This window comes from Cornus florida, unplaced genomic scaffold, assembly GCF_030987335.1.
Source record: "Cornus florida cultivar Cherokee Brave unplaced genomic scaffold, ASM3098733v1 CherokeeBrave_3.0.0_Hap2_Chr02, whole genome shotgun sequence".
NCBI lineage: Eukaryota > Viridiplantae > Streptophyta > Magnoliopsida > Cornales > Cornaceae > Cornus > Cornus florida.
In genome coordinates, this window is record NW_026775572.1 from 106,112,283 (window position 1) to 106,256,461 (window position 144,179).

Sequence of the window (144,179 nt, forward strand, 5' to 3'; positions counted from 1 at the left end):
ACCCGACCAATAGCCCTATTTTACAATGATTCGTGCTATTGCGAAGGTTGATGTTAATTGACCAACCGATCAACAAATCTCTTATAATCATGCCCCACGTGTCTTCCTTTAATTTTTTTTTTTTTTTTTCTCTTCTTCTTCTTTTCTAGCAACACCAACCTACAAGCACACAAAAATTACACGGTACCAACTACAACATCCAACTCTAAAAGCTTAAAGACAGACAAGGGTAGAGAGTGAAGCACCGTATCCATAGTCAACTCCCGCTGTGAAAGTGTAATGACTCGGTCATTTTCATTCATTTCCCTTTCCTCAGATTTTCACGGATATTTTTTTTTTTCCGTTGATCTTTTTCCTTTCTGAGTTCAGTTTCATGTCGCTTAGTGTCATCTTAAGTGCTCTGGAGTGATTTCTAAGACTCTTTTCTGTGGATTGACAACTTCCATTGAGGACCGAGTCGTTTCCACATTTTTCGTTTTTCGATACTATTCACTTTTCGTCTTTTTCCCTATTTTGTCTTTTTCCCGTTTGGCATTTTCTTTGTGTAACCACACTTCTTGTGTTTAGAGTTGGTTTCTGACTTCACGTATCTTCATTTTCAATGATTTCTATGAGATACGTATCTTTACTTTCGTGAGAAAGTACTCTGGTTGCTCCCGGTGCCCATAGGGGCACGGATGCATAGTTCTTTGGAAACATTTCCCTTTCTTGGGGTGTTTTCCGTAAATATCTTTTGAAGATATTTTATTTCAAGGGTATCTAAGAAAATATCTTTTGGAAGATATTTTCATTCTGGGGCAGTTTCATAGTTTTCACTTTTTGGAGGGGTCATTGTGTAATTAATGAGAGTTATTGCTCAATGCCTTGTTTTGAGCCTGGATCCTGGTACGGGATTCATTTTCACATTTCGTAGAGTCATGGACTCTTAAAATTTCCTCCTGGACGATGTTTTCTAGTTTCAGGGTTTCTGGCCCCAATTTGTGCCAAACTTGTTTGGGGCATAACTCTCTGCTCGGGACTCAGTTTTTGACGCCATTTCTTCCGTTGTTCATATTTTCTCATTTTGAATCTTTTTCATTCACGGAGTTTTGCCGTTTGAGTGCATCTGCTCAAATTTCACTTTTTCAGACCCGGCATGGCACATTTGGACATTTTATATTGTATTTTTTTTGAACTCTCTCAAGATTCACATTGAAAACTCGATTTTGAGGGGGGTTTCTTCTTTGTGTTTTTCCAGAAAATGTCATCTAGGCCCTCAAAAATCCACTTTTTCCCAAAAAAAACCCTGCTGCCAGGTTTTTGGGTTGCACCTTACTGCCCTCTTCACATCTAACCGGTTAGAAGGGGTTATCTAAACGGTTAGATGACTTGGGGCAGTGTCTTGGTCTTGTTTCTTGGCCTTCTAACCGGTTAGAAAGGTCTCCTAACCGGTTAGATGTTCTTGGGTTAGCACTTTTTGACCGTTTTGCCCCTTCTTCTTCTTCCGTTAGCCATATCTTCTTCATCCGGACTCCGAATCAAGTGATTCTTGAGTCTAAATTCATTAATTTTTCTTTGTCTTTCCAATGGTGTGCTCAGTGGCACCCACTTTTAAGCTAGAAATGACATTTTTGCCCCTAGGTACATTCTTGTCCGTTTTCAAAACGTTGTTTCCGCATTTGTTTCCTTTAGGTTCCATGGCCTCATTGAGTGTCACATTGGTGTCTTAGAGTCATTTTGTATCTCTAGAGACCGTTGTTTTATCTTTTGCTTCCGTATTTCGGATTCATTATCGGGTCATCTTTCAGTTCATCACTGACGCACTAAGTTGAAAAACTTGGGCCGTCACAAGTGGTATCAGAGCTCCTTGGTTTGAATACCTTGGATGATGGGTTTTGGGTGCATATCACGCTTATGTTGCCATGCTTTATGTGCTTATATGCTTTATGATAACATGTTTTGGTTTGATAACATGTTTATATGCTTACGTGCTACATGTGGTATGTCATTTGTATAGCATGATTTAAATTTGTCGTAAAGAGCATTATATATGATATATGCTAGATTAGATTTGTATATGCATAACTGTATTGCATATTTGGCATGACATGGGATTTGGCATTGAAGCACGAGTTGAGGTTGATGGTGATTATAGTTACAGTCTCGTGGTGGTGTATGTTGTTGTCGACCTAGCATTGGTTTTGAAGTAAGTGGTGGTCACCTTTTGTTTAGGCCCTCGTGAGGTGGGTCATTTAGCGTTGCTATAGTGCTAGATTTGTTGGTTTTGGGCCATGATGAGGTTATGGACCTCTTAAGATCCTTGATTGTCCAGGAAGATTCCTCTGGAAATTGCATTTTTCGTGGGCGGGTACGTTTGTGGATAGGTGCATGGCACTGTCATGTTACCGTGCTGGCTATACAAGCGCAGTTTGGATAGAATTAGTGTTGGTTTTGTTTTGATAGGCGTTGTCCTTTGATCGGTGATGAGGATGGTTGTTTTGGGGATCAGTTGTGGTGATTGATTTAGTTGTTATTGGTATGGCTGTAGTTGTCATTTTCTTTGAGGAGTTCTTCCATGATGACGCTTTTGGGATCAAGTCGATTGATTGATGTTACGGGTAGTGAGAGCACTGCACTGTTAGTGTCACTTGTAGTGTCACCTCTAGATTCGGAGATGGATTGTTAGAGTCTTACCGTTGTGGTAAGGGCTCATGTTTGTTTGGAGACAGGTTGTTGTCGCATTGATTTTGGAGACAGTTTATGACTAGGAATTCTCCTTTCTTTTCTTAAACACTCTAGGACACGATGTCCATAGGGTTCATTGTTGCATCATGTTGTCTTATGTAGTTTCGTTTACTACCATGTTAGTAGTATGATTTATGATATTGTGATGCATGAATAGGTGGAGGTGTATCCACATTTGCCTTCTTATTATGTGGCATTAGCATGCCTTCTTTATATGCATAGAGATGCCATGTTGTTTATGTGCTTTACTGACATGATTTTGTGTTTATGTGGAGACGCGCAGCACATACTTTTGATTTTTATCTACGTGACTAAATTTTCTTTCTGGTAATTGTATTCCTTGTCATATGCATAACTTCCAGGTTTGGTATTCCTTTTTGTTTTCCCTAGGTCGCACGTAGCGTGTATGCGGGTTTCCACAATGGTTTCATGTTTGGTTCGTGTAAGGGACTTCACAAGGAGTGAGTCTCTTTTCTCCGTTGTGTTATGCGCTGCTTTGGGATTAACTGATCCGTGAGGGTCACCATCGTTGTCTTGAGTCCTTGGTGAGGATTTGTTGGATTTTGGTCGACTTACTTCCATGTAGGGGGTGAAGTCTTTGACCTTGTTGTCTTTCGTTACAGAGATGGAGTCGTGGTGTTGTCCTTTTTAGGATTGGTGGTTCCCTTTCTTTCGTGTTTTCACTTGGGGAGTTTCTGCCGTGGTTGTTGACGGCTGTGGTGCTCAGAGTGAGTTGATTGGTGTGAGATCATTTTATGGGGACATATGTCCATACCATTGAGGATTTATTTGATTCGTGAGGTGAGCTCGATGCTCTTTTGAGAACGTCTTTTGGAGACTTGTTTCAGTTTTGGAAATCTTGATGTTGTTGACTCTTAGGAGGAGTTTTGAAGGATCGCTGTTAGATATGGTTTCTCTGTGGAGTCTTCTCGTCCTAGTTGTAACTAGGCATGGTCTTGAGGAATCGTAGTTCCAGTGGTTGTTTATGGATTGATAAAAATTGAGGAATTTTGATTTAGCTTGGTGTTGCCAAGCATGGTTTTAAGAGATTCATCTTGTGACCTTAGTTGTTGGTATTTTGATGTGTGTGCCACTTGGTGGACTTGCATTTCAAGGATTTAGTTATCCATGATAGGGATGCGGTTCTGATGTTTGATTACGGTGTAGTCTTGTAGTTGATCTGTTTCAGGGAGATATGAAGGACTTTCGATGAAATGTCTTGTGGAGAGGTTCATTTTGATTTTTGGAGGTTCCGATTTGCTTTTTAGGCTTTGGATTCTTCATTAATGTTGTTGGTTGAAGTATCTTGAGACATTGGAGTTCTTGATTTTGTTGTGTTGAGGATTTGAGGCCTTAAGCGTAGCGGTACATATGGCATTGTTGTCAAAGTTTTGGGATTGGCCAGGATGGTCTGGCCAGACATCTTTTGACCATATCTCAACTCTCACAAAATGTTGGTCTTCGTAGTGCTTTTGGCAATGATCATTTTTGACATTGATGTCATTTGTATCGAGAGGTTTCTTGGGTAGACCTAGTGGGGGGCAAGTTATGAATTAGTGCCTTATACTATCATGCTACCGTATAAAGTTGTGTGTTGTGGGCGAGTACTAGTTGCCATCGATGCTACCCTACTGACGAGTAATTGTGGGCGGGCACTAGGCACTGTTATTGCTACCACACATTTGAGTACGTCATGGGTAGGTTCTGGTCGCTATTCGTACTGCCATGTCGTCTCTATTCAATACCTTGATTTGATACGTTGTTGTTTTAGAGTTCTTTTGTTGGTTGTTTTCAAACTCGTATGGTGGTTCGTTAGGAGGGATGCCTTCGGTTGTTGTCTTCCATTCCCTTGTCTGACCTTGGGTTCAGTGTGTGAGTTCTGACTTGTCGTATGGTCATGTGGTCACTTTTCCCTTGAGGGGTTGTCTTGTCATGAGCACGCGGGTGCAATTGACACTGGTTTATGTGTTCCTTTTAGCTTTCAGGTCGTTGGTGTAGCGCGTTGTGAAGGATACTCGGAGATGTACTCTGTAGTTATCCTGGTTTCACTTTCTGTTTCATTGGGCTGGATTTCGAGGACAAAATCCCTTTAAGGTGGGAAGGTTATAATGACCCGGTCATTTTCATTCATTTCCCTTTCCTCAGATTTTCACGGATATTTTTTTTTTTCCGTTAATCTTTTTCCTTTCTGAGTTCAGTTTCATGTCGCTTAGTGTTATCTTGAGTGCTCTGGAGTGATTTCTAAGACTCTTTTATGTGGATTGACAACTTTCTTTGAGGACCGAGTCATTTCCACATTTTTCATTTTTCGACACTATTCACTTTTCGTCCTTTTCCCTATTTTGTCTTTTTCCCGTTTGACACTTTGTTTGCGTAACCACACTTCTTGTGTTCGGAGTTGGTTTTTGACTTCACATATCTTCATTCTCAATGATTTCTATAAGATAAGTATCTTTACTTTCGTGAGAAAGTACTCTGGTTGCTCCCGGTGCCCATAGGGGCACGGATACATAGTTCTTTGGAAACATTTCCCTTTCTTGGGGTATTTTTCATAAATATCTTTTAAAGATATTTTATTTCAGGGGTATCTAAGAAAATATCTTTTGGAAGATATTTTCATTCTGGGGGGCAGTTTCGCAGTTTTCACTTTTTGGAGGGGCCATTGTGCAAATAATGAGAGTTATTGCTCAACGCCTTGTTTTGAGCCTGGATCCTCGTACGGGATTCATTTTCACATTTCGTCTAATCATGGACTCTTAGAATTTCCTCCTGGACGATGTTTTCCAGTTTCAGGGTTTCTGGCTCCAGTTTGTGCCAAACTTGTTTGGGGCATAACTTTTTGCTCGGGACTCGGTTTTTGACGCCATTTCTTCTGTTGTTCATATTTTCTCATTTTGAATCTTTTTCGTTCACAGAGTTTTGCCGTTTGAGTGCATTTGCTCAAATTTCACTTTTTCGGACCCGGCAGGGCACGTTTGGGGCACTTTTTGAGTTTTTCTATAAATAAGGGTTAGTAGATGAAAAATCAGATTTTTCTCTCTCTCCTCTCTCATGGCCGGACCAAGCTCCTCTCATGGCTGCCATCTTCTCTCTCCTCTTTTGAACTTCTTCCCTTCAATGAAAAGTTATCGTGCCTTAGTGTTTTATGTTCGTGTTGGCGAGGCCTTCGATTCCAACCGATTAGAATCTCGTTTTGGCCATTTCTTGAGTTCGGGTTTGAATTCAAGTTGTGTTTTTGATGGGGCTTCCTTGGGATTCATGTTCGTGGTGTTGTCCCTAACAAAACCTAGGAGTTTCGTCGGATTTGGAGCCGATTTATTTTGGTGGGGATTTGAGATTTCATCTCAAATGGAGGTAGAGAATATTTTAGAATTTTATATGTGTTGTGTTGTGTGTTTTTCATGTTTATACAACCTATATGCATGCCTTGTATCAAATCTAGGGAATTTGAAATATTTAATTCTTTGTATAAGATTTAATTTTCATGATGATGAGAAATTTGGATTTGAATTATGGCATGGTAGAAACTCTTGTTTTAATATCTTGGTTGACATATATTAAATTGGGATTAATTAAATAAGAATTGCTCTTTTTAATTAATATTTATCTTTTGTGAAAGATTAAAGTTCATGGCCGTACCTTGCATAAAATTGAGTTGTAATATGCTTTAAAATTAAGTCATGGCATGTTCTTCAACATACTTTAATTTGAGAGCATTTGGTTGAGTTTGGAAATCCAGAGACTTTAATTAAGAGAATTAATTAAAATCTATTTTTGTGGTTTCATGAGCCTAATTAAGCTTTTGTGTGAATATATGTAATGACCATGATATGTCTTTTATCATATATTAAATTGAGGCCATTTGGAAATGATTTGAAATCTAGAGAGTTTAATTATTTTGATGTAATTAAATTCTTCCTTATTTATCCATGGATCTAATCATGTTTTAGAAGTTGTTTCTATTTTAAGAACATGGATTTAAACTTGTGATGTATTCACTTGATTGTGTTATATGCATTGAAGAGCATTGTTGTTAAATTTATATTCATGAGAGTATATTTCTAATATGAATATATTGTTGGCTTGTGATTTCATAGCATTATGGATATGAAATGCTTATTATGCACTATTGGGAGTTAAATTTCTAACTTGTTACTATGTAGTAGTAACATGTATGAGTTGTGAACTTATTTGGCTTATTTTGGAATCTTCGAACATTGTTGAGTTGAGATGGCTAGGGTTTGGCTCTAGTATGGGGACGTGAGTCCTCTAAGTCATTGAGATAGTGCGCACTTAGGGTGGTCTTCCCTGCGGGTTAATGCCCGGAATAACAATTGAGGTCTCGATAGAATTCCGAGCGTGATGTCCAAGTCTTCCACTTTTTGTTTTTGCATTCAATTCCAAATTGACAATCATGTTTACCTTGTTGACTTGTGGTTTTAGCTATTGGCGATTTTGATGTTGTTAAGTACATCCATACTAAATTGCTATATTTAATTGATTTCACACTTTTAGATTTCTAGTTGATAACCTAGAGAATCTATGTCTTGATGTGTGGTATTAGATATTCTAATTATGCTAAATTGTTATATTTAGTTGATGTTGCATTTTAGACTTCAAGTTGATAACCTTGAGAATCTATATGTTGTTGCTTTGTGTAAGCATGCTCCTATGTTGTTGCTTTGTGTAAGCATGCTCTTATGTTGTTGCTTTGTGTAAGCATGACCCTATGTTGTTAAAATTGCATGAATGAGGTGATTGATGCTAGAATTGATCTTAGGTAGCTAGGATGCTCCCTAAGTCTCACCTTTGACCAAGACGTTGGGTGGAATGAACCACAATAATTAAATCATGCAAACTTGTAAAACGTAGGTCGATGCATGCTCATTTCCTACGAGTAGCTTTATGTTACTCACCCACGTAGTGGGGACATTTTTCAAGTACAAGAATCAAAGTTGAGGTTCTCATTATACTTGGATGGTTTGTAGACTTGGAGACTTCTATTTTTGTGAAGGTTGGCTCGGAATGCCAATTGTAGTCTTATTTGTCAAATGTGTATATTTGATTCTAAACTTGTAATGTGTGCCTAAGCACACTTTGATTCTCATTTTATGTATATGACATGAGGCCAAGGGCCAAACTTCTTTTAGAATCACATTTATGTCATGAATGTTGATTTTGCCTTTAATGAGATTATATGAAAATTCATGCGTTTTAGTATGCTATTTTGTACCGGAGCGTGTATTGTGTATGAAATTTGTTATCTAGAATTCATTTAACATGTATAAGGTGTGGCCAAAAGCCAAACAGCATTTTCAAACCATTTCAAGATTTTAAATTCCAAGTTTTCGTTCCAAACTTCGTTTTTGGCATTTTGGCCGTTGGGGGATCATATTTTGTATCGGCGGTATTTTTAAGCCATAGACCATTGTAGCACATCTTATTAGGTAAGTTACGTTTGTGTGTATAGTTATTTCCGGGCAAAGCTTCTTCTTTGGTGAAATGAGCCTCCTACGGACTCATTTTACACTTTTGTTGCATAATCTGACCTAAGGGCATTTTGGGAATTTTCTTTGGAAAATAAATTTCGTTCTTCACATGGTCACTTAGAAAATGTGATTTTAGGGGGGCTTTCTTCTTCGTGTTTTTCCGGAAAATGTCGGCTTGGCATCGGAAACCATTTCCGAAGTTCAACTCTTTGTTTTTCAATTTAGCAACTTTTTGGACCTCCATGACTAGATTTCATGGAGGGGCATTTTGGGTATTTTATATTGTATTTTTTTTGAACTCTCTCAAGATTCACATTGAAAACTCGATTTTGAGGGGGGTTTCTTCTTTGTGTTTTTCCAGAAAATGTCATCTAGGCCCTCAAAATTCCACTTTTTCCCAAAAAAACCCCTACTGCCAGGTTTTTGGGTTGCACCTTACTGCCCTCTTCACATCTAACCAGTTAGAAGGGGTTATCTAAATGGTTAGATGACTTGGGGTTGTGTCTTGGTCGTGTTTCTTGGCCTTCTAACCGGTTAAAAAGGTCTCCTAACCGGTTAGATGTTCTTGGGTTGGCACTTTTTGACCGTTTTGCCCATTCTTCTTCCGTTAGCCATATCTTCTTCATCCGGACTCCGAATCAAGTGATTCTTGAGTCTAAATTCATTAATTTTTCATTGTCTTTCCAATGGTGTGCTCGGTGGCACCCACTTTTGAGCTGGAAATGACGTTTTTGCCCCTAGGTACATTCTTGTCCGTTTTTGAAACGTTGTTTCCGAATTTGTTTCCTTTGGGTTCCGTGGGCTCATTGAGTGTCACATTGGTGTCTTAGAGTCATGTTGTATCTCTCTAGAGACTATTGTTTTATCTTTTGCTTCCGCATTTCGGATCCATTTTCGGGTCATCTTTTGATTCATCACTGACGCACCGAGTTGAAAAACTTGGGCTGTCACAGAAAGCTTGGCAAGAGCATGCGCCACTTTGTTGCCTTTCCTTCGAACATGCGAAATAGAAAACCCCGTAAGAGATTGCATCTCTTGTCTGATCTCAGTAACCAAAAAAAAAAGTGAAGCATCCGGATGAGCAATACCGTCAATAGCCTCCACTATGCTCTTACAATCCAATTCAAACCAGACCACCTGAAAATGAAATTGCTGTGCACAAAAAACCGCACGTCTAAAACACAACAATTCTAAATGAAACACAGAGGATGACTCAAAAGGTTTAAAAATGACTGCTTGAAGAACCACACCAGAAGAGTCTCTGAACACTGCACCACTGCCACCTCATTGAGCAAGATTTAAAAACGATGCTTCAACATTACATTTAACAACACCATGCATTGGGCAAATCCAATGCGAGGGGGCTGATGATTTCTGCGACGGATAAAGAATCAGTTGACATTTCCGTTGTACCGAGACAAATTCCCAAAAGCGAGTGGAAGCCCAATTTGCCACCAAAACCGGACTCCAATCAACGTGATCAAAAATTAATTTATTCCTAGCCTTCCAGATTGCCTATAAACAAAAAGATGCCATGCCCAACGTAAAAGATTTATCCTCCTTAGACAAAAATGATCCTCCTTGAATATCAATCCACCATTCAAGAAAAGAAGAAATGGGACGAGCTAGAAAATCCCAACGAAGGGGGGACAATTTCCACACCTGAAGAGAAAAAGAACAACGGAAAAAAATATGAAGCACATCCTCCACCTCCAACCCACATCGAGGACAAATCGGATTTACCAAACAACCACGACTAACAAGACCAGCATCGGTAGGGAGAATCCCATAGCAACATTTCCAAAGAAAATGTTTAATTTTTGAAGGCAATTGAAAGAACCACAAGGCACTCCACCGTGCTCTAGCTATCAGCTGATTATCTACCCGGTGTAAGGCATGAGGAGTGGAATTTAGAGAGAGCGTCACAGCTAAGGTATAGGCTAATTTCACACTAAACTTCCCTGAGGGGTCCACCACCTATATGTGAGAATCCGGACGAGGTCTGGGTCGTAATCCACTCCAAAGCAAAGCCTGTGAGGAGCAAATACTACGCCATGCCCAAGATGGATTTGATTCTAACGGCGCCTCAAGAAAAGAACAGGAGGGAAAATATTTGGCTTTAAACAATTGAAACACCACCCCAGTATGAGAGACCTGGAAACGCCAAGCATGCTTCGCTAGCAAGGCCAAATTAAATGCTTCAAGATCACGGAATCCTAAATCATCCTCTAGCTTACTCCAACAAAGTAAATTCCAAGAAGCCCAGTGAACTGATCTGCGCTGACCATGCTTCGTCCACCAAAAAGTCCGTATCTGTTTCATTAGCTCCAAGCACAGTGTACGGGGTAATCTAAAAACAGACATAATATAAGTAGGAAGAGCATTTAACACTGCCTTAATCAGAACTTCCTTACCACCTTCCAACAGAGTATGTTAGCTCCAAGACGCAAGCCGTTCCTTCATTCTAGTTAGCAAAAACTGAAAAACATCAGATTTCGAACGACCAATGAGCGCCAGCATCCTTAAATATTTAGTTTGAAAGCCATCTTCGGACAATCCCAACATGTGACTCAATATGCGCCGTAAGGGCATAGGAGCATTCTTAGAAAAGAAAATAGCAGATTTCACAAAATTCACCTGTTGTCCCGACGCCAACTCATATGCGTGAAGAATTCGCTTTAAAGTGTCGATCTCCGGAACAGCAGCCTGACAAAAAACAATAGAATTATCAGTAAAAAATAAATGAGAAACAGACGGCGCCCCCCTACAAATCCTCACGCCGGTGAGAAGCTTCGCTAGTTGAGCTCTCTGAATAGCCATAGAGAGGGCTTCGGCACAGAGAATAAATAGATATGGCGACAACGGATCACCTTGACGCAACCCTCTCGACGGCTGAAAAAAACTAACAGACGTGCCATTAATAATAAGAGAGTAAGAAACAGTAGATACACAGGAAGAAATGATTTGAATCCAATGAGAATTCAAACCCAATTTTTGGAGCATAGTTAATAAAAAAACCCATTCGATACGGTCATAAGCTTTACTCATATCCAATTTAAGCGCCAAGAAAGCTTTCTGACCTCGACGTTTATTTTTCAGATAGTGCAAAATCTCATGAGATATAAGAATATTGTCTGTTATGTGATGACCTATAACAAACGCCGATTGGGAGTTGCCAATAACTTGATCAACAACACCCATCAATCTATTAGTCATTACCTTAGCAATTATTCGATAAGACACATTACATAAGGCAATAAGGCGGTAGTGCGAGACCAAAGTAGGGGAAGCAATTTTAGGAATAAAAATAATATTAGTATGATTTAAAGAGGAAAGCATATACCTATGTTGGAAAAAACTAGAAACAGTCGCCACCACATCGGATTTAACCACCTCCCAATATTTTTGATAAAATAAGGGGTTCCATATCAAACACCGCTTGCTTAATTTCCAATTCAGTTGGTGGTAGAAGTAAAGACTGATTCATCTCATAAGAAATGCGACAGGGAATATAGCGCAAAAATTGATCAACATTGGAAGGTTATTGAGACTGAAAGAGCTGTTGAAAATACCGCAGGAAAATATCTTGAATATGACCGACATCCTCTAACCACACACCCCTCTCATTCATCACCCCAGATATACCATTCCGAGCTCTGCGTCTTCGGGTTGCAGTATGAAAAAATTGAGTATTTTTATCTCCAAGCTGTAACCACTGATTCCGCGATTTTTGTTTCCAATACAGCTCCTCATCTAACCAACATTGATTAAGCATGGCTTCAGTCTGGAGAACCAAAGAATTATCATAATCCATTGTCCGTTCCTTTAAATTACGGAGAGAAGATTCAACTTGACCAATTCGAACCTTAGAATTGGGACGATGCCGAGCCCAATCAATAAGAGCCTTTTTACACACCTTCAACTTTGCCGCCCAACAATATTGCCGAGAACCTAAAATGGAATTAGTCCACGTGTTGCGAATAATATTTAAGCATCTGTCTGTTGGGAAACGTGCTAGTTTTAAAAACTTTTCGAGGGATTTAAATTCATAGATCTTGATTCATCACATAGAGACAAGTTTTATGCAAAAATAAAACATGATGTATCATTCAATTAAAAGATTGAATACTTACATCAAGGTTTGAGTAAACCTTAGATCTCTCCTCTAAAGTGAATGTTCTCACTTATTGTAGATCCCTTTTGGTAGACACCTTTTCCATGGATCTCCATCTTCTTGGTAATTGTTTTGCCTTTAGGAATCACTCATAAGCCTCCATGTATGACCTTGGAAAACTAGGCTTGTGGGAGCCTCCATTAGATGAGAACATAAACCCTAATTTTCTAGAGAGAGAAAATATATTCCCTTTTCCTTCTAATAAAATCACTCCTAAAATATACATAGACCATGTATATTTATAGGCAACATAAAGGTAAAGAAAAGGAAACAACTAATCCTTCTCAATCTCTAATTCACATGTCTCAAATCTAATATGATTCCAATATCAAGTTGGGCTATGAGTGAGAATTCATTGGGCCTATTATTTTATTGGCTACAATGAATTAATAATTGGCCCGGTCCATGGACCCAATTCAATTAATTCATAAATTAATTTCTACTCCACTAAAAGAAATTAATTGAACTCCAATTAAATAATAAATAACTACTAAGTTAATATTGCACTTTGACCCCTCTATGCATAATTAGTTATCGGATAAATAATGTCATCAATCCGACTACTTAATTAATATATTTATTTTGGTACCTTTGATTATTTCTGGCTTGATCACAATAAAACATTTATTTGACAAAAAAAATAATAATTTAATAAATAAATATATAATAAATCATTTTGTCTAAAAACATACGAAGGCCTTCGAATTTACTTTGTGATCAACCATAATCAATACAAAATAAATACAAGTAGCAATGATGCAAATATTGAAAATATAACCCTCTAACTATTAATTACATAACTACCCAAAGTGTCGGTCTAAGGATCCCGAAGAATTCGCCGAACAAATCAAAATAATTATTAATTAATAAAAGAGTTTATACTTTTCTCATGCTTAAGAGTCAAATGCCATGACGGTGATAGGGAGTAATTGCATACGACGGCTTTCGCAATATATCTCAACCTAAGGCGGATCCAGTTCAAGTCTTAATTAATTATGAGTCCATCCATAATTACCGACTATGAACAATTTATAATTACTATTTATATATCATGCATTGATTGCCATCACATACATATATATAAATATTTCTTGTAATTACATGAATACTATCAATTTCATAGTGAATCGAAACATAATACATTGAATTCACCAATTATATAAATCATAAATATTTCAGATATGCCAGGAACATATGTCATTATAATCCAGATAGGAATTTGCTATGCCAGGGCATATAAATCCCAACACTGTCATCCATAACCCACCTCGCATCAAAATGAAATTGACGTTTTTGTTTTGAGAACAGGGGGAGAAAATTGAAGGAAGAGCGCATGATGATCAGAACCGGCCATAGGAAAATGAGACACTGTGGCTTGAGGGAAGGCCGAAAACCACTTATTAGTACCCAAAGCTCTATCTAGCCGCTCTTAAACATTTGGAAACCCAGAACGCTGATTATTCCAAGTAAATAGATACCCAGAAAAACCCAAATCCAACAAATGACATTAATCTAGTAAGGTTTGAAAATTTTTTAATCGCCAGCCAGATTTAACTGCCCCTCCACATTTTTCAGTAGGGTGCAGGATATCATTGAAATCACCAACAATCAAACATTCAGAAGGCCAAAACTGAGCCCGTTGAGTCAAATGCTGCCATTGTGACGCACGAATTCGGTCAACCGTACTAGCATAAATGATTGTAAGAACCCATGGCAGTTTATTGGGGAGATGAATTAAAGTGGTGATATGAAACACATTACACTCCAGCACCGTCAATTGAATGGAGTCTCTCCACCAAAGTACTAAGCCTCCAGACCGGCCAACTGGATCAGAAACACACGCATGAGGGTAGCCCAAAATACGTTGAAGAGAAACAATCCGGCCCCGTCTATTTTTTGTTTCCAACATTGCTAAAATATCGGGAGAGTGGCTGGACTGAATTCTTTTTAATTGTTGAACCGTCAAAGGGTTTCCCAACCCTTGACAATTCTAAACCAAAAGACTTAAATTACCACCCTGATGGTGCATAGAATTGCTAAACCAGTGCATAGAGATAGACTCACCTCGTTGAAGACAACCCAGAGACGACGCAAACAATCCGGGAGACAAAAGAGGGCAGAAGCGGCTAGAATCGGGCTCTGAAAAATGAAATAGAACAGGACTCACACAAATCTCAGGCCTAAAACCACAATCGTCCAGCCCAGTTGGAGATAGGGCAGGTCTATTCAAACTAGACCCCGGATTACGGGCCCAAGAAGACTGTTCACCTCGGCCCATTTGGAGAGTAACCCTAGTACGGTCAACTCTAGAAGGTTCGCTAAAAGGTTGGGAAGCGCGCCCCTCCAAAATATCCATTGACGGCGTACGCCCCTCCGGCCAACACAAAGTAGTCGAAGAAGATTTAGACACCATAAACAACAACCAGAGACGTGAAGAAGGAGGAAGGAAAGTAGATGAACCCGGCATAAAGCAACAAAACAAAATCGGCAAGACTCCAATCGAACAAGAAGACACCGAACCAAAAACTATAAATCTACAATGATTGGCCACACTAGAGTCCAAACACCGATCGAAGCCGGCTGAGCAAAAACCCCAACACAGAGCACACAAGGAACCAAGAACATCACACCACACAAGGAAACACCCAACAGAAAACAAGCAATCACAACTATCAACAACAAGCGGTGGAGCATACCAAGGACAACGATATCCCAAATAACCCCCTATAACCAAAGAGAACACAAAGTCGAAAAAATCTAGTAATCTCTGCAATCAGAGAACCCTCAACAAAGAGCCGGCTAGAGCAATCCTAGAAACCAAGACCACACAAATACCACCCACCACAACTAATTGCAACAAGAAAGCTGGAATCAACCGAAACAAATGCTGAAACCAGCAACCCAACAACAAAAGCGGCCCTAAACACAAGCGTAAGGTACACCGCTTTACAAAAAAGAGCAAAGTAACGAGCACTAAGCAACCCCGACGGCAGCGAGGAATAGGAAATCGCCTGAACTAGTTGGGGAGGAAATCCAATCACCAACAACAGCCACAAAAACTTCCCCAAGCAGAGGATCAAAAACCACAAGCTTGATGAAACGAGCCAACCTCTGAACCACAGAGGACCTCGACGGCGGCGAGGAAATTCACTTTTTCCTTGAATGGCGTAAGTTAGTAAAGCACGTGTCTTCCTTTAATTGGAGAAGTCACTTTAAGTAAAACCATTAACCAATTCTAATTGAAATACTCTGAAATCGGTCTGGATGCAAACTTCCTCCACATGTCTAAACTTCAAAGTCCCTTTCATTATGGATTTCTTTTAATATTTGATTTTCCACGTGTAACATATCCATTGTAATAATGTGCCACATGTCCTCACTTGACTGTGTTAGTTACTTTGATCGTAATCAAACAACCACTTCTAATTGAAACTTCTACATCTGGAATTGTTTGAGATGAGACTCCTTCCACGTGTCAAATCCTCATTTGGGAAAAATATGGGTGTAAACAACCTTTACGTACATGACCATAAACCACTTCTAACTGAAACTCCTGCGCCTGGAATTGTTTGAGATGAGACTCTTTCCACGTGTCAAATCCTCATTTAGGGACAAATATGGGTGTAAACAACCTTTACCTACATGACCATAAAATGCTTCGATTAAAATGAGTTATCAGTTAAAATATAAAATGAAGAAAATAGAATACAATATTAACGTTAACATGAAATGAATTAATTAAAAAAAATTTAAAAAATTAAATATAGTATGATGAAAATAATTGGAAAAAGAGAATTTGTGGTTGGCTCAAGTGAAATGAAACTATGACAATGGTGGTGATCCAAGAAGAAGAAGATACATTTAAATTATTTTGATATAATTGATTTTTTTTTTTTTTTTTTTCCGTAAGAAATCTTTTATTATACTACAATAGTTTGAAAAGACCTACTTCTATGGTCTGCTATGAAAAGATGTGCCACGCATAGCTTCTGCTATGAAAAAAGAAAAGGACGACTTTGACTACCAGTCTCCTCCCTCGATAAAAGCATAGAGAGTGAAGAGAACTTAAAGCTGTTTCTTGCATCTTCATCAATTTATACTTTGTAAAGATCCAAGTCTGTGTCCAAGCTAAGACTCTTTACTCACAACCAGGTTGGGATCTATCTTCTTTCCTATTAATTTCGCTTTGTAAAATTTCTTTAGCTTTCTTAAATCTGATTTTTGTGAAGTATATATATATATATATTAAACTACTAGTCATTACAGTATATATTTATTCTGTAATGACTAGTAGTTGGGATACACAAATCCTACCACAATACATGTGTATTATTGATAAGGTATTTTATTTTTTTGGTTAATGGAAATTAAAATAATTAGGCAATATACATTTTTCCTGTATAAATAAGTTGGTTTAGGAAAATATTAGTGGTTTTACAAAAATTTAGTCAATCGGCCATATTAATCATAAGATGGTTGGCGTGAGTAAATTGTTTAGGATATGTTCTTCATTAATTGATTGCTTTGAAGATAATTAAAGACGAATTTTTATTATTTTGATCGACATTTTCTACTTTTCAAAAGGTGGAATTTCTCCATTCAACTACATGACATGAATTTGTATAGTATTAAATATTTATTACTTTTTAGTAAGCAGCTAGAAATTTGTAAACTAGACTTTACTTCTTTTTCTAGTTCTACCTACCTGAAAATATATATATATATATATATTATTGTTGGGGGTATATCCATAAATATCATATGGAAATTATTAGGCACTATATAAATATGTTTATTTAGGAAAATATTATTAGTTATACGAAATTGATGATGATTAATGATAAGATGGGTTAGTGTGAGTAAACTTGTTTAGGATATCTTATTTATTTATTAACTAATTGCATGGTTGGAAGATATATAATTAAGGAACAATTAATTTTGTAATTACTAGGCTGGCTGCTGTTTACTTATGGGCACCGCATTAAGCATACTGAAATTGAGAAGTAGAGCCAGCTCAGAAGAAGAAGAAGGGGAAAAGGAGGGAAATATGTTGCGCTATGGAGGCATGTTATTGGAAGAGCTGCTCCATTCATGTGATGGAAAATATAATCCGTTCCGAATTTTCTCAGCTCAAGACCTTGTAATTGCAACCAATCACTACTTTGACCTAATTTCAGGAAGATGGTTGGTACAAGATCTACAGGGGTTCCTTCAATGACCGTCCGGTACTTGTCAAGTCTTTTCACAAGTATATAAAACATGGTATTAATGAAATTGTGTTTGCCTCACAGTTAAACAACCACAACAACATACACATGCTCTTGGGCTGCTGCCTTTGAACTGAATATCCGATCCTAGTGTTGGAGTATCCGGAAAATAGACTTCTTTCTCATCATATATTTGACGATCATCATCATCATCATCATCATCCGCCACTACCTTGGATTGCAGGTTGAAGGTTGCCAAGGAGGTTGCTGATGCTTTGGCGTATCTCCACACTGGGTTGTCCACGCCCATCATTCACATATACGTAAAAGCATCAAGCATATAATGTGCAAGGGACTTTTGGATATTTGGCTCCAGAATACTTGCAAACAAAACAAGTTACTGCCAAGTGTGATGTTTACTCTTTCGGATCGCTGTTGACTGAAATTTTGTCAGGAGAAAAGATTATGGCTTCACACTTACGTAATGACAATTCACATCTTGATTCTATTTTGGGCTTCCCGGAAGAGAGGGCAAGCCACAGCTTCGTCAACTTATTATTGAGAGAGCTACAAACTATATGGGAGTAGATATCATTTTGGAAGATCAATACAAGCTTTCATTGGCATGGAGACTTACATCCAAATGCCATAGTATAAATCCAGAGGAAAGGCCAACAATGACACAAGTATCAAAAGAGATTACAAGGATTATCAAATTTCAATTGAACCAGACTCCGTCAATCTCTCCCACCACCCATCATGCTTGTTGAATTGTGAGCTCACTTTCTCTAGGCATATTAAGCCGCAAGATGTATTTGAACTTGTAAAATTAAATTTAAAATTACAAGTCAAAAATGGATTTGTTTATACAGCACCAGCATCAGAGTCCAACTGCTCACGCCTTACAAGAACACCTTCATCCCAAATCTCAAGACACCTGCCACATGCGATCAAATTGGTCATTTAATAAGAACTAGATGCGCTAGCAGTTGGCGTAAAATAACACAGATGATGCCACTGCTAAGAAAGATATCATTGAAGAATCAAGAAAGCATAATTCACAAATGGAAGATCCTGATTTAGGGAATAAGTTTATTGAAGGAGAATCAAAACAGATTTGCTGAAAAAACAGGGAATCCTTAAAAATGAAATAAGAGCCTTGGAAAATCGGCATTTCGTCAAATAAATGACCATTTTATTGTAATTTGTTGCAACTCAGAACTCCAAAATTGATTTCCATGTTAAAAAACACAGGCCATAATGCAAAAGACATGACCAGGACAACAAGGAAAGAGTTTCTAGGCTATAAGCTTTTTCGAATTCTTTGACTAACCTTTTGTATGGCATCTCCAAAGTGTAACATATAACGTGAACGCCAAAAAATGCAAAACAGAAGAAAACAAATTAAATATAGGAAAAAGTTAGCGAGTGAATGGAAGAAAAACCTTTCTCCGTCCACATTCACACAAAGAAAGTGGCCATGTCGCCATCCGTCTTTGAATTGGCCAAAAAAGACGTCACCAGGCTTTGAATAGAAGCGCCCTTCACCATTGGCCTTCCCCTTCCAAAAGTTTGCAAACCATCGATCACCAGTATGAAAGTAAAACCATCCCTACATTATAACATTGAACTTACCAACTTAAGGATACACAAAAATATTTTTTCAGGGTAGAATCCTTTAATAGCAATGAGACAAGTATTTGCTCATGTTCAGGGCTTAGTTTCAAGATAAAAATGCAATACTTCTTTTTCTTACCAAAAGTAAATTAAATGGCCAGTTTAAAAATGAACATATGCGTAGATTCATTAAATGAACTATCCAAAAATGGTTCTTGTGTTTCGACATTGACATGCATTTTTGAAACGAGATGATAATATATCATTATAAATTGGATTGGTGTGCTTGTTGAATCATGAAATGTTGTATTGAGATTATGAATACCCATGTGAATAAACATAATGCCACAAGAACAAGGCAAGTTTTACCCTTTAGAACATGAAAAGGTGAGAAAGCAAAAGAACTAAAGCTCAAATGGAATCCCATAAACTCTAAAACAATACAAGTTAAAATCGATAACTACAGCCACATAGCTATATGGGACATATATGAGAGTAATTTTGGGCAGGGAAATGGAACAAACAGCAGAAAAGAAGATAATTAAGCTGAGCTTATGTTTTGCTTTAAAGAGAGTTTATCTAGTCAAAAATGGACAAGCCTCATGCTAAAAATCATGATGCATACCTTGCCATGCATTACATCATCCCTCCACGATCCTTGGAACACATCCCCATTACTAAAGTAGAATGTACCTAGACCTGATCTCTTTCCAAAGCGCCACATGCCGTCATACATGCTTCCATCCCCAAGAGACAGACAGCCCTGTTTAAAATAAAAAATAAAAATCCCAACTCTGTATTTCATCTACAAATGCCGTCATACATGCTTCCAAGGATCCATCACAGTACCTTCCCTTCAGGAAGACCTCCTTGGCAACGCCCCCTGTATATTCCTCCTCTGTATTTCATCTCCACCATGGGGCTCCATTTTTTTTGTGAATCTCGTTCTGCTTCCTGTAAATAAAATAAAATAAAAATAGACAGTAGAACTAAAGAAAAAAAAGAACTAAAATAAACCAAGGGATCCTGATGTCCAGGAACTCTCTATTTTACTCATGGTTTCGAGTGTCAGGCGTCCAACTTCATGGCCGAAATATTCTCAACTTGAACAATTTTAATAAAAGTATATTCAAGCATTGATGCTTATGCAGGATGCCTGAAAATGGCATCAGCCAATTTAATCATCTAAGCGAAGAAGCTACTTTGAAAGAAAGTATATAGAGTATAACAACAATACATACAGGTGCATTAAGTTTTTATTATATCAAAATATAGAAGGAAACACGACTAAAGATCGTTTTTTTTTTTTTTTTTTCAAAAGAGAACCTAAAACATTAATATCAAAACTATTTTTCTTACTCGACAAAACATACAAGTTGGTTGAGGCAAGACTCGATGAAACAATTTGTTGAATATTAAAGTTATAAGCAGTTATTTACCATGACATTAATTGTAATGACAAACAGCCGCGAACCAAGAAACAATCACGAAACACAACAGAACTAAGTAAACACCCGACACACAAAGAACACAATGATTATGTGGTTTGGCTTAAAGCAATCCTACGTCCACAACGAAGATCCAGCAAAATATCTCACTATGCGAAAAACATAATATTACAAGTTTCAGCCCTCAAACCCTAGCTCTCTCTCTCTTTCTCTCTCCTGCGATCAGTGTTCTCTAGTTATCCCACTCCAAACCCTAAGTGCCTTTATATAATGGGCTATAAGAGAGTACTAAACAGGGTCCAAGACACATGAGCAAAAACCAGATCAATTTTTCTCTTTTCAGGTCAAAACGGGTCGCAACGCAATCTGGCCTGAAACAAAATTCGGGCCACAACATCACATTAATTTTATTTTATTTTTGGAGAAGTAATATTTCATTAAAGAGCGCTCACGAGAGGAGCGCGCCCTGAATGCAACTACACAAAAAAGACCCTCTATACTCCCTTTAGATTCCACAAAATCAAAAAATTTCTCTATAGCTTTACACTGCCGCCCATATACCCAAAATAAAAAAGAACTCATAATTGAGAATTTAAGCACCCAAGAGGGGGCCTCTACCCCATCAAAGCACCTCCTATTAAGCTCTCTCCACAAGCCCCACCACAAGCATAGAGGGGCAACTCTCCAAGCGTCTCGGGCTGGCCTCCGCACTATACAACCTTTCCAAGCCTCAAGAAGACTCCTCGTGGAATTTGGCATAACCCATAGGATGCCAGACAGAGCAAAAAGAAAAGCCCGCCCATCCCTAGCCAAGGAACAGTGCAAAAGGAGGTGATTCACTGTCTCCTCACCCCCTTTGCACATGCAATACCAATTCACAATAAGCTGTCTCCTTTCAAATTGTCAATTGTCAAAATTCTTCACAGGGCTGCTATCCAACTGAAAAAAGCCACCCTTGGAGGGGCTTTGGTCCATAATATTAATATCCAAAACCTTTTATATTAGTATGACAAAATCCTAGGAGCCCATACAGTTTACTTTCATGACTCTACTTATGTTCTAATTCAACATGTCACCCGTTTCATTGTTCTGATAATATATATAGTTCTGTGTTTGTGTGTACAAATTTTCATTTTACATTATATCTTTATATGCTATTTGTATACATTCCAGGAACATTACTAGTAGCTGGCTATTAGTATACCTCAAAGCTCTCAACTTTAAGAAGATAATAAATAAATAATCATTTCACCACATGATCCTATTAACTGTGCCTCAACTGTTCCACAGGCTCATTTTGATAAGAAAGAAGAACTTCCAGTTCAAATTAAATGCTACTAATGTGTAGCAAACATAAATGATCAAGCATGAAATGATTTCATTTGAGTTCTAGAAAGCAAGCATGCCATTTAGAAGTTTGACAAAACAAAGCATAGAGCACAGTGCACGGAGGAAACAAAGATACCTTTAGAATAAAGTATGCCTATAAGTCATAATTGGACAATGCCTAAAGAAGGGGGAAAAAAATATTTTTAAGAATGCTATTTACCAGCATAGATGCTGCACGAACTGAAAGAACTCCTTGCTTCTTAGAAACATTACTGTAGGTTCCTTTTAATAGGGAAGAAGCGTTAATAGAAAAGTCCATCACTGCATCAACACCTGCATCAGTCAAAGCATCCCAGGACTTTACTGGAGTAACCTCAGGCTGTGCCTTCATATCATCCTCAATTGTTTTCGTGGGGTAATTTGTGGTTTTTAAGGTAATGGGACTATCTTCCAACTCTTCTGAAGGTTTTACACCAACCGGAAGTTTGTAGATGCTGAGGTTGTGAAGCATTGGGGAGGTTACAGATTCAGTGGCTCCTTCTTTGGCCCAGTCCTGCGCAATCTGATATCCTGGTCCCAAATTCCATCTGATGAGTGGCTCCCTCTGATAAGCAGGTGCTCCTAGATATTCATTTTGACCATAATAATATAAACAAATGAGTTTGTTGATTGTTCTGATGTGCTTCATTTCACTGCCTTTCAAGAATTAGATGAGCCAAACGCAGCAGTTAAATTATTTAAATTCATGATATTAAAAAAACAAAAAACTATATCATCTTCATTCTACCTTCAGTGTCTGGGTTGTAAAAGCTGGAAGAATCAGTAGCGGCCTCTGGAAATTCAATCTCACTTGGTTCAGAACCATCACCATAATCCCTAATTTACAATATTAGATGAGAAATTTTGTGAATACAAACTCTTTTACAACGGCAAGAGTGTTAAAGATGAACTAAAGCAAGAGGGAGACATAATAGAACCTCAAAGAATATGTTTCATCACCATTTTTGCTCAACAGTGTCTGGATTTCTGCAGAGTAAATACCAAAACTTTCAGCTGAACCATCTTCCAGAATTATATTTGATAATTCACCAGAATCTGCAAATTCACCAGAATCCGGTGATTTCATCTCCTCAGAAATGTGTGATTTTTCAGGCGAACTGTGCCTCCTCAAAAGATTGAAAATGAAAGGAAAATGTTGGGCCAGTTTAGAGAATATGCCACTCTTCTGAGAAGTCTCTTGTCCACTGTAACTGGCAATAACATGAAATTTAAGCATCAGAAATCATCTATAAGCACACAGTATTCATTATACAACAAAGAATAAATAATAAAAGAAAACAGAACCTAGAGGACACTTCATTTATTATTAGGATGCTAAGCAGCAATCCGGATATTCTTCAAATCAATTTCACTCAAAGATGCACAAAAATAGGGAACACTTACTTTAATAAGCACATATAATATTTAAATTGGTTCATGGATATGGATAAATGCCTAAATTTTAACTGATGCTCTTAGTTCCAGTAAGCCTATCAAGCCACTCAGACTTAATCTTTAATACCATGTCATTAAAGAGTATCTTCAAATAATTTGAGGAAGACTGAAAAGTTTTGCAACGCCAAAAGAGTGGCCAAAAAAACAATTTTTTTCCACATTCTGAACCTCCTTTACATTTATCACAATTTTTTTTTTTTTCCTTTCTTCACCTGTCTCATTACTTAAATTGAGTTTGTGAAATTAGGGCGAAACATGACCCATCTCGGTCAAGACATGGTCGAGTCAGACTGAGATAGTAGTGATTTATGTTCTGATCGAGATCTCAGCCTAACTCGGACATGACTAAGGCCGAGTTCGAGTTAACTTGACTGACTCAGGCCAAGTTTTGAAACATTGTATTAATTCACGATGTCTTCTCCATGAAAATGTTCCATGCTATAACCCCATGGGAAGGAACCATTTGTCAACACTCAACTACCAAACTAACAAGGCCATGGTCCTGGATTTGATTCTTCCCCTTTGAAGCCAGCTTCACAAGAACTCTCCATGGCCTAAAACTGGATTTGAGATTGAGGCCGTGCCACATGTCCAGAGAGGAATAGTCCCACCCAAAGAGTAAGAACAAACAATAGTGAACTAAAGTAGATGTGTCACACTAAAGAATGACATCTAAGAATTAAAGCTCATACGACAAGTTCTGATCAGAAAAATTATCTCAGATACTTGTTTTGGAAGGGTGGTGACTAAGAATCACAGTGGTGACCTAAAAAGGTCTTGGCAGAGAAACTTGGGGCTTTCTTGAAATTAAGATATCCTTCATGGACTCTTCAAAAGTAGGTGAAATACCCATGTCAGACACATGATACTCAAACATGGGTATGAGATATATGTTTGACACATGTAGTTGGGCATTTACTTAAAAACATTTAGTGAGATACCTATATTTAACATTATGTTACATAAAATGTTAAATAAAAATAAATGAAAAATAATAATAGTCATCAGTGTTCTGTTTGAGAATTTGACTTGTTTGATGCTTAGATACATAGCTGCACTCGATACATGTACCCAAGTCCATATAACATAGAATTAAGGCAGGGAAAGCTAAGGCCTTTCAAAAGGGACTTGTTCTCACCAAACGTTTGCATATCTAGAAGGTAATCCTGGAAGGATATTCCTTTAAATTAAAATGGCAATACATGCTAAATAAGTTAACTTCATCCCATATGGATAACTTCCCAAAAAATCAAAATGTGCTTTCAAGAGTTTATGAGAAGAGAGATGAGCCACAAGAAAATTGGTAACATTGCAATGATGAGATTTTGCTAGAGGAAAGACCTGACAACTAAACTATAGCTCGGCTCTATGTGATTGTTCGTCTTAAAGCTTGATATCTTATAAGGAATATATCTCCCAACCCTTGTGTGAGAAAAGTTCTCTTTCCGGTCTCAGAGTTCATGCACTGAACAGTTGCTTAATTTTATTCTGTATACATAGACTATATGACTATAAAATCAAAATGTGCTTTCAAGAGTTTGAGAAGAGAGATGAATCACAAGAAAATTGGTAACATTGCAATGATGAGATTTTGCTAGAGGAAAGACCTGACAACTTAACTATTGCTTGGCTCCATGTGATTGTTCGTCTTAAAGCTTGATATCTTATAAGGAATATATCTCCCAACCCTTGTGTGAGAAAAGTTCTCAGAATTCATGCATTGAACAATTGCTTAATTTTATTTTGCATGCATAGACTATATCACTATTCAATATAGAATGCCACCCACTTGGTCTGCACTCTGCACCAGGAGTCTAGGGCCTCTAGGCCTAAACAATGACATGTACAATCATCTAATCCAATTAGAAGAACTAACGGGTTAGTGGCCTAGCGATACCAGCCTCTTACTTCCCAAAGGGATGTCAGGGATTCAAGTCTCAAAAGAGACAAGTGTGTGTGAGTACCAAATAGGAAAAAAAAAAAAAAAAAATCCAATTAGAAGAGGCATTCACTGCATCTGGGAGCATAAATACCATTTCTTTGTAAAAAAAATTAGAAAAACCTTAATTTGATCAAGTGTATTCACCAATGTATCATGCTTAAATTAGGGTTCAAAGAAAATAGATGAAGACGGAGACACTGTTTGGGAATTTTGCGTGAGGAGAAAAACTCAACTCACCTCACTCCAATATCTTTTCTATGTATAGACACACACACACACACACACACACACACACGAGTACAAAAATAATTGATAAACTAAAAGACCCTTGTGGGGTAAACTAAGTACAAGTGTGCCCTAATATAGTTATTCTAACACTCCCCCTTAAGCTCGATAATATATTTCATATAATCCCAGGTTGGAACAAATCGCCTTCAACCGACCATGACCGAGAGCCTTAGTAAACAAATCAACCAACTGATCTTCACACTTCACAAATGGAATAGAAATGTTCCCACTCAATATTTTGCCATGAATGAAGTGACAATCAACTTCAATATGCTTAGTCCTTTCATGGAACACTAGATTAGAGGCAATATGGATAGCTGCTCGATTATCACAAAAAAAAAAAAAAAAAAAAGGGGCAGAATAGGAGTTTGAACTTCCGAACCAAGTTCTTTAAGGAAATGTTGTAGCCACGTCAACTCACTAGATGTATGAGCCATCGTCATGTACTCAGCTTCAGCACTAGACTATGCTACAACTGTTTGCTTCTTACTCTCCCATGTAACTAAATTACCTCCTCAGAAGGTGCTATAGTGGATCTTCTATCCGAGAGTGAACCAGCCCAATCAGCATCTGTAAAACCTTCCACCTTAAGGTGCCCATTGTATTTATACAACCACCCTAGACCCGGAGCTCGCTTGAGATAACGGATAATCCGAATAATAGCATTCCAATGTGGCACCCTAGGAACTCCTATGAATTGATTGACCACACTATTGCATACGAGATATTAGGCCAATATCTACCAGGGTCATCCTATAAATCACCATCATCAGCTACGAGTTTTGTGTTTGGATTGATAGGAACATCAACCGGACAATCACCTAATAGACTCGTTTCTTTTAATAACTCCGGCACATACTTTCTTTGCAACAAACTTATACCTTCCTTTGATCTAGAACTTCAATTCCCAAAAAATATCTGAGTTTACCAAGTCTTTGGTATGAAACCAATGTTGTAGAAAGTCCTTCAACTTAGCAAGTCATCACCTGTTATAACAATGTCATCCACATGCACTAAAAGGAAAATGAAACCTGCTCCAATACGTTGATGAAATCAGAATGATCTATCTGGCATCTACGAAGACCAAATTTTAATGTTGCCTTAGAAAATTTTCCAAACCAGGCTCTTGGTGATTATTTCAAACCATAAAGAGTCTTCTTTAAGTGACAAACACTATGTCGATACTCCCCCTGAGAAACAAACCCAGGTGATTGCTCCATGAAAACCTCTTCAGCTAAGTTGCCATGTAAGAACACATTCTTAACATACAATTGAAACAATCGCTAATTACGATTAGCAGCAATAGAAATGAGAACTTGAATAGATAAAATCTTGGCAATAGGTGAGAAGGTCTCATCATAATCAACACCATAAGTCAGTGCACACCCCTTTGCAACAAGCCGAGCTTTTAAACGTTCAATAGAACCATTAGGAAGGTATCTGATGGTGTAAACGAACTTACAACCAATGGGTTTGGAAATAGAAGACAAGGGAACAAGATCCCACGTTCTATGACGATGAAGGGCATCCATATCATCTTCCTCGCTTTTCTCCAGCCCAAATCAGAAAGAACATCCTGCACAGTATTAGGAACAAGGGTGGTAGACAACTGGGACAAAAAAACATAAGAGGGTGATAATGAATTATATGAGACATAATTGGAAATGGAATGTTCAGTGACACAAGACAGAGTACATTTACGAAGGGCAATAGGCAAAGAGTCGGACAGAACAAATGGTGTTCTGATCCAAAGACTCTGAAGAACGTTGACGGGGTATGGAAGTAGATGGCATCGGTCTCCGAGTATAAACCTGTAATGGAGCAATGGGTTGCGATGGACTATAGTGATTGGATAACGATGGGAGAGGAAGTGGAATAGAGTGTGAGGACTCGGGAGTAAGATCAAGAAGAGGACTTTCATCGGAAAAATATGGAATAGACTCACAAAAAAGAGACATTTGCACTAATGAAGAACCGTTCAAGGATAGGACTGTAACAACGATAACCCTTCTTTAAACGAGAATGACCTAGAAAGACACACTTAGTTGCACGAGGATCAAGTTTATCAAAACCAAGTCCGAGATTGTGGACATATACACATCCAAAAATGAGGGAGAATTAGGAAACAATATTGTGACGACCTCTATGGGCGGGAGTGATGTGGGCGGGTGCAAGACATTAGACGAGCTGCTACACTGGTTGGCTACAGGGTGTCACGATCCCACATCGCCTAGGGAAGGTGAAGTGCTATATGTAAGGTTCAACACCCTTCTATAACATAATGTGTTTTAAAGCTGTGATGGTCGTGAACCCATCAAAACTCCAAAGTTAAGCGTGACCTCCTGGGAAGTCTCTAGTCCAGGGGAGCCAAAAGCGGGCAATATTGTGTCTGAGTAGGGTGAGGACTGTTACAAAAATACAATAAAGGGATTCCCATTCAACATAGAAGATGGGATACGGTAAATGAGATAACATGTCTAAGTACGACAACTCTAAAAACATTTTGGGACATGCATATGGTATAAGAAAGCACGGGTCACATCGAATAGGTGACGATTTTTATGTTCAGCCACACCATTTTATTATGGGTAGAAACACGTGATGATTGATGAATAATCTCTTTATCATGAAGATATGAATTGAAATGAGATGAGAAATATTCTTTGGCATTATCAGAGCGCAAGACATGAAGTGAACATCCAAATTGGGTTTTCATCTCCTTACGAAATATTTGAAAGATTGTAAATAACTTGAATCGATCTTTCATTAAGAACAACCAAGTCATACGATAATGATCATCCACAAAAATCACAAAATAACAAAATCCATTAATGGAAGTATGCTTTATCCCATACGTCTGAATGAATCAACTGAAAAGGACTCGACACACGATTATCAATTCTGGAGTTAAAGGACACATGATGATGCTTGCTAAGTTGACGAGCTTCACATTACAGAGATGACATACGACTAAGACTTGGGACTTAACGTTGTAAAACTGGAAGCAATGGGTGACCAAGACGACACTGCCTTAAAATGGAGATAGAGAAGAATGACAAACCGTGGGATGAGGCGCAAAATCAAAATAGTACCTCTGTACCATATTATATGTCCACTTTTCATTTTAGAACTTTTTAAGGGTACATGCAATTAATGCATTGTCCCCTTATAAGATTACCAAGTGGACCTTTCAAGTTTAAATAGATATATTATCAAGTTGGGAGATTTTCAAAATTTTAAAGAGTAATTTTGAAAATATTGGTTTTATTTTGCTTTGACTTTTCAAACTGGACAAGTATTTTGGGAAAACCCAAAATGGAAAGATGGACAACTATAATGGGATGGAGGGAGTATAAGCCCACCAGCTTCATGATCATGCCCCGTGCTAATCTTCTTTTTTGTCTTGAAAAACAAAATAAGTGGGATAAAACGTAACAGAACACTGGAGGGATTTAGTAAGATTACTGATAAACATAAGTTAAAGGGAAATTGAGGAACATGTAAAACAGATGGTAGAGAAAAGGAGAACTAAGTCGCGTTTTTCTGAAACCTAAAACTTTAGATGATGAACCATTTGCAAGAGTGACACTCTGAGAAGAAGCGACAGAATGAAAGTCGGATAAAAGATTAGAGCAACCAGTCATCTGATCTGAAGTTGCTGAATCAATAATCCAGGTACTATTAGTGGAAGATGGTAAACATTTGGATACAACACTTGATTGAGTAGAGACAGCAATAGAAGATGACATTGATAGCTGTGGCTGTTGTTGAGATTAAAGCTGAGTATACTTAGCACGTGGGATAGTGATCATGTCAGATTCAGAAAATTGGCAGGAAACAGAAATTTGGGCATTTTCCATTTTACAGAAAGTGAATGGTCCGAGATTCGAACGACATTCTCATATAATTGAATTTACAACAAAACACAAATTGCATCAAGAATTTACAGGAAGGAAACATTGAGAAGACATGGAAGAATGAAGCAGCAGAAGTAACAAAGGAACCAACTCCAAAGTACGATTTGCATCTAACATTTTCTACACAGATGGAAGGCAGACAACATCTTTTACTAATCATACTATTCTACATGTGAACTTTGTCTCTATATCTCATTATGTACCAAAAAAAATTAATAATAATTAACCACCACGCATAATTAGGTAATAGAAAATGTCATTAGGAATGACAAAAACCAATATCTAATGTAGGAAAATAAACTGCAATCCTTGATTTTTGCAGTACATGCAATCCCTTTGCTTTTACCTTTCATATGTTCCAATATATACTTATCCCAGAAAAAAAATATATTGTTTAGCATTTAAATATGAAAAATTGTCTACTAGAATCCTCAATGCTCAGAGATGTTCGAGAAGTTGATGCAGAAATTTAATTGGGTAGTCAAATAATCTATATTCATGCACATAATTGAGATTCATAACTATGGACAAGTTAACAGAATAGTGTTTTTGAAAAATAAAATTATTAACAAGAGACTAATAACCAATTGAACTAGTCAACTTATAAGAATTCTACATCTGGAAACAAGGATTCTTACCCCAAGGTAATAACTGTGGTTACTATGATGTTTGGCTCCAGATTAGGTTCATGAACCATTGAAATTACAGTTTCCCCCATATATTCTGTAGTTTGACGAAAAGCCTTCAAAAAGGCACGCAAGTCACTGCTGCTGATATCACCTGAACTCGAAAGGATGCATATGACAACACCATTCAAGTCCTGAGCACGAAAAAGAACAAAGTAGGAAAATATAAAAATTGTGGCATAACACATAGAGAAGAGGCATAAGTTCTGTCTAAATGAGAAGTTTGAAGAGAAATAGAAAATAAAATTAAGAACGCAAATCATAAGAAGAGACTTAAGTAGAAATTAAAAAATATTCAAAGTAATAAAAAAAAATAACAGCCAAGAAACCTCATGGGGAGGAGGAAAAATAGAAAAATAAAAATTTATGAAAGTGGGAGAAAAAACACGCGCAAAGCTAATGTAGACAGAAAAAATTTAACGTGCATCTTAATTTAATTTGTTGATACCTTTACACCAATACTAAGGAATGGGCAATCATATATAGCTCGCACAATTGAAGTATTTATGTTGTAACCAGCTCCAAATCCAATTTTTACTTCTTTACAGCTTTTAAGAATCTGCACGTAGTTGCGTTAACCTTCTGTTAGTAATGTAAAGAACAAGAGTACAATGTTGTAAATTAGATGGAATGAGAGATATTAAGTGAGGTCCAATCTCTTTCGGGAGTGATTGGGTTCAAAAGACATCGTAACATAATGTGATGAAACAGTAATGGAAGACAAAAATTGCAGATAAATTTTTAACTATAAAATATGAGATGGTCAAGAACTCACTTTTATAACTTCTGGAACTTTGAGTTCATTCATTCCACTATTTGGTACATCTAGAAGTTTTTTGTGCATCTCCTGTCAATAATGCAACAATAGAAAATGGCCGCAAGGGCAAGAAACGGTTGAGAGCCAAGAGAAAGCAATGAAGGTAAACTTACAGATATTAGAATGGATATAGCATTAATGGCCATTAAAACAGCATTGTTTGCAGTCTTCAAAGCCTCGTCCAGAGTTACCAGATCTTTCTTTAGTAGTTCATCAGTGTCAATCACTGTGGGCAGGTAGAAACAAAACAGCAATCCACTAGAAGGTAAGTCGATTTATCAGTAGCAATAATTATTAAAAAATAGCAAACTTTTAACTCCGCTGTCCCAATTTAATAGTCTCTACTTCCAATTTTCGATGTCCCGTGGTACATCCCACCTTGAAAGTCAGTGTATCAAATTTAGTAACATTTAGTCTATTTGATAAATCTCTTTTGAAAGTTGCCTTCCAAGTGAATTTTTAAACTATAAGAATGAAACTTAAGAAAATATAATGTAATGCATTAAATGTTATTTCCATAAAGAATTGGATCTATTGTACAGATGAACGCCAATATGGAACAGAAGGTGTGCTAGTAAAACCAACAAAAGCAGCAATCAGGAAGCAGTCACTCCAACTACTATCTTTCCTGTTTTTAATTACAAGGATGGACACTCAATAATGGGAGTGCTATTGAAACCAGCAAAAGCTGCAATTAGGAAGTAGGTACTCCAAGTGGTTGGGCAGTCCGTGTCAAAATAGTTTCTTGCATAACTTGGGAACAATATATTGCGGAGTAACTTGACTAATACCACTTCTGCTATCATTTTATTGGCTGTTGAAAAAGAAGGAACACACCAAGTGTTCGCAACTATAAGAAAGTGAACAAGAAAAAGGAATGGAGCCATAATTCATAGTGAATAACTGTAACATAATCCAATCCTAAAGATGATTACTAAAAAGATCCGTAATTTTACACTTCACAAATAATGCAGCGGGGGCCACCCATGTAGACAGGTTGTGGTATCACATATGCATGGTGTAACAAAGATCACATAACGCTATTGGCCGTCACCAATTTTTCTTTTTCTTTTTAAATTTCAACCTCTCGATTATAGCTTTCACCTCCTCCCAAGGTTTTAAAAACCGATCTCAACTACCAACACGGTCTCTGTCACGGTGTCACGAGCTCAAGCTGTAATGTGGGTTAGTTTTGACTGTCATGGTTGTGCATCTTTTTCAACAATAAGAAACATGATCAATATGAACAGATACGAAAGTTTTAACTCCATTCAATAAAACAAAGTTTTTAATGGTACAATAAGAAACATGATAAATACGAATTGATATGCAAATTTTAACTCCATAATTCAATCAAACAAAGCACAATGGGGTTATTTGGTGACAAAAATAGCACAAGGGAGTATTTGCCACTTTTTGAAAGCACCAGGGAGGCGGGGGGTCATTGAGTACAATTTGGACTAAAATAAAATTTATGAAATTTATTTGAATAAATCTAGAAATACATAATAGGGATATAGTGAATATTGAATATCAAGAGATGCCAAAAAGTAGGGATATCAACTATTTAGGCTTGATTATCACGACAACAGGTAAATTGAAGACGACGTTAATCATAGAATCAAGGCACGATGACTTAAATGGAGTACTTCATCTAGTATACATAATAAATCTAGAAACACAAAATAGGGATATAGTGAAGATTGAGTATCAGGAGATACCAAAAGTAAGGATATCCCCCATGTAAGCTTGATTATCATGACGATGGAGAAATTGAAGATGATGTTAACCATAGAATCGAGGCATGATGACTTAAATGGAGTACTTCATCTAGTGTCCCTCTAAGATTTAAAGGGAAAAATTCTATAAAATAGCTTTTAGACCATCTATTCTTTATAGGGAAATAATTTTGAGCAGCTAAGAAACGACATTTGATAATTTGATTGTGGCAGAAGTGTGAATATTGACATAGATGTGAGGTAAGACAAGAAATGATAAAAATTAGAAGGGCGGTTTAGTGCAATTTGGACTAAAACAAAATATATGAAGTTTATTTGAATAAATCTAGAAATACATAATAGGGACATAGTCAAGATTGAATATCAAGAGATGCCAAAAAAGTAAGGATATCCACTAGTTAGGCTTGATTATCACGACAACGGATAAATTGAAGATGATGTTAACCATAGAATCTAGGCATGATGCCTTAAATGGAGTACTTCATCTAGTATACATAATAAATCTAGAAACACATAATAGGGATATAGTGAAGATTGAGTATCAAGAGATGCCAAAAAGTAAGGATATCCCCTATGTAGGCTTGATTATCATGACAACGGAGAAATTGAAGATGATGTTAACCATAGAATCAAGGCATGATGACTTAAATGAAGTTCTTCGTCTAGTATATTGTGTGATTGTTGTATCCCTCTAAGATTTAAAGAGAAAATTTCTATAAAATAGCTTTTAGACCATCTATTCTTTGTAGGACATAATGTTGAGCAGCTAAGAAACAACCTATGATAATTTGATTGTGGCAGAAATGTGAAGACTGAGATAGATGTGACAGCTAAGACAAGAAATGATAAAAATTAGAAGAGTGGGGGTTTGTTTAGTGCAATTTGGACTAAAACAAAATATATGAAGATTATTTGAATAAATCTAGAAATACATAATAGGGATATAGTGAAGATTGAATATCAAGAGATGCCAAAAAGTAAGGATGTGCACTATTTCGGCTTGATTATCACGACAACGTATAAATTGAAAATGATGTTAACCATAGAATCAAGGCTGACTTAAATGGAGTACTTTATCTAGTATACATAATAAATCTAGAAACACATAATGGGGATATGGTGAAGATTGAGTATCAAGAGATGCCAAAAAGTAAGGATAACAGCTAGAAGATGACCATCTTTCCGTTCTGCCACTCCATTTTGTTGTGGTGTGTTGACACATGAAGACTCATGAATGACTCCTTTTTCTTGGAAGAATGATGACAACACTTGATTAAAGTAATCCTTAGCATTATCAGATCAAACTCTTTTTATCTCAATCCCAAATTGGCTTTTCACCATGTGGAAAAAATTTTGAAAGGTGGAACTGACATCTGATTTTTGTTTTAACAGAAAAACCGATGACACACGAGTACAATCGTCAATAAATGAGACAAACCATTGAGCCCCAGAGATATTATGAACTGTAGAAGGTCCCCAAACATCACTGTGAATTAGAGTAAAAGGTATTGAAGATCTTGTATTACTTATTGGAAAAGAAACACGTTTATGTTTTGCAAGTTCACAAACATCACAATGAAACATACCCAAATCAAATCCTTTAAACAAACCAGGAAACATTATTTTTAAGAATACTGAAAGAAGGATGACCAAGATGAAGATGATATAACCAAATTTTATTTTTATTGGAAAGAGAAGACTCGGAAAGCAGAGACAACGGAATAGGATCCTTAGTGCTATTTTTCCCATTAGGTTCCTCAAGAAAGTAGAGCCCATTCCTCTCCCTAGCAAGTCCAATCATTGTCTCCGTGCTCTGGTCCTAAAATTTACAAAGTGCGGAAGAAAAGGTTACCATACAGTTCAAATCCTTTGTAAGCTTGTGAATTGAAGCTAGATTGGTAGACAATTTCGGCACATGCAGAACATTTTTTAAAACAAATTTCTGATTTATAACTATATCCCCTCGACCAGCAACTGTAACCAGTGTTCCATCAGCAGTGACAATTTTCTTATTACTAGGTCTGTAAGAGACAAACCCATTAGATGATTGCGTCATAAGATCCGTAGCCCAGGAATCCATCCACTACCCAAGTTCCTTTTGAGATCGACACATTAAGTGCATAGGGCTGAGAGTTACCTGAAAAAGCCAAGGAACAAGTACCTGCACCACTCGTAGGTGTCTCTAATGTCCCTAGAAAATATCTCAACTTCTCGATCTCTTCTCTATTGAACTCGGATCGCTCCTGAGAGAATTCTCCTTCTCCTCCTAATTGGGCCAAGGTCAAATGTGCCTGTCCTTGCCCTCCTCCTTGATTACTCTTTGCTGTCCAAGAAGGATTTAGAGTATTTGGGGGCTTACAATGGAGTTTCCAACACCTCTCCCTGCTGTGTCGCGGCTTCTTACAGTAGGTACACCATAAAGAGTCTTTATTACCTGCTCTTGATCCTTCAAACAGCCCATTATTTCCTCCTACTCCATTGGAATAGGCATTCGACTGCTGCCGGTCTGACTTCACAGCTCTCGGATTTGCAGCTTTTGTAACCAAGGCTGAACCATCTGCCAATTGAGGCTCCATCATAACTCCTCTTCGTCCTTATTCTCCATGAATTATGGCAATTGTTTCATTGAGGGAAGGAATTTCCTCCTTTCCTAACACTTGCACTCGGACAGGATAGAACTCAACGTTCAATCCGGCAAGAAAGGTGTAAATTCTCTCTTTTTTCCATATAACGTTTAAGAAGGGCTGCATCATCACGCACTTCATCTCAATACACCAATAATGATCCAATTCTTGCCATAAGTTTTGTAAAGTCTGAGCATATTCAATGACCGAGCGGTTACCTTGTTTGGTAGATGAGATTTTTGTCTTAATCTCACAGATTTGTGCAGCATCTCTGATTTTAGAATAGGTCTTGCCTGCAGGACTCCCAAATCTCCTTAGCTGTTGTCAAAAACATGCAAGCATCGCTGACTTCTGGCATCATCGAATTTCATAACCAGGACATCACCGTCGAGTCATCTTCATCCCACGCAGCAAACTTCGGATCATCCAGTTTTGGTCCCGTCCCAAGAAGATGACTCAGTTTGCCCTTCCCTTTCAAGAAGGTTTGAACAAACTGAGACCACTTTAAATAGTTTTTTCCGTTGAGACGTAAACCTGGTCGAATATTCTGCAACTCTCCTGCTGCAATGTTAATGACTTCATTAGAGACTTGCTGATTGATAGATTCGGAAACCTCAGTCATGATTTTGGACAGAAGTGGAAAGAAATCTGGGCTCAAGAAGACTGATTTGAAAAGGAAAAAAATGCTTCCAGAAAAAATGGCAAAGCAGGCCGGAAAAAATAAAACCAGAAGAAAAGAAAATGGCAGTTTAGGCAAGAAAAAGAAAAAACTGGAACCTTTTTCCAGAAACCTTTTATGCAGCAATGCAGGACACAAATTTACACGGATTCCCAGAGAGCATTTAGCTCTGATACCATGTGAAGTAATGGGAATATTATTATTTATTAAGCAACGCACAGGGAAAAAATATATAGGCAAACAACAGCCTACAAATCTGGAATATCGACTCCTATAATACAATCCCTATAAATCAGGGATATTAGCTAGCAGAATATATATTCTAATTACAAGACATATATACAGCTGTAATACACGTTTTCTCCCCATCTAGTGAGCTGTAAAATCTTCACAACCTATTCAAACCATAATTATTGATTCTAACAATTCTCATACCCTTTCATCATGATAAAACTTAATTCCATGATTCTTGTCAACTTCTCGTGAATTTATGAAAGCATTGACACGGATTTGACACCCACATCCCAATAGGAAAAAAAATTAAAGAAAAAAGAAGAAGAAGAAAATAGGACACAAATAAATTATTTAATATATAAAAAAAATACTCATATATGTGATAAGTAAATAACTTTAACTGTAAACATAATCATCGATAATAATGTTGCATCGCCAAATAGATGGAAAGGGCGACATATTCTTATATTTACTTCTGAATTTTATTTTTTTTATTTTTTTATTTTTTTGAAAAGTAAAAATTCATTAAAGGTGCTCCAAAGGGGAGCAATCCCAAAAGAAAACACGAGCCGTGACGCTACAACTTTAAGCTATCCAAAAAACTATCCGTTGATATACAATTCCGCCCATTTACCCAAAAAAAAAAAAACAAAGAATTCAGTATGTTGCATTTGAAAGACCAAATAGGAGACTCCTCCCCAACAAAGGATCTCCTATTTCTCTCGCTCCACAGCCCCCACCATAAAAATAGAGGAGTGGCCCTCCAAGCATCACGCACTCGGGTCTCCACTATACACCCTTTCCAACCCTCAAGCAGGTCAGCCGTTGACACGGGAAACACCGAAGCCAATCCAAAACCAACCAGGAACATTTCCCAAATATCTCTCACCACCTGGCAAGGAAGTAAAAGATGGTTCACAGACTCCCCCAAGGGTGGCGGTCTATGCAAAGAAAGCCACTTTCAAAGGGCCTTTCGTCCTCCAAATAGCTCTCCAAGAAAAGGGTTGGCTAGGAGTCTCCATCAAATTCCAGTAAAAAAATCTAAACCTCAAACACCCCTCTCGAAGAAGCCTCCCACACCATCTCATCCATTCCCACACCCTCCACCACCTGATAATACAACAAATGCAAGGAAATCAGTGACTTCCATAATCTCCCAATCTTGAAACTCTATGTGAAATTGCATATCCCAAGTAACCCTTCCATTATCAATCCGATAACAATCAGCAACTACAGCATGCTTATTCACAGAATTCCTGAAAAGGCGAGGAAATCGAGAAGCCAAAGAAAAATCCCCCCACCATCGGTCCTCCCAAAAATGTGACGTGTCTTCCGTTTCGGACATTGAACATGATACGTTTGGAGAACTCATCTCACCCCTTCCGAATGAGATTCCAAGACCCCATACCTGGGACTCTCGCTTCCCTAGAAAACCACCCTCCATTTCCTTCCTCGTAGCGACAAAAGATAACTTGCCTCCATAATCTTTCCCTCTTGCCCCCAAATCTCCATAACCATTTGCCTAACAAAGCTTTGTTGAACACATCCACCTACGGATCCCCAAGCCTCCCTTTAAAATAGGAGTACAAACTTTCTCCCAATTGACTAGGTGGTATTTGAACTCATCTCCCTCCATAAAAAATTTCTCTGAATCACATCAAGTCTCTGAACCACTGTCTTAGGCATCGGAAATAGGGACAAAAAGTATGTAGGCAAATTCAAAAGAGTGCTTTTCATAAGCGTTAGCCTCCTCCCTTTCGACAAGTACTGCTTTTTCCACCCCGCAAGCCGCCTCTCAAATCTTTTAACCACCGAATCCCAAACTTCGACAACTCCCCCAAGGGAAGCCCCAAATAGGAAATCGGAAAAGACCCAACTCTGCATCCCATGATGTCCGCAAACTCCTGAATCTCCTCAACCCTCCCCACTGGGACTATCTCACTCTTCCCAGTATTTATCTATAACCCCGAAACCACTTGAAAACATGCCAACTCACATCTCAAGTGTCTCAACTAATCAGCTCTAGCATCACAAAAAACAATTGTGTCATCCGCGAAAAGCAAGTAAGAGATTGTCAACTGGTTGGGAGGTCTACCCACTAAGAATCCTTGGATAAATCCAAGCTCTTCTGCCCTTCCCATCAATCTACTAAAAGCCTCCATTACAATAATGAACAAGAATGGGGAGAGAGGATCTCCTTGGCATAGACCACGAGAACCAGCACAAAAGCCTGCAGGGGAGCCGTTCACTAAGATCGAAAACCAAGCTAATGAAATGCAGTGATAAATCCATTTCCGCCATCTGTGCCCAAACCCCATCCTCTGCAACAAATACATCAAAAACTCCCAGCTAACATGATCGTAGGCCTTCTCAACATCCAACTTGCATACTATCCCTGGAACACTGCTTCTGGCCCTTGCCTCAATGCACTCGCTAGCAATCAAGACTGAATCCAAAATATGTCTACCGCCAACAAATGCATTATGTGACTCTGAGATCACCCCATCCAGTACTCTCCTCAAGCGGATTGCCAACAGTTTTGCGATGATCTTATATACTACACCTACAAGACTGATTGGTGTGGAATCCTTAGCATCAATAGCACCTCCCTTTTTTCTAGCACCTGTTGTCATCCCAAGTGTGCACCTTGGTTGCACCTCGTCCTATTTGTCAAGCGCCCCTCACTGTTTTTTTTTCTTAAATGATTATTCTATTTCTTAAGCCAAAAAGGGTACTTTTGACAGCTTAATAACCAAATAAGAAAGCCTAAGCATATGAGAGAAGGAACTTTTGTTCAAAAAAATAAACAAATAAGAAAGCCCAAGAGTCAAAGTGTCAACCAAACATAAAAAGAGCAAGACTATGAGACCAACGACGAAGCCCTAGTTGCAGAGACGAATGACAAAGCCATGTCAGTTCTTTCTTCTTCTTCTTCTTCTCTCTCTTCTCCTCTGCTCCTCTCTTCTCATCTTTGTTTACTTCTCTGTGTCCTTTTTTTTTTTTGGGCCTCTATTTTTTTTCCTTTTTCTTCTTTAACACTTTCTCTCTCTTCTCATCTACTTCTTTTGTCTCTGAGTCATTTTTTTTTTTGTTAATAGATTTATTTCTTTTTGTGCTCTGTTTTGCCTTTCAAAAAACCAAATTCTGTTTTTCCTTTGAAGAAAACAAATTTTTGTTTTGTTTTATGGTTGTTGAATGCTTATATGGTTGACAGATTTACTTTTTTGATATTTGATATAAAATTTTAGAATATTGATACGGCTTATGAGATATGAATACTTTTATGGTAGTTTAAAATTTCAATTGTGCGCCTCACTTCACTGAGGTGCACAATTGAAACTTTTTGGCTCTGTATTTTTTTTTTTTTTTTTCTTGTCTCGTAAACAATTTTTTTTTTTTGTTAATAGATTTATTTCTTTTTGTGCTCTGTTTTGCCTTTCAAGAAAACAAATTTGTGCTTTGTTTTACGGTTCTTGAATGCTTATATGGTTGATGGATTTACTTTTTTATATCTGATATTAATTTGGAGAAAATTGATGCAACTTATGAGATATGAATGCTTTTATGGTAGTTTAAAATTTCAATCGTGCGCCTCACTTCGCCGAGGCGCAACGTGGGCCTCGTGCCTAGGCTCGAAAGGACCTATAGCGTCATGGTGCACCTTGAGCCTTTAATAACACTAGTCCAAACAACAAGCTATATATATTTACCTGCCAGATGAATCTTTTCACTGCAATGATGTAAGCAACTGATATACAATGCTTTATGAGTTCTTAATCATTATTCACATTATGCTTTTCAAGTAAAAACCAAGATCTGTTCAACTAAGAAAAGAAAACCAAACTCACCGATACAAAGATTTGTATATTCCTGAAGTTTGTCTATCAGATCCTTGACCTACACAGATGGGATTAACCGTTACAATTTTTTAACTGTACAAACATGAAAGAGAACCCAAAAGAACAACTTCATTTGATTGTTGTATTATACATGGAAAATCATAATTCTCAATAGCTGGAATGGTTTAGTGCCAAAATATCTCAAGTAAATATTAGGTTTGCAGTCAGCATAAGAAATACTAATAATCTTTATGAACATATGGTAATGCTGGTCATGAGAATTGGAAAATATACCTGTAAATAATCATTATGGTCACCTTGGTAGGAAAAGTACAGTGATGTTTTTTTGGTAAGGAGAGGTTTTGGGCGTCCAACTAATTTCATTTCAAGTCATTGACACAAAGTACATGAACCAAAAAAATGTACAAATTGGGAATTTCATATGGGACCTGCCCTGGATCTTCTATTATCAAGTTTCAAGCTCGAGTCTTTACACTGATTATTGTAACTTCCAAATTTTCTGTATTGTCCAACCACACTAGTCTAGACAAAGCAGATGTTTCCCCCTGTAAATTCTCATGTGTCCCAGAATGTAATAATAGCGGAGCGCCAGTCACCTGAGATGCAAATCTTTTAACTTTGTTGGCTTTTACCCTGCCCCCTTATAATTATAGTCCAGTCCATGTTCCCACATTGTAGCCTACAAAATTCTATAAACAAAGCTCTGTTTCCTTCCTATTGTGTCTCGTTACTTAAAGTTGCTGCTAAGTAATGTACATGTGCTTTTGAGGTTGATAATACTGATAGAGTTGCTTGGTAGTGCCTGGACAAGCACTTTAATAAATTGTTGCTTTAGACTTTCCTTCTTAAAATCATGAGAATCAACTTAAAACTTGTAACAGTGCTCTGTATAAACTCATGAGAAGATTATTGGGGAAAGAAAGAAATAACATGTGTTCTTGAAGTAATTGTTGGGTAGACTTTCATTCCTTCTTACTTTCTTCATAGTAAAGGAAAGTAAGAACACATAGTTCACTTGAAAGCCCTACCTCGTCTTGGCGCCTTCGTCCTTCAAAGCTGAACGGCTTCACAATTATACTGACAGATAATCCATTTGCACAATTTACTGTCTTAAGGTTATTGATGGCTGTGACATGATCTGAGCTGTAACCTGCACTAGCCACCTGGTGAAAACAAAAGATTGAAATGAATGTCAAAAAGAAATTTAGTTGCCAAATTTTTTTTGAAACAAGTAACCAAATGCAACAAAACAGAGAAATTATTGACAATTGCTTCTTAAACACAAAGTATCCTCCTATTTATGAGTGAGCATTAATACTTTCCCGATGACCACTGGGAAAAAATATTAAATTGATCTCTTGGACTAGCTTCTTTCCCTACACCCAACCCACTATAAGTGTACCTTACTACTCACTAAATCTGGGCACCAACACAGCGTGACATTTGTAGGCAAGATCCCAGCTAACCCTTGCAATTTATCACTATACCTAGGGTCAAATACAGCCACACTCACTAGTAGGGGATGTCTCTAAACAAAGCTACGATCAAATTTTCTACTTTTATGCCACCCCTTCAGAATGGGAATAAAAAAAGAAGCTTAAGTATTCAGAAGACGGCAAGAGAACATTTCATTAATGTATGAATATCCAAGAGAAATTAGCCCTTCCAATAGTGAAAGATTTATCAAACTGCATCTGTGACTGGATTCCTAATACTGTTAACTTTTCAAGTAGCTCCAAAAGAAGACCCAAATATGAACGGATAGTCTACAATCAAGATGCATCACCATGAAATCCAAAATTCCACCGTCAACCACTGCAACTTCCATGACTATGCAATGTTCGAGATTAAACATCTCAACGTGTACCCATTTTTCACGTTTAAAAACAAGATGCATCACATGAAATAAAAAAATCATCAACAAATGAAAATTTGAAAAGATGAATTTAGATGAAATCAAGTGAGGAGAACACCACCTAGCCAACTGGTAAGGGCCGCTGTGGCCAAGACAAAAAGGAAAGCGGAGAGAGGAACCCCAGCTTCAAACCCTTATAGCGCTATTTTGAGAAGTAAAATAATAATACAAAATCCCAATTAATATGACCATAGGCCATTTTATGCCATTTATAAATAATCTACACATATGGCCCCTCTAATTTGGAGTTCCCACATTCACTATCAACAAGCACCTTCTTCAAGATTTGTCATATTTTGACAAATATTCATGAAAATCAGATATTAGACTCCATCAAAGATCGGATTCAAGAGGAAAGAACCTTTTTCACATGGTGAACAGTCCACAATCTACTTGGCTATGTCTGACCTACATTATTTGCATTACAAAAGTTTCAATTCTGAACATTCATCAAAAAGTTTGTAATCAGTTTCTAATAAACTAATGGAACATTTAAGGGCCATTTGCAATCTCAATGTCACTATCAAATTCCCAATAAGAACCATTAAGCCCTATAGCAGAAAAAAGTTAACATCAATTGCACATTACCAGTCAGATATTAATTTTCATCAATCATTTGACTTCATGCAATTATGAAATGATTATTTATGTCATCCTTCTATATCAAGTCTTTCCAATTTACAATTCTTTATTTCATAACATGTATCAAAAACATCCTAATAATTACAAAGGTAGGAGGTAAGGAATCTACAAACAAGTATAATGGATTTGGAACATGACTGCCAAGCTAATGGAGCTTCCACGATTCTTGGAGTGATATCTGCAAGAAGTAATATGGGAGAACAAATAAGTATCAAAAACAAAGATTTCACTTGGAATGAATGATATCATTACGAGCTACAAAGGAAGAAATCCACCGAAATGTGTAGGCACTAAATCCAGATATAGTATGAATTATTTTTTAAACAAGAAATGAATGGGCCTTGCAAATGACCAAACCCAGATATAATATGAATTATTTTTTAAACACGTTGATACGTCTCTCTTCTGAGTCTTCTCTCCTTCCATGCGCAGCTACTCTATGATTAACATTGTTCTCTGATTATGTGATCACATTTATGCACTCACTAAAAAAACTGGTGATCGATTATTTTGTTAATAGTTGTTGAAATCTAAAACAACAAAAAAGTTACTATAATCCAATTTGGACCTGTTTAGTCCCTCATCTAGGTCCTTGTAGAGCATACATAATCCACCTGAGATCTTCTACATGCGCAGCTTATGTTAGTCGTTACTTATGCATTGGTAGGTTGGCCCTTTTCCTAGGAATAAGGTTGTGAAAGAAAATGAAAGTAAAGACTTATTGTGGAGTGGGCTGACAGAGAAAAGCAGAGAACTTGAGTTCCTTGGCATTTGCAAGAGGATATTTTAGTCTTATCAAATCAACTAAAAGCTCCCAATTCTTGAGTGGAATAAATAGATGAACATAACTGACAGTTTATTTTAGCAACTACGCAAGCGACTAATCTCTTCACAACTTTAGCACTTTATTACCACACTTTAGTTTCCTCATCTAGTGGTTCTCAGTATGTTCCCTTCTTTACTGTAGGTATCTTTGCTGTTTTTGTTTTAGTTTTTGGTTAATGTCCTTTTAAAAGGAATTCTTTTTTCTACTTTGTATCATCAAAATTCCTCCATTTGTTTATTTTCCTTTTAGAAACAAGAAAGAGAACAATGTAATTCTCTGCCTTCATTTTCTCTCTCCCATAACTTCTAGTTTCCCTCAAATTCCAACTCCAACAGGAGAAGGAAATTCCTCATTATGACTATTAAATCAGTTTTCCAAAGAACCTTCTTCCTAAGTCATTTGCACAAGTGGTCCAAAATGGGGATTGACCAAATCAAAGAACCTGACAAAGACAGTTCAGTATAAGAACATAACCATTCTTTTGGACAAAATCAAAGAACCTGACAAAGACAATTCAGTATAAGAACATGACCATTCAACACCCCATATCCACAACCAAACACTTAATTTACAATTTTTTTCAACCAAATATATGACAAAAGATGTATAATTCAAGATGCATAATCTTAATGTGTTGAAAATCAAGAAAAAATGATAGTATATGGTTTCTGGGTGTTGCTTTCAGTTTGGTACTGTGATGTTGTGGCCCAAATTTGGTGCTGGGTCGTGTTGCGACCCACTTACGAACCGTTTGTTGAGCTTTTACCCATTTTTTCTCATGGGTCGTGGACCCTAATTAGTACTCTCTTGTAGCCCGGTATATAAGGGCGTTTAGGGTTTGGAGTGGGTGTAAGAGAGACGCTGAAATTTGTACAAAAATAAAGTGAGGGGCTGAAAACTTTTAATCTCCGACTTTACACAGTAAAGACTTTTACCGGATCTCCACCGTGGACGTAGGCAATTGCCAAACCAAGTACAAATCTTTGTGTTCTTTGTGTGGTGTGTTTATTTTTCTATCGTGTTGCTTGGTTCGCTGCGTTTGTCGTAACAAACTAGTATCAGAGTCTTCGGTTTGAAGCAGGGATGGCGTCCAAGTTTCTAGAAATTGATAAGTTTAACGGCAGAAATGATTTCAACCCGTGGCAGGTGGATGCAGGCTCTGTTGGTTCAACAAGGGTTACCCAAGCCACTGAAGGGGAAGGATGAACTGCCAGAAAAAATTAAGGACAAAGATGAGGTTATGGAGAAAGCACGCTGTACGATTTTGTTGTGCTTGAGTAACGAGGTTCTGCGAGAAGTTGCTAGAGAGACTACGGCAGATGAGCTATGGCGGAAGTTAGAGTCCCAGTATATAACGAAATCTCTTGCGAACTGCTTGTATCTAAAGAAACGGTTGTTCACTCTTCAGATGCACGAAGGTTCGTCTCTGAAAGACCATCTTGACGAGGTAAACAGTATCATCATGGACTTAAATAATATTGATGTCAAGATAGAGGATGAAGATCCGGCTATTATTCTGTTGTGTTCTCTACCACCCTCATATAAGAACTTTTTCAATACAATGATGTATGGCAGAACTGTTTTGTCCATAGAAGACGTGAAGGCAGCTCTGAATTCCAAAGAGTTTCAAAAAAGGGCGTTTGAGGGTAATACAGAAAGTTCAGCAGAGGGGTTGTTTGTTAGAGGGAGAATGAATCAGAAGGGAGGGTCTGGAAGCAAAGGTCGTTCTAAGAACAAAACGAATGTATTGAGATGCTACATCTGTCACAAGGAAGGGCATGTCAAAAAAGATTGTCCGGGGCATAAGAAGGGAAAAGGAAAATCCTCTGAAGTTGAAAGTGTGGTTGTTGCAGAGGGTAATGATTCAGATGGTGGTAACATTCTCACAATTTCAGTCTGCAACTCTTGCGATGAGTGGATTCTTGATTCGGGTTGCTCGTTTCATGCTTGTCCAAACAGGGACTGGTTCACCTCTTATCGATCTATTAATGGAGACGAAGTTCCGATGGGGAATGATGCGGCATGCAAGGTTGTAGGTATCGGTACAGTTAGAATCAAGATGTATGACGGCATAGTGAGGACATTGACTGATGTCAGGCATGTACCAGAACTGAGAAAGAATTTGATTTCCCTAGGTACGCTGGATTCCATAGGGTGCACTTACAAGGCTAGAGGTGGAGTCATTCGGGTTTTAAAGGGTGCTCTTGTGGTGATGAAGGGATTGAAGAAGCATGGTTTATATGCTCTGCAGGAGAGCACAGTCACGGGTTCAGTTGTTGTATCATCCTCGGATCCAATTTCAGATACTACCAGATTATGGCATATGCGGCTTGGGCATATGAGTGAGGGGGATGGATGTTCTGAGTAAGCAGGGTTTGCTTGGTGGTCAGAAAACTAAGAAGCTGGATTTCTGTGAGCATTGTGTCTTCGTGAAGCAATGCAAAGTGAAATGCAGTACAGGAATTCACAGAACCAAGGGTACGGTGGATTATATTCATCTTGATCTTTGGGGTCCCACTCAGGTTACTTCATATGGTAGTGGTAAATATATGATGACGCTGATTGATGACTTTTCTCGAAAAGTTTGGGTTTATATTCTCAAGCACAAGAATGAGGCTTTTGTTACATTCAAGTAGAGGAAGACCTTAATTGAGAAGCTGACTGAAAAACAAGATAAGCGCTTGAAGACAGACAATGGCTCAAAATTTTGATAGAGAATTTAATGAGTTCTGCAAGACTCACGGGATTGTGAGATACCACACAGCGAGGAAGACTCCGCAGCAGAATGGAGTTATAGAATGGATGAACAGACGCTATTGGAGAGGGCACAGTGTATGTTATCCAGTGCAGGGTTAAACAAAGTGTTTTGGGCTGAAACTGTTTCTACAGCTAGTTACTTGGTGAACCAGTCTCCATCAACTGCTATCAACCCAGAGGAGGTATGGTCTAGTTCTCCTGCTAGCTAAAGTAATCTGAGAATATTTGGATGTCCAGCGTATGCTCATGTGAATGAGGGGAAGCTTGAACCAAGGGCTAAGAAATGCATATTTCTTGGTTATCAACCCGGGGTCAAGGGATACAAATTATGGTGCCCAACGACTTCGGGAAGGAAGATACTTGTTAGCAGGGATGTGACATTTCATGAGTCTATGATGCTTACTCCGCAGAAGGAGATAGTTAATTCAGGGAAAGCTCAAGGTGTCAATGAGCAGGTGGAGAATGTAGAGGTTCAGTTAGAGGATAGTTTGATCAGTCAACTTATAAGCAAATGCAGTTTCGGGCTGAGGGAGATGCACAGTTGCAACAATATAGTGTGGCTAGAGACAGGCCTAGGAGGGATATTAGGCCACTAAGAAGTATGGGTTTCCACATGATGATTCGGTTGCTTATGCACTTAGTATGGCAGAGGATATTGATGAGGCTTGTACTTATCATGAGGCCATCATAGGTGGAGAGTCAGCACAGTCGTTTATGGTTTGTTGCCATGAGTGAGGAGATTGAGTCTCTTCATAAGAACCGAGCTAGTTAAGAAGCCTAAGGGCTAAAAGATTGTGGGCTATAAATAAGTATTCAAGAAGAAGGAAGGAACTCCAATGGTGGAAGATGCAAGGTATAAGGAATGCTTGGTGGCGAAGGGCTATACACAAAGGAAAGGGGTGGATTTCAATGAAGTGTTTTCTCCTGTGGTGAAACATAGCTTAATCTAGGTGTTACTTGCTATAGTTGCTCCATATAACTTGGAACTTGAGCAACTTGATGTCAAGACTACTTTCTTGCATGGTGAGTTAGAAGAGCACATTTATTTGCATCAGCCTGAGGGTTTGAGATTATAGAAAAGGAAGATGATGTTTGCCCACTGAAGAAGTCGTTGCATGGGATAAAGTAGTCTCCCACACAGCGGTACAAGCAATTTGACACCTTTATGGTTGGGAATGGCTATTATAGGAGTAAGTTTGACAGTTGTGTGCATCACAGGAAGCTCTCAGATGGTTCGGATTTGTACTTGTTGCTATATGTTGATGACATATTGGTAGCTTGCAAGAACATGTCTGAAATCAATATGTTGAAGGCTCAACTTAGTGGTGAATTTGAGATGAAGGATCTTGGCGCTGCAAAGAAGATATTGGGTATAAAAATTCACAGGGACAGAGGAGTGAGCAGATTGTATTTGTGTTTCCACAAAATTGGGACACTTGGAATGCGCAGGCGTGCCAGAATCTCGGAAGATTCAGAAAGGTTGATCAAAAAGGAAGATCCTTTTGGAACGATCAGGCGATTGTGAAGTTTCAGATTTGCCTTCGATGAAAGGACTTTTAGTTAAGACTACAATGCTATCTAATGAATTCAAATACAATACTGAAAGTAAGTGCATGAATGTAAGCGAATTGAAATAAACTTGTATTGAAATTGCATGAATTGAAATACAAAGTATTGAATGTTGATTGATGTCGTTGAGTGAGTTTGCAATATAGCCTGAAGATGCAAGAAATTTCTCTCTATATTTTGACAGAATATCCTTACACTACAAGAAGTTTCCAATCCCCTTTTCCCTCTATTTTCAGCCTATTTATAGATTATTACAGACCTTCTAGATATTTCCTAACTAACTCCTTGTGTTGGGCTCATTCATAGGGCTTCTCTAGTCATGGGCTTGATCACTTCCAGCAGGCCTTCAGCTCGATTCTTCAATCTTGGGCCTGTCTTGCGAGAGCTTGGTTTTGTCCAAGATGACTTACTCGACCCGTTTCTCACCACATGGGCCGTACCCGGCTGGCACCGTTTTTAGCGTCCTCATAGCCGTAAGTAAACTATTTATAGGCATTACAAGCCTTACAAGAAAGACCCATGTCCTTTTAAGCCACTGCCCACTTCTTTCTTACAAGACACTTGTCTCATGTTCAGCTGTTGAATTCCAACTTCCAAACCCACGATCTATGAACTTCTTCCACTGCTGCCACGTGTCCCACGTTCTTTAAACTGCTTACCTAGGTGGGTGTGTGTGTGTGTGTGTGTGTATACACCACGTATTTCAACTGCTATAGCTTTGTTCCTTTTTTGAAATGGATTTTGTGCATGCAACAAACCACGATCTCCTTATCCCTAGTTTTTAGGGACTACCTTTCGCATAAACTTGATTGGTACACAATTTTCATCATATAATACTGCTTTGGCCGAATATACCTTTGCTACGAAAGGTTTGTCGTCGGCCTCCACTTTCTTTACTTCAATTCCATCCCAGAAGATCAGCATCTGATGTAGAGAGGAAGGTATACACATATTGGATGGATCCAATCTCATCCTAGAAGCAGATTATATGTCACTCTTGATTCTATCAAGAAGAATGCGGCAAACGAAGCTCTTCCGCCTATAGTAATCTCCAAAGGCAGAATCCCTTTGGTATTAGTGGCTCCTCCGTTAAACCCACTAATGGCCACATCACTCGAGATAATATCTTTAATGCTTTTGCCAAGCAACTTAAGTGTAGTTACTCGAATAACATTTAAAACCGATCCATTGTCAACTAAGACTCTGTTGATCAGTTGTCCTTCTACCCAAACCTTCACATAAAGCGACCTTAACTGCTGGGTCATGGCCAATGGTGGTTTTTCAAATATTACCTTGTCAGCAGCACCTGTTACTTCCGTAGTAACCCCTCCCTTTTTGGCCGAATCAATGCTCTTCGTTGTTGACTTAGCAGCTACCACTTCTTCATTAGCAGCTCTGAGTGGTTCTTCCGTCTTAAGGCTTTCTTCCGCTGTCATTGACTGACATGGAGTAGCCTCAAAGACTGCTAGCAGAACAAAAGCCATATTGCAAGCCACTTCTTCCGGAAAACTTCCAAAACGAATTATGTACTTAGGAGCATGCTTGGGATCCACATCTGTATCAGTTTCATGCCCCCCGGGTGCAGCTTCATCATCAAAGGCAATGGTTATTTCCATGTCTTCCGGTTGATGCTCTGATTTCCCATCTTTGTTCACGGCCGATTTAAAACCGCCGTTATGAGATTCTTCTTTCTTCTGGCCCTTAGCCCTTCTACGTTGTAGCCTCCTCTTATGGGTCCGAGTGAGGCCATACTTGGCCGAAGCCCTTTCTTTCGAGAACTTTGGATGTTCCAATCTTTTTCATCTCTCCGGTAAAGTAACAAGTGGTCTCACCATTCGAAATTTGTGTGAAACATCCCTTTTTCATACCACCCAAACCTCAGATTGAATCTGGGGTCTCCTTTTAAAAGTAGGAGAATGCTGACTTGAACATACCACTGTGATTCCCTTCTGCCGGTCACATGTTGGCCGAACATCTGTCAGTCGATCATGAATGCTTATTCTGAAAGAATGAGAATCCCTTCTATGATCTTGGTGATGCCTTCTACTATCACTGCCCTGGCAATCTGGGCATCGGCCGTGATTAATGAGAGCAATCTAGGCTTCTCTCAACTTTTTTTCCAAGTCTGCTAATACCTTACTGCTGGAAGAATCTAGTTCTGGCTTAGCTAGAACTTCCTGCATCTGCTTCTCATCTTCAATATCAACCTTCTTCCTTGGAAACTTTGGACCAAGGCTGATCATATTACTAGTCACAATAGTGGGAAATGGGTCACTGTCCACTCCCATTACTTCCGATTTCTTTTCTAGAAATTTCAGCGTACCTTCATCAATGGCTTTCTACAAAACGTTTCGGAATACAAAACAATTATTAGTACTATGATTCCAAGAATTATGGTATTTGCGGAATTCTTTTCCTTTCAGCTCATTAGCCATAGAAATAATATGTCCCTTGGGCAACGATATTTGTTTATCGGCCATAAGGTGATCAAATATCTGCTCCGTTTTGGACAGGTCGAAAGTATAAACTTTTCTTGAATCGGCCATTCCTTTCTTGAACGAAGAAGTAGATGCTTGTCTGCCAATTGTGGAAGATTTTGATTTGACCAAAACCTCACAAACATATGGCTCTTTGATGTGAACATCTGCCATATTAGCTTCAAGGTCATCTTCCAACTCTGCTGAGAAAACTTCGTAATTAGGATCTCTGTAGTAAGTTCCTTTGGAAGAATTCTTTCTATCCTTTTTTTCTTTGAGTATGGACTCAAATCTGCTGGCTCTGTCAGCCAACTCAAATAAGTTTCTGAACTTTATTCCTTCAAACCTCTTCTGGAGTTCAAAGTCTAGGCCATTAAGGGCTAGCCTAACATACTCCCTTTTTGGAAGAGAAACACCACACTTAAGTTTGGCCCTTCTAAATCTAGCAATGAATGTTTCCACAGATTCATTGACCATCTGGCACAGCCGAGATATATCAGCTAAAGTTACCTCTGATTCTGTACGGTAGAACGTGTATGGAAGAGCTCCTCCATCTGCTGCCAAGATTGAACAGAATCTGGTGGTAAGTGAATATACCAAGAAAAGGCTGATCCCGTGAGGGAGTTTGGAAAAAGCCTTAATTTCAACCATAGACTGGCTCCTGCTTCCCCACATTGAACAATGAACCTGCCGATATGTTCTACGGTAGATTGGTTACCTTACCCATTGAAAGTTACAAAATCTGGAACTTTGTACCCTCTGGGAAATTTAAATTCATCAACTATTTCTGGTATGGCTTTTTATAAGCCGGTCGGCTTTACTCGTCTGGCAACTAAACCAAATTCCCGATCTATCAATTCCGTTAACTGGCCTCTATCCAGAAGAACTGGTTGGGACGGTTGATTAATTCCCAGCAGCTGATTGGCCGCTGGTGGTAGATTATTTTCTGGCCAAACAAGTGGATTGGCCATTGGTTGCCCCCTAGATACCACAGGTGGTAGCACTAGTGGGAATAGTAGGTTATTCCTCCATCTTCCATAATTGCCCCTGGTCAAGATAATCTCTTCTAGGGAAATTTGGAGGAAATACTTGTGGTCTTAGAGGTGGTTGGTACTGCGGCTATGGAAACGACTGCTGTACCTGTGGCTGTGGAAATAGTGGAAATTCCGGCCAAGTGACGGTTTTGTGGAAGACTTGCTACAGGAGCTAGCTGAACAGACACTATAGGTGGTAGGTGGGGAATCGGTTGAGATACTGATTCTTGAGCACTTGAACTTCCAGCCTAAGCCGGTCGATTATAAATGACAACTTATAGCTGAGAGAGAGTCTAAGAGTTCTGAAAGAACTTATGATCCATGTCATCAAGGCAGGCAGATATCCTACCCAATGCCTCGGCCAAGGGTGCAACCAGTGATTGCATCTCGGCATGTAGTCCTGATTCTTCAGGACCAGGATTAAAACATCCAGCCTAAGCCGACTGAACTTCTTCTTCTAGCTCTTCATCACCAGTTGTAGGTTGACAGGTCGACTTTGATTTAGGTAGAATTGCAATCTTACTGGGGTCCGGCTAGGCTTGCCAATTAATGTTTCCACAAAATTGGGACAATTGGAATGCGCAGGCGTGCCAGAATCTCAGAAGATTCAGAGAGGTCGAACAAAAATGAAGATCCTTTTGGAATGATCAGGCGATTGTGAAGTTTCGGATTTGCCTTCGATGAAAGGACTTTTAGTTAAGACTACAATGCTATCTAATGTATTAAAATGCAATACTGAAAGTAAGTGCATGAATGTAAACGAATTGAAATAAACTTATATTGAAATTACATGACTTGAAATACAAAGTATTGAATGTTGATTGATGTTGTTGAGAGAGTTTGCAATATAGCCCTAAGTAAACTATTTATAGGCATTACAAGCCTTACAAGAAGGACCCATGTCCTTTAAGCAACTGCCCACTTCTTTCTTACAAGACACTTATCTCATGTTCAGCTGCTGAATTCCAACTTCCAAACCCACGATCTATGAACTTCTTCCACTGCTACCACATGTCCCACGTTCTTTAAACTACTTACCTAGGTGTGTGTGTGTGTGTGTGTGTATATATACACACACCACGTATTTCAACTACTACAGCTTCGTTCCTTTTTTGAAATGGATTTTGTGCATGCAACAAACCACGATCTCCTTATCCCTAGTTTTTAAGGACTACCTTCCTTAGTCGTTCCTTGACTTTGGACTCCTTGAATATAGGGACTTCTAAACTGAGTTGGTAGTTTATAGAAGTTTCATACATGTCCAATTTATTTGGCTAACTTCCTCTTTGATTTTAAGAACAATCCATCCCACGATTCATTGCCAGCTGTCATCATCTTGCCATATCTACCTTTCCTATTCTGCCAAATGTTTCACGCATGTTGGAATTCCTTTTCCTATTTCAGCATTGGACCATGATTTAGTCCACTTGTCCTATTTTCTTTGCACCATGTCATCATTGAAGTGGCTGCCCATTGGGCTGCCACTTTTATATGCCAACAATTTGTTACAAAAGAAATACATTGAGAAGATGCTGGAACGCTTCAGTATACAGGCATCAAAGCCTGTGTGAGTACTCCATTGGCTACCCACTTTAGACTTTCAATACGAATGTCACCACAGACCGAGGAGGAGGTGGAGCACATGTCTCGTATTCCTTATGCTAGTGTAATTAGTGGCCTTATCTATGCTTATGGTGTGCACTAGGCCAGACATTTCACATGCAGTTAGTGTAGTAAGCAGATACATGAATAGACCTGGGAAGGTCTATTGGCAGGCTGTGAAGTGAATATTGTGATACTTGAGAGGCATTGCAGATGTTAGGTTAGTCTATGACAAACGCAGTGATACATGTGGGAGTGTTGCCAAATATGTTGATTTGGATTATGCTGGAGAAGGTGCTGGAACGCTTCGGTATGCAGGCATCAAAGCCTGTGTGAGTACTCCATTGGCTGCCCACTTTAGACTTTCAACACAATTGTCACCACAGACCGAGGAGGAGGTGGAGCACATGTCTCGCATTCCTTATGCTAGTGTAGTTAGTAGCCTTATCTGTGCTTATGGTGTGCACTACGCCAGACATTTCACATGCAGTTAGTGTAGTAAATGTAGTAAGCAAATACATTGATAGACCTAGGAAGGTCCATTGGCAGGCTGTGAAGTGAATATTGTGATACTTGTGAGGCACTGCAGATGTTGGGTTAGTGTATGACAAAGGCAGCGATACGTGTGGGAGTGTTGCTGAATATGTTGATTCGGATTATGCTAGAGATCTTGATAGGAGAAGGTCCTTGACAGGGTATGTCTTCACTCTTTATGAGTGTGTGATTAGTTGGAAGGCGACTTTGCAGCCCGTAATTACATTATCTACTACTAAGGATGAGTACATGGCAACTACAGAGGCAGTGAAGAGAGCTATATAGTTGAGAGGCTTGGTTGGTAATTTGGGCTTGCAGCAGGATGATTTGATTGTGTTTTGCGACAGCCAGAGTGTCATACATCTGATTTTTAATCACATGTTCCATGAGAGGACCAAGAACATTGAAGTCAGGTATCACTTCATCAAAGATGTAGTTGCACGAGGTGCTATTATAGTGAGGAAGTTTGGGATAGCAGAGAATCCGGCAGATATGATGACTAAGGTCATTCCTACTCTCAAGTTCAGACACTGTCTAGACTTGATTGGTACTTGCAGTTGCTGAGGCCCTTAGGGGTATGTGGAGGTGGAGGTTGCGAAAGGAGTAGTTAGAGATTGTGGAGCTTGACATAATTCGAGCCAAGGTGGAGATTTGTGATGTTGTGACCCGAATTTGGTGCCAGGTCGCAACGAGCTTTGACCCGTTTTATCATGGGTCGTGGACCCTAATTAGTACTCTCTTATAGTCTGATATATAAAGGCGTTTAGGGTTTGGAGTGGGTGTGAGAGAGACACTAAAATTCGTACAGAAATGAGTGGGTAGAAAACTTGTAATTTCCAATTTTACACATAGTGAAAACTTTGGCCAGATCTCCACCGTGGACGTAGGCAGTTGCCGAACCACATGTAAATCTTTGTGTTATTTGTATAGTGTGTTTATTTTTCTGTTGTGTTGCTTGGTTCGTTGCGTTTGTCGTAACGGGTACTTTACAAGAATTCATGTATTAGCATGTTAATGCAAGGTTGAATTACACTAGCCTCCCTTGATTTTAGACATAATTACATTGACCTCCCCTTTGTTTAAAAAATTACATTGACGTCCCCTGTTAGAAGTTTCCATTAGATGGCACTCACAGAACTTTTCAATTTACTATTTCCTAAGTTATTATTATAATTTTTAATAAAAAATGGAAATAGCATTGGTACTGCAAAAGGAAAAAATGGAATTTGAAATTCTAAATTGCTGATATTGGCAAAAATCGTCATTAACCAGTTTTGCAGTTAATGGAGTTAATAATCTGTTGCAAACTATGTCTAATAGGAAAGGTAAGTGTAATTTTTCAATTAGTAGTGGAAGTCCACGTAATTATGATAAATCTCAAACGAGGTTATTGTCATTTACTCTAATTGTAACTATGAATGTATTCATGTTTAAAACTACTATAATGAAAATTGTATTTAAAAATTGGATGTTAAAAGAAGCAACATGGAACATAGAAGATGAAACAAACTTAATGTGGAATAAGATGACTTCAAAAATAAAACAGTAGCGAAAGAAATCCTAGGGGAATCAAAAGGAACAGGAACATTATTTAAAGAAACTTGGTGGTGGAATGAACAAGCCCAAAAAGTCGTAAAAACAAAAAAGCAATGCTACAAAGTTTGGCAAAAACTAAAGTACTCTATTTCCTGCAATTTTCAGTATTCTTTTGATATCCCACTCCAAACCCTAAGTGCCCTTATACAACGGGCTACAAGAGTGTATTAAACAGGGTCCAAGACCCACGAGCGTAAAACAGGTTAAAAAATATTTACTGCCAAAACAAAATTTAGGCCACAACATCACATTAAACCATAAGCTGCTTACAATAATCTTTATAGATCAGGTCATAAACTCTTCAAACTATGTAATTTATTAGTTAAATTCTCTTCATGGTTTTTACTAATTAAATTTTCTGAGCTAGTAAACTGGCATTCTAATATTCTTCTTGTATGAATTATGTAACTTTAGAGCTTAAGTTACATTTACGACTTACAACTCCAAAGATAAAATCAAATTGCCATTACCGTACACATTCGTTGTTGTTCAATTTTTAATAATAGTAAATTACTAATAGGAATATAATAATAATAGTATTAATAAAAAATAAAAAAAAAATTAATAGAGATTGTCTTTCAAAGCCATTCTTTTACCACAAACTGGAATTTAAGTTGCTGGGAGATGGTCTTGTATGTTGTGGGCTTAAGAATATTTTGTAACTTGGTTTCCTAAATCAGGGAAGAAAGGGGATCTGTAGAAAGTTGCAAAGGTTAAAGGGCTGGCCCACGGGGTTGATTCATTTTCTGATTAGGGTTTACTTCCTTTCAACCAGTTTAGTAGACAAGGATATTCCTTGAAGCATGTGTAGAGTGTGGTTAAGTAGCAAATACATTTTGTAGGTATTGTTTTTATGTGATCCTATTTTATTGTTGACAATCGACTTAATCTCCATGGATGTAAACAACTTGCCAAACCATGTATGTTCTAGGGTTTCTCTCTATGTTTGTAATTTTTTACCACTATCATATATGATTTTGCGGCTCTACGTAGCATTAGTCAGTGATAAAATGTGGAAACTCTTACTGCATGTATTCATCCATCTTCATTCAGCCACCCCTGCTATTCAATCCCCATAGTGGAAATAGGTATAGCAGGAGGGAAAAGAAAAGAAACGATAACAAAAGTTACGAGAGAAATGAAAAGAAAGGAGAGGATAGTGTTATGAAGGAGACAAAAGGAAAGGATGGTGTTAAATGTCAACACCTAATCATGTTTGGGGACCCAAAAAAAAATTATTAATTTACTATTTAAAGGGCGGGGGGTATTTTGAATTTGTCCTTCAAAAAATTAAGGGTGAAATTGGAATTATAAAATTTTGATGGAACTTAAATCTTTTCCTTTCATTTTCTCCCATTTAAGGGGTAAACCACTTTTGGAGGGGTTAGTGAAGCCCTCTTTTTCCCTCCATTTCCTTTCATAATTTTATAACAAACACCAGATAAGGTTTCCTCCCCATTCCCTTTCTTTTCTATCCTTCCATTTCTCTCAAACCAAATTGACCCTAAATGGTGCTTTAAAACCCAAATTATAAGAAAGACCAATGCAAGATTACTGAAATTAAATAAAGAAGAATAGATTAAGTTATGACTAATAGACACATAGATACAAAAATTAAGAATTTGCCTTCGACTTTTGCTTCTCAAAGTATCAATTCATGTACACTATAAGACAAAAATACTTTCATGAAGTTTCATAAGTAATAAAATGATGTGCATGGTAAAGAAAGAACGTGGCACATCTCAATATCACAATCTTTCTGACATATAACATTATCTATTCTTATTACTTCTCTCTCCCCCTTTCTATCATAAATTGAAAAAAGGAAAAATAATAAGAAGAGATTGAATAAGAATATGCCAACAATACATTATGAATTAAGGACAAACTCCCACTAACTTCTAGGTATGAGTTCCAAAAATACAATCAATTTTTTTTTTTTTTTAATTTCTGAATTTTTTTACTGAAATCAAAGACTCAAAAAATTGATGTATCATGCATTTCCTAAAGAAATGCTTTTGATGAAAATTTAATAACACCTGAGGCTAGTATTTATGCACAAATCAATTAAGAGTTTTTTTTTTTTTTTGATAAGTACAAATCAATTAAGAGTTGATTACCTATTCTAGTCCCTATTCTAGTATCAAGGAAAATTCAAACAAAGTTTTATCCACTTAAACAATTTTTAGTAATTTTTTCATTTAGGTTCCTTTGGGTGTAAAATGAACTAAACTAATAACTAAAAATTGGTATTATCTTCATTTACCATTGTTATTTCATACTCACAACAATAATCAACAATTGCCACTACATGAATGCAGACCCAACCAATTTTGAATAAAAATAAATAAATAAATCAAGTACACATAATTCACCACACTCCTAAAAATCTCTTTCTATATTATCTAAATTTGGGGGCTTTACAGGCAGCTTTCTCCAAAGACAATTTTAATATTAAGGTTTCTCTTTATATGCCCTATTGTCTTAGTAGCTTCAGACAAATCCCAAAGCTAGTCCTTTCCATAAGTACGACTTAACAAACGGTTATATTTTTCTTTCTTTTCACTACCGTTGGTTTACATTTTTATTTTTTCTTTCTCTTTTCCTTTTATTAATTTTGGTCTTTTGCCATGCTTATGGTCATCCCAATTCTTCTCAAGGTACTAGATCAACCCTACAAAATTAAAACCTAGGACAAAATAGTGACAGTCAGTGTGAACATCAAAGTATCCTACATGAATAAACAACTAACTAAAGCTAGGTAAATGGGACTATGTCCAAAAAATCAAGAAACTATTTTGGTAATATAGTCTCAATCAATTATGTGTCTCAAATCTACAATGAGTTCACGGAGTGTTTAAAACAATTAGACTGCTTTCATGCATGAACACCATAATAACTACATATATGAGCAGAACTTTTAAGTAAAAAATAGTTGACCTTTTCCAAGGAGCCTTTGTTGTAATTTCACCTTTACAGAATCATTGGTAAGAATATTCCTGCAATATGGTCAATTAAGTTAGACAAAATGGATTTCCTAGTGGATGCCTAAGTAATCTTCATTTCATCAAGGATGGTTGTAAAATAAGTTGACCTATAGATAACAATAAATTAGAACTATAAAGATAAATTGACCAAAACTAATGAAAAATATCATGAAAGCCTCATACGTAACAAAAACCTAATCATTGCTCTAATTGCCTAATATAGTTTTGCACTAATACCACTTTTCAGGACAAATTCAGTGAAGTAGAGACACAATCATATAATTCTAGAAATTAAAGCAACATTGTTCAATGCACAAGGGAATTGTACTATTGCATTGTAACTTCATTTTTAGTGAACTTTCAGTTTAGGAATGTAACAAAGTTGGACAATTTTAAGGATAATAAGAGCAGTTGAGAAGAAACATAAGAAATAAGTATACCAGGTCTTACATTTTAGCTGATGGTTAATTTGCATCATAAGGAAAATGAAATTGATTTCCAGAAAAAGAAAAAAAAAAATGGAAATGTACATTTCAAACATGAGAACAACAAAAACAAAAAATGGTTCACTCCTTGTAGAAACATCAGTGCAATAAATGTACTAAACAGTTGCAGACGTTGCCCTTTTTTCTTATTTTTATGTTCTCTTTTTCAGTAGGCCTTGTGCCCTCTCTTTATGATGACTGAAGGGCACCTTGAGTAATTGATGGTGCACGTTTGTATATAGTGCATTAATGTTATCAAGAACTTGTAAGATAAGGATCTAAAGTGTGGTGGAAAAATATTTACGATTGGAAGAAATTTAAAATATGCTTGGATTAGAATGTGATAACTGCAATGTGTTGGAACTTTAAAAAGCTGTCACCAGCATTGCTCACAGCATCTATTTCAGAATGTTAAATTAGATACCATGGTAAAGGCTTATACAATAAGGAAAGCACTAGGATTGTGTAAGTAGGATATGAAGTTGCAAGAACTCCATGTATTATTTATAAATCAAATTTCCTTCAAAGCTTTAGCAATTCATATCAATTCTATAAATATGTGCATTTATAAATACAATAACAACAACAATACACATGGATCAGCTAAATGAATTCTATGTTTCATTCTGCTCTATTTAAGGCCAAAGTCTCCGTCAATCCACATGCTATATCATATCTTTCTTTACTAAATCTCCCTCAGTTTACTTTGGTCTTCCTCTTCCCCTAGTATCACACTCAAATGTGGATTATGACACTTTGCCTAACCAGGGCACTTGCAGGTTTTCTTTGCACATACTTGCATTTATAAATGTATATACTAAATAAATATAACAGCAAAGAAAGTTAGAGCTTACCAAAATCTCAAAGACGATGAACAGAGGGACGAATTCAAACAGAAATCAAGAACGGCTTCTTTCCTACTGCCGATGCCAATAACTTCGACATACTCACAATCATCACGTAAAATCCCAGAAACCCAATTCTCGCTATTTCGATTTTCATTTAAAATAGAATCTTTTTCTAGACCCAATTCAATTCGAAGAGGCTTTACATTGCACTTCAATATCCTTGAGAACTTTCTGCGACGCAAAAAAGAGCATTTGAAGAAAGATTTTGAAGAAAAAGGGCACAAGGAGGTACCCGACACTGTGTGGAGACTGGTCAAGAAGGGAAGCTCCATAGAAATTGAAGGAATTCGTTTGTATTTACGGCGAAACCATCACAAAGTTTGCACCAAGTTTTTCTTCGACCGAATCAGTCCCAGACTATGGTTTGATTACGGATTGGAAGGATCAAAAACAGCCAATTGACGTCTTTCGCAATTATGAAATGAGTTAATTTGCAACAAGCTTTTGGAAACAACAACAATCAAATAAGTGAATTTTCAGGATTTTTAGGGAAAGAGGGAGAGAGGAGATTGAATAGGTAGCTAGACAAGAGTGATGATATTTGTGAGCAAAGGGTTTAATGGAACTTACATATATCAAAATATTAACTACTAAGGACAAAAGTGATAATTCAAAATATTGAAGGTGAAACCCTAACCCAATCCAATAAATGAGCCATTGTTGTCACGTTCTGAGTTAAATCCCTGAGCTAGGTGTTTATGCAAGCAAACTCTAACTCCACGGTCACAAGACCCCACACCCGAATGCCTGAAACTGACACATATAGGGATAGTAATGGGGCGATTTGGGACGAGTTTTCCATTTCTCATTCCTGCCCTCGTTTAATTTTGGTACTCCCAAAACCGCCTCATAACCGGTTAGTTTTTTGCCTTTAATCCCCATAACCGTCCCCACCCAGCCCCACTTGCCCCACTCCCGCTCCATAACCAATTATATTTTTATTTAAACACAATCATAGCACATATACACATATATATACATATATATATATATATAGAAGTGTTAAGTGTAGGGTTTCCAATATATATATATAGAGAGAGAGAGAGTGAAGGTTAATTTGGTAAATATATTAACATGGTAGGATAAATTAATAATTTAAAATATTATACAGGGCGGTTTTGAGGCGGGTATGGGGCAGGGATCTTAGTCCCCCGCCCCCGCCCCACAACTGGCCGGTTTTTTTTTTTTAACCCCCATCCCCACCCCATTTAAGTAAACGGTTATCCAAACCCGCTTTAAATGGGGCGGGGGCGGGGCGGTTCCCCACCGGATTGGGGATTTTTGCCACCCCTAGACACATAACATGGACATCATACCATAAAATATGAACTCATTCTAAAGTCATGCCCCAAGCACTGCATTATTAGAGCAATGAGAAGATCTAAAATGACACATATCAAATAGCTCAATCCATGAGCTAAGAACCTACGCCATTCATAAGAACTAGCATCCAAACAACCCTGGAATAACTGAGTTCCCTACCTACAAGTTATAGCCCACATGGCAAACCACATCATAACAAGTACTGTAATACACCTATATTTTAAATGATTTATTTATTATAATTAATTACTTTTATTTTATTTAAAATGATTTGTTTGATTTAAGTAGAATTATTTGTTTATAGTTTGTTTTAAATTATTTGTTTTAATTAATTGAGTGTTTAGATTAATTGTCTTGCTTTAATTAAATTATATTTCGTGATTATATATAATAATTGTTTATGTGTATGCATGATTATTGATTGAATTGTTGGCGTGTTGATTTTATTGGTATGATGGTGATGGCTCAGAGAAGGATATGGATGCCTCCGATGACCAAACACAGAGGTGTCGACAGCCATGCCCTACAACACAGCCTAAGAGTTCTTCTCAGGCTAAGATTCCGGAGCTATGTGCCAAGGTGGCACAACTGAGGGCTGGACAAACAGTGTTGCGAGATATGATGACTGAGTAGCGAGCCATTCTTGATGAGCTTCTACACCACACTCCTTCTACCGTTGCTTCTACTTCCACATCCATTCCATCACACACAGATTAATTGTCTAGGGCTAGTTTGTACTTTCTTTTAATATATAGGCTCAATGACTTGGGCAATTGATTTTTGTTTTATTTTGTTGTTATATCTAATCGATTCCTGCCGAAAGTCTTTTGTTGAAAGCATTGTATTGATATTCATCATCTATACATATGTTTTTGCCTATTATACCATGTCCATGTGTTATATCTTCTTGTGCTTATGGATATATTTCTGTTTACTCCATATACACTATACTCTGATGTGTGCAGTGGAGTGTGATTATTTTGTTAGGTACTAAGCACCAAGTTTGGGGTGAAATGCCTATTTTTGCCCTCTGTGCTAGAATTCCTAATTTTTACTGGGTCTACATATTTGGTAATATCTTTCTATCTCTACATATGTTTTAACACATTGAGGACAATATGCACACTAAGTTTGGGGGTAAGACAGATATTTTAAAATTTTGTTGATGATATGATATGCATAAGAGGATGTAAGTTAATTGTTTAAGCATGATTTTAAATCTATTTATTGTTGTGATATTCATATGCAGTCTAATTTTGGTCAAAGATGGGTTATAGTTAGTTGAAATTCAAGAAACGTCTTTCTTTATAACCTGAATTAAATGAATGTTACTGAGTTTAATTCATTGGATACATAAATTGTGAAATCCCAAGGTTGAATGGTTGACCATAATACGAGATTCATGGTGAAGTCAATCCCTAAAACTTTCTCTCTCTTGATCTTATCCTTAATTTAATTTAGTTTTAATTTTATATTCGTGACAAACAATCAAATCAATCCACTTCTCTCCTTGAATCAAAATCATATTAATTAGATGCTAAAATAAAGTACAACAGTCTCTGTGGTTCGACGCCTTTAATATAGCCCTATTCTGCAAAGATTCGTGCTATTGCGAGTGGTATAATTTGACACACATCAATTTTTTTATCCCAAAAATATTCTAAGTGTTGAAGAAAAAGACGTTTCGAAAATTATTTAAATAAAAATGGCTAAGTGTTAAAGTCATGCTCAAGCTCTATTCCGAGGGGCTCGAGCCTAAGCCCTAAGGCTCGAGCCCTGAGTCAAAAGGCTCGAGCCCTGAGTCAAAAGGCTCGAGCCCTTGTTGTTTAGTCAGACTTAATTGATACGGGATTTGCCTTATTTAAGTCCTTTCTCATCCCAGATAGGCCCAGATTACCCTAGAAGACCTAAAATCCCGTCTAACCTTTATTGAAAGTTAATTCTTCTATAAATGGAGGCATAAGGCCACAGATTAAAAGATCATTCTCTTAGTTATTTTTTTTCATTAGTGGCGGCTTTTAGGGTTTCAAAAGTGAAGATCCCAAGAAGAGAATTGCGGTCCATGGCAATAAAGACCACGACAACACAGATGATATCTGTCATCGTCATGAGTAGATAATTCCTGATGTAGCCCGAATTCGAGTATTATGGTTTGATCGTTCTTAACTTTGGGGATTTATATATTTATGTATCTTGATTGCATAGTTATGAGCAACTAATTACGGATCAGTTGGTGTTTTAATGAAATAATGATTTTTGAATGATTATTACTTTGTCTTAGATATAATTGTTCTCAACCTGTTTATACTGGACGGCATGGTGGAGGCCTATCGGATATAAGAATGGAGATTGTTGGCCTAAGGATTTTATCTAAAGGTCAATCTTATGTTTTGATGATTACAATCCATTAATGATGTTTATGTACTAATATTTTCATTGAGTGAAGTATAGTTGATCAATCATTCAATCCTCAATGATGAGCTAGAAGTTCTATCTCAAGCATTCCAGACACTCAAGCAATGATTTCAAAGATGCATCAAAGTGCAAGAAATTAAAGAAGAACTCGGACTTCAAAGATCATTCAAGCTTTTCAGCAAATCTTCATCAAGCCTAGACAATCATGGTCAAGAAATGAAGAAAAGGGTAGATAGGATGGTGAGAGCTTAAGGTTCAATGTCAAAGTTTAGTTGAATATATTTTGAAACTCAAAATTACAATTCATGTATATCATTCTCATTTCATCTTTCAAAGAACATAAAATTAGCTCATTAAGTTTTTGAACACATTCATATGAGCCTTACATCATACTGGAATTCATTTTAAGTCTCCTACTGAAAGTAGAGAAGGCTCTATAAAATTAGAGAAGGCTCAGGGGAAAGTAGAGAAGGCTCTACGAAAGTAGAGAAGGCTCTAAAAATCTAGAGAAGGCTCAAAAAATTAGAGCAGGCTCCATTTCAAATAGAGACGGCTCTAAAAGCTATTTTTCAACGAAAAATGAAGTTTCCATCCAAAGAGCAGGCTCCCAAAAAGGAGATCTGGCTCTCAAGGCTAGGGAGCCACCTCCTCTTGTTTACAAGAGCCGGCTCCTTTTAGGGTTTTGATCTACAACGGAAACTTTTTCATTTATTGTTTTCCAACCACCTGCAACAGCTATATCGACCACTGTTTATCTATAAATACAGAGGTTGGTCTGCATCAAAAAAATACACTATTACAGAGAGCATTCTGCCATTCCTGAAAAGTATTAAAGAAGCATTCGTTGAGCTTTCATTCCCTCTGCTTTCATTTCCTCTCTTACATTTCATTTGACTGTAGTAATTCTGGGCTTCAGATATATATTCATCTTTACTATAGTCGTGAGCAGAACTGTGTACTTCAATCTTTGAGAGATTTATTGTACAATTCATTTCTATTCCAAGTTATTGTAAAAGGGTTGGTGTGACCCAAAAGAAAGTTTAGGAGAAGGGTGTTCTCTTAGCAAGGAAGAGAAGCAAGGTCTTGCTTCAATTGAAGGTTTGCTCTCCACCATTAAGGAGAAGCTCTAGTAGGAGTTTCCGAACCTCGCTAAATCGCCGAGTCATAGTTTGCAATCTCTCATCTTTATCTCTCTTATACTTGTGCCATATACTGCTTGAATATTTCAGTTTCTCTGTGCTTAATAGTTTGTTAGATTTAATATTTTTAAATTACAAAAATTGGCCCTTGACTCTATTCACCCCCCCTCTAGAGTCAATTAGTGACTAACAATTGGTATCAGAGCCTAATCTCTAGAAAAAGATCTAACCATCTTAGAGAACGACCATGGCCAATTCAAATTTTCATCAAGAAGGTCAATCTAACAATAGACCTCCTTGGTTTGACGAAAATGACTACAACTATTGGAAGACCAAAATGAGAGCATTCCTAAGAGGTGTTGATATAGATGTCTGGAAAGCCACAGAAAAAGGAGACCATGTTCCAACCAAAATAGTAAATGGTGAAACTTTTCCAACACCTGATATTGAATGGACCCTAAATGACCGTAGGCTTGTACAATGTAGTGTCAAGGCTATCACTAATCTCTATTGTGCTTTAAGCAAAGACGAATTCAATAGAATTTCGGATTGCGAAACAGCCAAAGAAATTTAGGATAAACTTGAAGTTACCTATGTAGGGACCAGTCATGTAAAGGAATCCAAAATGAATATGCTTGTCCATAAATATGAACTTTTCACCATGAACAACAGAGAAACTATTAGTGAAATGTATTCTCGTTTTACTAACATTGTGAATCCTTTGAAGGCTCTTGGAAGATCATATACATCGTCCGATAATGTGAGAAAAATTCTTAGGTCTTTGCCTAAAAATTGGGAAGCCAAGAAGACCACCATCAAAGAGGCCAAGGATCTCAATACACTCCCCATAGATGAACTCATTGGCTCATTAATGGCCTATGAGTTAGAGATGAATGATAGAGATGAAGACAAAGAAGCTCAAAAGAAGGATATAGCTCTTCAAGCTACTGCCAAAGATGTCACAATTGATAAAGCTCCTAATGATGAAGAAGAAGAAGAAGTTGCTTTCATTACCAAGACCGTGAGAAGAATTCTTTAAATGAAAAAATTCCAAAAGAGTAACAACTTCAAAAGAAATGGTGCATCAAGTGAGCAAGGAAAAAGAGAAGCACCTACATGTTTTCATTATGGAAAACTGGGACATTTCAAATCCGATTGCTATGCCTACAAAAATAAAAAGGAAAGGAAAAAGAAAGGCAAAGCCATGCGAGCTACATGGGAAGATGATGATTCAAATGGATCCGAAAGTGACGCTGAACTCAATGAATTGGTCAATCTTTGTCTCATGGCCGATGAAGATGAAGTAAATTCTAATCATGACTCATTTGATTTAGAAACTTCATATGATGAATTAGTTGATGCACACAATTATTTGCTAGATGCTTTTAAAGAATTACATGATGAATTAGGCAAAATGGTTCAAAAGTGTGCTAGCCTTAGAAGAGAAAAGCTTATCATCTCTCAAAACCTTGAAAAATCTCAACTTGAAAATGAAACCTTGAAAAAGGAAAAAGAATTAGCTAAAGAAGCGGCCTCAATTGAGTTAATTTCTGAAAATGAATTATTAAAAGTCATTATTGAGGATCAAGTTGAAACCTTAGCCAAATTCACAAAAGGCAGAGAGAATTTAAGCATCATTCTTGGAAAGCAACGAAATACTTATGCTAAGGATGGGCTTGGATTTGATCCTCATAACAAAGATTCATGTTTATTGAAAATGAGAAAGACCTTGAACAATTACTTTGTTAAAAATTCCTCCTTTAGTCCAACATGCAATTATTGTAAAAAGATAGGACATAAGATTAATCATTGTCCTATTAGGCCATGTAGGACAAAAGAAGTTTGGTTTGTTAAAGGGACTTATGTGCTTCTTCCTAACTCTCATGGACCCAAAAGAATGTGGGTACCAAAAGAAGATTACTCAAATTCATTTTGTAGGTTTGCGTAAAGTCTTCATATTCATCCAAGGACAAATGGTTCCTTGATAGTGGATACTCAAGACATATGATGGGAGATCAATCAAAATTTCGCTCTATCAAACCTCACAAAGGAGGAAATGTTACATTCGGCGACAATTCAAAAGGCAAGGTCATTGGCATTGTAACTATTGGTATCTCCTCTTCCTTATCTATTGATGGCGTTTTACTTGTTAAAGGCTTAAAACACAACTTATTCAGTATTAGCCAACTATGTAATAAAGGATATGATGTTTTGTTTAAATCGGATAAATGCATTGTCAAAAAGGATAATAATGAAGTTTTTCATGCTCTAAGAAATGGTAATGTGTACACTTTGCTTTTGTGTGAATTAAATGATCAAAATGTCAAGTGCTTTGTATCCTCAAATGAAAATTGTTGGTTGTGGCATAGAAGGTTAGGTCATGCTAGTATGGATTTGATTTCAAAGCTATCTAGAAATGAATTAGTCAAAGGCCTCCCATAGACTAATTTTTCTAAAGATAAAACTTGTAGCGCATGCCAAATAGGCAAGCAAATTAAGACATCATTTAAAAGGAAAAATGACATAACAACTACAAGGCCACTTGAATTAATTCATATAGACTTATTCGGTCCGGAGAGAATTGTTAGTCTTGGTGGAATACTCTATGCATTTGTCATTGTTGATGATTACTCTAGATTCTCTTGGGTATTTTTCCTTACACACAAAAATGAGGCTCATGCAATCTTTGCTAAATTTTGTAAGAGAGTCGAGAACGAGAAAGAGTGTAAGATTAAGTCCATTAGAAGTGATAGAGGAAGAGAGTTCGATAACCAAGATGTAGAAAGATCTTGTGACGAAAATGGATACAATCATAATCTTTCGGCTCCTAGAACTCCTCAACAAAATGGAGTTGTTGAAAGGAAAAATAGGTCTCTCCAAGAAATGGCTAGGACTATGTTAAATGAACATAAATCTCTTAGAACTCTATGGGCCGAAGCCGTTAGTACCTCATGCTATGTCATAAATAGAATAATCATTAGAAAACTTCTTAATAAAACTCCTTATGAACTTTGGAACAAAAGGAAGCCAAATATTGGATACTTTAAAGTTTTTGGGTGTAAATGCTTCGTGTTAAATGACAAAGATAGTCTAGGAAAATTTGATCCTAAATCGGATGAAGGTATTTTTCTAGGTTATTCAACTCGTAGCAAAGCATTTAGAGTGTTCAACAAAAGAACACTAGTGGTTGTGGAATCTATACACGTCGTATTTGATGAATCACCATTACCCCCTCTTAGGTGCTCATTGGATGATAATGAAGATGTGATTGAGATTGAAAAGAACATTGAAAATCTTGATTTAAATGGTTCGTCTATTGAAGATCACTCAAAAGATGTTCCAAAAGATTGTCACTCTCATGAAGATACTCTTCCTGAGGCTTGGAAGCAAGTGTCTAATCATCCAATAAATCAAATTATTGGCGATCCATCTAAAGGAGTAAGCACTAGATCTCAAATAAGTAATGTTTGCAACTATGTAGCTTTTGTTTCCCAACTTGAACCAAAGAATATTCTTGAAGCCGAAAATGATGAATCTTGGCTCTTGGCCATGCAAGAAGAACTTAATCAATTTGAAAGAAATGATGTTTGGCATTTGGTTCCAAGACCTAAAGATAAAACTGTCATTGGCACAAAGTGGGTGTTTAGAAATAAAAAGGATGAATCGGGAACAATTGTGAGAAATAAGGCAAGGCTTGTTGCTCAAGGTTATAATCAAGAAGAAGGAATTGATTATAAAGAAACTTTTGCCCCCATAGCTCGACTTGAAGCTATAAGAATGCTCCTTGCATTTGCATCTCATAAAAACTTTAAGTTATATCAAATGGATGTAAAAAGTGCTTTCTTAAATGGCTTCATTCAAGAAGAAGTGTATGTTAAACAACCACCTGGTTTTGAAAGCTATAATTGTCCAAACCATGTTTTCAAATTGACAAAAGCATTGTATGGTTAGAAACAAGCTCCAAGAGCTTGGTATGAAAGACTAAGTGGTTTTTTACTTGCTAATGGGTTCATTCGAGGAAAAATTGACAATACTCTTTTCACTAAAACCATTGACTGCAACTTGTTGGTCATTCAAATTTACATTGATGATATTATCTTTGGATCAACCAATAGTGTATTATGTGAAAAGTTTGCCTCTTGTATGCAAAATGAATTTGAAATGAGCATGATGGGTGAACTAACCTTCTTCTTAGGGTTGCAAATCAAATAAACACTTGATGGTATTTTTGTTTGCCAATCTAAGTATGTTAAGGATTTGCTAAAGAAATTTAGCTTGGAGGAAGTCAAACATGCCATTACTCCAATGAGCTCTTCTTTGAAACTTGACAAAGATGAAAAGGGAATTAATGTGGATATTAAAAAATATAGAGGTATGATTGGTAGTCTCTTATATTTAACCGTAAGTAGACCGGACATCATGTTTAGTGTATGCTTATGTGCTCGTTTTCAATCTTGCCCTAAAGAATCTCATCTATGTGCTGTTAAACGCATCTTTCGCTATTTAAGTTATACTACATTCTTAGGTCTTTGGTATCCTAGACATATATCATTTGAACTTGTTGGTTACTTAGATGCTGACTTCGGAGGATGCAAAGTTGATAGAAAAAGCACTAGCGGGACTTGCCACTTCATTGGACAATCATTGGTTTCTTGGTCCTGTAAGAAACAAAACTCTATCGCTCTATCAACGGCGAAAGCCGAGTATATTGCAGCCGGTAGTTGTTGCGCCCAAACGCTTTACATTAAGCAACAACTTAAGGACTTTGGACTTCATTTTGATCAGGTTCCTATAATGTGTGATAATACAAGTGCAATTTGTATTTCAAAAAATCCGATTCAGCATTCTAGGACAAAGTATATAGAAATTAGGTACCACTTTCTTAGGGATCATGTTTCTAAGGGCGACATTGAACTTATGTTTGTCAATACGGAGAAACAATTAGCTGATATTTTAACAAAACCACTCCAAGAAGATAGGTTTTGCTTGCTTAGAAGGGAAATTAGAACGTGCACAGAAGAAGAAATACAGTAGTAAAGCAAAGCAGCAGCAGAGCCAGCTCCATTCAAAAAAAGAGTCGTCTCTTTAAAGAAAAAGAGCCATCTCTACACAAGGCAGAGCAGTCTCCACAGATGATATCAAATTGCTTGCTTTTGGGATCTCAAAAATTTTAAGAAAGAGCCTGCTCTATAAAAACAAGAGCCGGTTCTCAAACCTGCATACAAATTGGAATAGGAAGAGCCGTCTCTAGAAAAAGGCAGAGCCGGCTCCTTCAGTGCTAAATTTTTTCCAACTCTCGGGATCTCCTCTGCAGACAATTGAGCCTGCTCAACAAAAAGGAAGAGCCGGCTCCTAAAATGCCTTAAACATCCATCTCTCGGCATCTTTGAAAAAGCCCAAAAGAGCCGGCTCTACAAATTTATTGAGCCGTCTCCAAAAATTGGGTAGAGCCGTCTTTACATTTCTTCTTGAGCCGGCTGTTCATTTTTTTTTTTTTTGCTTGGTAAGGAGTCGGCTCTAAAATTTCTAAGAGTCGGCTCCATCTTTTTTTTAGAGCCAGCTGCCAATGGCCAAAGAGTTGGCTCAACAATCTAAGAGCTGGCTCCATTAAATTCTAAGAGCCGGCTCCATTAAACTCCAAGAGTCGGCTCCATTTGCTGAATACAGACCTCACGAAATGCTTCTGCCTATTGGTTTTTTATTCTATTTACATCTATTCACTTTTGGGTATTATCTCATCCACTTCCAGAGAGCTTCTCGGCTAGGGCATTGTTCTTTCTCCTCCAATTTCTTCACAAGTAAGTGAATTTCCATCTAATTCTTTCCACATTTCATTAATTCATTGGTTGTTAATTGAATTTTCAGTCATTAATTTTTATTTTCATCCTTTGAATCCATCATTCTATGAATCCCTTAACTATATCCATAACTTTTCTCTTCCATATGAAATTTGCTTGTTTATGATCTGTAATTTCAAAATTTATTCCACAAACTTCCATTTGTACTTTAATCAATTTGTTGATCCATCATACTTAGATCAAATCTTAAGTTCTTGCATAAATTTTGTTATCAAACCCTTTTTTTTTTTGTGTTTTTGTTTATCTGATTTTTTTTTTTTTTTTTGGAATAAATGTGATATCTTTGGTTCATTTGAGTAGTACATTTCAATATGATGACTTTGGTTCACAAATCTGTCGAATTCCTACTCTTAAGATGAAGTTATATATATCTCAATTCCTAGAGCATGTTATATAAATTTTTTTTTTTTTTTTGGGTTTATCAAGCACACATTTTAGGATTGTTCCATGCACTGTCTTGTCAAAATTCCATATGCTTCCATTTAAGTTTAAATTTAAATCCTCCATTATGATTCCATTTTGATTCTTCATGTCTAGATAAATTATTTTTCACTCAAAATTCTAACTAATGTGCAACTTTAATTAGGCCTTTTCATTGGTTCAATATGTTTTATTATTTCTAATGTTAATCTTCTGTCTAAACTTATTTGAGATTTGAATTTTTCATTGTCTTTTAAATTGGATTTTTATTCAGAGAATTCCTCTGTCATTTCAGTTTAATCTCTAGAAATGTCCACGGCTTCATCCTCACGTAGAAAGAATCCTTCTCCTGGATAAAAACGGTCTACTCAACATAATGATGAATCAGGCCCTAGTGAACCAAATTCTCCTCCACTTCAAATCTCTGCCACCATGCTATATAAAAACCCCACATACAAAAGCATATACGACAAATTCTTTCAGCATAGAAAAGTGGCCACAACAATGGTGTTGTCTGACACAATTTGCAATGATTTTCATCTCAACACCTATAGATTGTTTGATGCAATTGGCCTTGGATTATTTGTTGGAATGAATGAAGGATACTATCCAAAATTAGTAAAGTTATTCTACACTCATCTTGAAAAAATGCCTGGAGAAGAAAAACTTAACTGCTATGTGGCTGGTATATATTTTCACCTTGATACAAATAACATTGCTCGAATCCTTCATCTTCCCCCTGTGGATGGAATTCAATTCTATTCTCATTTCAACTCGTTTAAAGGACAAGGTTTTGATAAACTCGCGGCTATTCGGCAAATGAGTTATGATTCAAATGTAACCAATACCAAAGAGGTCAACACAAAGCAATTAACTATGAAAGCTCGGTTGATTCACAAGATCATCATGTACTCTATTCTTCCCAAATCCGGCAGTCGATCCAAAGTTTCCCACATTGACGTCTTTCTTATCTGGTGTGTCTTAAATGGCAAGCACTTTGATCTTGCATACATAATATTTCATCACCTTCTTACATGCAAAAGAAAGAAAAAGGTCTCTCTATATTATCCCATGGTTCTCTCTCACATATTTATGGCTAAGAAGGTTTCGCTTGATAGTCGTGAAGCAGTCAAACCAGGGCCAAGACACATTCTCACTGCCTCAAATCTTGCGTCAATGGGGCTAAAAAGGGATTCCAATGGAGTGTGGTTTTATCCTAGGCAACGAAGGTTCGAAGAGGCTCGAGCTAGAGGAGAAGAGATTGAGGATGTTGATGATGGGGATGAAGACGAACATGAAAGTGATGACGATGATGAAAATGAGGAAGTTCCAGTTGAACATCGTACCAATAGTGCTCTCTTGTTTGAAATTCTCAAAGGCACTCGTCAAAACCAAGCCACTATTGAAAAACAACAAACTCAACTTGATGAAATGCACATGGCAATCGCTCATCTTAATGAGGATTTTATAGAATTTCGAAACCAATATGGACCTTCTTCTCCTTAGAACAGTTTTTTTCCATTTCAAACCCTCTTTTGTGTGCACTTATTAGCTTTATATGCTTTAGAGAAGCATTTTTCTGTGTTTTATAAACTATGCCTTTATCTGTCGTATGGTACTCGTGTTCACAGTCTCTTTCTGTTATCTATAAAATGCCATATTTGCTCATCTTTTGCCCTTTAATTCATTCTTCTCTGATATTTCCTGAAATGGCAAGTTATTTTTCTTTATCTATTCATTTAGTCTCCCATTTTTTTTTGAGATGACAAAGGGGGAGAAAGATGTGTTATCATGCTAATGTGCTATTCTATTGCTTTTTAAGTTTCTTGATAGATGCATATTGATAGGGGGAGTCTTCTAAAAATGTCTGTGAAATTTAAATGCTTTCAAATTGTCTAAAATTATTGCTATAGAATCAAGTTTGATATAATTTTCAAAATATGTTTATTGATAGGGGGAGCATTCTTTCTAATGCAACTCCATGTTGACTATAAACACATCAATGTTTTGTCATCATCAAAAAGGGGGAGATTGTTGGCCTAAGGATTTTATCTAAAGGTCAATCTTATGTTTTGATGATTACAATCCATTAATGATGTTTATGTACTAATATTTTCATTGAGTGAAGTATAGTTGATCAATCATTCAATCCTCAATGATGAGCTAGAAGTTCCATCTCAAGCATTCCAGACACTCAAGCAATGATTTCAAAGAAGCATCAAAGTGCAAGAAATTAAAGAAGAACTCGGACTTCAAAGATCATTCAAGCTTTTCAAAAAATCTTCATCAAGCCTAGACAATCATGGTCAAGAAATGAAGAAAAGGATAGATAGGATGGTGAGAGCTTAAGGTTCAATGTCAAAGTTTAGTTGAATATATTTTGAAGTTCAAAATTACAATTCATGCATATCATTCTCATTTCATCTTTCAAAGAACATAAAATTAGCTCATTAAGTTTTTGAAAACATTCATATGAGCCTTACATCATACTGGAATTCATTTTAAGTCTCCTACTGAAAGTAGAGAAGGCTCTACAAAATTAGAGAAGGCTCAGGGGAAAGTAGAGAAGGCTCTAAAAATCTAGAGAAGGCTCAGAAAATTAGAGCAGGCTCCATTTCAAATAGAGACGGCTCTAAAAGCTATTTTTCAACAAAAAATGAAGTTTCCATCCAAAGAGCAGGCTCCCAAAAAGGAGAGCCGACTCTCAAGGCTAGGGAGCCGCCTCCTCTTGTTTACAAGAGCCGGCTCCTTCTAGTGTTTTGATCTACAACGGAAACTTTTTCATTTATTGTTTTCCAACCACCTGCAATAGCTATATCGACCATTGTTTATCTATAAATACAGAGGTTGGTCTGCATCAAAAAAATACACTGTTACAGAGAGCATTCTACCATTCCTGAAAAGTATTAAAGAAGCATTCGTTGAGCTTTCATTCCCTCTGCTTTCATTTCCTCTCTTACATTTCATTATACTGTAGTAATTCTGGGCTTCAGATATATATTAATCTTTACTATAGTCGTGAGCAGAACTGTGCACTTCTATCTTTGAGAGATTTATTGTACAATTCATTTCTATTCCAAGTTATTGTAAAAGGGTTGATGTGACCCAAATGAAAGTCTAGGAGAAGGGTGTTTTCTTAGCAAGGAAGAGAAGCAAGGTCTTGCTTTAATTGGAGGTTTGCTTTCCACCATTAAGGAGAAGCTCTAGTGATTTTGGGAAGTCTCAAGGGGGACCTTGAGCCGAGGAGTAGGAGTTTCCGAACCTCGCTAAATCGCCGAGTCATAGTTTGCAATCTCTCATCTCTATCTCTCTTATATACTTGTGCCATGCACTGCTTGAATATTTCAGTTTCTCTGTGCTTAATAGTTTGTTAGATTTAATATTTTTAAATTGCAAAAATTGGCCCTTGACTCTATTCACCCCCCCTCTAGAGTCAATTAGTGACTAACAGAGATTATGCAATGGTGTTCAAACGTTTTTCATGAATGAATGTTTTCATAATCTATGCCTAGGGAAGACGAGTTATACTGCAACATTAGATTAGAAGTAGGTAGGTAAATAATTTATGCCAACCGAAGATAGGTTATAGTTAGTTAAAGTTCATGGAACATTTTTCTTTATAACCTGAATTAAACGAATTTTTTTGAGTTTAATTCATTGGATACATAAACTGTGAAATCCCAAGGTTGAATGGTTGACCATAATATGAGATTCGTGGTGAAGTCAATCCCTAAGACTTTCTCTCTCTTGATCTTATCCTTAATTTAATTTAGTTTTTATTTTATGTTCGTGACAAACAACCAAATCAATCAACTTCTCTCCTTGAATCAAAATCATATTAATTGGATGCTAAAATAAACTACGACAGTCTCTGTGATTCAACACCCTTAATATAGTCCTATTCTGCAAAGATTCGTGCTAGTGCGAGTGGTATAATTTGACACACATCAGAAGATGACCTTAGCAGCAACTGAGCTGACTCGATTGGTAAAGGAGCTGACTCGGTTGAGAACGAGCCTGCTCAATTGAGAACGAGCCTGCTCAGTTGAGAACGAGCCTACTTAGTTGGGCTGTGACCTGGGTACTTCGTTTTAATTGCCTAGAATTGTTTTGAACCTATTTTAATTAATCTAAATGGGTTAAATGGACTTGGGGAATTCCCAGAATGCATAATATACCTTTATATGTAATGGGATTGGACAGTAAGGGATTTTTAATAAAATTCTATGTGGATTAATGGATGCTATATTTTGTTTAATTGTTTTAACAAGTTAAATAAAGTGTTTAAATGATTTAATCATGCTTAGGAGGACTAGTATAATTTAATTGAGATGTAGGTTAATTACTCGGGATATAAGTTAATTACATGCTATTTAAATTATTACTATTGCTTAATTACATGCAATGAATATCTGTATATTTTATATCATGCCATGAATGGATAATTTGATGTATAATTATATTTATTTCGTTAATTGTTGGATTTATGCACCATTATCAAGATATGGGGGCATATTAGGGACGGATTAACTCAAAGAAGTTAAGTCCTACCTATTGGTGTTAGGCCATGGAAATAGTGGATGGTATGCCATTGAAATAAAATGGATGGATAGTTTACTTTTACGTTTGGATACGATGGACTTTATATATGTATAGATATATGCCATGATATGAGCTTGAGTCTCAGGATTATGGTTAGGGTGCGTATATTGCTTAGGATGGATAACTGGATACAGTGGATCGATGTGTGCCCTGGTAGGTTTAGGTATTCATACCCACTTTATGTGCGATTTGCATGTTGCCTACTATTCAGGTTGAGGTAAACCTATAGACCAGTGAGTGTCCTATAGTGTGTATCTATATATATACGGGCTACTTAGTTATTGTTGAGTAAACTGGGTGATAAGTGCTGAAAAGTACACATTTAAACCCCTTAATCTTGAATGTTCTAGGACCTTTATCTATCTTATTTTTCTGTTTTAGTCTAATTTCATATTATTCCTCTTTTCAGGCACTTATCTCCAAAACATGTCAAATCAGCTGAATTAGAGCATTGGAGGAAGCAATCTAAAGTCTAATGGAAGAAAAGAGCAAAGTGGAAGCAAAGTGGTGAAAAAGTCCCCTACAATTGATCGAACCAAGCTATGATCAATTGCATTGCGATTGTTCCAACCATGCCATGATGGATCAAACCCCTTATCCTTATCCTCAGAAAAAATTCATATTCGATTGATTGAACCTTTCATTCAATCGATCGAACCTTTTGATCTTATCCTCATAACCACTTTTGTCCTTTTCCCATAAATATCTCAACCTTTGTCCTTATCCAAGTAATTGCGCCGCCTTACTTCGATCGATTAGAGCAACCATGTGATTAATCGAACTGCCTCAAAATGTGTGCAAAATAGATTTCAAGCTGAATTGAAGGTGTACTCGTGGTGCAATCATTTGAAGGTCTTAGTGTACGAGTTCTGACCATTGGGTGTGACAATTGAGCTACCTATATAAGGAATTTGGTTATTTTTAGCAAAGAGGTTAGTTAGTTAGAGAGAGAATTAGCTAGAGATTAGGGAGAGAAAATTACATTTTGAAAAAGTTCTTCCATTCTTCTAGGGTTTCTGATCGGTTGATCAACTATACATCAACCTTCGCAATAGCACGAATCATTGTAAAATAGGGCTATTGGTCGGGTAAGTCGAACCACTGGGACTGCGCTAGTCTAAGGCAACCTAAGTGTTTAGAGTCATTCTTAGGATGATGAAGGGGTGTTCATAGAGGTTGTGTTTATTGTCACTTAACTACAAATTCAGAATGCATACAACAATAAATTGAAGGAGATTAAAAGAGAAGATTTAGAGAAAGAAGTCTAGGGAAGTGAATCCACTCCAAACCTCTACACAAGCTAATTATATGATCGATTTGGGGAATTAATGTAGAAATGACCTTGATGAATAGCAATTCATGACTACTATATCATCTTCAAGAAATTCAATTAATTAAAATGTAAGAACAACCTATCAAAGCTCCACATGCTTAAATTACCTAAACTATGGTGCAATCCTCAACACGCTCACTAAGCTAGAGATTGTCAAACAAGTAACCAATTGATGAGAGCACATGATAACAAGTCACAAGGTTAATCCATCAAAAGAAATTCTTAAGCAATGAATTAACAAGCTACTCAAAATCATTCCTACTGTAGCACTCAAGAACACCTTCCTCCTTGCTCTCTTCTCTCCCCTCTATCTTGCTAAAGATCAAAGATAAATAATGTGTGGCCCTTGGGTAGCTTTTTATTCTCCAACAACACCCTCTCTCTCCTCCAAGGAACACCTCCAACCACTTCATAAAGAAAGAAGATGGCATTGAGGAAACCAATGTGCAAGTGGCTGAAATTGAGCCATTTCCGAGTGCAATCTGCCTGATTTTCGAGCACTCGCAAAGTGATCTCGAGCACTCTAACTTAGTGCAATGTGCAACATGCTCCTCTTGCTCAGCGCTGACCTATTTTGGTAAAACTGCAATAACTTTGTGCCCCGAACTCCGAATGATGATCTGTTTGAATAGTTAGAGAGCTGATTCAGTGCTTTAAAAACTTCATGTTTTGATGAAGACCCAATTCTCAAGTCTGGTTGGTCGAAAATGGGGAGAAAGGCAGTACTTCAGTGCTGCCAGGCAGTTCTGCGCACCTCTGTTACGAAGATCATAACTCTCTGCTCCGAACTCCGAATTATGAACCACTTGAAGATTTGGAAAGCTGATTCAGAGATCTAAATCTTTCATGTTATGATGGAAGTCTAGTTCTTGAGTTTGCTAGGTCGAAAATGGCAACAAAAGTCAGGATCACTGCTGCCAGAAATTCAGAAATGGCATCCTTTTTGTTCAAAATTCCACAAGGCATCATTTTTGCTTCCTTTTTGCACTTTAACCTGAAAATGCATAAAAACATGCACATGGAGTTAATCTACATAAAATAATTAATAACTGGACTTTGTTAATGTAATTTAGGGCGCTTGAATATACAATATTCGGCGCTTATCACACCCCCAAACTTACATTTTGCTAGTCCCTTAGCAAAACTACAATGAAAAACATAATGAAAAGACAACCATGGGCATGCTACTACAAAAATATCATCCATGGTAAAATGAGATAGATACATAGCTCAAATACAACTTGAAACAGACAAAAACTGGAGATGGGGTCATTGGGAAAACTACCTTGCATATATGAAGCATTGATACAAAAAAATGGGAAAAACCATTTCAACATGCATGCATCAACATCATAGTCCATATAAATAATTCAATTGTCATCTCTTAAATGGAAATAACTCAAACTCCAGTGAAAGTGAATTGGATTCTCAACATGCGGCTTTTACTTTCTTTTCCAATTCCAAAGCACAAGTTTTCAAATCATTGAATTCCCCTTTAAATGAGGTCCCTAAGGCATGATTTTATTTACAAGACAACATTTGTTGCTTGTTAACAATTTATTTCAACTCATACGCGAAACATAGAATGGTTGTGCAATGCTAAAGTCCCTTAAGCTTTCTAACCAACCCTTGTAGCAAGCGTTAGGCCAACAACTCCCAAACCAGACGGCTTTAGGGTGTTAAGTGTAGAGACACTCCAAAGGGCTTAATAGCTCAAGTTGGAAAGGCTACGAACTCTAGCTAACCATGTTTATTACAATTTTTTTTTGAATGACCGTGCAATGTTTAAGTCCTTTAAGCTTTCTAACCAACCCTTGTAGCAAGCGTTAGGCCAACAACTCCCAAACCAGACGGCTTTAGGATGTTAAGTGTAAAGACACTCCAAAGGGCTTAATAGCTCGAGTTGGAAAGGCTACGAACGTCAACTGGTCATTTTTCATTTTTTCTCAAAATTTTTTTTTTTTTTTTTTTTAATAGATACATGCCAAAGGTATCCATCTATCGGGTTCATCAAATCAGATTAACTAGGCCAAGGTCAAGGTCAATCAAGTTGCATGCCTCACAGTTAAGTTTCCAATGTGCATCTGTGCATTATGAAGCTTATAAGAGTGTAAATCCAGCAAGAATCTAATTGAGGCATTTATACAGACTACATTGTATTTGCATGATCACTTCAAATTCAAATTTCTTTATTTTCAAAAATTTCTCAATTGCTTCTATACCCAAGGTATTAAACATATGATTTGTCTCTGATAAGTGTCAAGTTATAGTATCATTGCTTAGCAAGAATGCAAAACCAAAAATGTGCCAAGAATGCTTTGATGCACCCCAAAACTTAAACGACACAGTGTCCTCAATGTGGGACATGGATGCAAGTTAGAGACAAAAATGACAAAGAGTATAAAAAGGAACAACAATACCCTGGGGGAGGAAACGGCATTTTGAGACAAAAACCCCCAAACTTGAATTGGACTGCACAACCTGGAGAGCAACATGAAGAACAAAAAGAAACAACCACAAACAGCATTAATAGCACAAGCATAAATACAGAAAAAGAATGTAGCGAAAGTTAACAGAACAGAAAGAATTTGCATTGCAAAAAGAGTTTACATGATGACAAAAAGAGCTGTACAGGGATCATGTCGACTAGAGCAACCTATACATAGCAAATTCTTACAGTTCAAAAAGGAAAACAAAAGATACAAGAGAAATAGTTACATAAGAAACAAAAAGATAAGGTCCACACTCGCAACAAGCTACTGTCCAGAAGGTAAACGGGCGAGGATGGAATGGAGGAGAGATTTAGTCTTACGCCGTTCAGTGGAAGCCAAACGACATTCCTCAGCAGCGACACGGCGGTCTTCAGCAGCAAGACGACGATCTTCTTCGGCACGTGAAGAAGCCTCACACAGAGTGTGAGTGCACGTGGACAAAGAATTCTCAAAACGATCCAGTCGCTCATGAATACCGGCAATGCTAGCCCGGATTAAAGCCTGGTCCTGGTGAGAGTCAACCGGAGGCTCTACCCTTGCAGCGGCTGTTGCAGTGGAAGCATCCTCAGAAGGAGGAGGAGGAGGAGGAGCGTGGATGAACAGGGGAGCAGGAGGCTGAGGGGTCTTAGAATGGCTAAGAACATTGATCCACCGACGTTGGGTAAAAATTATAATCTTTTCGCCTTTTGGTTCATGGGGAGGAACAACGAAACCCTTGTGCTGAAGGAGCCGAGTGATGAAAAACGGCAAAGGCAATTTCCGATTTTCAACTCGCGAAACCCGTGTATTATGAGCATCATGCCAAAACTTCATAAATGTGGTCCAAATGAGCTCTGGGATGGAGAACCATTGGCCTTGGTCCATGGCATATAAGGCTTGCAGAAGGAGGCCCCGACGCTCGGTGCTATGCACCAAAGGGCAGACATTGTGCTTGAAGACAGTGTCAATGAACCAGAGGCGTTCCGGAAGATTGGTTTTGCGGATAAAAGACCGGGGCCTAGTAGGATCGTCAAGAGTGCAAATGGCAGCGGCAATCTGCTCCACAGTTAATGTATCCGGCTCCTCATATAAAGGGAGATTTTCACGATTGACAATGTCATCGGGGCACTCAATGGGGCAACCAGAAACCTGAATGATGTCAGTCATAGTGAAAGCATAGGTGGTGCCATCAATGGATGTAGTGAGAGAAATGGGTGGCTCTTCAGGGCATTGGAGATTCTGGTAGAAGAGGCGCACTACACGGGGGTAGGCAACCCTGGCAAGGGGTGCGCAGATGTGTTGCAGACGCCGGTTAGTCAATTCGGCTACAGCCCACGAAGTTGTGGGTAGAATGTCAAAGGCATCCGTGAGCGGAAATGAGAGTTCGTAGTTGAGTTGTTTGCGATCCCAAGGATCACGTGGTTGCTCACGAGTGACAGCACGGGCACCCGGAGAGGGTCTAGGAGGGTGAAAAGTACCGGCACGAGACATTTAGAGAGGTGGACTTGGTTGAGGAATTTCAGCGAACACCTGGCGTGCATCACAAAAAGGAGAAGGTGAAAATGAGTGGGGTGGAGGAGGAAACCCAAAAATTTTTGTACGCAACAAGGTTCTAGCATAGAGCAACATCAACAGCACCATAAAACCTCCTTAAAAGTATTTCCCATACTCCTCAATATGATCACAACAAGTTAACTAAGAAAGTGAAAAGAAAAGGTAGCAGAGGCATACCTTGAGGGAGAGTGTAGCCGAGAGCAAGAAGGATTCTAGCCTAGGTGGGTGGGGTGGTGGTGATGGTGGGTTAAGGTGGTGTGGGGTTGGTGGCCGAGGGTGGTGGAAGAGGTGGGGAAGGAGAGTGGGGGCTTGGTTTGGCTTGCAGCCGAGAGGGGGAAGGTGGTGGGGTGGGGATTGGTTTGTGGTTGGGGCAAGAGGTGGTTTTTAAAAGAGGGGGGCTTGGTTCGAGCACTCGAAGTTGGACTTCGAGTGCTCTAGAATGGGGCAGAGAGTTGGGAGCCGAGGGGTGAGAGGTCTCAAGCAGTTGCGAGCACTCGAAGCTTGGGTTCGAGTGCTCGAAAATTGGGCAGAGAGGGTTGGGTGTGGGTTGGTGTGGGCTGGGGTTGAGAGGGGGTTCGAGCAAGGGAGGGTGGTGGTTTTGAGGGTTGGATGTGGGAGGAAGAAAGGTGGTGCATGCATGCAGGCATGGATCTTGCATGCATGCAAGGATGCCTTGGGTGGTGAGGGATAGGTGGTGGGGATGGTTGGATGATGGTGTGAGGTGATGGAGCATGCATGGTGTGCATGCTTGGGTGGGGAGGTGTGGGTTGTTTGGTGGAGAGTGGAGAGGTGGGGATGGTGGGAGAAGTGGTTGGGAAGGTTGTTGGGTGGTCTTGCATGCATGGGCATGCATGGTGGTGGGTTGAGAGGAGATGGAGGTGGGTGGTTGTGGGAGGGTGGTTGGTTGAGGGGCATGCATGCATGGGCTTGCATGCATGCATGCAGGGCATGTAGCTGGATGCGGGAGGGTTTAGGTTGGGTGGCATGGTTGAGGCTGGGTTGGTGAGGAGGTGGATGCCGGGATGTTGGTTGTTGGAGTTGTTGTCGAGCACTCTAAGCATGGAAGTAGAGTGCTCGAATTGGGACCAGTAGCCTCAGCAGCTTTGGGGTTTAAAACTCAAGCAAGGTCGAGCACTCCAAATTGGAGTTTAGATTGCTCGAAATGAAGCCAGAGAGTTTGGGTTTGCTGGGATGAGGCTGCGAGCACTTGAAGCTGGGTGGTAGAGTGCTCTAAACTGGATCAGTAGGCTCAGCATTGTGGGTTGAAGAATTTGGAGCACTCAAATTGGAATGTGGAGTGCACGAAAGTGTCTCAGTAGCTTGGAAATGAACTGGCATTTGGAGATTGAATGTTTCAGCCAACTTGAATGCATGGATGGTCTTGCATGGATGGATTTCATGGCTGCATTGTGAGTGCATGGATGAATGCATTTGATGGATTGCCATGCATGGTGCTTCCAACCATTCATCCATCATGTAAGATTGCAACAAAGAAATGCATGGAATTTTTTTTAAAACTTAGCAACTCCATTTTAATTCAATGCATGGAAAAATTTAAACTTTGCACTTCATCTCAAATGCATGGATGAAATTTGGGAAAATTTTGAGACCTTGCAACTATTCTCTACTGCATGAATGAATTTAAGAAACTTTTCAAACTTTCGCAACATTACACAAATGCATGGATGAGTTTTAGGAACCATGATCCAACAATGCATTGAAGATGAGAGGCTATGCATGTGAGTGCCATGTCGAAAGTCCGAGAAAATTGTCTGATAGAGCCGGAAGCTTGCGGGAATGAAAACAGGAGTTGAGAAGGTCTAATAAGCCGGTCTAAAATTGTGAAACACAATTGAAGAGCATTCCAGAAAAATCAAATTTTTGGCTTTTCGAAACCATTTCCCGGAAAATTTCAAGGCTCAGGCAGTTGAAAGAAGGGAAGCTCGGAAATTGAAAGAATTGCTTCCCATGAGTGCTAAATTTAACGTCGATAGCTAGACGCACCGAGATCAGGTTAGTCCTCATCACCCTATACCATGTCTCTCAAGAGATTCAAGCTTCCCGAAGTAAGAAAGTTCTTTTGGAAGCGAAAGGAAAAGAGCTTGAAGACAAAAGTTGGAAAGAGGTAATGGAAAGACCTCAATCCACTCTTCATCCTCAATGAAGAACTTTGGATTATGGGGCTGATTTGGATTATGGGAAGATGGATCAAGTGAGGGCACACCTAGCAAAGGGTTTTGAAAAATCATATTTAGCACGGGAATGCCCGGAGAATTGTCCTTCAAACTTTCAACATCCTCCCCACACTTATCCGGTGGTTCGGGCTCAACAGTTTGAGACAACTCAAGAGAGGGAATGGGATGAGATGCAAGCTCCCAAGAGAGGGATAGATTTGATGTTGCCCAAGGAAGAGATAAAATAGGTGGAGGAATATTAAACAAAGAATTTACCTCCAAAATAGAATTGTTAACATCAAAATCCTCATAATTGAAATGAGCTAAGCAAGCTTTTAGAGGATCCTCCATTAAAGGAGGTGCATCAAGCAAAGGATTATGTAGGGGCTGTTTTGGAGTAGGGTAGACAATCTCTACATCATTATTTTTCCCATTTTGAGCCACAATTGCTTCATTTTGATGTGGGGCAACAATTTGATCTTCAACCACTATTTCATCATTTTCACATGTAATAACCACTTGATCATTCTCATGATGAAAGTTACTAGGAGTAATCTCATCATTCATAAAATTTTCTTTTGGATTGGCCATAAATTCAAATGAAAATGTTTCCTCCTCTTCATGATTTTTAGCATTAATCCTTTGTTGAATTTGAGATATTTGGTCATCTATCATTGCACTAACTTGGGACTGGTGATATGGTACCACTTGATTGATAGACTCTACTGTGGATTGCATGCTAGCAAGGGAGGCCAATAGTTGACTGTTGGAGTCCATCATTTGCGTGTTCATAGACTCCGTCATTTGTTTGTAAGCAACAATTAGCTCATCCAATGGAGACGGTGGAAAAGGAGAAGAGGGCTGGAAATAATGATCATTGGGTTGAAAATTGGCTTGAAAATGTTGCCCATGAGATTGTGGGGCTGAATTTTCCATGTCATGCCACAAGAAATTTTGGTGATCTCCCCTACCCGAGTCATAACCATTGAAGTATGGATCACTACCCAGTTCAGAGAAATTTGCATTTGGTTGCTCTAGATAAAAATCCGAGAATTGTCACGTTGGAAGACAATCTCTTGTATGATGTGTATTACTAGAGCAAAAAGCACAAAATGCATGTGGTGTGTAGAATTGAATTGGGAGACAATTATTCTCCATCTAGGAGTAATTCAACAACACACAAAGCAATCAACACAACACTTCATCACCATAACCTCCACATATAATATTCCCTTTCTCCTCAATTATCAAGACAAAAATTAAATTGGCCACGACAAGGACCGATGCTTGAACACGAAATTTAAACAGGATAAGAGCCTCAACAAGGGCTTCACAACTAAACTAAAACTAAATTTAACACATGCACAATATTCACAACTCGAAACTAGAAGTCACGAGACTTACCTGGGGTCCTCTAGACTTACAATTTGCTAGCATTCCCACGGCGAGCTTCGAGTCCCTAGAATCTTACAACACTTAAAACACAAAGATGGTCAAAACACACAAGGAATATTCACAAGACACAATATTCACAATCAAACTAAAATTAACCCTAGAACTTTGGTCGCTAAACCGTTTGCAGTCCCCGGCAACGGCGCCAAAAATTGATCGGTTGATCAACTATACATCAACCTTCGCAATAGCACGAATCATTGTAAAATAGGGCTATTGGTCGGGTAAGTCGAACCACTGGGACTGCGCTAGTCTAAGGCAACCTAAGTGTTTAGAGTCATTCTTAGGATGATGAAGGGGTGTTCATAGAGGTTGTGTTTGTTGTCACTTAACTACAAATTCAGAATGCATACAACAATAAATTGAAGGAGATTAAAAGAGAAGATTTAGAGAAGGAAGTCTAGGGAAGTGAATCCACTCCAAACCTCCACACAAGCTAATTATATGATCGATTTGGGGAATTAATGTAGAAATGACCTTGATGAATAGCAATTCATGACTACTATATCATCTTCAAGAAATTCAATTAATTAAAATGTAAGAACAACCTATCAAAGCTCCACATGCTTAAATTACCTAAACTATGGTGCAATCCTCAACACGCTCACTAAGCTAGAGATTGTCAAACAAGTAACCAATTGATGAGAGCACATGATAACAAGTCACAAGGTTAATCCATCAAAAGAAATTCTTAAGCAATGAATTAACAAGCTACTCAAAATCATGCCATTAAAACCATTCCATAGTCTTAGCTTCATTGTCACTATGAAACTACAAGCCATACAACCATGAGATTAAATCATCTAAGACAAGAGTATTTAATGCAACATGATCTTTAGAACATTAAAACATCCATTACATTATGTAACATGCTCTAGATTATGGAACTAGTCAAATACACATTTCATTCCCCAAAATAAATCAAAAACTAGACATGCTTACAAGGAGGAGTTTCATCACCTCCCTAGATGGAGGCTTAGTTATCCATGGATACAAAAATGGAAGAGGAAGAAGAAGACTCCATCTCCATTTTCGAGCTCCTACTGTAGCACTCAAGAACACCTTCCTCCTTGCTCTCTTCTCTCCCCTCTATCTTGCTAAAGATCAAAGATAAATAATGTGTGGCCCTTGGGTAGCTTTTTATTCTCCAACAACACCCTCTCTCTCCTCCAAGGAACACCTCCAACCACTTCATAAAGAAAGAAGATGGCATTGAGGAAACCAATGTGCAAGTGGCTAAAATTGAGCCATTTCCGAGTGCAATCTGCCTGATTTTCGAGCACTCGCAAAGTGATCTCGAGCACTCTAACTTAGTGCAATGTGCAACATGCTCCTCTTGCTCAGCGCTGACCTATTTTGGTAAAACTGCAATAACTTTGTGCCCCGAATTCCGAATGATGATCTGTTTGAATATTTGGAGAGCTGATTCAGTGCTTTAAAAACTTCATGTTTTGATAAAGACCCAATTCTCAAGTCTGGTTGGTCGAAAATGGGGAGAAAGGCAGTACTTCAGTGCTGCCAGGCAGTTCTGCGCACCTCTGTTACGAAGATCATAACTCTCTGCTCCGAACTCCGAATTATGAACCACTTGAAGATTTGGAAAGCTGATTCAGAGATCTAAATCTTTCATGTTATGATGGAAGTCTAGTTCTTGAGTTTGCTAGGTCGAAAATGGTGACAAAAGTCAGGATCACTGCTGCCAGTAATTCAGAAATGGCATCCTTTTTGTTCAAAATTCCACAAGGCATCATTTATGCTTCCTTTTTGCACTTTAACCTGAAAATGCATAAAAACATGCACATGGAGTTAATCTACATAAAATAATTAATAACTGGACTTTGTTAATGTAATTTAGGGCGCTTGAATATACAATATTCGGCGCTTATCACACCCCCAAACTTACATTTTGCTAGTCCCTTAGCAAAACTACAATGAAAAACATAATGAAAAGACAACCATGGGCATGCTACTACAAAAATATCATCCATGGTAAAATGAGATAGATACATAGCTCAAATACAACTTGAAACAGACAAAAACTGGAGATGGGGTCGTTGGGAAAACTACCTTGCATATATGAAGCATTGATACAAAAAAATGGGAAAAACCATTTCAACATGCATGCATCAACATCATAGTCCACATAAATAATTCAATTGTCATCTCTTAAATGGAAATAACTCAAACTCCAGTGAAAGTGAATTGGATTCTCAACATGCGGCTTTTACTTTCTTTTCCAATTCCAAAGCACAAGTTTTCAAATCATTGAATTCCCCTTTAAATGAGGTCCATAAGGCATGATTTTATTTACAAGACAACATTTGTTGCTTGTTAACAATTTATTTCAACTCATACGCGAAACATAGAATGGTTGTGCAATGCTAAAGTCCCTTAAGCTTTCTAACCAACCCTTGTAGCAAGCGTTAGGCCAACAACTCCCAAACCAGACGGCTTTAGGGTGTTAAGTGTAGAGACACTCCAAAGGGCTTAATAGCTCAAGTTGGAAAGGCTACGAACTCTAGCTAACCATGTTTATTACAATTTTTTTTTGAATGACCGTGCAATGTTTAAGTCCTTTAAGCTTTCTAACCAACCCTTGTAGCAAGCGTTAGGCCAACAACTCCCAAACCAGACGGCTTTAGGGTGTTAAGTGTAGAGACACTCCAAAGGGCTTAATAGCTCGAGTTGGAAAGGCTACGAACGTCAACTGGTCATTTTTCATTTTTTCTCAAATTTTTTTTTTTTTTTTTTTTTTTTTTTTTTTTTAATAGATACATGCCAAAGGTATCCATCTATCAGGTTCATCAAATCAGATTAACTAGGCTAAGGTCAAGGTCAATCAAGTTGCATGCCTCACAGTTAAGTTTCCAATGTGCATCTGTGCATTGTGAAGCTTATAAGAGTGTAAATCCAGCAAGAATCTAATTGAGGCATTTATACAGACTACATTGTATTTGCATGATCACTTCAAATTCAAATTTCTTTATTTTCAAAAATTTCTCAATTGCTTCTATACACAAGGTATTAAACATATGATTTGTCTCCGATAAGTGTCAAGTTATACTATCATTGCTTAGCAAGAATGCAAAACCAAAAATGTGCAAAGAATGCTTTGATGCACCCCCAAACTTAAACGACACAGTGTCCTCAATGTGGGACATGGATGCAAGTTAGAGACAAAAATGACAAAGAGTATAAAAAGGAACAACAATACCCCGGGGGAGGAAACGGCATTTTGAGACAAAAACCCCCAAACTTGAATTGGACTGCGCAACCTGGAGAGCAACATGAAGAACAAAAAGAAACAACCACAAACAGCATTAATAGCACAAGCATAAATACAGAAAAAGAATGTAGTGAAAGTTAACAGAACAGAAAGAATTTGCATTGCAAAAAGAGTTTACATGATGACAAAAAGAGCTGTACAGGGATCATGTCGACTAGAGCAACCTATACATAGCAAATTCTTACAGTTCAAAAAGGAAAACAAAAGATACTAGAGAAATAGTTACATAAGAAACAAAAAGATAAGGTCCACACTCGCAACAAGCTACTGTCCAGAAGGTAAACGGGCGAGGATGGAATGGAGGAGAGATTGAGTCTTACGCCGTTCAGCGGAAGCCAAACGACATTCCTCAGCAGCGACACGGCGGTCTTCAGCAGCAAGACGACGATCTTCTTCGGCACGTGAAGAAGCCTCACATAGAGTGTGAGTGCACGCGGACAAAGAATTCTCAAAACGATCCAGTCGCTCATGAATACTGGCAATGCTAGCCCGGATGAAAGCCTGGTCCTGGTGAGAGTCAACCGGAGGCTCTACCCTTGCAGCGGCTGCTGCAGTGGAAGCATCCTCAGAAGGAGGAGGAGGAGGAGGAGCGTGGATGAACAGGGGAGCAGGAGGCTGAGGGGTACTAGAATGGCTAAGAACATTGATCCACCGGCGTTGGGTAAAAATTTTAATCTTTTCGCCTTTTGGTTCATGGGGAGGAACAACGAAACCCTTGTGCTGAAGGAGACGAGTGATGAAAAACGGCAAAGGCAATTTCCGATTTTCAACTCGTGGAACCCGTGTATTATGAGCATCATGCCAAAACTTCATAAATGTGGTCCAAATGAGCTCTGGGATGGAGAACCATTGGCCTTGGTCCATGGCATATAAGGCTTGCAGAAGGAGGCCCCGACGCTCGGTGCTATGCACCAAAGGGCAGACATTGTGCTTGAAGACAGTGTCAATGAACCAGAGGCGTTCCGGAAGATTGGTTTTGCGGATAAAAGACCGGGGCCTAGTAGGATCGTCAAGAGTGCAAATGGCAGCGGCAATCTGCTCCACAGTTAATGTATCCGGCTCCTCATATAAAGGGAGATTTTCACGATTGATAATGTCATCGGGGCACTCAATGGGGCAACCAGAAACCTGAATGATGTCAGTCATAGTGAAAGCATAGGTGGTGCCATCAATGGATGTAGTGAGAGAAATGGGTGGCTCTTCAGGGCATTGGAGATTCTGGTAAAAGAGGCGCACTACACGGGGGTAGGCAACCCTGGCAAGGGGTGCGCAGATGTGTTGCAGACGCCGGTTAGTCAATTCGGCTACAGCCCACGAAGTTGTGGGTAGAATGTCAAAGGCATCCGTGAGCGGAAATGAGAGTTCGTAGTTGAGTTGTTTGCGATCCCAAGGATCACGTGGTTGCTCACGAGTGACAGCACGGGCACCCGGAGAGGGTCTAGGAGGGCGAAAAGTACCGGCACGAGACATTTAGAGAGGTGGACTTGGTTGAGGAATTTCAGCGAACACCTGGCGTGCATCACAAAAAGGAGAAGGTGAAAATGAGTGGGGTGGAGGAGGAAACCCAAAAATTTTTGTACACAACAAGGCTCTAGCATAGAGCAACATCAACAGCACCATAAAACCTCCTTAAAAGTATTTCCCATACTCCTCAATATGATCACAACAAGTTAACTAAGAAAGTGAAAAGAAAAGGTAGCAGAGGCATACCTTGAGGGAGAGTGTAGCCGAGAGCAAGAAGGATTCTAGCCTAGGTGGGTGGGGTGGTGGTGATGGTGGGTTAAGGTGGTGTGGGGTTGGTGGCCGAGGGTGGTGGAAGAGGTGGGGAAGGAGAGTGGGGGCTTGGTTTGGCTTGCAGCCGAGAGGGGGAAGGTGGTGGGGTGGGGATTGGTTTGTGGTTGGGGCGAGAGGTGGTGTTTAAAAGAGGGGGGCTTGGTTCGAGCACTCGAAGTTGGACTTCGAGTGCTCTAGAATGGGGCAGAGAGTTGGGAGCCGAGGGGTGAGAGGTCTCAAGCAGTTACGAGCACTCGAAGCTTGGGTTCGAGTGCTCGAAAATTGGGCAGAGAGGGTTGGGTGTGGGTTGGTGTGGGCTGGGGTTGAGAGGGGGTTCGAGCAAGGGAGGGTGGTGGTTTTGAGGGTTGGATGTGGGAGGAAGAAAGGTGGTGCATGCATGCAGGCATAGATCTTGCATGCATGCAAGGATGCCTTGGGTGGTGAGGGATAGGTGGTGGGGATGGTTGGATGATGGTGTGAGGTGATGGAGCATGCATGGTGTGCATGCTTGGGTGGGGAGGTGTGGGTTGTTTGGTGGAGAGTGGAGAGGTGGGGATGGTGGGAGAAGTGGTTAGGAAGGTTGTCGGGTGGTCTTGCATGCATGGGCATGCATGGTGGTGGGTTGAGAGGAGATGGAGGTGGGTGGTTGTGGGAGGGTGGTTGGTTGAGGGGCATGCATGCATGGGCTTGCATGCATGCATGCAGGGCATGTAGCTGGATGCGGGAGGGTTTAGGTTGGGTGGCATGGTTGAGGCTGGGTTGGTGAGGAGGTGGATGCCGGGATGTTGGTTGTTGGAGTTGTTGTCGAGCACTCTAAGCATGGAAGTAGAGTGCTCGAATTGGGACCAGTAGCCTCAGCAACTTTGGGGTTCAAAACTCAAGCAAGGTCGAGCACTCCAAATTGGAGTTTAGATTGCTCGAAATGAAGCCAGAGAGTTTGGGTTTGCTGGGATGAGGCTGCGAGCACTTGAAGCTGGGTGGTAGAGTGCTCTAAACTGGATCAGTAGGCTCAGCATTATGGGTTGAAGAATTTGGAGCACTCAAATTGGAATGTGGAGTGCACGAAAGTGGCTCAGTAGCTTGGAAATGAACTGGCATATGGAGATTGAATGTTTCAGCCAACTTGAATGCATGGATGATCTTGCATGGATGGATTTCATGGCTGCATTGTGAGTGCATGGATGAATGCATTTGATGGATTGCCATGCATGGTGCTTCCAACCATTCATCCATCATGTAAGATTGCAACAAAGAAATGCATGGAATTTTTTTTAAAACTTAGCAACTCCATTTTAATTCAATGCATGGAAAAATTTAAACTTTGCACTTCATCTCAAATGCATGGATGAAATTTGGGAAAATTTTGAGACCTTGCAACTATTCTCTACTGCATGAATGAATTTAAGAAACTTTTCAAACTTTCGAAACATCACACAAATGCATGGATGATTTTGAGGAACCATGATCCAACAATGCATTGAATATGAGAGGCTATGCATGTGAGTGCCATGTCGAAAGTCCGAGAAAATTGTCTGATAGAGCCGGAAGCTTGCGGGAATGAAAACAGGAGTTGAGAAGGTCTAATAAGCCGGTCTAAAATTGTGAAACACAATTGAAGAGCATTCCAGAAAAATCAAATTTTTGGCTTTTCGAAACCATTTCCCGGAAAATTTCAAGGCTCAGGCAGTTGAAAGAAGGGAAGCTTGGAAATTGAAAGAATTGCTTCCCATGAGTGCTAAATTTAACGTCGATAGCTAGACGCACCGAGATCAGGTTAGTCCTCATCACCCTATACCATGTCTCTCAAGAGATTCAAGCTTCCCGAAGTAAGAAAGTTCTTTTGGAAGCGGAAGGAAAAGAGCTTGAAGACAAAAGTTGGAAAGAGGTAATGGAAAGACCTCAATCCACTCTTCATCCTCAATGAAGAACTTTGGATTATGGGGCTGATTTGGATTATGGGAAGATGGATCAAGTGAGGGCACACCTAGCAAAGGGTTTTGAAAAATCATATTTAGCACGGGAATGCCCGGAGAATTGTCCTTCAAACTTTCAACATCCTCCCCACACTTATCCGGTGGTTCGGGCTCAACAGTTTGAGACAACTCAAGAGAGGGAATGGGATGAGATGCAAGCTCCCAAGAGAGGGATACATTTGATGTTGCCCAAGGAAGAGATAGAATAGGTGGAGGAATATCAAACAAAGAATTTACCTCCAAAATAGAATTGTTAACATCAAAATCCTCATAATTGGAATGAGCTAAGCAAGCTTTTAGAGGATCCTCCATTAAAGGAGGTGCATCAAGCAAAGGATTATGTAGGGGCTGTTTTGGAGTAGGGTAGACAATCTCTACATCATTATTTTTCCCATTTTGAGCCACAATTGCTTCATTTTGATGTGGGGCAACAATTTGATCTTCAACCACTATTTCATCATTTTCACATGTAATAACCACTTGATCATTCTCATGATGAAAGTTACTAGGAGTAATCTCATCATTCATAAAATTTTCTTTTGGATTGGCCATAAATTCAAATGAAAATGTTTCCTCCTCTTCATGATTTTTAGCATTAATCCTTTGTTGAATTTGAGATATTTGGTCATCTATCATTGCACTAACTTGGGACTAGTGATATGGTACCACTTGATTGATAGACTCTACTGTGGATTGCATGCTAGCAAGGGAGGCCAATAGTTGACTGTTGGAGTCCATCATTTGCGTGTGCATAGACTCCATCATTTGTTTGTTAGCAACAATTAGCTCATCCAATGGAGACGGTGGAAAAGGAGAAGAGGGCTGGAAATAATGATCATTGGGTTGAAAATTGGCTTGAAAATGTTGCCCATGAGATTGTGGGGCTGAATTTTCCATGTCATGCCACAAGAAATTTTGGTGATCTCCCCTACCCGAGTCATAACCATTGAAGTATGGATCACTACCCGGTTCAGAGAAATTTGCATTTGGTTGCTCTAGATAAAAATCCGAGAATTGTCTCGTTGGAAGACAATCTCTTGTATGATGTGTATTACTAGAGCAAAAAGCACAAAACGCATGTGGTGTGTAGAATTGAATTGGGAGACAATTATTCTCCATCTAGGAGTAATTCAACAACACACAAAGCAATCAACACAACACTTCATCACCATAACCTCCACATATGCTATTCCCTTTCTCCTCAATTATCAAGACAAAAATTAAATTGGCCACGACAAGGACCGATGCTTGAACACGAAATTTAAACAGGATAAGAGCCTCAACAAGGGCTTCACAACTAAACTAAAACTAAATTTAACACATGCACAATATTCACAACTCGAAACTAGAAGTCACGAGACTTACCTGGGGTCCTCTAGACTTACAATTTGCTAGCATTCCCACGGGGAGCTTCGAGTCCCTAGAATCTTACAACACTTAAAACACAAAGATGGTTAAAACACATAAGGAATATTCACAAGACACAATATTCACAATCAAACTAAAATTAACCCTAGAACTTTGGTCGCTAAACCGTTTGTAGTCCCCGGCAACGGCGCCAAAAATTGATCGGTTGATCAACTATACATCAACCTTCGCAATAGCACGAATCATTGTAAAATAGGGCTATTGGTCGGGTAAGTCGAACCACTGGGACTGCGCTAGTCTAAGGCAACCTAAGTGTTTAGAGTCATTCTTAGGATGATGAAGGGGTGTTCATAGAGGTTGTGTTTTTTGTCACTTAACTACAAATTCAGAATGCATACAACAATAAATTGAAGGAGATTAAAAGAGAAGATTTAGAGAAGGAAGTCTAGGGAAGTGAATCCACTCCAAACCTCTACACAAGCTAATTATATGATCGATTTGGGGAATTAATGTAGAAATAACCTTGATGAATAGCAATTCATGACTACTATATCATCTTCAAGAAATTCAATTAATTAAAATGTAAGAACAACCTATCAAAGCTCCATATGCTTAAATTACCTAAACTATGGTGCAATCCTCAACATGCTCACTAAGCTAGAGATTGTCAAACAAGTAACCAATTGATGAGAGCACATGATAACAAGTCACAAGGTTAATCCATCAAAAGAAATTCTTAAGCAATGAATTAACAAGCTACTCAAAATCATGCCATTAAAACCATTCCATAATCTTAGCTTCATTGTCACTATGAAACTACAAGCCATACAACCATGAGATTAAATCATCTAAGACAAGAGTATTTAATGCAACATGATCTTTAGAACATTAAAACATCCATTACATTATGTAACATGCTCTAGATTATGGAACTAGTCAAATACACATTTCATTCCCCAAAATAAATCAAAAACTAGACATGCTTACAAGGAGGAGTTTCATCACCTCCCTAGATGGAGGCTTAGTTATACATGGATACAAAAATGGAAGAGGAAGAAGAAGACTCCATCTCCATTTTCGAGCTCCTACTATAGCACTCAAGAACACCTTCCTCCTTGCTCTCTTCTCTCCCCTCTATCTTGCTAAAGATCAAAGATAAATAATGTGTGGCCCTTGGGTAGCTTTTTATTCTCCAACAACACCCTCTCTCTCCTCCAAGGAACACCTCCAACCACTTCATAAAGAAGGAAGATGGCATTGAGGAAACTAATGTGCAAGTGGCTGAAATTGAGCCATTTCCGAGTGCAATCTGCCTGATTTTCGAGCACTCGCAAAGTGATCTCGAGCACTCTAACTTAGTGCAATGTGCAACATGCTCCTCTTGCTCAGCGCTGACCTATTTTGGTAAAACCGCAATAACTTTGTGCCCCGAACTCCGAATGATGATCTGTTTGAAGATTTGGAGAGCTGGTTCAGTGCTTTAAAAACTTCATGTTTTGATGAAACCCAATTCTCAAGTCTGGTTGGTCGAAAATGGGGAGAAAGGCAGTACTTCAGTGCTGCCAGGCAGTTCTACGCACCTCTGTTACGAAGATCATAACTCTCTGCTCCGAACTCCGAATGATGAACCACTTAAAGATTTGGAAAGCTGATTCATAGATCTAAATCTTTCATGTTATGATAGAAGTCTAGTTCTTGAGTTTGCTAGGTCGAAAATGGTGACAAAAGTCAGGATCACTGCTACCAGAAATTCAGAAATGGCATCCTATTTGTTCAAAATTCCACAAGGCATCATTTTTGCTTCCTTTTTGCATTTTAACCTGAAAATGCATAAAAACATGCACATGGAGTTAATCTACATAAAATAATTAATAACTGGACTTTGTTAATGTAATTTAGGGCGCTTGAATATACATATTCGGCGCTTATCAGTTTCCACTAAGAACGCCAAAGGAGGATGATGAATTCAACCATGGAGAGAGCCCTTGAGGGTTGGATGACACCAATCATGAGTGGCTAGACTATTCTCTTGGGGCTAGAGATAGCCCTAAGCATGCTTTCTAGACTTTGATGTTTATAATTAATGGGGATTTATGTTGTAACTCTTATTTTGATCTCTTATATATATAAATCTTGTTTTTGCATGATTTGTGTAATTTAATACTTCCAATTAATCTTTTAATTCTATTCACATGTCTATGTATGTTAGAATGAATGGTCATGTGCTTTACACTTGATTCTTTACATTTGATGCATGTCTATGTGTATTAAATTGATGAGTCTAGTGTGGGTCAAGGTATGGTGCTTAATGGATTACTCTTGTGGTTTATTTGATGGTTCATACTTATTTCTTAATGGATTGTTCCACCTCCTTAGTTTAATTTCCATGTCATTAGTATAGTTGTAGGAACTATCCAAATGGCAATTAGTTCAATACTTCTTTGAAAGTTTGTCAGACAATCATAAGGGTATGGTTGATGCTTCTATAGGTGATTCTTATCCATGATAAGCATGAAGATGATGTATGGCGCTTATATGAGAGCATGAGTGAAAACTCAATGCACCGATCTTTATCATCTAAAAATGGTAGAAATGTAGGTGGAAGGAAGAATGTAGGCTTGTATCAAGTTGATAATTCTAATGATATAGTTGCCGAAGTTAAATCTCTATCCCAAAGGTTTGATCAATTTTTATCTACCAAAACTCAACTCATCAAGTGTCTTCTTCCCCTAATCATGCTCATCATCCTTCCAATGAATCATGCATGACTTGTTCTAGTGTTTTGCATTCTACTTCCAATTGTCCACATGTACATGCGCATAATGAACACCATCAGCAAGTAAATGCCACTTTTGTTAACCAAGGGAATAATCCCTATGGCACTCACTATAATCCCGGGTGGAGGAACCATCCAAATTTCTCTTGGAAAAGCCCAGGGGAAGGCTCAAACTCTCTTTAAAGTGGTTTCCAAAGCAAATATGTTCCGCCCCCTATGAAAGGCCAAGGTTCCTAAGGTTATCGTTCATCTTACCAAGCATCAAATGGAAATCAATTTTCCAGACCAATCGTCATATTCTTAAGGAAACTCAAGAAGTCCCGCATTTGAAGAGAAAGTTTTATCTGCTTTGGGTACTTTGGAGGCAAATACTCAATTGCTTCATTCTCACTCCCAATCGATTGCAAAGCTAGAAACCCAAGTCGGGTAAATAGCTAGCACATTGAATGCAAGGGAGAAAGGAAAAATGCCTTTGAATCCCCCACCGAAGCAACAATTTATAGTGGAGACCAACTCCTCTACGGAAGGTCATACACTTGAACATGTGAATGCGGTGACCACTTTGAGAAGTGGGAAAGTTATTGACAACTAAGTTGCTGTTTCCAATGAAGAAAGTGAACCGGTGTAACTTAAAGTTGACACCCATCCCGTCTCACATCCCATTCCTCCTTCATTGAATGTGAAAAATTCCATTGTTGAAAACACTTCAAAAAATGTTTTTGAAAAAGCTTTTGAGCCTAAAGCTCCATTTCCGGATGCTTTAAAAGCATCCACCGCTCTTGAAAAGCAACAAAACAAGTCTAATGAAATCATTGATGTGTTTAGGCAAGTAAAAATCAATCTTCTTCCCTTAGATGCGATTCGACAAATTCCGACTTATGCCAAATTTTTGTAAGATCTTTGCACCCTTAAGAGAAAAAACAAAAGCCAAGCACTGAAAAAAGTTGTTTTAACCGAACAAGTAAGCTCTATCTTACAACACAACACCATCCTAAAGTTCAAAAACCACTTCATGCACTATTGGTGATCATGTTATCAATCGGGCTCTTTTGGATTTAGGAGCGAGTGTAAATCTTCTCCCCTATTCGGTTTATGTTCAATTGGGCTTAGGTGACCTGAAATCGACGTCGGTAGTTTTATAACTAGCCGACTAATTAAGTTAGAAGCGTCGAGGTATCATTGAAGATGTTTTGATTAAAATTGACAAGTTCTTCTTCTCGGTTTATTTTGTTGTCATTGACACAGAACCGGTCCCAAATTCTAAGAGCCAAATTCCCGTTATCCTTGGCCGTCTTTTCTTGGCTACCGCCAATGCCAACATCAATTGTAGGATGGGGATAATGAAGATCTCATTTGGTCACATGAAAGTGAAGTTGAACATTTTTAATCCAACCCCTAACTCTATGGACAAACATGATGATATTTATGTTGTTAAAAAATGTTTTGCAAATGAATTTGAAAAGAATGAGTCCTTACTTTATGTTGAAAATCCAAATCGTTTGCATTTGAAAGAGTTTTCAAAAGATATTGTTTTAAAATCCAATATTGAACGGGCATGGAAGCCCAAAAGTTTTGTTGATCAAAAGCTATTGAAAGCACTTGAACTAAATGCAACAAATCCCTTAGGGAATGGTTTTTGGATGGGGTTTAAAGTTCCATTCAGCCCATCAAAGAGGGGATGCCTACTATGATATTTGATCCGAGCTAAAAGAGCCCAACGTCTTGCTAGAGACGTTAAATACTAGTATTTCATAGGGTTTTTCAACCCTATTCCTCTCCTATTTCTTTTTATTTTTCACTTCTTGCGTCGTCTAGATATTATATGGGATCGTATATTTTGTTTTGAAGTTTTGATAAGGAATGCATGCACTTTCATCGCTAAATTAGGCATTTAGTGCCTGTTCGATCGATCACAAGAGCATATTCGATCGATTGAACATCTTTACAATTACTTCTCTACAGATTTTCATGTCTCCGTCCCATTGTTTGAGATTCTCTTCATATTTTCAAGTCTCTGTCTATCGTTCGAACTTTCTGTTCGATCGTAACAAGCAACCTTCGATCGATCCAATGTTCCTGTGAATGATCGCACTTCCATACTTAGAAAAATTTTGGACCTTTGCATATTTCAGCCCTTTATCCCATCGTGCAAAGTTTTCTATAGATTTTCAGTCCTCTGTGCATCGTTCGAACTTTTGGAACGATCAAAGTTTGATCGATCATGATCCAATTGCTCAGGGTTCCTTGTTGACTTTCTTTTGACTTTGACTTTGCAAAATTCAAAAAAAAAAAAAAAAATTCAAAAATTCAAAATTCAAAATTCAAAAATTCAAAAATTTCAAAAATATTTTGTCGTTTTGTAGGTTCAATCGATCCGAGACACTTCACGAACGATCGAAGTTTGATCGATTCGATGGACCTCGTAATCGATCACATATGTCGGACATGGTTTTTAAAAATAGATCCAAGGGGCAATTTGGATCGTTCACATCAACGATCCAAGCACCTCTCTCATCTCTAGTGTCCCGGCCTTCTTCTCCACCTCTGGTGAACCCCGGCGACCTTCATTTCTCCATCTCCAATCTCCTCTATTCTCTCCTCTCTTTGTCCATTTCTCTCATCGTCTTTGGGTATGTTTTTCATTTTCTTTTCCATTTTTGTTTTGATTTTATGTTGAACTTGCTTGCCATGCTTAGATTTAAAGATTTTAAAGTTGATTTTGTTCCATTTTGGGTTTATGAGCATGTGTGTATATATATATATATATATGTATATATTTGTTTATATATTTTGTTTTCAGATTTGAAATCGAGGGTCACATGCCGTTTTAAGTGACCATATGCGCTTTGTTGAGGTGTATAAGGGGTCACGAGCCTTAAAGTGATCATTGGGATTCGCCCCGTGTCTTACACGTCACGAACGGGTGACTTTTCAATTCTCAGCAGGTTTGATCGATCACACCAGTGCTCTGATCAATCAGAGCACGATCGATACATTTTTTTCTATGATCGTTCGAACTTCACTATTTTGCATATTGATGCTCTTGTACCTTCTCCTGTGTTCCATGCTAGCATATTTATGCCCAATGCCTGTGTTTTCCACATTGGTTGCATTCTTTACTTGTCATATCTAGCATATTTCACTTTACTTGTTGAATCAGAGTATGCCCTTTGTTCATTCATTGTATATACTTGGCTTGCACTACCACTTGCACAGATAGATTCATGTGTTCTATTCTGTGATATTTGCATTATTTTAGCATCATGTTGTATATCTTAATCTGACAAGCATGTTTCTATCTTTCATGCTTTCATTTTTGCATCTCATATACCATTCCTTGTTACTGACTACAATTGCAAGTGTCTTTATTTTTGTAGGCCATGACTAGGTTCAAGACTACAGCTACGCAGATTTATGATTGCCGGGTGAGGCCCCAGACGGAGGAGCCTACTCCTGCTCGGCCTGTGCATCATTCTTCTACTTCTGCGGAGAGTGAGCCCAAGCCACCTCCAGCACCTACACTCGTGCCACCACCAGCCCAACCTGTTATTGCCTAGGAGGGGGTTATGATATGTCTAATTTTACCACTTGCAATAGTACAATTCTGTGTAGGAGAGTGCTACAAAGAGAGGTGTCAAACCCACAAGGAGATGAGATTTTATATTTAGTCTTCAATTTAGTTCCATTGGCTTATAGGTAACTGGTTGAAAAGTTTATTGGTTGTCACGATTAAACAAACTAAAATTAAAACAAAATATTAAACTAGAGTAAATTAAATTAAATTAAATGATCAGAGAGAGAAATCTTAGGGCTTTGACTTCAGCACAATCATCATACTATGGTTAATTGTATCAACTCTGGGATTTAATCAATTATGTTTTTAAATGAATTAAACTCAATAACATTCGTTCAATCTGGGTTTTAAAGAAAAATGTTTTACAAAATTCAGTTAACTATAACTTATTTGCAGTTAGCATGGACTATCCACCTACCTACTCTAACTACTTTGCAAACAATCCACATTTCCTAAGCATAGATTATGAAAACATTCTTTTATAAAAAAACATTAGAACACCATTATATGACCTCTATTCTCATGTCCGGCAGGGCTCCGCCAGATACCGTCCAATAAGATAGGTTGAGAATAGAAAACAAACAATTATATCTAAGACAAGGTAATAACAGTTTGTAATCTATTAAAGCATGAAAACCAATTGAGTTGTCTCAATTGATCATAGTCAAATAATCAAGAAAACATAATATATTAAATTAATCCCAGAGTTAAGAACAATCAAACCATAATACTAGATTGGGTTACATCAGTGCCCTAAGAGAGGAATTAGCTATTTATGACGGTGTCAGATATCATTTGTGTTGGAGTGTCTCCATTGTCACGGACGACACTTCTCTTCTTAAGATCTTCACCTTCTAAGGTTATGGAAACCCTAAAAGCCACCATAGTATTAGCCTTCAGAATCACATAGTAAAAAGGACTTGCAATTTTGGACCTCTTCTCTCAAGGCTTAAGCTTTATTTTATAGAAAAAAATAAAGATCTAGTGGGCTTTTAGGTCTTTTGGCCCATTGGGAATGAGATACGGCTTAAAAAGAGAACATTCCCGTAACTTAAATCTGACATGTCATGGAAGGCTCGAGCTTTAAGAACAAAGACTCGAGCCTTAAGGTTCAGGCTCGAGCTTAAAGAACAAGGCTTGGGCTTCTCTGGATTGATGCTCGAGCTTCAAGAATTGGTGCTCGATCTTCACTTTGACACTTAACCAAATTTCTTCAATTACTTTCTAAAGTGTCTTTTTCTTCAACACTTATAATATTCTTGGGATTGAAATCTTTTAACATTACTCGATCAAAGCTTCATGGACTTGAGCACTAGGTACCAGGCTAGAGCATTTGGTATTCAAGGCTCGAGCTTCAATGGATAGTGCTTGATCTTTGTGGTTAGGCACGAGGTCTGGGAGCTTGGAAATCAACTCTTCAAATTCCGACGCCTTGTGCTTGAGCTTAAGGGTTAAGGCTTGAGCACCCTATGGTCAGGCTCGAGCACCCTTTGGTTTGGCTCGAGCCTGAAGGTACAAGGCTCGAGCTTTAATGTTTTGTTGATTTTTTTCTTCTTTGACTTGTAAGGCTCGAGCCTCAAAACTTGGGTTTGAGCTTTGGATTCTGAATTCTTCCAAACTTCACCATTTAAGCTCTCGGCTTGCTCTGGATGACTGGCAACGACTCTGTAAACTTCGATATCATCATAAAGTCCTGGTTTTAACTCTTTCTCTGGGAAAGTACTATAAACACACCTTAACCATAAATCAGTCTAAATATGGATAGAAGTATTACTTTAGGTTTTAACATATGCGTATTTAGGGGCTCGAATATGCGATATTCAGTGCTCATCACACCCCCAAACTTACATAATGCCAGTCCTTTAGCAATACAGAACTAAGAAGCTATTTTCATGGGAATCACGATTGCATTTAGCTTATACAACAATCCTTTAAACCCCTAGGTTACCTATAGTGGATGAGTTGTAGTTTCGTGAGGGTTTCCAGTGAATATACTCACAAACTTCTCAGGCCAGTGCCCTAAGTGTACAGTAAGCTCATTCAAGTTTGCTTTCAAATCATATTATCCCTGTGATTCATTAATCAGTCCAATATAGTAAGTACAACCAATCATGTAATCAGGAAAACTTTCAACTTCTAATTTCAATTTAACAGCTATAGTCCCCATATATCAGTTTAATCATTCATTCAATAATCTTAATCTCCAAAACACTTTTTGAAAGTGTCCCTACAATTCAACATGTGACTTACTATCCATACTTGCATTCATTCCTAGCTATTCCTTAATTCACAGGCAAATTGTTCAAATTCCAACTCCCAAGGCATTTATTGTTTTTTTTTTCAAGGTATACATTTTTTTTCAAAAAGGATAATGTGCAATGTTCAGGTTTATTAAGCTTTCTAAATCACCCTTGTAATGAACTTTCAGCCAATGACTCCCAGACCAAATGGTCTTAGGGCATTAAGTGATAAAGCACCCCTCAGGACTTAATTGTTCAAGTAATCTAGGTAACCTAAACCTCTTATGTAACAAGCTTTTAGCCAACGACTCCCAGACTAGATGGTCTTAGGGCATTAGGTGTCAGAACACACTCCAAAGAACTTAATCACTCAAGCAATCTAAGTACAGACCTGAACTTAATCCTCTTCTTCTTCTTCTTTTTCTTTTTCTTTTTTTTTTTTCTTTTTTTTTTTTTTTTTTTTTTTTTTTTTTTTTGTCATTCACATTGGTGAAGAATTTTTTTCTTTATTGCATACATACCAATCTTTTTAATTTTTTTTTCTTTATATTTTTTTGTGCCTTAGTTATCAAAATCATCAAATCCATCTACTCATCTCAGTTTAACTCAAAACAAAACAAGATTTCTAGTATTTACCCCACATAATTCATGCAAGTGTGAATATGTGTAAAATGTAATATTCCAGAGATTAATTTCATTAAACAAGGATCATCCTAACAGAGTGGACCATAGGCCACCAACTGATTTCAACATTTTAAGAATCCCTTATGACGACGGCCGTTCCAATACGCCAAACTAAATGTAGTGAATGTGTGGTTCAAGAAAAGCCTTTTATGTCAAATTTAAATTTATAAAAACCACTACCAACATGTAATACCCCTAATTTTAAAAAGGATATTCCTGGTATTTAATGGTATTTAATTTATTATTTAAGTGCATTTTATTTGATTATGTGTCATTATTTTTTTATTATGTGCTTAATTGTTTTCTTTTGTGGTGATTTAATTTATTTCTTTTGTGGTGATTTAATTTATTTAAATGATATTTATTTTTAGTTATTTGATTGGAATTACTTGTTAGTGTTTTAATTATTTAATTGGCATTAATGGTTTAAGTGTAATTGGTTTAATTATTCTATGTGTGTCTTATTTTATGTGTGTCTTATTTGGTTTAATTGGGTTTACTAATTATTATTTTGTTCAATTAGGTTATTTGTTAAGTATTTAATGGTGAATAGGGTAATTAGGTAAATACATCTAACTAGGGTTTTAATTACAGTATAAATTAGGGTTTTATATTATAGCTGTCATTGGTTTCTACGTTAATTGGATGGGCCGGTTAGGATTGTGAGTTGGACTTAAATGAACGTAGGGTTTAGGAAAACTCTATAAGTATAAGGTAGACGTCTGTGTAGGGTTTTTTTAAACAAAGCACACGTTTTGTGGAAGTGGAGAAGGAAAAACGCAGTTTTTCACATTCCACCAAAGTTTGATCAAAGCTCCGATCCCGCTTCGTCCGTGGTCCGATCGAGCTGAATTTTGGAGGAGAGGTTCACGAGTCAGTGATGCACAATCTGAACGGTGGAGATCAGAGTTTGACCTCGGGAACAGTGATTCGTACTCGTGAACAGTTACTGGGTCGCATAGGTTTTTTTTTCCATTCTGCCCAGATTTCATCAAACATCCGATCCCGCTTCGTCCGTGGTCCGATCGAGCTGAAATTTGGAGGATAGGTTCATGACTCAGTGACGCACAATCTGAACGGTGCAGATCAGAGTTTGACCTTGGGAACAGTGATTCGTACTCGTGAACAGTAACTGGGTCGCATAGGTTTTTTTTCCATTCTGCCTAGATTTCATCAAACGTCCGATCCCACTTCGCCCGTGGTCCGATTGAGCTGAAATTTAGAGGATAGGTTCATGACTCAGTGTCGCACAATCTGAACGGTGGAGATCAGATTTTGAGTTTGGGAATAGTGTTTCGTACCGGTGACCGTAACCGGGTTTTGGAACTCGCCGAGATTTTTTTAAGAAGACGACGTTGAAACTTTGAACAAAAGTTTCTGAGGCAAGATTCTATCCTTACTCTTTCCCTTAGGCTTCATACTCTTTGCACTCTTAAATGATTTCAGGATTAATGAAGATTAAACCAAACTAAAATGATATCTGTTTTGCTATGAAACTGGTAGTTACAGTAGTGTTGTATGCTTGTTCAACCTAGACTAAGCATGTTTGTGGATGCATTGTGGTTCTGTGGTTCACGTTTTTCCTTACCACTGCTAGTATAAATTATTGGAAGGATGGGTCTGGATGATAGCTATCTTAACTTCTGTAATAGCAACTGTTGGAACTTAAATACTAGGAGGATTTGAATTTAACACTAGATCGGTTTTATGAAGCACTATAATTTGAGCATGTCTACATACATACTGTGAATATTGTTTTGATGCTTACATTATCACAGTTAGTATCAACTGTGGAGGTTAGGATTTTGTGATACATACCCTACATATCTGTATATCATTTGTAAGGTGTTAAATGGACGTTTTAATTAATTCTATCTTTATATCAGACTAAAGGGAACAACTTAAATTGGGCATGTATATGTTGTTGTTGTGACCCTGTTTATCAATGCTTATTTTATCATTGCTAACATTGAATGTTGGATGTTGGAATTTAGTTGATATATACTTGATTTATTGGTATTATTGACTACTGGAGGATTGGAAAGTAGGCACCGGTATGGGACGGTGGCATACTAAGGATGGGTTTGGTTTTTAAAACAATACCATTACCCACCTACTTGGAATAAGGATGGGATTAACTAAAAGTTAAGTCCCGTGGATTTGTATTGTCATGGCAACTACTTGTTGAGCGGCAATAGCAGGGATTTTGGATGGATTTTATATATGTACTGTTATAGTGCCTCGGTATGAGCTTGAGCCTCAGGACCGATGGCTAGGGAGCGTATATGCATCGGGATGTGTAGCTGGCTACGATGGTTGGAGGTGTACCCTGTTTAGGTATAGGTACATATGCCCACTTCGTGTGCGTTTTAGCATGTTACCTCTATTCAGGTTGAGACCGGCCTATAGTCCAGTGAGAGTCCTTTAGTGTGACTATATATATATTTACGGACTATCAGCTATTGTTGAATTGTTTAGGATGTACATGCGTATCGGGCCTCTGTTTGGATTGTAGTAGTATAGAACTTGCGTGTGGGCCTGACCCACTTCTATTTTTTCAGGTACACGACAGTTCTAGGCTTAGACGTGTTCGTGCTGAGCAGAGGTCTCTATTCACTCTTCCGACGATGTAGGGCTCTTTCTATAGTTTTATTTCTGGATGTTTATTACAGTTGTTCTATCTTCTGTTTGGATGTTTAATAGGGGTCCACTAGAGATGGATTCCCAAGTTGTAAACTGATGGAGTTTTGGAGTTTGGGTTTGATGGATTTTAATAATTATAATATTTTGCGGATTCTATTTTTAGTTCTTTCCAGCTTTAATTTCATTTCTTAATTTATTTTGTATTCCGTGTTCATTATAAAATATTAATTGTTTGATATTCTCTCGGGTTTGGGCCTGGGCCTGATCAACCCGTGTCTCGGATCCGAGGGGTATCACAGTTGGTATAAGAGCACTCCAGGTTTAAGTGTCTCTAGGATGTTTTCGTATTAAGTCTTTCGCGTAGCGTTTTCTCTTGAATAGAGCTTAAGTTAGGATTCATTGTATTCCTTATGGTTCGTATAGAAAGGGTACTGACGTCTGTCTTTTCGTGTTAACAGATGGTTAACGCTAGAAATGGACAGAACATGTAAGGAACTAGGAAGGAAAGGAGAACGGCACGTAGGCAACAATATCTCCTACGGCGTCAGCAAATGGAGGAAGAGTAGCAAAGGCTTGGGTTTCATGATGACATGGATCAGTTTTAGGAGGAACAGGAGAATGTTCAACAGACTCTGGACCAGGTCAGAGATCCAGAGATTCCTCCTCACCTCAATGACCTCGTTGCTCGGGCTATAGAGGCTGGGGTAATAGCTGCACTTCGGAATCAGCCTCAGGTACAGCCGGCACCTGTACCAGCACCAGTGGTTCAGACGGATTCTTGGGGAAAGGCTAGGAGCTCTTTTACAAATGGGAGTCCACCTGTGTTCTCAGGCTCAACCGATGCGAGAGCAGCTCACCAGTGGAAACAGGACATTGAGCGTCATCTTCATTTGGTTCAGTGCACGGAGGTTCAGAAGCAGATGCTTGCTACTTTCAAGCTAGTTGGGGATGCACTACAGTGGTGGGAGTCAGTTACCACCTCAGAGGAGAGGATGACATTGTCTTATGATGAGTTCAGTGCTCGCTTTGATGAGAAATATTTTCCCTATGCAGTCAGGGCAGCTATGAAGACCGAGTTTCCAAGTCTGCAGCAGGGAAACATGACAGTGGTGGAGTATGAGCAGCAGTTCACACGCTTGTCTCTCTTTGCACCGGAGGAGGTGGATACAGAGGAGAAGAAGCGCAACAGTTTTGTCAAGGGACTGATGTGGTCTATCAAGAGAGCTATTACAGGTAGTCCAGCCTATACTACCTATGCTCAGGTGGTAGACGCCGCTCTACAACAGTATCAGTTGACTGTGGACATCAGACAGGCTCGTGGTGAGAAGCGGGGAGATAAAGACTCTACTAATCAGTCAGCTGAAAAGGGGAATGGCAATGGTCACCGGCAGAATGACAAAGGCAAGTTCCAAGGACAACAGCCTTGGAAGAAGTACAAAGGTGGTTCAGATGCTCACCGGAATGGGGCACCTATTCAGAGGCAATAGAATGGGGGACCACAGGCAGGACAGGGTCAGCCACAGGCTAACCGACAGAGGAGGCCATTTGGTACTTTCCAGGGTAGTTGTTACACTTGTGGAGAGTATGGTCATACCACCAAGCAGTGTCCTAAAACAGGACAAGGACAGGGACAGAGACAGTATGTGTAGCAGGGACAGAGGGTGCCAGTGCCTTTACCAGCTCCACAAGTTCCACGGATTCAGGGACAGACACATCTGGCTTTACCGGCACTGCCGCAGACTCAGGGACAGGCACCACAGCAGTTGCACTATGGCAGGGTGTATAACCCCATGCCACAGGATGTTCAGGCACCTTAGACTATTGAGGGTAAGTTTCTTATTCATGGTTTGCATGGACGTGTTTTATTTGATACGGGTGCTACACACTCATTTGTAGCTAGGACTTTTGTTGCTTTGTCTGGGATGAGGATGAGGGTATGCACTAGACCTCAGGGTATTTCTACACCATTGGGTGATACAACTATTATATATGAGAGTGATGGGCCTGTGACACTAGATATTGGCAGACTCAGATTTCTAGCCAATCTATTGGTCCTGGACATGCACATTTATGATGTGATACTTGGGATGGATTGGTTGTCTCACTACCATGCCCAAGTTGTTTGTTTTGATAGATCTATTATTTTTACCATACCTGGTCAGGATATGTATGTAGTAGCTATGCCACGTTCTAAAGGGGGCGGTAGCACCTATTTGTTCCATGTGGAGGAGGAAAATGAGGAGGGGATTACTATGTCATTGGATAACATACCGATTGTACAGGATTTCCCGGATGTATTTCAGGAGATTCCAGGGTTGCCACCTAGTCGCGAGATCAATTTTGTGATAGAATTAGCTCCAGGCACTGCGCCTATTGCTAAGGCACCCTATAGGATGGCACTAGTAGAAATGAGAGAGCTGAGGGATCAGATTCAGCAGTTACTCAGCCAGGGTTTTATTCGTAGGAGTACATCACCTTGGGGAGCACCGGTTCTGTTTGTAAAGAAGAAGGATGGTTCGCTTCGTCTATGTATAGATTACAGGGAGTTGAACAAGGTTACGATTCGTAACAAGTATCCTTTGCCCAGGATTGATGACTTGTTTGATCAGTTAAGGGGAGCCACATATTTCTCCAAGATTGATCTGCGTTCTGGGTATCATCAGCTGAGGGTCAGGGAGCAGGATGTTCCTAAGACATCATTTCTCACGCGATATGGTTCTTATGAGTTTCGACTTATGCCGTTTGGGATGACTAATGCACCTGCAGTATTCATGGACTTAATGAATAGAGTCTTCCGGGCTTATTTGGATCAGTTTGTTATTGTCTTTATTGATGACATCTTGATCTATTCTCGGTCGGAGGACGATCATGCTAGACATCTTCGCATAATCTTACAGACGCTTCGTGAGCACCAGTTATATGCCAAGTTCGAGAAGTGTGAATTTTGGCAGCGGGAGGTGAAATTTCTGGGTCACGTGGTGTCAGAAAAGGGGATAGCAGTGGATCTGGCCAAGGTTTCAGCGGTGATTGAGTGGGGACAGCCTATATCACCTACTGAGATTCGGACTTTTCTCGGTCTGGCAGGATATTACAGGAGATTCATCCAGGGGTTCTCCAAGATAGCAGGACCACTCACTCATCTGACCAAGAAGGGTGTACAGTTCGTGTGGGATGAACACTGTCAGCGAGCTTTTGATGAGCTGAAAAGGAAGCTGACTTCCGCACCGGTTCTGGCTACTCCGCAGAGCGGGATAGAGTATCTTGTTTACACGGATGCTTTGTTGCAGGGTCTTGGATGTGTATTGATGCAGGAGGAACGACCGATTTCTTATGGATCTCGGAAACTTAAGCCTCATGAGCTTAATTATCCAACATATGATTTGGAGTTGGCAGTAGTGGTCTTTGCCCTGCGTATTTGGAGGCATTATCTGTTGGGTGAGTCCTTCAGATTATTCAGTGATCACAAGAGTCTGCAGTACTTGTTCACTCAACGGGAGCTAAATATGAGACAGCGCAGGTGGTTGGAGTTTGTAAAAGACTATCATTTTTCTATACAGTACTATCCAGGGAAAGCGAATGTAGTGGCGGATGCACTCAGTCGCCGACCTGTTGGTAGTCTTTCTGCTCTATTCACTATTGAGTGGAATGCTTTAAAGAGTGTGGATGAGTTATCGGATGCTTTTATGGCTTGCATGGTGGTTACACCTTCCGTCATTCGCAAGGTTTTACAAGCACAACTCACCGATCAGCAGTGTGTCGACAAAGTCGCAGAGATAGCTTCCGGAGAGGTACCATTCTACTATGTTGGGCTGATGGAGGTTTAAGGTACAAGGGACGGTTAGTGGTACCTTCTGCTGATAATTTGAGGAAGGATGTGATGACTGAGACTCATCACTCTGAGTTCTCTGTTCATCCAGGAGGCGATAAGATGTATCAAGATATGAAGTGGCAGTTTTGGTGGGCAGGTATGAAGAGGGACATTGCTCTTTTTGTTTCTTAATGTAGTACTTGTCAGATGGTTAAGATTGATCATCAGAGGCTGCCAGGAGCTCTACAGCCACTACCAATTTCGGAGTGGAAATGGGAGAGCATATCTATGGATTTTGTGGAAGGGTTGCCAAATTCTTTCAAGGGGCATAATTCCATATGGGTCATTGTGGATAGGTTGACCAAGTCAGCTCATTTCTTGCCTATTTGCAATGACTACACTTCGGAGCAGTTGGCGAGGCTTTACATTTCAGATATTGTGAAGCTACATGGCATTCCATTATCTATTATATCGGACGGGATCCGAGCTTTGTATCTGGATTTTAGAAGAGTTTTCAGCAGGCTTTAGGTACGGAGTTACACCTTAGTACTGCTTATCATCCTCAGACTGATGGACAGACTGAGAGGGTGAATCAGATTATGGAAGATATGCTTCGGTCGTGTGTTCTGGATTTCAAGGGCCACTAGGAGGAATATTTGCCACTTGTGGAGTTTGCTTATAACAATAGTTTCTAGAAGACTATTGGTATGGCACCATTTGAGGCATTGTACGGTCGACCGTGTCGGTCACCTGTTTGTTGGATGGAGGTTGGAGAGAATCGATTCTTAGGTCCTGAGTTCATCAAGGATACCTCTGAAAAGATTGCTCTTATTCGAGATCGCATGCGTACTGCCCAAAGTAGGCAGAAGAGCTATGCTGATCGTCGTACTCGGGCTTTGGAGTTTCAGGTTGGGGATCAGGTTCTACTCAAAGTGTCTCCTATGAAGGGTGTTATGCCCTTTGGGAAGAAAAGGAAGTTGTCACCGCGATTTGTTGGTCTATTCATGATTACGGATCGCATTGGAGCTGTTGCTTATCGGTTGGCACATCCGGATACTTTGGATCGCGTCCACAACGTGTTTTATGTTTCCATGTTGGGGAAATTTCTTCGAGATGAGGATCGGTATCAACATATCGATGTTGGGGAGATTGCGTTGCAGCCGAATGCAACTTATTTAGAGCCACCGTGTCGTATTGTCGACTGACGAGATCAGATTCTTCGTAATAAGGTTATTTCTTTGGTTCGTGTTCAGTGGAGTCATCACAATGAGTCCAAGTCCACTTGGGAACGAGAGGATGTCATTCGCTCACGGTTTCCTAAGATATTAGAAGAAGGTAAGAGTGAATTCCGAGGACGGAATTCCTTTTGTAAGGGGGGAAGAATGTAATACCCCTAATTTTAAAAAGGATATTCTTGGTATTTAATGGTATTTAAATTATTATTTAAGTGCATTTTATTTGATTATGTGTCATTATTTTTTTATTAAGTACTTAATTGTTTTCTTTTGTGGTGATTTAATTTATTTCTTTTGTGGTGATTTAATTTATTTAAATGATATTTATTTTTAGTTATTTGATTGGAATTACTTGTTAGTGTTTTAATTATTTAATTGGCATTAATGGTTTAAGTGTAATTGGTTTAATTATTCTATGTGTGTCTTATTTGGTTTAATTGGGTTTACTAATTATTATTTTGTTCAATTAGGTTATTTGTTAAGTATTTAATGGTGAATAGGGTAATTAGGTAAATACATCTAACTAGGGTTTTAATTACAGTATAAATTAGGGTTTATATTATAGCCGTCGTTGGTTTCTACGTTAATTGGATGGGCCGGTTAGGATTGTGAGTTGGACTTAAATGAACCTAGGGTTTAGGAAAACTCTATAAGTATAAGGTAGACGTCTGTGTAGGGTTTTTTTAAACAAAGCACACGTTTTGTGGAAGTGGAGACGGAAAAACGCAGTTTTTCACATTCTGCCAAGGTTTGATCAAAGCTCCGACCCCGCTTCGTCCGTGGTCCGATCAAGCTGAATTTTGGAGGAGAGGTTCATGACTCAGTGATGCACAATCTGAACGGTCAAGATCAAAGTTTGACCTCGGTAACAGTAATTGGTACTCGTGAACAGTAACTGGGTCGCACAGGTTTTTTTTCCATTCTGCCCAGATTTCGTCAAACAACCGATCCCGCTTCGTCCGTGGTCCGATCGAGCTGAAATTTGGAGGATAGGTTCATGACTCAGTGATGCACAATCTGAACGGTGAAGATCAGAGTTTGACATCGGGAACAGTGATTCGTACTCGTGAACAGTAATTGGGTCGCACAAGTTTTTTTTCCATTCTGCCTAGATTTCATCAAACATCGGATCCCACTTCGTCCGTGGTCCGATCGAGCTAAAATTTGGAGGATAGGTTCATGACTCAGTGTTGCACAATATGAACGGTGGAGATCAGATTTTGAGTTCAGGAATAGTGTTTCGTACCCGTGAACAGTAACTGGGTTTTGGAACTCGCCGGGATTTTTTTAAGAAGACGACGTTGAAACTTTGAACAAAAGTTTCTGAGGCAAGATTCTATCCTTACTCTTTCCCTTAGGCTTCATACTCTTTGCACTCTTAAATGATTTCAAGATTAATGAAGATTAAACCAAACTAAAATGATATCTGTTTTGCTATGAAACTGGTAGTTACAGTAGTGTTGTATGCTTGTTCAACCTAGACTAAGCATGTTTGTGGATGCATTGTGGTTTTGTGGTTCACGTTTTTCCTTACCATTGCTAGTATAAATTATTGGAAGGATGGGTCTGGATGATAGCTATCTTAACTTCTGTAATAGCAACTGTTGGAACTTAAATACTAGGAGGATTTGAGTTTAACACTAGATCGGTTTTGTGGAACACTATAATTTGAGCATGTCTACATACATACTGTGAATATTGTTTTGATGCTTACATTATCATAGTTAGTATCAACTGTGGAGGTTAGGATTTTGTGATATATACCCTACATATCTGTATGTCATTTGTAAGGTGTTAAATGGAAGTTTTAATTAATTCTGTCTTTATATCAGACTAAAGGGAACAACTTAAATTGGGCATGTATATGTTGTTGTTGTGACCCTGTTTATCAATGCTTATTTTATCACTGCTAACATTGAATGTTGGATGTTGGAATTTAGTTGATATATACTTGATTTATTGGTATTATTGACTACTGGAGGATTGGAAAGTAGGCACCGGTATGGGACGGTGGCATACTAAGGATGGGTTTGGTTTTTAAAACAATACCATTACCCACCTACTTGGAATAAGGATGGGATTAACTAAAAGTTAAGTCCCGTGGATTTGTATTGTCATGGCAACTACTTGTTGAGCGGCAATAGCAGGGATTTTGGATGGATTTTATATATGTACTGTTATAGTGCCTCGGTATGAGCTTGAGCCTCAGGACCGATGGCTAGGGAGCGTATATGCATCGGGATGTGTAGCTGGCTACGATGGTTGGAGGTGTACCCTGTTTAGGTATAGGTACATATGCCCACTTCGTGTGCGTTTTAGCATGTTACCTCTATTCAGGTTGAGACCGGCCTGTAGTTCAGTGAGAGTCCTTTAGTGTGACTATATATATATTTACGGACTATTAGCTATTGTTGAATTGTTTAGGATGTACATGCTTATCGGGCCTCTGTTTGGATTGTAGTAGTATAGAACTTGCGTGTGGGCCTGACCCACTTCTATTTTTCAGGTACACGACAGTTCCAGGCTTAGACGTGTTCGTGCTGAGCAGAGGTCTCTATTCACTCTTCCGACGATGTAAGGCTCTCTCTATAGTTTTATTTCTGGACGTTTATTACAGTTGTTCTATCTTCCGTTTGGATGTTTAATAGGGGTCCACTAGAGATGGATTCCCAAGTTGTAAATTGATGGAGTTTTGGAGTTTGGGTTTGATGGATTTTAATAATTATAATATTTTGCGGATTCTATTTTTAGTTCTTTCCAACTTTAATTTCATTTCTTAATTTATTTTGTATTCCGTGTTCATTATAAAATATTAATTGTTTGATATTCCCTCGGGTTTGGGCCTGGGCCTGATCAACCCGTGTCTCGGATCCAAGGGGTATCACACAACACCACTACTAACGTAGCAAGAGTGAGTAGGGATCGTCCCAAGGGATTATACGTGTTGGAATTTCAACTTCGACTCTAGCGTACCAAATGATTGCAAAAGTGAGTTGGGTTAGTTGATTACTTCTAGAAAAGAATTAATTAAAATGCAATAAAATAAAGAGTAAGTAAGAAGGAAAGGTCTTGGGGTGTAGAGATCAGCACCAAATAATACTATTCCAAACCATAATCAAGTGACTAATGAGGGAAATGAATATGTTGCAACAATATTGTGTGTGTAAAAGACATTCAATTGGTAAGGGTGACTCAACAAGGGCAAATTATTTCAATCAACATGTGTGAGGCCACAATACATCTATTGGTAGAGGAATATATTGTCTAAACATCATGTGAAGATAACAAAATAACAATTCAAGTCATTGAACCTTTCACTAAGCTCATAGTCCAAGCAATCTATAAGGATGACTTAGTTAAACATGCATTATCTAAACATCATGTGAGAGGTACAAAATATCTATTGGGAGAGGAATAAATTGTCTAAACACATGTGAAAGATACAACATATCATAACTAGTCATTAATCCTTCATTAAGCTCAAAATCCACATACAACACAATATTAGAGCATATGCTTCTTGCATTCAAAAGCATGGAACATCAAAGAATAAGCATGAATTGTCTCCCCCATCTAACACTACACTACAACTACACTACTAGCATGAAAATAAATTAAGGGAGAGGTACAATCCATCAAGGAATAAGTATGAACCATCAAAAGACATAACAAGAGCATTCCATTAAGCATATCATCTTGATAATCTCTAGATCTATAGCATCAATACAAATAGACATGGATCAAAAACACTAAATCTAGAGATAAGCACATGAATATCCTACTCTAGCATACATAGACATATGGATAGAATAGAATAGTCAATTGGAAGCATTAAACCATACAAACCATGAAATAATCAAGATTTATATATACATGAATATCAAGATGTATCATACAACACTAATCCCTCAATAATACACAAGATTAGAGTATAGAAAGCATGCTTGGGGCTAACTCTAGCCCCAAGAGGATGTCTAGCCACTCATAGTAGTAATGATCCAACCCTCAAGGGCTAACTCCATGGCTGCTCCTTATAGGTGAAGATCTCCTCCAATGGTGCTCTAGCTTCCTCCCTTCTTCCTCTCCAAGAATAGCCTCCAAGATGATTTTCAATGTGTGACAAGAGACTCTAGAGACTCTCTCCAAAAAGTGTATCATATTCCTTATATAGGTAGGTCAAATACTCCCCATGATGAGCTGTGGTCGTGCAAGGCATATTCTCCAATCATTGGATGAAGGACGGAATAAATGAGCTGGACTTTAACTTTTTCTCGCTGGAGGAAGTTCGATCGATCGAACCTTAACTTGGATCGATCGAAAATGGGTTCGATCGATCGAACTGCACCTTGGATCGATCGAAGTGGTCTGACTCCTCCGGATAAGGACAAGGCTGAGATATTTCGAAGATATTTATAGGGAAAAGGACAAAAGTGGTTGGTAGGCGTACAGCTGTGGATAAGATCAATCATTTGAATAGGACAAAATAGGGTTCGATCGATCGAAGGTGATGTTGGATCGATCGAACTTGGAATTTCAGCAAAGGCCAAGGTTAGATCTATCGAGAAGTACTGTGATCGATCATAGATGTTCGATCGATCGAACTCTAAGTTGGATCGATCGAACTTTTCAGCTGCACAACTTGATTCCTTTTTGCTCCTTTCTTTCTCCACTTTGCTCCCTCCTTTGGTTTATCTCAGGATTGCTTCAATTAAGCTCTTATTTGGCTGAGTTAGCTCAATTTTGGGATTAGTGCCTGAAAATATAAATAACACGTAATAAGTCTAAAATGGCAAAGTAAGATAGATAAAGGTACTAGAATGCTTAAGCTTAACGGGTTTAAATGCGCACTTTTCAGTGCTCATCACACCCCCAAACTTAAATATTGCTAGTCCCTAGCAATGAACTAAGAAGTAAAGGAATGAAATAAACAACTATACAAGTATAAACTGGAAAGCAAGTAAAATGATAACACCATTTTCGTAGGGAACACGATTGCATTTAGCATATGCAACAAGCCTTTTAAACCCCTAGGTTACCCCTAGTGGACGAGTAAAGTCTCGTGAGGGTTTCCAGAAATGGTACCCACAAACATTAAGCTCATTCTCTCAAAAGAGGCACCAATATTGCAAACAAGCATTGGGAGAAAACTACCTCAAGTATGCAATTTTTCAACCGTTTCTAAGCAATCTCCCAAAATTTCAATATCAAGCAAGCAAGTATGGTCCTCTACATATCAAGAAAATGATCATGAAAATCGAAACAAGTCTAGAATCCATGTGAGAGGTCCGGCATCAAGTGTGTTGCTATCTTAGCCAACTAGAGAAGTAATCACATCCTTACCCTCAAACTAGCACACAAATCTAGTACCGATCATTAAGATAAGAGAGTGGACTTTTTATTAAAGCTTTATTGTTCTAGGTGCGCTTATTCTTTTCACTCTTTTTCTTCTTCTTTTTTTCCTTTTTTTTTTTTGTTTTATTGAGGATCAAAGATGGAAATATTGTGCAATGTGTTGATCTCTTAAGCTTTCTAGAAGATTCATGTAGCGAGCTTTAGGTCAATGACTCCCAAACCAGATGGCTTTAGGGCATTAGGTGTTAAGACACCCCAACGGACTTACAAACTCAAATCAACTAGGCTACAAATCAAGACAACAACCATCTAATCATTTCCCACTTCTCGCCTTTTGGGAGAAGTCCTCACTTTTATTGCTTTTTGCAACTTTTTTTTTTTTTTTTTTTTTTTTTCAATTATTAACCTAGAGTTTGGGCCCTCCACCTTTCGGCGCGAAAAGTTCACTGCTTAATGAGGCAAGAATCCCGGCTACTCAATGAAAAGGGGTTGTTATCCACCTTTATCAAGAATGAAAGCTTTCAATGTACTTCTAGCCCAATTGGGATATAACCAATTCAATAATCAACAAAGCATGTACCCCACAAATGAATGCTAGTGTGCACCAGTGCTAGTGTAGAATCCTAGAATGAATCTCAAAACAATCACAAATTCAGGATGATGTGGACCACAAATGCAAGCAAGATATCAATCTTTTGAAAAATTTACTCCTAAATGGCATCCTTAAGGCATACAAGGAGTATTGGACTCTCAAGTCAAGCAATTTTTAAATTTTAAGCAATATAGTCCTCAAAAGATCAAAATCATAGCTAGAAATGGACCAAGTATAGAAATATCCCTCAAATACACAAAACATGCTCAAAATTTGAATTTTAAAGCAACACTGAAACATACACCAATACCCCCAAACTTAAACTGCACATTGTCCTCAATGTGTGAAGAGAACAAAGGAAAGAGTATACCAGTGCTTTAGACATGAATGATCGGGATAGAAATATCCAAAGTGGGTGGCATGGCCCCCCCAAACTTGGGATAAACTGTGGTCCTGAAAAGTTTGCACTCGGATAAACTCATTAGATAACAAGATAGGATAATCAGTGCACAGTGGACATGCAAGTGTAAAATGGGATGAAAGATAGAGAATAGAGAGAGAGGTGTAAGAGTGGTCCTGAAAAATTGGGCAGCACTCTCTCACTGAAGTCACTGTAGTGTACCTGATGGAGTCAAACATACAAATATGAGATACTAAGAGACATCCATAATCAAAAAGCAATATATAGAGAATATAAAGTGCAGGTACATCAATAAAATAATAAAGCCAACAGACCGGCCGCAAAGTATAATACAGTAACAGTAACAGTATAATACAGATCCAGAATAAAAGAAATGAAAGCATAGAACAACTGGAAGTGGAGTCTCAGGAGGCCTGATCGTGAAGATCTGCAGTGGCTGGAGGTGCAGGTGCGGGTGCAGGTGCAGGGAGTCGGCTGGAGAGATCGGCAAAGTAAGCCATGACATCCGCCCTGAAAGAGGTGAACTCAGCTCGGTGGGCAGTGATGTCGGCTCACATGGCTGCTACGTCCTCCTCCAGTGTCTGCAAGCGTGCTCCGAATCCGGGAGTAGGAACTGGAGACTCAGGCAGAGATGCCTCTGAAGAAGACTTCCGAACTCGCTCCTGAGCAGCGGCTCGATCACTGGTATCATTGGCATCAGCATCATCTGCAGCATCGGCATAGTCCTCCGCAGGTCGCTCCAGGTCAATGTCCATGCGATCGGCAGCCGGACCGACTGGTGCGTCGTCCGCTGCGATATCTACTGCTGCTGGAGGTGCCGGCTGTGCCTGGGCTGCCTCCTCCTCCTCTAGTTCAGCTGCTGCCTCTACAGCTGGCTCCTGAAGACTCCGAATAAGAGCATTGTAGCTCTTCTTCTAGTCGCTCCTCCCATAGAAGCTGGACCGTGCAAGGGGCTCCTCATCTGGGGGCACTCTGTAGCGCTGGTCAAGAAGGATCTGCGTGATGAGGTGTCCGAAGGGCAGGACCTTGGACCGCTTAGGGTCCTCCCTGAAAATGAAAGAATCATACAGCAACCTCATCACGCTCCAGATGAGGGCTGGGATAGATACCCAGCAGCCCGTGTAAAAAGCGTAAAGAGCTGTCAAGTAGTCATGACGCCTCTGGATCTTGTGGCCCACCATGTAAATGTTCTGGAAGAGAACTGTGTCGATGAACCAGAGGTCGTCAGGCAAGAAGGTCCTGGTGGCGAATGTCTGACCACCGGTATGATGGCCTGTCAAGGAGACAGCCATGTTAGAAAATGAAGGCCTATGCAGCCTCGGGTATGTCTCTGCAAACTCAGGTGGACACCAGTGTGGGCACTGGCAAGCACGGGCCAGAGTGTCAACTGTGATGACAATCTCATGGCCGTCCACTGTAGTGATCATCTCCGCGGTAGATCGTGGCGAGGGCAGGAGATGCTGAAAGAATAGCCGCACCAGTCGCGGGTATACAAGGCCGGTGACTGGGGCAAGGATGGCTGAGAGGCCCCGCTACATGATATCCTGATAGCCAGACCGGGTCAGGATAGACTCGGAGAAGTACTCAGTATCGAAGTACGACTCCTGAGCCACGGTCATGGTTGCATATCTCGGCAGCAACTGGTCACGGTGCTGAGCTGGTAGAGGTGGCTGCGGTGATGGCATGGCGGTTGCATCTGCCTGATGGCGCGCAGGAGAAGGTGATGGTGTGAAGGCTGGAGGAGCCTGGAATGTAGATGGCACGTGGTCAGCTCCCTCCTCAGCCTCGTGGGATGGGGACTGAGGGGGAGTAGCCTGTGCGGGCTCCTCCTGAGCATGAGATGGCTCTGCAACCATCTCTATCCTGGGCCGTAAATGTCTGCGGGGTCACTGTGGCTCCGAAGATCGCTTGGCTACTGTCTTGAACCGCGGAGGCATGATCTGTAAAAAGACAAGAAAATTTCAATATATAGGTCAGTGCCAGATATATAAGAATTTAAGTGCATAATAGAAACATGTATGTCAAATAAGATAGACAAAATATGGATGACATGAATCTATGATAATAATGAAATGTGAGTCATGCTAAGCAATGTAGGTATGAAATGCATCCAATGTGGAATATCACAGGCATTGTGCATATAAAGATAGCATGAAGATGACACAAGATGAATGGAGTGTGTATGTGTGATCTTTGAAAGTTCGATCGATCACCGAAAATTTTCGATCGATCGAAGTGAAAAATGTTCAAAAGTTGGATCGATCGAAGTGAATTGGATCAATCCAACACTTGAATCGATCGAAGCATGAAAGTGCACAAGATTGGATCGATCAAAGATAGTGAAATGAAGTTCACTACTTCGATCGATCGAAGCACAAGTTCAATCGATCGAACTGTACGAATGCCGAATCTGAAAAGTCGCAGATCTGTGAGATCTAGAGCACGGGGCCCACATAAACGTGTTTGTGGGCCCATCTACACACCAAACATCCAATCCTCAACACCCAAACACTCCCCAAATGCCAAATCAAATCAAAAATCCCCATTTTGGTTCGGCCAAATGCATGTGTGTATATGTATATCATAATCATGAAATTGATGCTTCAAAATGGATGATTAATACACATACAACATAAATCAATATAGAAAATCATGAATCATGCATCGATTAAACTTTTAAATCAAGAAATGGCTCGCGATTTACCTCAAAACTGAGAGGGATGAGATGAGAGAGAGGGGTGAAGCCGCGGGGAAAATGAGACTTGAGTTGGCCGGAATTTGCTCGCCGGAGATGGGGAAGATGATTGGGAATTGGGTTTTTGCCGGGTTAGGGTGAGATTGAGAGAAGAGGGAGACTATGGTTCGGTTTCCTTTTGAAGTTGGATCGATCCAACTCGGTTATATTTTAAAAACACGATATGCAGAGTTCGATCGATCGAAGATGGAGTTCGATCGATCGAACTTAGGTCTCCACTCTTAATGGCATTTTTTTTTGAATTTTTTTTTTTTTTTTTTTTTTTTTTTTTTTTTTGAAATTTGAAAAATCAAAGGAAATTAAATTAATGAGATGCAAATTTCGATCGATCGAAGAAAGATTTCGATCGATCGAAGAGGATAAAGAATGTACAAGCTTAAGGGCTTAAGAGTTGACAGTTGAAACCTTGGATCGATCGAACTTGGAATTCGATCGATCGAACATGAAAAATTTTGAAAAGTCCCGAGAGCATACATTTTGGAATTTGGATGCAGGGCCAAAATTTTTCTAAGTGTTGGGACTCATGATCGATCAAACCACATGTTGGATCAATCGAAAGGTAGTTCGATCGATCGAAATGGTTTACGATCGATCGAACTTTTGAAAATTTGGAGATCCTGAGAGCATGCATTTTGGAATTTGGATGCAGGTTCAAAATTTTTCTAAGTGTTGGGTGCAAAATGAGAGCTAGATCGATCGAGTCAATAGTTGGATCGATCGAACCAATGTTCGATCGATCGAACCAAAACTTGGATCGATCGAAATTATGCCTAAATGCTCAAAATGACTTGAATGCTCATGCAGTCCCTTACTCAGTTCCTTCCAATGAATATGAACCATAAAAATAGTATCTAGACTTCGCAAGAATCAAAATGCAAGATAAAAATGAGGGAGGAATAGGGTTTTGACATCCTACGAGTTTCGGTGCTAGTCTTTAACGTCTCTAGCAAGACCTTGGGCTCTTTCAGCCCGGATCAAAGATCTTGCAATGCATCCCCTCCTTTTTGGGATGAGAGATGTTTTGAGTCACTCCCAACAAATGGTTCTTGGAAGAACTTGTTGGGGTAAACTCAAAAGACGTCTTGAGTTCCTTGTCAAAACTTTCCTTGGGCTTCCACGCCCTTTCACAACAAGAGTTCGAAATCACTTTTCTTGCATGCAATGCTGAAGATGAAGATGAAGGCTTTGAAACATTGTTTATGCACAAAAGCTCATTCCTTTCACAAGCAAGATCATGATATTCCTCTACCACATTAACCTCTTCCTCATATTTGTCAAATGGATTGGGTATGGGGTTAAAGATGTTCAAGTTCACTCTCATGTGCCCAAAAGAAATCTTCATTATCCCCGTCCTATAATTTATATTGGCATTTAAGGTTGCCAAGAAAGGATGGCCCGGAATTTGGTTCTTTGGATTGGGCACCGGTTCCGTATCAATGACGACAAAGTCAACCGGGAAGAAGAACTTATCAATCTTAATCAACACATCCTCAATTATCCCCCTAGGCTTCTTAATGGATCGGTCGGCAAGTTGTAAAACCACCGACGTCGGTTTCAATTCACTTAGGCCCAATTTGACATAAACCGAATAGGGAAGAAGGTTAACACTAGCCCCTAAGTCAAGAAGTGCCCGGTTGATGACATGTTCACCAATGACACAAGATGTTGTAGGTGCACCGGGGTCCTTAAACTTTGGCAAAGTGTTGTGTTGTAGAATGGAACTCACTTGTTCGGTTAAGACCACTTTCTTTGATGTTTGGCTCTTGTTCTTCCGCTTTTGGGTGCATAAGTCCTTCAAGAATTTGGCATAAGCCGGAATTTGCTTAATTGCATCCAAAAGTGGAAGATTGACTGTGACTTGCCTAAACATATCCATTATCTCATTGTTCTTGGTCTTTTGCCTTTCTTTTGAAATGGACCCTTTCAAGGCGTCCGGAAATGGAGCTTTTTCAAAAACTCTTTCAGCATTTTCTTTCAAAGAATTTTCAGCATTGGACTTGTTCAATTCATTGGATTTCAAATCACTTTTCAAAGAAGAATCATGAATAACATTTTTCAAAGAACTTTTCTCAAACACATTTTTCAACACTGTTTTCAATGAATCTCTTTGGAAATCATCTTTTAACTCACAATTTGAGGGCTTCTCATTCTCAAGATCATGCACATGCAATGAAGGAGGAATAGTGTGTGGAACGGGATAGGTGACAACTTGAGGTTGTACCGGTTCACTCTCTTCATTAGGCATTCTAACTTGATTGTCTACTACCCTACCACTTCTCAAGGTTGTTACCGCATTGACATCCTCAACATTATGCCCTTCCAATGAGAATTTGGTTTCTACAACACATTGTTATTTGATTGGGGCATTCATGTGCATCTTTCCCTTCTCTCTAGCATTAAGTGTTTCAGCTATTTGCCCTACTTGGGTTTCTAGCTTGGCAATTGATTGAGAATGAGAATGCAACAATTGAGTATTTGTTTCTAGAGTGCCCAAAGCATTTAAAACCTTTTCCTTAAAAACGGAACCTCTAGAATTTCCTTGAGAATATGATTGGTTAGGAAAATGAGAATTAACAAATTGATTTCCTTGTGAGTTATATGGTCTTGAACCTTGGGATCCTTGGTTTTGAAGTGGAGGTGGAATGTATTTCCCTTGAAAATCGCCCTGGGAAGAGTTTGAGCCCTCCCCTTGGTTTTTCCAAGAAAAATTAGGATGATTCCTCCAACTGGGATTGTAATGGTTACCATAAGGATTGTTCCCTTGGTTCACAAATGTTGCATTAACTTGCTCAATGGGTTCATTTTGAATTTGTCCATGAGGACAATTAGAAGTAGAATGAAGAACACTAGAACAAGTCATACATGATTCATTTTGAGCTCTAGGAGAATGGTTAGGAAAGGAAGACACTTGATTCGCCAAGTTTTGATTGATCAATTGATCAAACTTTTGAGATAAAGACTTCATCTCGGCGGTTATATCATTTGAGTGGTCAACTTGATGCAAGCCAACACTCTTCCTACCTTGAGAATTTCTACCATTCCTAGATGACAATGTTCTATGCAAAGAGTTTTCACTCATGCTCTCATAAAGGCACCACACGTCTTCCTCTTGCCGGTCTATATAAGAACCTCCCATTGAAGCATCAACCATGCCTTTATAATTGTCTGATAAGCTTTCAAAGAAGAATTGGACCAATTGCCATTTAGGCATGTCATGGTGAGGACACTTCCTAAGCAATTCATTGAAGCATTCCCATGCCTCGTGGAAAGTTTCTCCCTCCCCATGTGTGAATTCTCTAATGGCAGTTCTCATAGCATTGGTCTTAGAAACAGGATAGTACTTTTTCAAAAATTCTTGTTGCATTTCTGCCCAAGAAGTTATAGAAAAAGGCCTAAGGTTGTTAAACCAATACTTCACCTTATCTTTAAGGGTGAATGGAAAAAGTTTCAGCCTTAAAACTTTTTCCGGCATGTCCGTGTATCGAACGGTAGAACAAACTTCAAGAAACTCATCCAAATGCTTGTAAGGTTCTTCAGTAGGAAGTCCATGAAAGTTAGGTAGCATTTGGATAGTTTGTGCTTTAATCTCATAATGGTGTGCTTTAAATGGTGGCAATTGAATGCATGTGGGTACATTATACTCATTAGGCACATAGTGATCTCTCAATGCGAGTGGTGGATTAGCAACTTGAGGTGCAACATGGACACCTTGGTTATATTGAGCTTGATTAATGATGGGGGGTTGTGGTGCATACATTGGCCTTGGAATTCCCATTGGAATTTGGCCTTGTTGTTGAAGAGGTTGATGAATGTATGGCCTAGGCATGCCTAATGGAACTTGCATATTATCATTTTGCACATTAGGATGAAGGATGCCTTATTGGTCTATGTGACCAAGGTCTTCAACATGATCATTATTGAGAGCGTCCATTGGTAGATTTGTTCTATGTGAACTTCCTCTTCCCCTTGGATTCCTAATAGTGGATTCTAAATGCAAATCAAGAGGGACAAGAGTAGGTCTCAATGAATGACGACCATGCATGCACAATGCAACACGAATAAGCAACTTTCTCAACAATGCAATTAAACTTCACAACCACAATTTTCAAATGCAATGTATGTCAAATAAATCCCTCCACGTGGGCCCCCGATTTATCTAATGATGCTATGCAATGCCTCCACGTGGGCCCCCGATTTATCTAATGAGATTAAGTAAGAAGGTCTCACAATAGTCCTTTAGCACTTCAACTCCAAAATTAAAAGCTTAGCTTAGCAATTTTACTTAACAATTTTTCATTTTAAGCATTTTTCCTTTGCTTTGCTTTGCTCCTTAGCTTGGAATTACTTTGCTAGCTCCTTGCTCAATGCACCTAGTCAATGGAGAACAAATTCAATAAGCAATCAAAAACAGAAAATAAAAAGAAAGTAAAGACACGATCAAAAGAGTACTAATCCTAATTGAATTTCACAATTCGACGTTGCCAATTTAAAATCCCCGGCAACGGCGCCAAAATCTGACGACGGCCGTTCCAATACGCCAAACTAAATGTAGTGAATGTGTGGTTCAAGAAAAGCCTTTTATGTCAAATTTAAATTTATAAAAACCACTACCAACACCACTACTAACGTAACAAGAGTGAGTAGGGATCGTCCCAAGGGATTATACGTGTTGGAATTTCAACTTCGACTCTAGCGTACCAAATGATTGCAAAAGAGAGTTGGGTTGGTTGATTACTTCTAGAAAAGAATTAATTAAAATGCAATAAAATAAAGAGTAAGTAAGAACGAAAGGTCTTGGGGTGTAGAGATCACCACCAAACAATACTATTCCAAACCATAATCAAGTGACTAATGAGGGAAATGAATGCGTTGCAACAATGTTGTGTGTGTAAAAGACATTCAATTGGTAAGGGTGACTCAACAAGTGCAAATTGTTTCAATCAACATGTGTGAGGCCACAATACATCTATTGGTAGAGGAATATATTGTCTAAACATCATGTGAAGATAACAAAATAACAATTCAAGTCATTGAACCTTTCATTAAGCTCATAGTCCAAGCAATCCATAAGGATGACTTAGTTAAACATGCATTATCTAAACATCATGTGAGAGGTATAAAATATCTATTGGGAGAGGAATAAATTGTCTAAACACATGTGAAAGATACAACATATCATAACTAGTCATTAATCCTTCATTAAGCTCAAAATCCACATACAACACAATATTAGAGCATATGCTTCTTGCATTCAAAAGCATGGAACATCAAAGAACAAGCATGAATTGTCTCCCCCATCTAACACTACACTACAACTACACTACTAGCATGAAAATAAACTAAGGGAGAGGTACAATTCATCAAGGAATAAGTATAAACCATCAAAAGACATAACAAGAGCATTCCATTAAGCATATCATCTTGATAATCTCTAGATCTATAGCATCAATACACATAGACATGCATCAAAAACACTAAATCTAGAGATAAGCACATGAATATCCTACTCTAGCATACATAGACATATGGATAGAATAGAATAGTCAATTGGAAGCATTAAACCATACAAACCATGAAATAATCAAGATATATATATACATGAATATCAAGATGTATCATACAACACTAATCCCTCAATAATACACAAGATTAGAGTATAGAAAGAATGCTTGGGGCTAACTCTAGCCCCAAGAGGATGTCTAGCCACTCATGGTAGTGATGATCCAACCCTCAAGGGCTAACTCCATGGCTGCTCCTTGTTGGTGAAGATCTCCTCCAATGGTGCTCTAGCTTCCTCCCTTCTTCCTCTCCAAGAATAGCCTCCAAGATGATTTTCAATGTGTGACAAGAGACTCTAGAGACTCTCTCCAAAAAGTGTATCATATTCCTTATATAGGTAAGTCAAATACACCCCATGATGAGCTGTGGTCGTGCAAGGCATATTCTCCAATCATTGGATGAAGGACGGAATAAATGAGCTGGACTTTAACTTTTTCTCGCTGGAGGAAGTTCGATCGATCGAACCTTAACTTGGATCGATCGAAAATGGGTTCGATCGATCGAACTGCACCTTGGATCGATCGAAGTGGTCTGACTCCTCCGGATAAGGACAAGGCTGAGATATTTTGAAGATATTTATGGGGAAAAGGACAAAAGTGGTTGGTAGGCGTACAGCTGTGGATAAGATCAATCATTTGAATAGGACAAAATAGGGTTCGATCGATCGAAGGTGATGTTGGATCGATCGAACTTGGAATTTCAGCAAAGGCCAAGGTTGGATCTATTGAGAAGTACTGTGATCGATCATAGATGTTCGATCGATCGAACTCTAAGTTGGATCGATCGAACTTTTCAGTTGCACAACTTGATTCCTTTTTGCTCATTTCTTTCTCCACTTTGCTCCCTCCTTTGGTTTATCTCAGGATTGCTTCAATTAAGCTCTTATTTGGCCGAGTTAGCTCAATTTTGGGATTAGTGCCTGAAAATATAAATAACACGTAATAAGTCTAAAACGGCAAAGTAAGATAGATAAAGGTACTAGAATGCTTAAGCTTAACGGGTTTAAATGCGCACTTTTCAGTGCTCATCACCTTACCCCCAAACTATATCTAACCAACATCAGACTACAAACGGAGTATATAATAATCAACAGACTTACACTCATGCTAGTAACAACAAATATCATATCCTTGGTATCAAATTTTCAAAATTCAATCAAAATTCAGTTTCAAAATTTAGTCTAAATTCAGTCTCAAATTACCTACCCCCAAACTTATTTTACACATTATTCTCAATGTATGAGAATAAAAAAAATAGAAAGATATTACTAGAAATGCAGACCAGCAAAGATAGATGAAACTAAAACTCAGAAGGTAAACATCACCCCCAAACTTAATCTGTAGTATTTGGTAAAATCAACCAACTCAAAACATATTAGAGTATCAAGCATAAGCAGGAATAAGAGAGAAATATCACAAGTAACTCAAATATCAACACAAGGAAATAATAAGCAGAAAGCATGTATAGATATTGATGAGCGATGAATATTTTATATTCGAGCCCCTAAATATACATATGTTAAGGCCTAAAGTAATACTTCTATCCATATTTAGACTAATTTATGTTCAATGTGTGTTTGTAGGTACTTTTCCAGAGAAATGGTTAAAACTGGGACTTTATGATGATATCGAAGCTTACAGAGTCATTGCCGGTCATCCAGAGCAAGTCGAGAGCTTAAATGGTGAAGTTTGGAATAATGCAGAATCCAAAGCTAAAGCCCAAGTCTTGAGGCTCGAGCCTTACATGTAACGACCCGGATTTTGATTCAACCCGGTGCAACAATGATGACCAAAAGATGACCTGATAACGGATCCGAAATGCGGAAGCGAAAGGTGAAACAATGGTCTCTAGAGATACAATGCATCTCTAAGACACCAATGTGACCCTCAATGAGGTCATGGAACCCTAAGGAAAACAAATGCGGAAGTGTCGTTTCAAAAACGGACAAAAAGGAACCTAGGAGCAAAATGGTCATTTTGCAAAAAGTGGATTCAAGTGCTATCGAGCACACCACTGGGAAGACAATGAAAAACTAATCATGATGGACTCAAGAATTTCATTATTCAGATTCCGGACGAAGGAGAAATGACAAAACAAAGAAAAACGAGCAATAAAGCTAAAAGGGTTAAACTGGTAATTATCCAGAAATATCTGGGTACAACCGAGAACACCGTTGGATAGACAATGAAAAATTAATCAATTTAAAAGAAAAAATTCATTTGATTTGGAGTACGGATGAGGGAGAAAGGTCAAAAACAAAATTGACGTCGCGGCGGCCCGATGATGGCCGCGACAGCTACAGTGTCGTCAACCCACTACTGCTGCAACTGAGAGTAAAAACGGGCATCTAAACGGACTTTTCTGGAAAAACTCAAAGAAGAAACCCTCCCTAAAATCAAGTTTCCTACCCCGATCATGAACGAAAACAAAAAAAGTGCATTGTAAAATGCCCAGAATGCCCCCAAGAAAATCTGGTCAAGGGGGTAAAATTTCTTCGAGCTGCTGCCCAAAGAAAGGAAATAGGGCTTCAGGAGGTTTTTAAATTGCCTAAATTGAAAATAAAATCTTAAAATACACCCACAAGACCCCCAGAAGTTTCGGATCGGTCGTCACACTTTTCAAAAAAAAAGTTGATGAATAGTACCAAGTACATTTGCACTAAAAATTTACAAAACCTGGCAGCAAGGATTTTTCAGACAAATATGGATTTTTGAGGGCCAATATGGCATTTTCTGGAAAAATACAAAGAAGAAACCCCCCTCAAAATTGAATTTTCTATGTGACTAGCAAGGAAAAATGAAAAAAAAGCATTGTGAAATACTCGAAATGCCCCTGAAACAGAATAAGGTAAAACTCCCTAAAAATGCTACTTAGAGTTTTTGTTTCATCAAGGATGGTGTTGTTTGCCAAAGTGAGTATGCAAGTGTATGTAATATGATAAAATAGATGTACCAACATGGCCTAAAGCCTCTTTACATTCCATTAACAAGTTTTAGCATACAAAGCCTCCATAGTTGATAAAAATACATTTTCAAGCAAAATATGGCACCAATTGAATGCAAGTGCAAATATAAACTTGCTTGGCCTCTTGTCCTACATGTCAAATGCATAAAAAGGAGTGTACTTATGTACACTTTACATACGCAGAATCAAAGAATACAAGTTTGATACATAAAGCTACCAAACTATCCAAGGCAATGAAATCTTCAAGTCTTGAGTCCTGTACCTGAAATATGCCCCAGTATCGTAGGAATGAGTAACATAAAGCTACTCGTAGGAGATGAGCATGCATCTACCTAGCATTTTACAATTTTATCACCTTAAGGTGAAACATATCAAAGTGGTTCATGCCACCTAACGTCTATGTCAAAATGAGACTCAGGAAGCATTCTAAGCTACCTTAAAACATTTCTAGCATAATCATATTGTTCATGCAATTCAAACAACATGGAAACATGTTATACAAAGTAACAAGATATAGATTCTCAAAGTCTTCAACTTGAAATCCAAGATACGAAAACAATAAGAGTGGGTCATGCCACCTAACGTCTATGTTCAAAGTGAATCTATAGGATCATTCCTAAACTACATTTGAACATCAAAACACAAATTATGATATCGATACAATTTAACCAACATTGGAACTTCCAATACAATGCTTAAAGCATGATTTCTCAAAGTTAACATCTTGCAACTTAAAATGGGATATCAAACAAAGAACAACAAGTTACGATATCATTTAGTTATCAACTTGAAATGAAATACGAAATCAAACAAAGTGGATACTCGGACGTCATACCGGATCAGACCGACAACATAGTTACTTTAGGGTTACTAGCCCATGGGTAACCTCCCTATGTGCGCACTAGACTATATAGAGGGACAATCCCCTGTACTAGAACTAAGTCCTAGCCGTAGCCAACAACGACATCCCCAAGTTTCCAAAATCAACAAATTGTGCAACGTATATATATCAACATGTATATACAAGATATCAACTATTTACCAAGCACAATCCAATTTTGGAAACATATACAATACATACTCAAAGTCTACAACTACTATGGCATGAAAAATGTCAAATACAAGGTGCGCAATTCCTTATACATAGCAATAATATATCTAATAAGGAAAACATATTTTCATGAATATAAAAATAACAACTATGTTATCCAATGCTCAAAAGTAATCAAGTGAACATACACCGAATTCAAATCTATGATTTAAATATAGAAACAACTTCCAAAATGCAATTAAATCCATGGAGTAATAAAGTAGAATTTAATTAAACATAAATAGTTAAATTCTTTAAATTCCAAGTTAATCCTAATTAACCTCAATTTAATATATATTGAAGGACATGTCATAGTCATCACATATATAACATCAAATGACAAGTTAAGTGATTAAAACACTTAAAACAAAATTAATCAAGCTAATTAATTTATTTCCTCTAGATTTTTAAACAATTCCAAATGCCCTCAATTTAATCTATGTTAGAGAATATGCCAAGGCCTATCCAAATATCACATTACATCATGATTTCATGGTTGCTATCACCATGTGAATTAAACTTTCACAAAAGATAAATATTAAATAATTTTTGTAATTCTTATCCAAATGCCCCAAATTTAATAAATGTTAATCAACATACTAAAACTTAATTTCCTAGCATGCCATAATTTAATTCCATGTTATACACAGAGCCATATGAATTAAATCTCAAATATATAAATTAATTAAATTAAATTCTAAATCTTAAACAAAACATGCTCACAAATTGTATATGCTCATATAACAATCAATACAATACAAATATAATCCTAAGACACCCCCTACCTCAATTTGAGATGAAAATCTCAAAAGCCATCAAAACGAAACGGCTCCGAATCCGACAATACTTCGGGGTTTTGTCGAGGATAACACCGTGAACAAGAATCCCAAAGAAGCCCCATGAAAATCACTACTTGAACTCAAAACCAGACTCAAAATTTGGTCGGAAATGGATTCTAATAAGGGTAAAAGAAGCGCGTAGTCAACACGAACACAAATCGCAAAGGCACTTCAACTTTTTAACAAAGGGAAGAGGGTTTAAATGGAAGAAGAAGGGTGGCAGCCCCTTTTGGCAGCCGTGGGAGCTGCTGGTCGTCCATCAAGGAAGGAGATGGCCAAAAATGAAATATCTTACTTCCCTTTTATAGGAAAATCCAAAAAGTACCCCGAACGAGCCCCGCCGGGTCCGAAAAAGTAAAATTTGAGCAAACGCGCTCAAATGGAAAAACTCTATGAATGAAAAAGATTCACAATACGAAAATATGAATAACGGAAGAAATGGCGTCAAAAACCGAGTTTCGAGCAGAAAGTTATGCCCTGAACAAGTTCGGCGGCAACCGGGTCCAAAAACTCTGAAATTGGAGAAAAACGACCAGAACGGAATTCTATGAATTTATGAGTCAAAAAAAATTGAAAATGAATCCCGTACAAGAATCCAGGCTCCAGATGAGACATTTTGCAATAACTTTCGTTAATTGCACAATGGCCCCTACAAAAAGGGTTAACTGCGAAACTGCCCCAGAATGAAAATATCTTCCAAAAGATATTTTCTTAGATGCCCCTGAAATAAAATATCTTCAAAAGATATTTATAAAAAAATCCCAAGAAATGAAATTAATTCCAAAGATTTATGCATCCATGCCCCTATGGGCACCGGGAGCAACTAAAGTACTTTCTTGCAAAAGTAAAGATACGTATTTCGTGGAAACCACTCACGATAAGGATACGTGAAGTCAAAAACCAACTCCGAGCATAAGAAGTGAGGTTGTGCCAAAAACTGAAAAACGGAGATAAGACGAAATAGGGAAAATGACAGAATAGGGAAAAGACGAAATAGCGCATAGTGTCCAAAAACGAAAAATGCAAAAATGACTCGATCCTTAAAGGAAGTTGTCAATTCACATGAAAGAGTCTCAGAAACCAATTCTGAGCACTCGAGATGACACTAAGCGACGAAAAACCATCCACAGAAAAGAAAAGACAACGGAAAAAATTTATCCGCAAAATTTGAGGAAAAAGGGAAACGGAAGAAAATGACCGGGTCATTACATTACAAGTCAAAGAAGACAAAAATCAACAAGGCATTAAAGCTTGAGCCTTGCACCTTTAGGCTTGAGCCTGAACAAAGGGTGCTCGAGCCTGACCATAGGGTGCTCGAGCCTTAACCCTTAAGCTCGAGCACAAGGCGTCAGAATTTGAAGAGTTGACTTCTAAGCTCGCAGACTTTGTGCCTAACCCCAAGGAATGAGCACCATCCAATGAAGCTCGAGCCTTGAGAACTAAATGCTCGAGCCTGATACCTAGTGCTAGGGCCCATGAAGCTTGGATCCAGCAATGGTAAAAGATTTCAATCCCAAGAATATTTTAAGTTTTGAAGAAAAAGACGTTTCAGAAAGTAATTGAAGAAATTTGGCTAAGTGTCAAAGTAAAGATCGAGCACCAATTCTTGAAGCTCGAGCATCAATCCAGAAAAACTCGAGCCTTGTTCCTTAAGCTCGAGCCTGAACCTTAAAGCTTGAGCCTTTGTTCCTAAAGCTTGAGCCTTTCATGACATGTCAGATTTAATTTACGGGAAAGTTCTCTTTTCAAGCCGTATCTCATTTCAGATGGGCTAGAGACCTAAAAGCCCACCAGATCCTTATTTTCTTCTATAAAATAAGGCTTAAGCCTTAATAGAAGAGGTCCAAAATTCCAAGTCTTTTTTGGCATGTGATTCAGAAGGCTGACTGTGGTGGTTTTTAGGATTTCCACAACCTTAGAAAGCGAAGATCCTGAGAAGAGAAGTGCCGTCTGTGATGATGGAGACAACTCCAACACAGATGATATCCGACATCGTCATGAGTAGCTAATTTCTCTCTTAGGACACTGATGTAACCCAATCTAGTATTATGGTTTGATTGTTTTAACTTTGGGATTATTTTAATATATTATGTTTCCTTGATTATATGACTATGAGCAATTGAGACAACTCAATTGGTTTTCATGCTTTAATAGATTACAAACTGTTATTACCTTGTCTTAGATATAATTATTTATTTTCTATTCTCAATCTATCTTATTGGATGGTATCTGGCGAAACCCTGCTGGACATGAGAATAGAGGTCATATAATGGTGTTCTAATGTTTTTTTTATAAAAGAATGTTTTCATAGTCTATGCTTAGGAAAGGTGGATTGTTTGCAAAGTAGTTAAAGTAGTTAGAGTAGGTAGGTGGATAGTCCACGCTAACCGCAAATAGGTTATAGTTAACTGAATTTTGTAAAACATCTTTCTTTAAAACCCGAATTGAACGAATGTTATTGAGTTCAATTCATTTGAAAAACATAATTGTTAAATCCTAGAGTTAGTACAATTAACCATTGTATGATGATTGTAGTGAAGTCAAAGCCCTAAGATTTCTCTCTCTGATTGCTTAATTTACTCTAGTTTAATGTTTTGCTTTAATTTTAGTTCATTTTTAATCATGACAACCAACAAATTTTTCAACCAGTTACCTGTAAACCAATAAAACTAAATTGAAAACTAAATATAAATCTCATCTCTTTGTGGGTTCGACACCTCTCTTTATAGCACTATCCTCCACAGAATCGTACTATTGCGAGTGGTAAAATTAGACACATCAAATTTTGGCACTGTTGCCGGGGAGATTAGTTTTAGTGTAGTTTTTAATTAGGTTATTTTGGTTTACCAGTCTTCGGACTTTCTGATATCTCACCTTAATTCTTTCTTTTCAGGTACAAGAAAGTAGCAGTGAGGACAAAGACGCTTAAGGGATAAAAAGCTTCGGTTTATTAAACCTTTTATGAGTTTTTATTATTTTCTTTTTACTTGGAAAATTTTATTTTTGTCATTTTTAGGATTAGTGGAATTAATGCATGTTAACTTGTCAAACTCGGTCAAAACCTTTAGTGCATGATCCTGAATTAGAGAGAACTTTGAGTCAATTAAGAAAACTTAAAAAACATTGGAATAATATAGAAAGTTCCTCTGATAACATAGCTGAACATCGTGATGCACTGGGTAATGGCATTGGTAATGGTAATGGTAATGAAGGACGGGGTTCCACCTGTCCCTCCACAACCATAATTGAGGGACCATTTTATTCCTACCACATACACTTCTCCTTCGTGCTTTGTATTTTCGGATGCTGATGCAATCCATTTTGAGATCAAGCCTACTATGATCCAAATATTTCCTACCTTCCATGGGTATGCAACAGAGGATCCTTATAGATGTATTTTTGGAATTGTGGTCAACTACCAAGTTGACCACTCTTACCAATGATTCATTTAGGATGCAACTTTTCCAATTCTCTCTTAAGGACAAAGCAAGAACTTGGTTGCATTCCCTTCCTCCAAATTCCATATCTACATGAGAGATGTTGTAACAAGAGTTCTTGAAAAAGTACTACATAGTAGGTAAAACTTGTCAAATGAGAAGAGAAATCATGGCGTTTTCCCAAATCCTGGGAGAACAGTTCCATGATGCTTGGGAGAGATATGATGATCTTCTAAGAAAGTGTCCACACCATGATATTACACAATGGCAGTTAATATAGATTTTCTATAATAGTCTCTCCGATTCTTATAGAAACATGGTTGATGCTTCTAGTAATGGAGCTTTTCTGCGTAAGAGTCTAGCTGACGCTTGGGAACTGTTTGAGGCCCTAAGTGAAAATTCAATGCAACATGTGTCTTCCTCTAGGTCTAGGTCTTCACCTGGAATGCATAAAGTTAAAAAAGTCTTTGAGGTAGACAAATCTAGTTTAGCTGCTCAAATAGAAGCCTTGAACCATAGGTTCGATCAAATTCTATCATCTGGCTTTGCTCCTGTTACTAGTCCACAAACTACCTTGCCAAAGGAAGTTTGTTTAATCTATGCTAATCCTTCCCATTTTACTGACACTTGCCCTATGATGGGACAATCATGTAAGATCCCACATGAGCAAGTGAATGTTGCATTCTCTAGACCAGCATACAATCTATATTCTTCTACATATAATCCTGGCTGGAGAGATCAACCTAATCTATCATGGCGTAACCAAAGTCAAGGAACCACTGCTCCCCAATCTCAGGGATAGTATCAAAATTCATCCAATCCTATGCCACAAAATAAATCTTTCAACTAATATGGTATTTACCGTCTGCCTTAGTTTAGGAATCAACCCACTCAAACTCCTAATCTTCTACCTCCTCCTAGAAATTCTGCTTTTGAGGATCAAGTACACAATGCTCTTGTTGATCTTAAAGCCAATACCCAACTTCTTAATTCTCATTCTCAAGCCATAACAAAGTTAGAGGCACAAATTAGGCAAATAACGAGTACTCTATCTCGAAGAGAGGATGGAAAGCTTCATAGTCAGTCAATAGCCAACCTGAAAGGGCAGACTTACATGATTGATGAAACCAATTCCTCAGGTAGTCATCATAAGCAAGTTCAGGCTATCACTACATTGAGGAATGGTAAAGTGGTTGACAATCAAGTTGAAAAAGGACAGGAAGAAAAAAAGAGGCTTAGGATTCCCATTGTTCCTATCATCTATAATCCACATCCCAAGGATGTTTCCTCAAGTTATATTCCACAATCCACTACAGGAGTTGAAGGTGGAGTCACTTCTTCATCTGCTCCTAATTCTGAGACAGCTTATGAGCTAAGAACGACTTATCTTGAACGTCTCAAGGAACCCTCCCACTTTGGTAAGCAAAGGGAGAAAACTCAAGATATGATGAAGGTCTTTAAATAGGTCAAAATCAATCTTCCTCTGCTTGATGCTATAAAGCAAATTCCCACCTACTCCAAATTTTTAAAGGTTTTGTGCACTCTTAAGAGAAAATCTGAAAGCCAAGTTCCTAAGAAAATTTGTCTCACCGACCAAGTCAGTGCTATTCTTAAGTATAACACTCCTCTTAAGGTTAAAGATCCTAATGCTCCTACAATTTCTTGCATCATTGGAAACAACGTGATAGAGCAAGCACTTCTTGATCTTAGAGCAAGTGTTAATCTAATTCCTTACTCAGTGTATGAGAAGTTAGGTTTGGGTGAGTTAAAACCTACGTTGGTTGTTCTACAGCTTGCTGACCGTTCTGTCAGACAACCATAAGGTATTATTGAAGATGTACTCATAAAGTGGACAAGTTCTTCTTTCCGGTCGATTTCTTAGTACTTGATACATAACTGGTCCACGATTCCAAAAAGTATATTCCGGTTATTCTTGGGCGTCATTTTTTAGCCACAGCGAATGCTTGCATTAACTATAGGACTGGAGCTATGGATTTATCTTTTGGAAATATGAAAGTTAAGCTAAACATCTTCAATGTTATTTATCATCCCCACGATGATAGTGAATGCTTCTTCCTTGATGTTGTTGATGAGTTGATTTTATCCAAGGATCCTTTAGAAGCTTGTCTGAATCACTTCAATTATGAAGATTCTGATATTGAAGCTTCGATAGTGAATGCTTCTTCCTTGATGTTATTGCTCAACTCCACTCCTATCACAGATTTTCCTTCATGTAAATCTAGATTAGAGCCTCTTCCACCACTTTCTAGTATTCCGCCTATTCCTTCCTTAGAGTCTCCACCTAAGCTTGAGCTTAAGCCACTTCCGGACTAGCTCAAGTATGCTTTCTTGGGTTTAAATGACACCCTTTCGGTGATCATTGCTTCCAATCTTACAAGTTCGCAAGAAATTTGTCTCCTAAAAGGTTTTAAGCAAAATAAAGAGGTTATTGGGTGAAGTGTGGACGATTTAAAAGGAATTAGTCCCACAATTTGTGTAACGACCCTGAATTTTTTAACCTAGTGTCTATTGTGATGACCTGAACTGGATCCGGAGGGGCAGAAGCAGAAGAAGAAAAATGGCCTCAAGAGATGTACATCATCCCTAAGGCACCAAGATGACTCCCCATGAAGCCATGGAACTCAAAGAAAATAAGTGCGGAAGCAACGGTTCACAAACGGACAAGAACGAATCAAAGGGCAAAATAGTCATTTCCAAATTGAGATGGGTACCACCGTGCACACCATTGGAAAGACAACGAAAAATGAACAAAGATAGACTCAAGAATCACCTGATTCTGAGTCCGAATGGAAAAGATATGAATTTAAAACAAAGTGGCCTTCACCGTTTAAGGGTTACCACGAACCTATCTTACTAAAAATGGAATAACTCTCACTATAGGTGGAGCACTAATGAGTGGTTAGTACCATTGGAAAGCTAACTTCGAGCTCTTGAACTTAGAATCAAGAATGACTAGGTTTGGATTCGAAATGAAAGAGTTATGACCTTCTAAAGTCAATGCAACAAAGCTGCCCAAGAGAAACTGAGAAGAGAAGGTCCCAGGGATGATCAGTTGACCGAAGGCAATGGTCAGCCGACTAAAACCCACCATCGGTTGGCCGAACCCCAATCGTCAGCCAGCCAAAACAAGGGTTTTTCCTAAAAAGCCTACTGGAATGGTCTCGAGGGAATCGTCAGTTGACCGATGGAGCTTCATCAGCCGACCGAAACTCCTGCTGCTGCTATGAAAAGCTGCTGTAATGGTGTATGTGATGCTAGGTCCATTTCTAAGGCTCTCTAAACTTTATACATGATCCGGAAAAGTTTGAAAACATCTTTTAACATCATTGAAGCATTCAAAACATGCTGAAACAAGGGGAAACTCAACATGACACCCCGTGGAGGAATTTTTCATAAAAATTCAATAAATCGCCCAAAAATAGTTCAAAAGTTGAAACTTAAGATTTTTGTGAAATGTGGACATGCACGCAAATGTAAAAAGACATTTAAGACGCGTTCCAATGGTCCGCGGCCTCAAGATGTCGAAAATGCAAAATATGACCTCTCAATGGCCAAAAATGCCAATTTACACGATAGGCGAAATGCCAAAAATGCCAATTTACAAAAGGATACTAGAATACAAGGATTTCAGTTATTAATGTGATTAACATGATTGGAGCATTCCAATTTACACGATAGGCGAAATACACGAAGTCAAGAACATGGCATATGCAATTTAGCAAGGTTGGAACATTACAATTAACAAGACAAGAAATGTACATGGAATCAAGGATAATGCATAATATCTCTGCAAATGAAATAAGATTGGAACATTCCAATTAACAAGGTAAGAGTAATACATGAAATCAAGAATAAGGCATAACATATATGTAATTTAATAAGGATGGAACATTTCATATAACACGAAAAAAGTCTTAAATCTTTAAGGAATACGACACTTGAAATTTAAGGAGTTAATTCACGAATGAAGCATAAAATCTATGCAATGAGACAAGATTGAAGCATTTCACATACACAACAAGTTTAAATCTTCAAGGAATAACAACTTGAAATTTAAAGAGTGAAATCAACCAATGTGGAAACTCGGATATCGCCCGGATTAAAACCGTACTTTTCCGATCACTTTAGGGCTACTAACCCATGGTTATCTTTCCCCTAGTGCGCACTATAATGTAGGAAGACAATCCCCCGTACTAGAACCAAGTCCTAGCCATGACAATTCTTGATTGATATCCCAAGTCCCAAAATTAACAAGTTGTGCACCCAAGATTGTATCAAATACAATAAATGCATTAACCACGTTTCATGCACAACCAAGATTTTGGAACACACATGTCATGCCCTAAGTTCATCAACTATCATGGCATGTGAAATGTTAAGAAATTATAGTGTGCAACTATATAGACAACAATCAAGATACATAGCACATGGAGTTCATTGAAGTAAATATACCACAAGTATAAGATACATGATTTAATTACTTTCTAAGCAACACATGTGTAATTAAACTATTCCAAGACAAATGTGCATGTTCGTTAAGTACATTAATGAGATCAAGATACAAGCGTTCACGATGCTTGATAAAAGAATAAAGTCCATGGAATTCAAGTCAAATTCACAAGTCTAACAAGAATTCACTAACAAGGCATGATTAACTCGATGGAAGCATATAAGGAAATTTAATCTCCTCAAGGATTAAATTATCAAGATTTCAAGGTGAGTCAAAATGTTCTACGAATAAGTTATTTCAAGGATCATGTCAAGGCCAAGTTCATTGTCAAGTTACAAGTCCATTACATACAGGATGCAACCATGTGAATTAAATTCCATACAAGGGAATTAATTAAATATAAGTTTGAAGACTTATCCGATTATTCTTGATTTGATACACGTGAAGGAACTTGCCAAGTAAATCATGAATACAAGGTTAAAAACTTAATCTAGCTCATGGAACCATTGAATGGATTTTAATTAATTCATTTAATTAAAATCTCTAGATTTTAAAAGTCATCCAAATGACCTCAAATTAAAGTATGTTATACAATATGTCAAGACTTGTTTTAAAACCATGATACAAGTAAGTTCTAAGCAAGATATTACCTTGAGTATTAAACTTTAATACTAGAAATATAATAATTGAAAAGTTCCAAAACCTAATCAATATTCTAGATTTAATATATGTGAAACTATATGGCATGTAAATCGTGAATGTCAAGTCGGAATTCCAATGTGGTGAATAGTACACCCGGAATAAATTAACTAATCAAATAATTAATTATTCTCTAGATTTTAAAACATCACTGTTTACTCTCAAATTTACATATGTTGAAGAGTGTATTTAGGACTAATATAATATACTAAAACATATTGATTTCAAGCTAGTTAAGGCCACATGATTTAATATTTTATTCAAGAAAAATATTAAATAAAATCTTTGTTACTTGTCCAAATGCTCTAGATTTAATATATGTCAATGACCATATCAAGGGGTAATATATTATCATGCCACAAGTTTAAAACATGCTATAATCCACCAGGAAAATTAAATCTCACTTATGAAATTTAAATAAATAAAAATTCTAGATTTGATATCCAAGCATGTAAACAAGTAGTACAAGCATCCATAACATGTTATATAACAAGAAAGTAAATTATAACACCCCTACCTCAATTTGCGATGAAGATCCCAAATCCCCACCGGAAGAAAAGTGTTCCGAATCCACCGAAACCGAAGGATTTTGTTGGGGACAACACGATCTCCATGAACCAGAAGGAAGCCCTATGAAAATCACAACTTGACTTCAAACCCAAACTCAAGAAATGGTCAAAAATGAATTCTAATAAGGGGGAATGGTAGAACACGTCGAGGGGAACAAAAAATGTGAAAGCCGAAGACTTTTCACTTAGGAAAAGCAAAGCAAAGGAGGAGAGAGAATGTGGAAGCTCCATGGAAATCCATGGTTGCTTTAGGTCATGCAAGGGGAGTGGGGAAGATGAAAAATGAAATATCTCATCCCCCTTTTATAGAAATCTCAAAAAGTGCCCCGAAAGGGTCCCGCCGGGTCTGAAAAAGTGGATTTTAAGCAAACGTGCTCAAACGGCGAAACTCTGTGAATGAAAAAGATTCAAAATGAGAAAATATGATCAACGAAAGAAACAACATTGAAAACTGAGTTCCGAGCAGAGAGATATGCCCCGAACAAGTTCGGCGGCTATCGGGTCCAGAAATTTTAAAACTGGAGAAAAACGATCAGAATGGAATTCCAAGAGTCCATGACTTGACAAAATGTGAAAATGAATTCTGTACGAGGATCCAAACTCTAGACGAGGTATTTTGCAATAACTTTCGTTAATTGCACAATGGCCCCTACAAAAAGGGTTAACTGCGAAACTGCCCCAGAATGAAAATATTTTCCAAAAGATATTTTCTTAGACACCCCTGAAATAAAATATCTTCAAAAGATATTTATGAAAAACACCCAAAGAAAAGAAAAAGATTCTGAAGAATTATGCATCCATGCCCCTATGGACACTAGGAGCAACCAGAGTACTTTCTTGCAAAAGTAAAGATATGTATTTCGAGGAAACCACTGAAGATGAAGACACGTGAAGTCAAAAACCAACTTTGAGCATGAAAAGTGAGGTTGTGCCAAAAATTAACAAACGGGGAAAAGATAGAATAGGGAAAAAGACGAAATGGGGAAAAGGACAAAAAGTGAATAGTGTCCGAAAAGTGAAAATGTGGAAATGACTCGATCCTTAAAGGAAGTTGTCAATCCAAATGAAAGAGTCTCGGAAACCAATTCCAAGCACTCGAGATGACACTAAGCGACGAGAAACAGAGCTCAGAAAGGAAAATTAAACGAAAAAAATTTATCTGTAAAATTTCAGAAAAAAAAAGGGAGTCAAATGACCGGGTCATTACAACCTACCCTCCTTAAAGAAATTTCATCCCCGAAATTTGGAACATTCCGAAAAAGAACAGAGCAAGGTCCGAACAAAAGGTCAAACCAAGGGACAGCTCATAAAGCACTGAAGGACAACCCTAAAGATTTCAAGATCAACTGAAGGAACGCGAAACCATGAACTAAGACAACACCTCATACCAATCAGCGCGTTAACTCAACGTCAACCACTGAGAGAATCCCAAGACAACGAAACGTTGGAACATGATAGAAGAAGAGAGTGACAAGGCAGTACGAACAATAACCAAAACCCGCCCACATTTGCTTGTCAGCAAGGTAGCATGACAGTATAAGGCACTAGTCCATAACATGCCCCAAACCAAGTCAACTCTGAGAAACCTATCGATACGGATGACATCAATGTCGGAAATGATCATTACCAAAAGCACCACGGGAACCAGGCATTTTGCCAGAGTTGGGGTAGCTAATCCCAAAACTCTGACAACAATGTCACTGGCACTGCTACACTTAAGGCCTTAGATCCAGAAGCCACGAAGGAAAATGAAATGAAACGGTGCCTCCCTGGCCCACGTCTCACTCCATCAGACAAGGATTGTGATTCTACGCTCACATGAGCCTTACTCGCATCAACCGTCAGACTAAGGTTGCGAAACACCCAACCAAGAAAACAGACAAGAAGGTTCCCTACATGGGTCCTTACAGAATGAATTCCTTCTATCCAAGGAAGAAACTTGTAAAACAAGAATGCGCCCAAGGGATGTGACAGATCCTAAGAGACAACGTCAAAACCTGACATAAAAGTAAACAGGTAGCATGCATCATAGCAATGGACTATCTACTCAAGGTGCCCCATAAGCAAACAGACATGTTATCAAATCAAAATATGTTATCAAGAAGCACGTAGGTACATGGTACGACAATACATGTGAATGAAAAGTGTAACGTATGCATCGCATACGGTCATGTTAACATAAGCATACAGACATGTTATCACACTAGGACATGATAGCCACCTAGATCATGTTATCAGGAAGCATATATACACATAAGACATGCTTAACAAATAATAGGCGTCTCAAAACACCTGAGCATGGGAACAAGTTATCATACAAGACATGTTATCAAATAAGACATGTTATCAAGATGCATTTAAACACGTAGAGTATGGCAACACAAGCACGATATGCGCCCAAAACTCGTCGTCCCAGGTATTCGGACCCGGACGCTCTGATACCACCTATAACGACCCTAGATTTTTCAACCCAGTGTCTACTGTGATGACCTGAACCGGATCCAGAGGTGCGGAAGCAGAAAAAGAAAAATGGCCTCAAGAGATGTACATCATCCCTAAGGCACCAAGATGACTCCCCATGAAGCCATGGAACTCAAAGAAAACAAGTGCGGAGGCAACGGTACACAAACGGACAAGAATGAATCAAAGGGCAAAATGGTCATTTCTAAACTAAGATGGGTACCACCATGCACACCATTGGAAAGACAACAAAAAATGAACAAAGATAGACTCAAGAATCACCTGATTCTGAGTTCGAACGGAAAAGATATGAATTTAAAACAAAGTGGGTTTCGCCGTTTAAGGGTTACCACGAACCTATCTTACTAAAACTAGAATAACTCTCACTATAGGTGGAGCTCTGATGAGTGGTTGGTACCATTGGAAATCTAACTTCGAGCTCTTGAAATTAGAATCAAGAATGAATAGGTTTGGATTCGAAATGAAAGAGTTATGACCTTCTGAAGTCAATGCAACAGAGTTGCCCAAAAGAAACTGAGAAGAGAAGGTCCCAGGGAGGATCGGTCAACCGAAGGCAATGGTCAGCCGGCTGAAACCCCACCATCAGTTGGCCGAAACCCAATCGTCAGCCAGCCGAAACAAGGGTTTTTCCTAAAAAGCATACTGGAATGGTCTCGAGGGAATCGTCAGCCGACCGATGGAACTTCATCAGCCGACAGACACTCCTGCTGCTACTATGAAAAGCTGCTGTAATGGTGTATGTGATGCTAGGTTCATTTCTAAGGCTCTTTAAGCTTTATACATGATCCGAACAAGTTTAAAAACATCTCTTAACATCATTAAAGCTTTCAAAACATGCTATTGGAGGAATTTTTCATAAAAAATCAATAAATCACCCAAAAATAGTTCAAAAGTTGAAACTTAAGAGTTTTGTGAATTGTGGACATGCACGCAAACGTAAAAAGACATTTAAGACGCGTTCCAATGGTTCGCGGCCTCAAGATGTCGAAAATTACAAAATATGACCTCTCAACGGCCAAAAATGCCAAAAAATGGAATAAATGGGACTACAATGCAAGACCTAGAATGAAATGGTGTTTGGCCCTTGGCCACACCTCATATACGATCATAGAAACCCTATGAAAGAGAAAGAATGGAATTCTCATACCCGATGCAATAGTTATAAGGCAAAGACTTGTAAATTTTTAATGTTTTCACAATGACTTTGAAAGTAAAAGTGCATAGAATACATAATACATGATATTGGCCTCCGGCCTCATCTTATACATGTTGAATACAATGAAAGGAGTGTGCTTATGCACACTTTACATATATGGAATCAAAGAATACAAGTTTTATACATAAGGCTATGACAATGGCATTTTCATGCTAACACTTGCATGAAATAGAAACTGAAAAGCTAGAAGCCATCCCACTGAACAGCAAGCATCATGAACCAAGTCTTCATACCTGATCAAATCCCCCAGTAACTTTGGGGTGAGTAAACAAGTTTACTCGTAGAGAATGAGCATGCATTGACTCGATTTTTTTAAAAATTTTTAGGACTAACATGGTATAGTTCAAAAGGGATCATGCCACCTAACGTCTATGTCAAAGATTAGACTCAGGGATCATCCTAAACTATCATAGAGTATAAGCAATAAGAATTATGATATTTATATGTATATGAAACAAGTAAAGATTGGGATGATCCAAAAACAAGATAAGAAGGATACTAGAACGTAGATTAACATGAATTGCATTGCTTGTTTGCTGTGGTAAGACAGAAAGACGGATCTCAATTGGATGGAACAGCCGAAAGAACAACATCGGCAAGTATAGCGTGAGAAGGCAGCTCGTGAAGAGAAGAAGAAGCAGAATCAGTCTTCCTCATCCCAAACCCTCATGTGGGGGACTCGGTCTCATGCTCTCATTCTTTACATATGAGAAACTAAGGATAAGAATGATAAAACTTAATTGATAGAGAAATAAGGTTGTGGTCTGCCCATACATGAAGCAATACTGCACTGCCGGTAAAGAAAGAGGTAGATCTATTTGAAATGGAAGTCGCTTTATCACACAGGAAAGTGTCATGTGTGGATCTAATCTAAATAGAAAGATGTGAAGAACAGACCAACAAGCTCACTACAATGGCCATAGAGGACGAATGGATTTTGTTCGAGAAGAGGGTGAGTTGGAGAAAGTACAGAATAGGGAGAAGTGAAAAAAAAACTTTCTTATGTGCTTAGGGTGCAAGAAAAGAAGTCGAAGAATAGGTTCGATCGCCCAGGGAGGAATAGTGCAGTGAAATCAAAAGAGTTGGAACAAAGTGAGAGATTTAATTCTCAACTTGATGTAGAAGGGAGGTTGTTTTCCCACCGGAGCTACTTTTGAAGCTCCTTTATCATCAAGAGTGGAGCAGTATGCTTTTGTTTTGAAATCCTTTGATGCTAGGAGTGCCGCTCTGGCTATTTGATCAAATGATGCTGAGAGCCCCAGAGGAATTAAGCAAGGTTTAGAATGATTCCATACAACACGACAAAAGGACACTAGAATACAAGGATTTCAGTTATCAATGCAATTAACATGATTGGAGCATTCCAATTTACACGATAGACGAAATACACGAAGTCAAGAACATGGCATATGCAATTTAGCAATGTTGGAACATTCCAATTAATAAGACAAGAAAAGTACATGGAATCAAGGATAATGCATAATATCTATGCAAATGAAACAAGATTAGAACATTCCAATTAACAAGGTAAGAGTTATACATGAAATCAAGAACAAGGCATAACATACAAACAATTTAATAAGGATTGAGCATTTTATATAACATGAAAAGAGTCTTAAATCTTCAAGGAGTACGACACTTGAAATTTAAAGAGTTAATTCACGAATGAAGCATAAAATCTATGCAATGAGACAAGATTGTAGCATTTCACATACACGACAAGTTTAAATCTTCAAGGAATAACAACTTGAAATTTAAAGAGCAAAATCAACCAATGTAGAAACTCGGATATCGCCCGGATTAAAACAGTACTCTTGAGATCACTTTAGGGCTACTAACCCATGGGTATCTTTCCCCTAGTGCGCACTATAGTGTAGTAGGACAATCCCCCGTACTAGAACCAAGTCCTAGCCATGACAATTTTTTATTGATATCCCAAGTCCAAAAATCAACAAGTTGTGCACCCAAGATTGTATCAAATAAAATAAATGCATTAACCACGTTTCATGCACAACCAAAATTTTGGAACACAC

The 144,179-nt window shown here is 38.4% G+C and overlaps 1 protein-coding gene and 1 long non-coding RNA gene across 4 annotated transcripts; one reads left to right on the forward strand and one right to left on the reverse strand.

Annotated features, from left to right (window-relative positions):
- Positions 1–16,194: 16,194 nt before the first annotated feature.
- Positions 16,195–18,404, forward strand: LOC132295537 (uncharacterized). The gene is made up of 2 exons (XR_009478521.1): positions 16,195–16,539; positions 17,339–18,404. It is a non-coding gene; the product is annotated as an uncharacterized LOC132295537 (long non-coding RNA).
- On the reverse strand, positions 18,189–60,227 carry LOC132295535 (protein ACCUMULATION AND REPLICATION OF CHLOROPLASTS 3, chloroplastic). 3 transcript variants are annotated; one of them, XM_059793833.1, is made up of 17 exons: positions 59,547–60,225; positions 58,161–58,219; positions 42,939–43,003; positions 41,297–41,431; positions 40,257–40,305; positions 31,246–31,358; positions 31,091–31,162; positions 30,764–30,874; positions 30,268–30,449; positions 23,096–23,238; positions 22,966–23,014; positions 22,776–22,864; positions 22,209–22,609; positions 20,061–20,165; positions 19,837–19,974; positions 19,040–19,206; positions 18,189–18,531 (listed from the first exon to the last, which is right to left on the reverse strand). In XM_059793833.1, exons 1-17 carry the CDS (start codon positions 59,870–59,872, stop codon positions 18,459–18,461), a joined length of 2,277 nt encoding a protein of 758 aa, XP_059649816.1. In that variant the 5' UTR covers positions 59,873–60,225; the 3' UTR covers positions 18,189–18,458. The 3 variants fall into 3 exon arrangements, with proteins under 3 accessions (XP_059649816.1, XP_059649815.1, XP_059649814.1); XM_059793832.1 differs by having other exon boundaries at positions 22,966–23,232; positions 59,547–60,227; XM_059793831.1 differs by having other exon boundaries at positions 22,966–23,238.
- Between the last annotated feature and the right edge of the window lie 83,952 nt (positions 60,228–144,179).

Excerpts from the sequence above, each read along its gene's own strand:
- LOC132295535 (XM_059793831.1), bottom strand. The coding sequence starts at position 59,872 with ATGGAGCTTCCCTTCTTGACCAGTCTCCACACAGTGTCGGGTACCTCC. Across the intron at positions 23,239-30,267 it reads ACCACAGTTATTACCTTGGG|TTACAGTGGACAAGAGACTT; the intron begins GTAAGAATCCTT and ends TGTTATTGCCAG. Across the intron at positions 19,207-19,836 it reads ATGATGTAATGCATGGCAAG|GGATGGTTTTACTTTCATAC; the intron begins GTATGCATCATG and ends GTTATAATGTAG.